Source organism: Aotus nancymaae, unplaced genomic scaffold (assembly GCF_030222135.1).
Source record: "Aotus nancymaae isolate 86718 unplaced genomic scaffold, 86718_ANA_hifiasm-v0.15.2.pri h1tg000010l, whole genome shotgun sequence".
Taxonomy (NCBI): Eukaryota; Metazoa; Chordata; class Mammalia; order Primates; family Aotidae; genus Aotus; species Aotus nancymaae.
Window position 1 is genome coordinate 53720061 of NW_026988421.1, and position 144179 is coordinate 53864239.

Here is a 144179-nt window from a genome sequence, read left to right on the forward strand (position 1 = left end):
GTGCTGGGATAAGTGAATGTGTGAATGACATGCATTCTCACAAGCAGCACCGCTTGCCAGGTATGCTCTTCCTAGTTTTCAGACAAAGTCACAACATCCTATGACATGGAATAGGTTTTATTGGGAAAGGTCAAAGCTTGAAGGCCAGGATCAGCAAGAACAAAAAAGGAAGGCACCGTTGTTACCCGAACACACACCAGCGTCTACGGAAAGGCTTGCCAGGGCCCAGGACTTGTTCTTTTGACTTTTTACAGCACAAATTTTAAATGAGTCATCAATAGGGGAACTACACCATGCAGTCTGCTTGACGTTGGAAAGTTAGGATTTGGGGAACGAGCCATCTACACAAGTCTGAGACAGCCAGCTGCCCAGGACAGAGATAACACAGGTCCCGTGGGTAGTTATAGTCCCCACTGTCTGCCATCAGTCCTGAGGGTAGTTGGGTGCAGCCCCTCCAGTTGGAGAAGGGGTAGGCTGGGGTGCAGCGCTGCCTAAATAATTGTTCAAGAAATCCACAATAAGTACCCAGGGTCACTTACAGACAATACTGCTCACTGCACAGGAACTAAGCAGTGGGCAATAACAATGGTGTTGAACAAGCCAGACATCTTCCTTATTAAACGTTTTGGAGTTAGGTTTTGCAAATACCAGTCAAAGTCCCTGCAGGAAACAGCACAAATGTGGTAACTGAGGACAGCTTGTTAAAGGAACTGTTCACAAACAGGTGGGCAGCCATAAGTAAAATCAACAAGAGGCAGTGACGCGTCCTCAGTCTAGCAGCAGGAGGAAGCCATTACCACCTCTAGGCCTGAAGGGGCAAGGCAAGAGACATGGTTACCAAAACCCCGAGACGGCTCGAGCTGTGGAAGGGGCTGAGGGACAGATGGTGGCCTTCAGGGCTTTGAGTGTAGGTATCCAGCTACTTCTAACCTGTAATCCTGCAGAAAGGGGACTGGGAAAATAAATACCCTGATCTCACTCTTCCACCTTCCAACCCCCTGGTGATGCTCCCATTGGCAAAACCCAACCACAAGTCAGAGGGCAAAAAATGTGGCAAAACCAGCTGATGGGGACCACAAAGGTTGGCAGGAGACCAAGCAGAGAAGGGGAGGGAGTGAATATGAGGGGCAAGCGAAAAACGACCACATACTAAGGAAGACAGGAAGCAGTGGTAATTTTTGAGAGGTCGGCTTAGGAGAGCTAAGGAGATAAGAGGCTGATTACAGAGCTGGAGTGGGTAAGGAGAGATGAAAAGGGGGTGATTGCTTTTTCAATATTTTGATCAGGAAGGAAAGCAAAAAGTTACAAAATTATCTTAAAGAGATCTCTGGAGTAGGGAATTTCTGGTTTGGAAAAAGGACTTAAGTTTCATCTGAAAAGCAAAAGGATCCATTTTAAAGGGAGTGACTAGAGAAAGAGGGACAAAATATGGACCAAAAATGGGAGATGATAGAGTTTTGAAGACAAGTATTAGTGCTATATGCATATCCTCCAAATAGTATTATACCAACTGTTTTCTGGAAATCATTATCCCAGCCCACAATAATTACTCACTCTTAGAACGTATACTATAGTATTTTTACTATGTCATGTCCTAAGTGTGTTTTATTAAGGTAAGACTTCACAATGTTCTCACATATAACTTGAACAGACTACAGTACTTGGTTGAAATGAGAAGACCAGATTTGAGGATTAGGTAAAGGTTAAGAAAACTTTAAATACATTTCAAAATTGGTTACCTATGGGAATACTTTCTTTGCTAAAAATAAAATATGTAACTAAGGAAGGCAATTACTTACAAATTAAATTGCTTTTAGTCTTTTTTCATTCTACCTCTATCGAGTTTCATGGATCTCAAGGCAATAAACAATGAGCAGTCTAAATTTGATCTCTCGAATTATGAGATCTCTCATTATCATTTAGGAGCATACGGAATTGTTTCCTGCCTGATCGTCTTAAGATTATGGGTATCACTTAATAGATTGAAGACCTCAGGAATCACAGTGTTTGAATTACTAAAATGTCACTAACCTCATTAATGGCACTATTTTGTTCATTGTTGAAGAACCTTATCATATTTAAAATAACCCAGAGGCCAGGCACAGTGGCTCAAGCCTGTGATCTCAGCACTTTTTGAGCCCGAGGTGGGTCGATCACCTGAGGTCAGAAGTTCGAGACCAGCCTGGCCAACATGGTGAAACCCCATCTCTACGAAAAATACAAAAATTAGCCAGGCGTGGTGGTAGGCTCCTCTAATCCCAGCTACTGCAGAGGCTGAAGCAGGAGAATCCTTTGAACCCAGGAGGCGGAGGTTGCCATGAGCCAAGATCACACAACTGTACTCCAGCCTGGGCAACAGAAGCAAGACTCCATCTCAAAACAATAAAAATAAAAAATAATAATAATAAAATGAGCCAGAGACACAGGAACCACGAAGAATGGAGTAGAAATGTTTACTCACCCTAAGAACACAGTTAAAATCTGTCATTATTCATTGCCAAATATTGCCACACTGGACCATCAATATCCATTATAACATTATCTAGCCTTTTCCTGAGTGTTTTTCTGGTATAAAAGCATGCTTCATTTTAAACATCCAATATTTGGTTCAACTGGTAAAATTATGACAATGCCCCTCTTCAAGAGAAACTGATTTATTTATAAAGTGTTGTGCAACTCACAGGTTTATGGATATGTAGATTGGAAAACTTTCTTTAGAACAGGAATCAATTGAATTGATCAAGTAATATCAAGCTACCCCATATTTCAATGTGATGTGGTAAAAGTCAGTGATCTTTTACAAAAATAGCTGTGAATTACAAGACCCATATGCTTCCTTTTCTCTTCCAGTCCTAAAACAATAGACTACGATAACAAACGGAATTTTGCAGGCTTTGGTTAGAGGCCTTTATCTTCAAAAGAGACCTAGGAAGGAAGACTTAACTGACCTTTCCATTTAAGAAAGCATATCACCTACTGAGATTTGTCTTACTTGTTGGCACCTATCTACAAAAGAAATGGGAGGGTAAAATCAGCTTCAACTTGTGCAAATTAAAAGTAACCTTCAGGCTAATGGGTTTTCAACACCACTCCTTACTGAGCAAAACATTTGTGTCCCACAAAATTAAATTACCTCCTCAAAACTGACTTCTCTAACAAATTACAACATTACATTTTTTAAAGTAAAACTGTAATTCCTACAAAATAATTCCCCTCTCCCTGAGGTAACCCTCCTGTTACTGTTAGAATTGATTCCATCTTTAATGGAGTTCTCCATCTCGTTCTGGGGTCCAAAACCAAAAACGGGAGAAGAAAACCTAAAAACTGTCAAACAAATGGCAGCAAAATTAAAGGCCTGAAAAGTAAACCAAATCTTTGAGAAAACTAGAACTCCATATTAGAGAAATAAATGCTTTATCATTTCACCAAACACTAAATTCAAGGAATGAGGAAAGGTCCTTACCTCAAAAAAGGTGACCAGCTATTTTCAATTTCTGGGTAGTAGTGATCAGAAAGAAACAATGAAACAAAAATTAAGCACTGTAATGAGTTTCTGAGGTGGTGGCTCTTGTTTTAACTCTAGCAATCACTAAAAAGTGACTACATTTTCACCAACTGAAGAAATTTTAATATGGTCCTATTTAAATGGAGTTGCCTGCATTATTTGTACTGAGAACTAAACTTGCTCCTTCAGAAGTGAAAATATCAAGGGAAACAGTAAATAAAACCCACTTGAAAAGATGGGCCATACATTTGCCAGACTAGAGACGACTCATAAACACAGGTTGACAGTACAAATTGTATACTTTGAACTATGAGACAATTTGAAGGAAAGGCACAATTATCATGAGGTTATATAAAGCAAATGTGTTAAATCTGGTCTAAATGACAATGGACTAATATAAAGGAGAGGATCATGATGAAATATTATCCTGGCAGCTGTGTACAGGATGGACTAACGTCAAGAGAAGCACAGCATTAATATTAACACTAATAATACCAAACAGACCATTACTAGCTGTCAAGGCTGATTTTTCATATATATATAAACCAGTTAAATTCTCACAGTCATGTTTTGAGACCAATACTGTCATCTCATTTAACAGATGGGGAAACTGAAGCACTTAAATAGTGTCTGATTTTTACAATAAGTGTCCTGCATAGCAACCTCCATGCAGGTCCATACAAGCCACGTACATTTCCTTTTCAAAGCAGGCGTTCATCATTCAAAGAGTCAAGAATACTCATGCTACCATGTGATATTTCTTATTGTTTTTCAATGTTTTTGTTGTGGAACACTTCAAACATGTACAAAAATAGAACGAATGCTATACTAACTGAACTCCTTTATTCACATACCTAATTTGGATTCATCTATTATACCTCCACTCATTTCCTTTGCCTCTCCCTCATTATTTTGGAGTAAATCACCGATTTTATAAAATTTAATCACCACTAAATTGTTCAGTATGTATCTCTAAAAGATAAAGACATATTTTTCCTTCTAAACATGACCACAATGCCATCATGCTACTTTAAAATTTACAATGATTGCTTAGTATCAAACATCAATCAGTGGTTAAAGTTCTAATATATATCTTACTTTAATATTTGTTGAAAGTTGCAATGTGCCAGCATTGGGCACTTTGACATATACCATTTCATTTAAATTATTGCTACTTGAATTGCCTTTTCCCCTCTTTCACTCCTACTAAAAGGAACGACTCTGTCTCTCCCAGAGGATTCAGAGACTCTGCAGCAGGCTGCTGTCGGCCACTCTCCCGGCCTCCTGTTCCTGGGCGTGGTCCCCAGCCCTGTCCCCCGGGGGGCGGAGGCTCGGGCCCGCCGCCGCCGCCTTCCGCTGGGATCTGTTCCCAGGCCCAGTGACGCCGCCCCCACCCCGGTTGCCTAGGCGACGAGGGGCCGCTTCTCCCGGCCGAGATTGCGGCGATGTCGCAGGGGACGACTCCTTGGGGGCCGACCCCGGCAGGGCCGACCCCAGCGGGAACCACGCCCGAATCGGAGGTACGCCGCCCCTTTCCCTTCCCGGTCCCGTTGCGGGTCCCAGCGGCCTCCGAGCGCCCATTCCCCGCCCTCGGAGTCCACGGCCCAGCCGAGTCCGGTCTCTGAAGAGACGCCGCACGTCTGGCGCTGGCGGGGAAGCGGCCTGGGAAGGCGGCGGGGCTGGGAGCGGCCCAGGAGCGGCGCGGGGGTCCCCGACACCCTCTGCTGCCCGGTGTCCCCCAGCCAGCCCCGGCGCGCCGTGCACGGTGCCAGCGAGTCTAAATTGTATGAATTCTTCCATTGGACGGCTCCGTACCCAAACGCCCTCATAACCACGCGCTTCTACCGCAGTTTTTTTTTTTTTTTTTTAATTCTAAGTAAAATAAGTGATCTCAGATTTTTTAATGGACCAGTCTCTTTTTGAAATTGCTACTAATTCTGTAATGATCACAGTTGCGATTGCTCAAAAGGTGTCATGAAATAATAGCTGTTTACTGGTGATGTACTGATTACTATTAGAAGGATAATGTTTCTATTATTTTGCCATTTTTCTAAACAAATAGATGCAGGTCAAAGGACACTGGCTGAAAATCGGTCTTCTGGTTGTGGCTTTAGTTGCTCATCAACTCGACTTCAGGAAAGTTATTTAATCTCCTTGGACACCAGTGGCCTCCTGTGTGACAAAAGGTTGCTCTTTAGGCCCCTCCCATCACCAACTCTCAATAATGAGTAGGTTTTAAGTAACTTTACTCATAAACTTAATACCCTGAGATTTTAAGAACACATCTGCGGTGCCAGATATTACCAAAAAATGCTTGTATCTTTGCATACAGAGTCTACCATTATTGTTCCTAGGAAGTTTTTTTTCTCTCCGTTTTGTTAAGGTTCTAAAGGTGAATAATCATGTCTGAATTAACATTGCTTTGCTTGACTTCCTTATTCGTTGATCTAAACGACAATCTTTGTGCAGAAGATAAGTATTAGCTGCAATTTTTATAAATGAGGAAACACAGAGAGCCAGTAATTCCACACCTGGCTCAGAGATATGTAAGCTGTTCCCAATCGAGATTCCTACTAATACTAAACACAGATCGCTAAGGCATGTGGACTCTCATATGAGCCTTTTGAAATTAGCAGACATTAAAAGTACATTTTAATGTGATAAACTGGTTACTAAGCCAATTACTCCCTTGTGATCTCCAATGTAAGTAATACAATTTCAAAAGTAGCATAGGAAATTTTCCAATTAACTTGTGTTATTTAAATAATACCAAGCATAAGACAATGCACAATTGTCAGTGTGTACACATACCTCACCCATGTAGGTCATGTCCTTTCCAAAAAGACGGATCATTCGGTGTTTTAAGGAATCTGCACTTTAAAAAAATACGTAATTTTTTTAAAAGATGAAAAGAAGTGCTATGCTTCAGGAAAAAAGAAATCATTTTATAATGGTTGAGTCAGATGAATGAGCTAGTTATAGACCTGAGATGATTATCTGCCTCTTAGGATTGTCAGCTTGCACATTTGTCAGCTTCTTCGGGGAGCAGGTATTCTCATGACATGTAATTCAGGATGTGCTCAATCACTTAGTAACAAACAGAAGAAATCAAGTTATAACAGGGACTCAATTAGCAGTGCTCATTTACTAAGATAACATGCTAATTCACTGCTTGGTGGAAACTGCATTTTCCGTTTTAATGAAAGCAGAGTTCCTGAAGTTCATGGGGAATATAGTTGATCCATAGATCTGTGTCATTCTTTAAAACAAGTCCTTCCTGCCACCCATTTGTGCTGATTGGGGGTTTCAGATGTTAGATAGAAAAGATGGCAAGATCTCTTTTGTGGTCTGTTCCCAAGGCCACCACTTTTTAGGTAAATACTGAAAGGTTCTTCTCAGATCAGATTCTTTACAGTGTTGATCCCCCAACAACTAATCCCTTATGGTGTCTTTCTAATAAATTCTGTATCCGAAATGACTTAGCCAGTAGCCCATGTAGTCAACTGAGCCAAACAGTACTGAATTATTTCCTTTCTTGCCCAGTCTATCAGAAATAAAGCATAAGTTTCCAGTAATCTGACGTTTCCCACTTATTGCTTGTGGCCAATACCTAGAAGTAATTATCCCAATCACATAGTAGGCACTCAATAAATTATGATGACTAATTAAAATCATGGGCGGTCTGAGGCATGCCAGAAAAGGTAGTTATCATAGATTAAAATCTACTGTATGAGTTACTGTGAACAAGCAGATATGAGATGCAGATCCAGGGAAATAATTTTTTCTGTGACATTGAATAAGTCCTGCTTGCCAGCCTTCTGAGTTCAATATCCAGAGTTTTTTAGTAATATTGGAGGAAATGCCTCCCTTTAAATGGTAAGACTAAACTTTTGGCAGTTATCTGTATAAATGCATAACAGAAAAAAAATGACAAAAATCTGCAAATAAATGTTTGTTATGCATAGACCTGTAAGTGAAAGGAGTTTATAAATGTGTACTTGGAATTTAGTGATCAGTCCTGTATCAATAATTTGTTCATCTATTGACTTTCTTAATATCTTCAAAAATATCTAGGAAATGGAATCATAAGTAGTACACCTACAAGGAATATACTTCAACTTCCATCAGAGACCTAAAAGAAAACACAAATGGTTGTTTCCCAATTTCTTCTTCTGAATAATGTCTCTTAAAGTGTTACCACACCCAATAGGTGACAATTACTCAATGCATTCAGGGCTTTATCAGGACAGGATGTTTATTTAATTTTGAGGGAAAAGATGATGCAACTTGTCTAGGAGATCATCAACGCATCCTGGAGCAAGCCATAGACAATTCTCTCTATATTAGGTGTCCCTCCAGACTGTAGAAAACAGACCCCACTCAATCATTACAGAGAAAACTCAGGGCTCAATTGAGCAGCAAAATGATCAGTTTCCTACAACATCAGTGTCATTCAAGAAGTATTTCTTGAAATTATGAATCATTCAACATAAGTGAACACATTGTGATCACATAGTACAGATCAACCTATGCAGGCTATGGGGACAATGCCAAAAAAGTCTCTTAAAATATTGTTGAGAAAATAGTACTAATGGACCTCCAAGTGTGAGTACACAGTAGTCGTATTTATCAGACACTTAGAACCTGTAGCAAATTCTGGCTGTAGCATGGAGATGTTAACAGCACTTAGGCTTGTCATTCTTACTGTCAGTATTTGGGTTTACTGTCTTGTTTAAAATGTCCTGCTCCTCCTCTCCCTTCTGTCTTCCTCCCTAGATGGCACAAATAATCTTTAAAATTTTTCTAATATTTAAAATTTTATTTTTCTATGAAGTTTAGTCTTTAGCAAGTCTAGTAATTTTTTATTTTTATTTATTTTTTTTTATTGCATTTTAGGTTTTGGGGTACATGTGAAGAATATGCAAGATTGTTGCATAGGTACATACATGGCAATGTGGTTTGCTGCCTTCCTCCCCATCACCTATATTTGGCATTTCTCCCCATGTTATCCCTCCCCAACTCCTCACCCTCCACTGTCCCTCCACTAGTTCCCCCTCCCCACAGACCCCAGTGTGTGATGCTCCCCTCCCTGTGTCCATGTGTTCTCATTGTTCAACACCTGCCTATGAGTGAGAACATGCGGTGTTTGATTTTCTGTCTTGTGTCAGTTTGCTGAGAATGATGGTCTCCAGGTTAATCCATGTCCCTACAAAGGACATGAACTCATCGTTTTTTATGGCTGCATAGTATTCCATAGTGTATATGTGCCACATTTTCCCTGTCCAGTCTATCATCGATGGGCATTTGGGTTGGTTCCAAGTCTTTGCTATTGTAAACAGTGCTGAAATGAACATTTGTGTGCATGTGTCCTTATAATAGAACGATTTATAATCTTTTGGATATATACCCAGTAATGGGATTGCTGGGTCAAATGGAATTTCTATTTCTAGGTCCTTGAGGAATTGCCACACTATCTTCCACAATGGTTGAACTAATTTACACTACCACCACAGTGTAAAAGTGTTCCTATTTCTGTCAATTCATCGACTCATTCTCCATCCAGCCTTGTTCCCTAGCTGGTAAGGAGTTGTGATCCCCTGGAGGAGGAGAGGCGTTCTGGTTTTGGGTGTCTTCATCCTTTTTGTACTGGTTTCTTCCCATCTTTGTGGATTTATTTACCTGTGGTCTTTGTAGTTGGTGACTTTCAGATGGGGTCACTGAGTGGATGTCCTGTTTGCTGCTGATGAAGTTATTTCTTTAAGTTTCTTAGTTTTCCTTCTAACAGTCAGGCACCTCTGCTGTAAGACTGCTGAGGTCCACTCCAGGCCCTGCTTGCCTGGGGGCTCACCTGCAGCGGCTGCAGAACAATTAGGGTTGCTGCCAGTTTCTTCTTCTGCTATCTTTGTCCCAGAAGGATACCTGACAGATGTCAGTCTGAGCTCTCCTTTATGAGGTGATTCTTTGGATATACGAGGGTTGGGGAGCTGCTTGAGGAGACAGTCTGTCCTTTATAGGAGCTCAAGTGCTGTGCTGTGAGCTCCGTTATTCCATTCAGAGCTGCTGGGCAGGTACGTTTAAGCCTGCTGCAACAGAACTCATAACCGCCTTTTTTTTCCCCCAGGTGCTCTGTCCCAGGAAGGTAGGGCTTTATTTATAAATTTCTGTTGTGTTGCTGCCTTTTTTTCAGGGATGCCCTGCCCAGCGAGGAGGCAGCCTAGTCAGCAGAGGCTTTGCTGAGCTGCTGTGGGCTCTGCCCAGCTGCCGTGTGAACTTCCCTGCAGTCCTGTTTATAGGGGTATAGTTAGAACTGCCTCGGCAATGGCAGCCCACCTCTGTAACGGCAGACTCTCTCTGTAATGGCAGACTGCCTCTGCAGTGGCGGGCTGCCTCAATAGTAGCAGGCTGCCTCGGTAGTGGCGGACGCCCCTCCCCCACAGAGCTGGACTGTCCCGGGTTCAGCTGAGCTTGCTGTGAAACTCTCAATCCGGAGCATTTCAAATTGCTGGTCTTTGTGTGCGTGGGACTGGCAGAGCCTGATCACCTGGCTCCCTGCCTCAGACCCCTTTTATTTCAGTTGAATGGGCTACTCTGTCTCCTAGGCATTTCAGTTACCAGTTTAAATGGCGCCTGGATTGCGTGGAGACCAGCTGCACTGGCTGAAACAGCCACTCTGGGGGCTCATGGCGCTTTTTCACCTGGGAATCTCCTGGCCTGGCTCCCTGTTTCAGTCCCCTTTTTTTGACTTGAAGGAGACTACCAGGGACTCAAGCCACCAACTGAAAGAGCGCCCAGATCCATGTGAGCTTTTTGTGAGGAAACCAACCCCGCCAGCCGAAACAGCCACACTGGAGATCCGTGGTGCTTCTCCACCCGGGAATCTCCTGGTCTGTGGGCAATAAAAATATGTCTGGAAATGGCGACCACTCACCCTCTGCGCTCTCCCTGGGAGCTGCAATCCAGAGCTGCTCCTGCTCGCCATCTTGGATCCCCTCCCTGGACTAGCAAGTTAGTATTTTTTAATATTTGAAATGAGGATCTAATTTTATTTCCTTCTAGAAGTGAATTACCAATTATGTCAGCTTCATTTACTAAACTATCTTGTCTCTTCTCATTGAGAACAGACTGTTGCTATCACATTATATGTATATATGAATGGACAAAATAGGCAGCAGAAGAGAATAGCGAATCCAAAAATGTGTGTATAGTATATATTATGTTATATATAAATTTTATATATTACATATAAATATAATTATATTATAAATTATATACATTTAAATTTTTAAATTTTAAATATGTGTGTGTATATATATATACACACATACTTATCTACATAAAATAAATTTTTGGATCCTCTATGCTTTTCCACTGACTGTTCATTACTGTGTCAATATCATGTCATTTTATAGTCATTTTTTTAAACCTATTTTGGAAAGGTCACTTTCACTATTTTTGTTTTACAATTATGTCTTCTTCCATAGGAACTAAAAAGTTATTTTGTAAAGTTCCAGAATAATCTCACTGGGGTTTGAGGTTGTCATTACATTACATACATAATGTAGGAAGGATTTAGTTCTTGGAATTTGAAAGTTTTTAATAAATCTCTTTTATCAAGCCTTGTTCTTGAACTTTTAATGAAGTTTTATAGTTTCTTTATATAGATACTATACTTTTCACATTGTATTTCTAACCAAATATAATTCAATCAAGTTTTTACCATTTCTGTTTCTAATTAGCCTCTTATAAAGGAAAAAACTGGCTTTTATATATTTATGATATATAAAACCATCTTACCAAATTTTTTATTAGTAATAACTTTTTTGATAGTACAATGTCAGCTTTCTTAGGTATGCAACCATATAATCTTCAAATAAAGATTTTCAAATTTCCTCATTTCTGCTATTTAAGTTACATATTTAGTTTTCTTATTGTATTAGTTAGAACCTCTATAGTGTGTTGAATTACAATAATGTTGGCATCCATAACCTTTTTTTAGTTCCTTGTTTTCATAAGAATGACTTAGGATTTCACTACTCAATATGATGCTTGCAATATGATTTTGGCAAATAGTCTTTTTCATGTTTAGCATTTTTTTCTTTTCATATTTTACTGGGAGTTTTGCTGCTGAATCTTAGTAAGTGCCTATTTATTATATATTTAAATATGTATATAATTTGTACCATTTAATTTGGCATAAAAATTATATTAGACCTGTTAATGATGATCCATCCTTGAATCTTTAAAATTAATCTGATTTGGTCATAAGTATAGCTTGTAATTCTTTTAGTATATTTTAAGATTTAATCTTCTAAGATGTATTTTAATTATAATTTTTGCATCTGCATTGATTTGTGATTTTGGTTTATAATTTCCTTTTTTGTTAGTTCAGGGTTTTGTGTGTAGACTATGCTGGCTTCTTAAAAATGAACTCGCTATAGTCTATAGTTATTAGACTGACATTGAATTTATGTGTTCTTTGATTAATAAGTAAAACTACAAGTATAAACCCATCTGGGTATGGTGACTTTTTAGAAAGTAGACTTCCAGTTTAGTTCATGTTTGATCAGATCAATTTTCTCATCTACCCTGGGTCAATTTTGAAAACTTACATTTTCCCAAGAAATCACTCATTTTCTTAAAATTTTCAAATGTATTGTCACTGAATGTGACACAAAATTATTTTCTTTATGTTTTAGTCACATTTGCCAAAGATTTGCCTATTTTATTATCTATTCTAAGGAGTCAGCTCTTGATTTTACTTATTCTTCTTTCACTTTTTTTATTGTTGTTTTTAAAAATACTGGCTTTTTAGCTTCATAGCAAGACTATGGTAAGGTGAATGAGGCACTCTCATTGGGCACAGAATTTAAGGAAATGCCAAAAACACTCAGTAGTCAAGAAGTTCTATTTTAATGCAATACTTTAAAAAAAATCAAACAATGTCTCCAAAAAATCCCTGATGGATTAAAATTTTCAGTAAAGACCAGATCTGTATTACTGATTTTTCCTTTTGCTTCGGTTCCAACATGGCTTAGCATAGCACTGCTCCTGCTCCTTAGTTCATTTGTTTTCAGGCTTTAAAGAAAAACAAAAAAAAACCCTTTCAAGTGTAGAATTTACAGACCAGTGTATGACCTCTGTGACTAGGAAACTTCTCCTCAGTAATCTTTGGTGAAATCTGTTATCTTTCTTTTGGTGAGTACTTATTAAGAATCTTTTTCATATAAAGCACTACCAGTGATGGATACAAAGATGGCCCTAAAAGTTTACATTCTAGAAACAAAAAATATATACAAATGTGAAAAGTTTAGTTGACATTAGAGAGGGAAAAATTAGAGGAAAACATTATCTGGCAGATAATATCAGACTTACAGTTTTATTGCTCTTGGAATAACTCCTAAAATCCACCAAGTGGTGGAATAAAATGAATTAACAGTGCCATTTAGCTTACATATTTTCCTAGCTGGAGATTTAATTTTACAGAGAAAGCCACAATTACATATCCACATATTTTAGCTTATTTATGAATTTTCTATTATATCTTTAATTTTTACAAAGCAGAATGTACATGTTGAAAGATTAAACATTTTTAGCCATCTGATATCCTTCTCAAGCAAGGCACTGTATAAACAAACAAAAAAGAGGTCTGGTTTAAAATAGGTCCAAGAATATAATTTAAAACAAAAGAAAAAACCCAGAGGCAAACTCCCCTAAAAGATGATTATCTTAAGCCTGCAAATTTTAGTAAAAGAATGAGGCACTAATATTAGGCCTTTTAGCTAAAATGATTACTGTCCAAAAGGTTAAGATACTGGATTCTCTTTCATATAGTTCTTGTGTGACCTACTTTTCTCCTATCCAGAGACTTTTCAAATCAGATAAATTGATCTGAATGTCTGTATAATTCACTTTTCATGTATATCTTTATTCATTATTAATATGACAGCAATCTTGTGTGTATTAAAACACATGAAAATGATATTTAATATGAATTCAAATTTAGGTTCAAATGACTTGCCTTAAGTCATAAAATTAATCAGTAGTCAAACTGTCATGAGATCTGGAGTTCCTCTAAGTCCTGCTTTTCATCATGCTCCGCTATCCAACAATGTCATCAGATGATGAAGATGAATTTAGACAGCCAGTTAGCAACCTATGTTGACATATCAGGAACTGCGGAATTCTAAAAAGAAATAAAAGATTGAATGACTATACCTGAGGAATTTACAATCTAATGGGATTGACACTATAGGAATAATTATACTTTACCACAAATAAAAATATATATTACCAAAAATCGTTTACACAAATATATCCATATATTATAGATCAAAACAGTATCCTAAACAAAAACTGGGTGAATTTAATTCAATTTGCAAGTATCTGAGTACCTACTAGATGCAGCATACTAAAATACTTTTTTCCCAATGATTTTATAATCTAATTATATGACCTAGTTTAGATTAATTGGCCCACCCTAGCTTACAAAAAAAGTGGCTCATAATGTAGCATATTTTATTTCTAAATTAGATTTTCAAAGATAAAAATGTAGCATAATAACTTAATATTAAATTGCAGACATTAAGCCAATTACCATTACCAATAAGTGGTAGGTTTGAAATTTTTCTACTCTTGAAAAAGAAAAAGGATTTGGTATGTTATCTGGTAAACTATAGTAAGGCAGTTTTTGCTGCCTGGAACTCAGTTGCATGGAAGGCTCAATAAGTATTGGTTGAACTGAAAAACATTTGCCCTCTTGCCCCCCAAAATCTCACAATTTTTTATTTTTGTGTAGCTGCTGCTCTCTTTCCTCTATTTCCCAGTCTCCTCTTCCATCTCCCCTTTACAGCTCTTCCCTTTATGTCCTGACTTCGAGCAGTCACATCCATTCTCACGGTTGCCATTGACTCTTAAACCAATGTTTGTAAACTTGACCTTTGTGATTCCAACATTTCTAATTAAACTCTAAACATTCCTTCCTCACTATTAGTATTCCATCTTAAACTCAGCCGCTGAAATCAAACTCATCAACTTGCTATTTAAAAACTAGCATCATCTTCCAACACTGTATTTCTATTAGTCTAAAAAGGACGACATGTACAGTTGTGCAGGTGGTGCTCTGAACAAAAGCACCTGGCTGAGGAGTGAGTAAGGACTAAAACTAGACTCTAATCACAGGCAATATACTTGGGCACAGGGCTGTGTCAGCCTTAGGGAAATCTTTTTAGCACTTCCTCCGCCTAAAGAGGATACCATTGTGTGACTCACACAAAAGTGATATATGTATTATTAGTATTGCCATCACTTTCTCCAAGTCACCTATTTCAGAAACAGAATCTCCATTCTTTCTCCCATCTTTTAGGCCCCCATGATATGACTACATTCACCACTTTCTTATCATCCACAGGGTCAAGGAGACCAGAGCAGTCCAATGCTTCATCCCTTCTCTGTTTTAATGATCTCTTTAGCTCTTCCTCTGCTCCTGTCTTTCCTTCACCTTGCAGTAGATTACCCTTTCTTAAAACACAGCTTTGTCTTGTTATTTACCTGTTCAGAACCTTCATGGTTCTGAGCACTATTGTCTGTGTTACTAGAAACAAACTTCTCAGACTACTGTTCTTCAACCAGCCAGGTTCTAAAATATTTATGATGCACAATGTCCTGTACCTTGTGAGCACCCAATACATAATTGTTGAATCATTAAATTTAAGATCTTCCACCATACGTTCACAATGCCCACTTCCACCTAAGTCCAACTAGTCCCTCTCATATACCCTAGGTACCATTGTGAACTGCTGATGTTTATGGAACTTGTTCCTAACTATCCTATCTTCATAACCTTGGTGTTACTGGTTCATTCACATGGGGCATTGGCCACACCCAGCCCTGCAAAGCCTATTGAGCTCCTCTCTGTAGAATTCCCTTGTCTTGTGCCTATATTTGTCCCTTCTTTCAGACTGAATGCCGCATTTATTATAGCTTACTTGTGTTCTTTTCTTCTTGTAACAGCACCCTAGGTTTGTTCCTCTCACTGGATGTTAAGCTACTTGAGGTTAGCACATCTTTCTTGCTTGTATTTGCCTACTCACGAGTCCCGGATGCAATGAGGAATGTGTAGATAATAAACTTCTGTGGAATTGAAAACCATCACCCGGTTGTGCATATGCCCCAAGGACAGATTGACTGATCATTTGACTTTTCAGGTGAAAGGTGCCATTGCATAAATATGGAAAAGAAAAAATATCATCTCAAAGATTGTTGTTTTTAAATGTCTTTTTCTGACAGCAACTAGACTATAAGAACAAATTTTGATATTATGGGGTATAATATATAAAACGTACAATTGAAATAACTCACTCTGCATTGTGTTTTTGTAGAGAGACACTGAATTCCAGGAGCATGAAAAGATTCTGTCTCCGGATTTTCTGTCAGTTGCCCAAATCACTGATTTGTTAACAGAGGACGTCGATGGAGTTCAAGAGTAAGCATTTCACTGTTACAATCGCATATAGAAGAACAGTTCTAGTTTTGCATCTATAAATGATTGTGATTACATATTTAAGCTTTTTTCAAAATATTTGTTATAATGTTATGCACTGAAATATATCTGGACTCTGAAACACAAAAATTCTCAAAGAACTTTTTACACTACACAACAGTCTCCTTTACGAAGAAAATACATTGTAAACCAAGTTACTAATATTTACCAAGAGCAGAGGTTTGTTGGTAAAAGCAGGCTCTAGCGTATGCCATCTTCTACTTTTTTTCTCTTTCATTGATAAAACTGTCAGTATGCACATTAACCTAAAGGATGTTTTCCCTCATTGTAAGAAGAGTAAGTTGTGTTTTCTGTAATGAGAATGGAAAAAGCATTTTGTTATATTGGAAATCTTGAATACTAGCCATCCACCTGTGATTTTATTAGCCATCCACCTGTGATATTATTATCAGGCATAATACTATACTAAGTACTCTGATTGCATACATGTTACTTAAAAATGTGATTACAATGGAATTTATAGGCAGTAATTCTAATATATATACATCTCACTCTTTAGGCCACTTACTTCTATAATAGATCATCTATTTAGAACTTTTGTCAGATACATCCAACAACATAATATCCTAAATGTTGTTTTTAGTAATCACCCATTTAAAAAATGATCTCATTTTAGAATGGAAGCCTAATTGACCATAATGTGTGGAGAATAAGGATGATGTCATGCGCTAGACTGTACCATCCTGCTATCAGGTCTCTGCAGGCCAGTCCTCGGGACACAAGCAGGGTGTCGTGAACCATAACAGACAAATAGAAAATGACTCTGTCAGTGGTTATCACTGACAAATTTTACAAATGTATAGAATAAAGATGACTTGCTACTGAGAAGGGAATATGACAGATGACCTGGCTGGAAGAAAAATCTGAGAAGGGAAGGCTTATCAAGAGCAGGTGAATAACACTGACAGGCCTTTTCCTGAGCTGCTCAGCTCCAGCGCTGGCAATCTGTGTTAGAAATTGATGTTCTGTGATTGGCCATACTGCTTACTATCTGCATCTCTACAAGTATTAATGAATTTAAAATTTCACAGCTTTTAAACAAGTATCTCCTGATGATTTTACCATTTTTATAGAAATTAATGTTTGCTAGGAATTTTGATTCTTAGTGTAAGAATTGATCAGTAAAATGCATGTGTCATATTAATACCACTGATCATGTCTTTACATAGAATGTTGTTTTCCATTTCCAGGCACCCCCAAATGTCATTGATCATTGCAATGTGAAACACTAGGTATTTGATACTAGGCAAAATAATACAATGCAGATAGCAGACATTTTATACAGTTCATCATTTGTTTATATTAAATGTCAAGTAAAAGATGTTATATTAAGTACAATTAATATTAAATAAAAAGTGTTGCAAACAAGTGCTTTTTAAAATTAGTTCTTCACATTGTAAGTTGTGCTATGTATTATACTTTGTGTGACAAGAATTTTTTAAATTATTGGCTCTCTTTGTTGTTAAATATCTAAATGCTGAGCATATATTTAATCTTTAGTTGGTACGGCCTAGGATGCAGTAAGCGATACAGAAGGTGATGCAGAAGTTAGCAATGTAAAAACATCCAGGTTCAATAGCAGGTTGACCTTTTTAGACTGTCTCATTAATGTAGAAATCACCTGATGTGATCTCAAATTTTAAGACATCATCTTTGGATAAATAACATCAGTATTATATTAGGAGCCTTTTCTTTGTGAAACAATTTTCTTGAGTTTCTTTACATGATTTTGGTAATGGTAATCCTGAAATATTTGAAATTAGTCACTCACTTTCAATTTAAAATACCATTATTATAAATGGGGGTTATATGCTTTTCAAAATGACAGAAATACAGTTTAAGTATCCTATCACCAAGTGATAGAAGTATGTGAAAATCATAGAGTCTACAAAGTTATAAGCCTATTAAAGTTAGAAATCAGCACATTTCCCTACCTCTTAAAATTAAAAATTGCTCTCCATGAAAGCAGCCAACCAAATGAAACATTAAAGTGTCATTAAAACATATTTCTGAAATTCACTTTAAGCAGTTAAATGTCTGGGTACATTTCTCATGATCTCTTAGCTGCTATCAATCATAAATATTTTAAGGTAACCTTGACTTTATTTATAGATCCATCTCAATTTTTTAAAAAAGAATAAGGACTAAAAGTAACTATATAAACACAAAAATAACACTGAGACATCTTTAATAATCTTTCGGTAGCTGGGCCTCCATAAGCTACTTAGCTCTTGCCTTGAGGCTTATTTCTGCATGTCATATTTAAGAAGTAAAATGCACCCCATTGTCAATAACATGCAAGAATATTGTGATATTTTAACCCAAATTCTTGATGAGACAAAATAGATAGGTATATCACCTATCACCACTATACCAAACTTTCTAAAACACAATGAATCATCTTTCTCTTTCCCTACATTCTGTCATGCTACAGCTGTGGCCATCTCTCCCCCCTCCCCTGTTCCATCTCCTCTTGCAGAGAAAAAGTTTACATATTTGCCAGTAAAATACTGGAAACTTTGCATTCAAACCATAGCAGTCTCTTGCTCCAATTGCCTCCTTACATAATCTCCTTTGGAGTGAAATGACTGAGGAAAGAATGGAAATGGTAAATCCTTAGCCCTGTGGTTGAAGTTAAAAGCGAAGAGACAAATGGTATTAGGGAAAATGGTGAAGGGGATGTGGGGGACAGCAAAGTTGAAAGAGGTCACAGAGATTTCACCAAAATATTCTTTGGCAAGTAGTTACTGTCATTCAAACACAACTAAACATTGAAAAGTAAAAATAAAAAGCAAAGAACATATGCAAATATTCAGGGCAAATATTTAGTTTAAAATACATAGTGTGCAGATGGCAGATGATGAGTATACTTAGAAGAAAAACTAACTGCTAGAAACAGAAGAAAATGTTAGGTTAAAGCTAATAATTAAAGAGGGCATCAAATTCACAGAACAAGAGACCAAAAAAAAAAAATGGTAAAAAAATATGAAGAAGAAGCTTTTAGAACCAAGGCAAGGAACTAAGGCTAAGAATAAAACCAATGTAGAACTTATCTTGCTGAAAAGCAAGTCAATAATATGGAAGACAAATTTAAGAAAACTTATATAAAGTATAGATAAAGCAATTATTTGAAGATACTAGAATATACCTTCAACCTTCAACATAGTGAATCAGAAAAAATAATCTATACTTCGTAAAAGCTTTGATTTTAATATTTTAGTAGAATAAAATCTCATGTATTGCCTTTTTCCTGGAATAAATTTAAAGCAAGTCACCTAGAGAGGAGAATAACAGGCCTCAGACTTTTCCTTAGCAAGGTTAGACTCCAAAATTCAGTAGTGTGACAAGTAGCCAAAATTTAGGAAGTCGAGAGAATATGATTGCAAAATAAAATACTATTTGTGTCTGTTGTTTAGTTATAATGGCAACAAGACATTGCAATATATAGAACAACTCAGAAAATACAGTATTCATGTGGTCCTATTGAAAAATTTACCTCATAACCCAGCTGAAAGATAAATCAGTTCATTGGTGAATTTTAAACAACAAAACCTGCCAATGAGAAATTGTGATATAAGAAGTCTGGCAGTAAGTGTGGACCATTTAAAATTAAAATAAAATATAATATCATAATAATAGACTAAAACAATATTCTAGAACATGTCAACAAAAATAGGCAAGCACATGAGAAAAAAAATAATTGAATTTCCTTTTCTCACCAAAAATAAAATTGAATTGAAGCAGATGACCCCTATTTATAGTAATGCTATTTTAAATTGAGAGTGAGTGAGTGCAAATACTTCAGGATTACTGTCACAAAAATCATATAATCACAAGAAAATTGCTTTAAAAAATAGCTCATAACAAAATGCTTTTAAAAACTTGTATCATAGATGTAAAGGGTTAATGTCCCTAAGTTTGCAAAAAAACTTTGATAAATTTATAAGAAAAAGTAACCAATAGAGGACATTAAAAAGAAATTCGATCTAATGAATAAGCAAAGACATACATAAGATAGTAATTTTTTTTGTTAGATTGATAGATATTAAGATTATGGACAAAATCCAAACTAGATTGGAGTATAAAGAAGCGGACATTCCTGTGTAGTGTTGATGAAAGACTTATTTGGCACTTCCCTTTCTGGAGGGAAGTTTAGCAGCATATCTCACCATGATCAGTATAACCCAGCAGTCCCAATTTTGGGAATTTATTGCAAAAGATAATTGGAGTTTTGGAAAGATCTTTTTGTTGGAGTCTTGCTCTGTCGCCCAGGCTGGAATGTAGTGGTGCGATCTTGACTCACTGCAACCTCTGCCTCCCGGGTTCAAGTGATTCTCCTGTCTCAGCCTCCTGAGTAGCTGGGATTACAGGTGCCCGCCACCACGCCTGGCTAATTTTTGTATTTTTAGTAGAGACGGGGTTTCACCATGTTGGTCAGGCTGGTCTCAAACTCCTGACCTTATGATCTGCCCACTTCGGCCTCCCAAAGTGCTGGGATTACAGGCGTGAGCCACCAGGCCAGGCTGGAAAGATCTTAATTAATCATTTCTCTTCAGATTCTTAACCAATGGAGGACATCAAAGCCCGTTTGGGAATCCTGATCTATTATTAACTGCATTTAGGTTTCTATCCTACTGATAAGACTAAAGAATGGAAAGGCTTCCTACTTCTCCTTCCTTGCTGAATACTAATCGTTTTTCAGTTATGTTCATTACAATTTTTCCCCAGTCTGCAGCTTGTCTTTTCAATGTGATTTGTCTCTGATTCTCCAGAAGTGTTTTGTCTGTTTAACAAAGACCAATTTATTAGTCTTTTTCTTTGTGGTTTGCATTTTTTGGTGTCACTTTTAAAAATTTTGGCCTATCCAAATGTCAGAAATTTTTTTTATTAAAAGTTTGTAATGTTTGCTGTTGACATTTAAATCTTTAACCAACCTGGATTTTATTTTAATATATTATGTGGGATGGTATTTTATTTTATTTTCCATTTGGATAACCAATTCTCCTAGCACCATTTTTGAAGAATTTATACTTCCTCTACTGATTTGAAATACTACCTCTGCCATATACCAGGCTCCTGTGTATATTGGGTCTGTTTCTGGGCTTTCTACGTATTCCACTGGCCTACTTATTTATCCCATAACAATACCACAAGTTTTCATTATTGTAGAAGTTTTCTTACTGACTTTCGCTTAAGAGTAAATGACACTGTACATTAAACATTGAGAAATAAATCTTGCCAAATGATGTCCAATGCAAATGAAAGATCCCTAGCTAATAGAGTCACCAGGGATCAGGACGTCTACCACCATCAGGACATCTATATCTGCCAGTTGAGTTGAATGCTTGAAAAAATGTATCAAAATGTGTAGTGACATGCAACATGAAAAACTGACCATATTGACCTAAAAATTAAAAATATATCATGTTCTCACATATACATATATATACATGTTTGTTATAAATGACATAACAGGAAACTCAGAGATAGATTAACTTCAAGGTTAATTGAGTCAATGTCTAAATAGTATCATGAAGAAATGAGGCTAATCTTAGGACCCATTTTTCTTAGGGTTACAAGATAACTTGGCAGTAGCAACTAGAGCCACTTGTTTACTGTTTTTTATTTTTATTCAACAGAAAAAAATACCTTTATCCTCTGTTATTAATTATTTAGAATTATTTAGGAGCATGCCCATCATAGAACAATAATTATTTTTGAGACATGCCATATACTAAATGACATTATGGTAAGGGGGAAATTACCATGATCGCCTTAGAATAATCTGAACTCTTTTGGGTTTGAGGTCTATCCTGATACCACTGTAGATGAAATGCTGAAGAAATAGACACATATCGACATCAGATTTATTTGCTCCCAAACTTGTTTAATCCTGCTATATATATTAATCTGATTATGTCATTTATTTTGATGTTAAGAATAATAAGGCCTTGCATTTTTGAAGATGGCAGTAAAAAGTTGTCACACACCTATTACCCCCCTCAGAAATCACATAAAAACAGCAAGGAAATACCACTTTCATCTTTGTCAAAACCAAGAGAATGCTAGTGGTCCAAATCACAAAACAGAAAGATGATAGCCACAGTCATGATAGATCAATCAGAACGCAGGAGAAGATATAAAGAGGGATGCTCATAGTCAGAGAGCTTAGAATGAGTTAATTTATATCTATATCTATATCTATATCTATATATATCTGCTTAATCTCCTGGGAGGAGAAACCCTTAAGTGCCATTCCAGGAACCCTTGTCTGCAACAGCAGGACCAGGTGTGTAGGTTTGGAGCAGATCCTTTCTGTATCACAGGAAATTGACTGTATATATGATAATAAAGAGAGTCTATCCATTCTTTTCTTTATTTTTCCTTACCAATTACAAATAAATGAATAAATGCTAGAATAACTGACAGAAAGTTACTTCATACAGAAAATGCCTACTAGTTTGTAACATGACCACATCTTCACCTCCAGTGTATTTGCTGAAAGTAGCTATTCAAGGACAAAAACTCACTTCATCCAAAGATAAGGTATAAACAAAGGATATGCATTCTAAGACACTGTAAGAAAAAAATAGAAGAGGAGTGGGAAAGAGAAATAGCAAATAAAATACGTTAGAAAGATATAACCATGAGCAGACCAAAAAAATACATGTTTTACCATAAATTTTAAAACATATGAAGCATTTACAAAAAGCATACAACAGAGATTTAAAAATCTCAAGAAAGAGATAAAGAAATAAAAGATTATCAAACATGTTTTTAAGAAAGAGTAGAAAAGGAAAGATCTTGTAGAATTTGAGGGGAAATTTAGAGCCACCCCCAGAATAACCCTGCTGAAAACATACTAAGGTACATAGTAATGGTAAAAGTATCCAAAATGAAAAGAAACAGACTTGAAAAATCTTTAAGGTTGAAAAGAAAATTAAAACTCTAGAAAACATGACTAAAATATGGATAATTGAAATTCTTTTTAAAATATAGCAGAATGAACTCGGTGCGGTGGCTCAGACCTGTAATCCCAGCACTTTCAGAGGCTGAAGCGGGTAGATAACTTGAGGTCAGGAGTTCAAGACCAGCCTTGCCAACGTGGTGAAACCCTGTCTTTACTAAAAATACAAAAAATTAGCCATGCATGGTTGCAGGCACCTGTAATTCCAGTTACTCTAGAGGCTGAGGGAGGAGAATTTCTTGAACTGGAGAGGCAGCGGTTGCAGTGAGCCAAGATTGCACCACTGCACTCCAACCTGGCTGATGGAGCAGGCCCTATCTCAAAAAATATATATATATATTTCATAGATATATCTCATATATATGAGATATATATCTTTCATATATCAGAATATTTAACAATTTAGTTTCAGAACATTTTCAGAAATAAAAGAAACTTAATTTTATAAATGAAAAAATACATTGAAATTCAGAGGAAAAAATAGTAGTAAAATTGCTATACATAAACAGGTAAGAAAGGAGAGGAAGGGGGAAGAATGAGGAGAACTAGAAAATAAGGAAGAGGAGGAAGGAAAAATAGAGCGTGCTCCCCCTTCATTATTCTGTCTTTCTGTTTCTTTTTCTGAATGTCACTTTGGTCTATGGCCGTACCACCCTGAACATGCCCGATCTCGTCTGAATGTCACTTTGGTCTTATGAAATTTGATGTAATTGAATATTTTCAGATTATGGGCATTATAGAATTTTCATTCAAGAAAAAGACCTATTTTCAAAACGTAGGAAAGAAATGGTTCAATATCTAATCTGACTTAATGACTGGATTTTTCTTTTATTTTGCAGAAAACTCAGAATCTTTCTGAATTTCAAAAACCTTGAAACTTGTTTAAAGGATGCCATTCTACTAGATTATTATGTATCTGGATTTTTGTGGGCTAGAAGAATGGATTTTTCTGTTATTCAATATTCAAAATTTATGACTTTGTTAGCCATGTTACTTCAGAATCTTAAAAGTAAGTACATTATTTTTCTTTTTAAGTAAAAGAAATGTACGATCTAAACTGAGGTTCTTAAGCAAAAGTTACTGATTTTATTGTAATTCCTTTAATGAAAAATTTGGGTTTTTCCTGAGTATAGCAAATACATAGTTGGTAACTTCATTGAGTTACAAAAACAAACAGTTTTCTTAATAATCAATTTGCCAAAGATATGTTAATTTCATTTTAAAGTTGTATTGGTGCCATCCACCCTCTAAATATCTGGGGCTCTGCGATATTCTTGTAATCTTTCTGTAAATCTAAAACTACACTGAAATTAAAAGTTTATCAGTAACTATAAGCTTTCCCTAGAATAGAATGCTAGGAAGCTATAAAAAGGAGAAAATGAGGAAGCTTTCTATGTACTGTATGGGAGACAATATATAGTTATTAAGTAAAGCATGGTACAGAACTTCATGCTTTTATTCACAAAAGAGACAAAAATAAGAATCTATCCATATTTTTATTTGTGTATACACAAAGAAATGCTGAAAGATACAGAAAAAACTAATAATTAAAATTCCCAGGGGTGAACAGTAGTAAGAACTGGGCATGTGGGCAGCAGATATTGGAGGAAGTCTTTTCACAAGATTTCTGCATATATATTTTTGAAATGTGAATACATCACTTATGCAAAAATTAAATTTTTAAAGAGAATATGTAACATGGACTGTCCTAAGCCTCAGCAACTTCTGAGCTGAGTATTCATACACTAGAAATAGAATAAAGGAAAGTAAAAATTTTCATGAACTTTACATCCCAAATTTGAGAAGATATTTCTTTTTTAAACTTTTCCTTTCCCTTACCTACAAGACTCAATAACATTTCTTCTAGGTGAAACTTTATATTGTTGATATTATTGCAAAAATGAATTTCTAAAACCTGAACAGGATCCATCCAGCTCATCATAAACCATGAGAGAGAAAATACATATGTGAAACCTAACCAGAAGGAAAAAAAGCAAGGAATCTAGTTTTACCTTCTGGCAGAAAAAAAATTAAAATAAAAAAAAAATTTCCTCCACACTTTTAAACTTAACAAAGTTATAGTCATCATTAGGAAAGAATGTAATTTTAACCAAGGAAGGAGATAAAGTATGTTTACGCTTCAGCTAGGTAGCAGTAGGGTCCTGAGCACATAGCCACCACTCCCATTCAGCAATGTTATAATAGAAAAAGCCCAGAAGAGCACACTCTGGGCCTCTAGCAGGAGTGTGCTCTATCCAGTGCAGGAACTGCGTTTCATGCTAGCTCAGTCTCCAATCTGATCCTTGTCTCAAACTTGAACTGCATATCTACCAGGCAGTCTGCAGTCAACCCATCTAGAAACAAATTTGATCAAATTGGATATGGGACAGGACAGGCACAGTGGCTGATGCCTGTAATACCAGCACTGTGGGAGGCCAAGGCAGGCAGATCACAAGGTCAAGAGATCGAGACCATCCTGGCCAACATGGTGAAACCCCATCTCTACTGAAAATACAAAAATTAGCTGGATGTGATGGCACAGGCCTGTAGTCCCAGCTACTTGGGAAGCTAAGGCAGTAGAATTGCTTGAACCCGGGCGGCAGAGGTTGCAGTGAGCCAAGATCCGCCACTGCACTCCAGCCAGGCGACACAGTGAGACTGCATCTCAAAAAAAAAAAAGAGAGAACATAGAACTTGCAGACTTATCTTGACAGTATATATTGTGAGGTCTAGTTTTTTCTAGGGCCTGACCAAGGATAAGTTGTAGAGCAAGTTTGTCCAACCCATGTCCTGCAAGCTGCATATGGCCCGGGATGACTTTGAATGTGGCCCAACACAAATTTGTAAATTTTCTTAAAATATTATTGGATTTTCCTTGCGATTTTGTTTACGCTTATCAGCTATCATTAGTGCTAATACAGTTTATGTGTGGCCCAAGACGATTCTTCTTCCGATGTGGCCCAGGGAAGCCAAAAGATTGGACACCCCCACTCTAGAGTATTGGATGGTCTGGGTATTGGGCCTTTAACCAGGTCCATAGGCCTAGATGGACACCCCTGTGTATGACATGAATGTTAGTAAGTAAGTATAGAATATTTTTTAGTTCTTATGATGCTAAATTGGTTTTCCTTTTAATAGGAATAGTAAATTCAGGTGACATTTATGTAGATTAGCTTGTGCCAGTCACAGTGCCAATTGCTTTACAAATATTGCCCTATTTAATTTACATGCTACCTTATGAGAGAAATTAATGAGTCAGAGGGGTTCAGTGACTCCTAAAGGTCACACAGGGTCTACACTAGCAAGTGAGAGCCCATCCTTTTGAACACTACAACAAATGTGCTGGCCTTGGGCTAAATCTAGAAAACCACTATACACATATAATAGCACCAGGAATTCCACATACATTTCTTTTCTTTTCTTTTCTTTTCTTTTTTTTTTTTTTTTTTTGAGACAGAGTCTCACTGTATCTCCTGGCCAGACTGGAGTGCAGTGGTACAATCTCAGCTCACTGCAACCTCCACCTCTTGGGTTCAAGCGATTCTCCTGCCTCAGCCTCTCAAGTAGCTGGGACTACAGGCGCATGCTACCACACCTGGCTAATTTTTGTATTTTTAGTAGAGATGGGGTTTTGCCATTTTGGCCTGGCTGGTCTCAAACTCTTGACCTCAGGTGATCTGCCCTCCTCCGCCTCCCAAAGTGCTAGGATTACAGGCAGGAGCCACTGCACCTGGCCACGAATTTCTTATTCAATCCACACAACAGCACTATAATTTTGAAAATAGGTATTGCAGTATTCTCATTTTACATAGAAAGGAAATGAGGCCAGGTGCAGTGGCTCATGCCTCTAATCCCAGCACTTTAGGAGGCCAAGGCAGGAGGATCTTTTGAGGCCAGGAGTTCAAGACCAGCCTGGGCAACATGGAAAAATCCCATCTCTAAAAAAAAATTTTAAAATTAGCCAGGTATGGTGGCACACAGCTATGGTCTCAGCTACTTGGGATGCTGAAGTGAGAGAATCACTTGAAACCAGGAGGCTAAGGCTGCAATGAGCCATGATTGCATCACTGCACTCCAGCCTGGGCAATGGAGCAAGACCCTGTCTCCAAAAATAAATAAATACAAAGAGACTCAGGTCACCCAGCTATTAATAGTAAAAGTCAGTTAGGTATCATCCTACATTTTCCAATTAATTATAAATCTAGTAAGTTCTTTCATTACTCTAAATTTCCAAGAATAAATTTTATTTCTAGAAGCTTTTACTATTTGAGTGGCTTAATCTTTTATATTTTAATCACATCACTAAATGGGATTTTTAAAAGAGCAAATATTTCAGTTAGATAGAAATTATAACTTCCCTAATTTTTAAAGGAATTATCTAAAGAAAGACATTAGACATAGAAAACAGTTTTAAAGATTCAACTATTTTCAGAAGGAAATAGTCATGTAAATGTATTTTTGTTTGATAAGTATAATTTTATCTAGAATTATAATCAGTTATCTAAGAACTTCTCTTTGCATCTCTAATTAATATCATTTTATTAATAAAATGATTCAGATTTTCCATTCATTTATGAATTCCTTTTATCCAACAGATTTTTCATTTCTGAAGCTACTTCCACTTTTATCAAAAGAAGTTTATCATGAAGAGAGAAATGTACAATAATAATTGAATTCCACTTAGAATGATATGGGAATACCTAGTTATCCAGAAATAATTCAGTGTATCTGACATACATAAAAGATGAACTGGAGGGAGGCAATGGGAAATGAACCAACTGTAATTCATTAAATCAGATTTTAATTGTTGTGTATAGTTTTATGCTTCTTTCTAATTCCTGTAAGTAGACAAGAAGCTATACTAAACAAATTACAAGTTAGTGTATATAGTGTCTTCCTAACATTTTAAATTACTTTACCTTATTAGTAATTTTGGTATTTAGGGTAGAGCACTTACACCCTAATGGAAAGGCGTAGCTGTGTAATCCAGAAATACCTGGTCCAGCAATCTGCCTCTGTTCTTATAACTTCTTTTAATCTCCACCCCCATCCCTTCCAAATCAACTCACCCCAGTGCGAAGGAGGAGCTATGTAATCCAGAAATACCTGGTCTAGCATTCGGCCTATGTTCTCATAACTTCTTTTAATCTCTACCCCCTCCCTTCCTAATCAACTCCATTACAAAGTGTAACATTTACTGATGGTTTCAGAAAGAGAGAGAGATTTGGTTGGTGGGGTCCACACTGAGCAGCACAATTCCCCCAGATCCCACATTCAGGCCCCCGGCTGACATTCACCTCCCCTAAGCAGCTGGTCCAGCCTGGCTTTAGTGTCTTTCAACTCTCCACCTCCAGGATCCTTGGTTTTATGTCCATACACTCATCATTTCTGCAAACACAGGACACTCTGGCCAGTCCACATACCTGACTCTACCAGGAAAAGGGTGGATAGCATGTGTGTGGGTTGTAAATAGTATTTTATCTGTCACAAGTAACATCAAGCATAATGGAACCAAATGAGAAAAGAAGATAGAAGTTCATATTATTATTACAGACACTTTAAAAGTTAAGTCTAAGGTGTTCTTTTTCAACTGGACAAATGCCACAGAAGATAGTTTCAAATGTTTGTTTTCATTGGTGTGAAGCTGTGAGAGAATAGATGAGAATCTCTGTGCTGGTTACCTCTGCCAGTGGTGGCCAGGTTGTGGTCACTCATTGTGCATTTTCATCCGCCTCTCATCAGCACCACTGGGCAGACATTTGAGATATGGCTTACATGAGTTATAAGTCTGTAGCTGTGGAAAAGAAAAAAAAATGATATTTTACAGAAAAATCCATATTTCTGACTTCTATTGAAAATCTTCAGACCCCGATTTACACATGGAAACAATTGGCTAAAGCCCAGTGTTGATTGACTCCATTCATTTACATTTTTCAGCTCTAAGTTCAGCTCTGCTGTCTAGTAACTGAGCCTACCATCTAAGTCTTCCCTTCTTCACCAGCTGTCCAACATCTTTTTTGCAATTTTCATGCTTTTATTCTAAGATTGTATATATATTTTTAAAAACTCCTTTTCATTTTAAAGAAAGATTTTAAAGTAGATTTTGACTTTTTTCTTTTTTTCATCCTAAAATGGAAACATTAACTCTGCAGACAATTGTGTAGCACTATAGTATTTACAAATGTTGGGGTGGGGTCAGCTGCTATTTTTTTTTTCCCAAGACAGAGTCCCACTCTGTCACCAAGGCTATAGTGCAGTGGCACCATCCCAGCTCACCGCAACCTCCACCTCCTAGGCTCAAGCCATCCTTGTACCTCAGCCCCCTAAGTAGCTGGGACCTCAGGCATGTGCCACCATGCCTGGCTAATTTTTGTAGTTTCTTTTTGCAGAGACAGGGTTCATCCTGTTGCCCAGGCTGGTCTCTAACTCATGGGCTCAAGTGTTCCACCCACCTCAGCCTCCCAAAGTGCTGAGATTACAAGCTTGAACCACCATTCCCTGCCAGCCACTATTCTTTTGCACAAAATGTATTAATTTATTAATTAGAAACAAGAGTTTTACAATTTATCCTCACAAATACTTAACAAAGTAAATTTTGGCACATTAAAAACATTTTGGATAATCTTATTCTGAAAACATCTATCAAAATAATACTTAAGATTTCTCTGGATTTTATTTCAGCACTACATATGTCCTTAGAGGACAGCATAAAATGGCTTGGAGAAGTTATGGCTGAAATAGGACCAAATCATTCACAAAAAAGTGAGGAATGGAGTATCTTTGATGTAAAACAAGCCAATGCTATCATTGATTACATAAAAATCAGGTATGGATTATTTTCAGTAACATTTATTTTTCATTTCACATCTTCTGGAAAATGTTAAATAAAAATAATTCAACTTTTAACAAATTCAGATATTTACAGAATTTATGCAGTAATTAGCCCAACCAATAATTAGGTAATTAAATCTTCTTTAAATTAGGTGTTCAAATCTTTCATCTAATAACTAAAAGTCAGAACAGTGAACACTTTGGCTGACTTTGCATTCCTGAAAAACGGTTTGCATTTGATAAATATAATTTCATCTAGAATTATAATAAATTAAGAATTTCATTTTTCTTTGCATCTTTAATTAGTATTATTAATAGGATGACTCAGATTAATCAAATTCAATTACAATAGACTCTATATTTTAGGTAGTTGATCTTTCCAACTATCTGATTTTACATTTTGAAGAGCAACATTCGTTGCTATTCAAATATTTATTTTAAATGCTTTGTATTAGAAATGAAGAGATTTATGAATATATTTCCTCAAATTTATTACATGCCCTGAAATATCTTGTACTGTTGACCAATTAAACTCATTAAGTCTTTCTTACTGCTTGGAAAATGATGGTGGGTGGAAGGAAGGTATTTTTCTTACAGTGATTCTTCATTGGTGAACTAAGAAATTTGTCTTTTTATATAATCTGTCATAAAGTCTGCAGTAGAGTCATGCATCTCTCAAAAGGGACATTTTTAGAGTTTGCAAATATTCAAACAAGAGTAGGTAAAAATCTTTTGTCAAGCTGAAAGCTTCTGCATAATATTTTTGTTCCTCTTATACACTCCAGTGTTTTTCAACTTTAAAATTTAAAGTTCTAAAATAAGAGTGCTGACTGATATCCTAGACATGTTCATGATTTGCTTGGCAAGGATCCTGGTTGAAATCTAGATAGCTTTTAAAATACTAGTATGTTTAAAATGTTAAAGTTTATATATTGGTTTCTGGCATGAATTAATAATGTCATATGATGTAATATGGTTTTTATATAATAACATTTGATATTATGTGCTTTCTTAATATTAAAACATACCTCCTAAGAGGTGTCTCTCAGTCAAAGCCAGAGTAGTTTTCATATCAATTAGAGTAGGCGAGGTTCTTGTATTGGGGGAGAGGATGGTAATCCAGAATTGGAGGAGAGACTATTCCTCAAGGTCTTTCTGCCCATCAGAGTTTGAGAATCACTGGGCAAGAAGAATTCCACTTTATACATTGTATTAGCATCCTTCTTTTCCTTCTCTGTTTGAAGAGTCTGAGTTTCTCTTGCAGAACACATTTTTAACAACTGAGCTCTCAGCCCAGGAGGCTTCTAATGGGCACAGGGACTGAGAGTTAACCAGGGCCACAAAACCCATGCAGTTGCTATAATCACACCTTCTAAAAGGTGAAGAATGGCAACTCTTTTCCCCTTCATCTCGACTCTCTGGGCGAATGTTCGTCAGCATATTTCTTGACATTGTCCTTCAAAAAACAGTTAAGAGGAGACGTCCATGTTAGTCACCTTTAGATCCTAAACAGGATAATTTCACATATTATAAATCCCTAATATTATTACTTCACTAAACAAAACCAAAAGAGTTGTATTTAAGAAGTTAGTCAAATAAAGTAAATCACAACAATTGTTGATGCTGTTAAGTCTTCATATTGTTATTTCAAAGAAATTATGCAATTTAAATATTCCTATTACAGAACTATAAAATATCAGTAGGATATCTGGAATTGATTCTGAAGTTGTGTAAAAGAAAATATGCTTTTCTACAACACCTGTTCACAACCCCTCAAAAGTCCACAAATGAAAGTTTGAAGGGGCCTGGGAGGAGGGGCAGCATCAGGAAGAATAGCTAATGACTGCTAGGCTTAATACCTAAGTGATAGGTTGATCTGTGCAGCAAACCACCATGACACCCATTTACCTATGTAATAAACCTGCACATTTACCTATGTAACAAACCTGCACATGTACATCTGGCACATGTACCCTCAAACTTAAAAGTTGAAGGAAAAGAAAAGTTTAATGACAATGAAATATTATAATATTTTTCTTTTTGATGACTACAAAGCAGTTTTATAAATATGAAGGTAACTCAGTTATCAAAAGTATAAGAGTATTTGAATTTAACCTGATATTAAATTTACCCAACCACTAAAAGCCATTTAGGGAGAGCAGTTTTTAGAACATGACCCATAGCACAGGAAACATAACTGACAATCAGATGGAAATTTCATTCCATGCTCTTAACACACTCTGTCATGTGTCTGTGATTTGAAAAAAACTAATACCAAATTTCCTCCCCCACATGACTATAAGTGCTGGCAAATCTAGTTGTGCAAATCTAGTGGTACATTTGTATGTATTATATACTGTATAGTAATGTAAACACTTCTGCAGCTTTTTAGTATAAAACATCATACAGAATACTATGCAGCCATAAAAAACGCTGAGTTCACGTCCTTTGCAGGAATGTGGATGAAGCTGGAAGTCATCTTTCTCAGCAAACTAACACAAGAACAGAAAACCAAACACCGCATGTTCTCACTCATAGGAGGGAGCTGAACAAGGAGAACTCCTGAACACAGATAGCGGAACATCACACACCAGGCCCTGTCAGGGGGTGAGAGGTTGGGGGAGAGATAGCATTAGGATAAATACCTAATGTAGATGACAGGTTGATGGGTGTGGCAAACCACCATAGCATATGTATGCCTGTGTAACAAACCTGCACATTCTGCACATGTACTCCAGAACTTAAAGGGTATATATATATAAAGAATTGCTGTTCTAAGGCAAACTGCATCAGCATTATGTGAGGAAGTCACTTTGGGGGGCAAAAAAATGAATAATAAATATAACAATAGGGGAAAAAAACATCATTTACATATATATGGCCCAAGTACACTTTTGTCCTTGTGGATTCTACCTATTTTTGGGAATTAGGCGATAGCAATTTCAGGCATATACCCAATATAAAAGGCATATACTCAGGAGACTGAGGCAGGAGAATTGCCTGAACCCAGGAGGCGGAGGTTGCGGTGAGCCGAGATCACGCCATTGCACTCCAGCCTGGGTAACAAGAGCGAAACTCCATCTCAAAAAAAAAAAAAAAAAAAAAGGCACATACTCAATATAAGAAAATCAACCCTGCCCCTCTGTAGACCACAGGGTATTGCACTTCCACACACTGAGCCAGACATCTTGAATTATTTTTACTTTATCTCTCTTCAATTTAGAACTAAGACTAAATGTTTGACAAAATAATCTAGGAGGTTGAGTCAGTCAGAAGAGGAAGAAAATGCATGATCACAGCAGAAGTGTCACTTTCTTCCCATGCCCCTGGTAAAGCTAGACAAGGCCCTCATCCTGGTCTTGCCCCCAAGTCTGCAGCTTTGACCACCTTATCCAAATCATGCATTTTCAATGTTAAGAAGTGAATTTCCCTCTTGGCATGGGACAACCTAATTCCTATATGCAATGAAAAGAATAAGGCTGAAAGATTATGAAATCGCAGGAAGGAAGATCTATGAATTAAGTTCTTTGTGTGACACAAGATAGAGAAAGGGAAATTTTATGCTGGTTCTCTGAGAGGAAACCAAGCTGTTTCCAAAATACTCTACAGTCTTTAATTTTTCTACTTAAAATCAGTTATTGCCAGTGTAATATTTTTGACCTTAAGGCTTTCTCTAGGTAACCAGTGTAAGTTAGGGAGAATTTGAATTTATTTTGCTTCATTGAATTGTCAAACTTCACTAATCTTGATGTATTTTTCTAGCCAACAAATCAAAGTAATGTCAAAAGCCAAGTTACTTTTCTGAATGTTGATGAGTAATTTGAATGTACAAGAGGTTTTTTTCCCCAAAAAATAATACCATGACACAGCCTGCACACCCATCACTTTTTAATGGATTGTGTTAGTAGTGAGATCAACTGCTAATATAACTGAGAGAGACTCAGCTGCCTAAGGATTTCTTCATTGATTTCAAATGAATTGAAACTTTGATCCATTACAACATCCAGGAGAAGCCATTATTATACATGCTCTGTAGCTACATTTTGCAAACGTTAATTTCTCAGTTATATTAAAATCAATTTTCTTAAATAGCAAAAGTCACCAGAGTGAAAGAGAAACCACTAAGACAATTTTTTGTTCTTGGGCATTTTGCTGTATTATGAGTCTATTAATTTTCCCAACCAGCAGGAAGAGAACTAGAAAAATTCAAATATTATCACAAACAGGATATTAGAAGTCAGCCCCTCAGTAAATTTTTAACTCTTAATAATGCATTGCTCTTTAAACTTACTGGAAATACTTGTGTTAGGGACCTCCTATCCTTTGGTTCTTTATAGTTTTTATATGCTGACCACCCAGTTTTTAGGGTAAGAACTGAAGAAATAATCTTTCTTAAATTAATTTTTCCCTTTCATGTGTGACCGAATATTCTGCAGGAAACTCAGACATTTTCGCAATGGATTTTAGTTCATGCACCATCATTTTTCAGGTATTATTAGAGATTAATTTAATCTTGAAACAGTTTGAGAATGTGAGAAATAATTGATATAGAGGTAGATCATATAGCTCAGTGCCATTCGTACCAGAAGAAATTGACTCCTGTTTGCAGCAAAACATAGCAAATAATATGAAGTTTCATGTTATTTAGGAATGGTGCATTATTTGCTTTCAAGCTACGAAGAGTCAAGATGCCATCTAATTTCTTCCTTATTCCTAACTTACCCACACTTTACAGATGGATTTACTGATATTATTCTAGGTACTGTGTTATATTGTCATTTCCTTAAAAAATAAAACTCTAATTTCTTAGCATTTCCAGAAAATTTCTTTTGGAATAAAGGAGGTTGCTAACTCTATTTTAGTGTTTGACAGCATTAGCTTGGTCAATATGAAGTTTCCTTTAATAAATGCTTTTACCTATTGTGGGTTTTTTTTCCTGAAACTGACTTATCAGAGTGCACATTTATTTTATATTTCAGCTTATTTCAACACTACAAGCTCTACGAGTTTATGTTCTACTCTGCCAGGGAAGAAATTGTGATAGGAACTGAGGTAAGTAATTTATCTAGATGGAATCAATTAAGCAGAATCACTTAATGCATGCTGATCAGCATCTGGATCTTTAACTGCTTAAAGCAACTTCTTGTCAAGATTATTCAAGTGTTAATATAACCAATTCATAGTTTGCAAAAAGAATAATTAGATAAAGTGATCTTTGGATTAAGAAAATAAGCTGTCTTTTGGCATTAAAAGCATTGTTAATCATGTATACTTTGTGTATTTATGGATTATTTGACAAAGTTCAGTTGGATAAGGTACAGATGTCTGCATACAAATCAAATCAGAAAAAAATGATAAACCAACTGGTAATTTGCAAAAAAGGATAATTATATAAATAAATGTAATGACAACTTAATTCAGTGAAATATTTTCTAATTTCACATTTTTTTAATTCTACTCATTGTTTAAGACCTAATTCATATCCCACTTCCTCGATGGATCAGACCTACCTTAATTGCATCATAATCTCAAACAAAAGGTTTAGACAAACTCTCTAATCAATTCATCTTATTGTATTCCAACTGATCTCTTATTGCTGAATTTGGGCTACTGTTGCACCAATAAGCATATAGATACACACTGTATTATATGGTTTCCTAATTGTTTCCTGTGGGTTGATATAGTCACTACGACTCAGCAGTAATTTTCTTGAACACAAGGATATCTGCTTCTTTTCTACTACAGCATATAGTATAATGTAGGACACAGCAACCACTCAATACTATATAAACATTTCAGTGCATAGAACAGCAGTTCTACAAGGAAAGGTCTATCTGGAGATACTTTTAAATAGGCTTACTTATAATCACATATATGTAATGCCTCGAAATGAATCCTAAGTAGGAAAACATTTTTTTTTACTTTTTTATTTTATTTTTTTTATTATGCTTTAAGTTCTGGGATATATGTGTATCCCAGGTAACAAGGATAACCTGCAGGTCTGTTACATAGGTATACACGTGCCATGGTGGTTTGCTGCACCCATCAACCCATCACCTACATTAGGTATTTCTCCTCATGCTATCCCTCCACCCCTCGACAGGCCCCAGTGTGTGATTTTCTCCTCCCAGTGTCCATGTGTTCTCGTTGTTGAACTCATTGTTCAACATATGAGTGAGCACATGTGGTGTTTGGTTTTCTGTTCCTGTGTTAGTTTGCTGAGAATTATGGTTTCCAGCTTCATCCATGACCCTGCAAAGGACATGAACTCATCCTTTTCTTGTGGCTGCATAGTATTCTATGGTATATATGTGCCACATTTTCTTTATCCAGTCTATCATTGATGGGCATTTGGCTTGGTTCCAAGTCTTTGCTATTGTGATTAGTGCTGCAATAAACGTGTGTGTGCATGTGTCTTTATAGTAGAATGATTTATAATCCTTTGGATATGTACCCAGTAATGGGACTGCTGAGTCAAATGGTATTTCTGGTTCTAGATCCTTGAGGAATCCCCACACTGTCTTCCACAATGGTTAAACTAATTTATGCTCTTACCAACAGTGTAAAAGCATTCCTATTTTTCCACATCCTCTCCAGCATCTGTTGTTTCCTGACTTTTTAATGATCACCATTCTAACTAGCATGAGATAGTATCTCATTGTGATATTTCTTTAATAATCAGTGATGGTCAAGGGTTTTTTTCATGTTTGTTAGCCACATAAATGTCTTCTTTCGAGAAGTGTCTGTTCATATCCTTCATCCACTTTTTGATGAAGTTGATTTTTCCTTGTAAATATAAATTCCTTGTAGATTTTAGGAAGACATTTTTGGGAGACAAAAGGTGCCAAAAAAAAAAAATAGTGCTTCTCTAGGTCCGCAATTACTTTAGGAGGCTTTGTTGCCTCCTAGAAGGACCAGGGATGGGAGTGGCCATAATCAGAAATAAACAGTGAGTAAGGGGATATTCTCATTATCTTTGTAATTTTCCTGATATTAAGAGCCACATGGAACATGCCAGCTATTCTGACTTCGTGGGTATTGTTATTCTGGAATTTATAAACTACTTGCTTCATAAACACCTCAGTCACCATTACTCACTCTTCATTTGGGTACTTGTTCTAATGCCAGCCTTTTAAAAGTGAACTGCCAGAAAACAAGGGACCCTTTTTGCTTCTGACTTTCCTAAAAATTACTTCTTTGCAGTCTCCTCATACTGTAGCTTAAATTAGGTGTCACTTGACAAAGTTTCACTGAAAAAGTTTTCATTTCAGAATTACATCATATCATGTGACAGCCCTTACAATAATTATCAGTTTGGAATATAATCCTATCTCATCAGTTCAAGCAAAACTTTGGGAATATGATAGTGGCTTCAATAACAGCTTAAGTAGATATTTAGAGTGATCAAGAAAAAATTTCAGAAAGAACTCCCTTTTCCTTTGTTGATTACACAATCATGCCTTTCTTCTATATTGTAAGGATATATTTAGGTGACATTTATGCTTATGGAAAGATGAAATGGAGAAAGTAGACACAGATCGGCTGCTTCATTTTCCATTGTCACTTGTATTTTCCCCAAGCTGACCAGAGCAATAATAAAAAAAAAATCCTTAAGAGATGAATGTTTCATCTTCAAAAATTAGGCCACTCATGGAATTTTAAAGGATTAGTGAAAGTAGATTTTACACCACTACATTTTATGACATTTTAGAAGTGTTTGCTAACCCTTGATACAAATATCTGTTTTTTAATTAACAACCTTTCATGGCAGAGGCAGAGGCCTGCCCAGTAATGTGATTATTCATGCTGATCTCAGGGCTCTAGGATCAAATAAGGGCTACAAGACAAACACATGAATGTTTGAAATTTAACTCTTAGGCAAGTATTCAATTTAGATAACACCAACGAAACTTAGTTTCTTTAATTATGGATAGATGAGAACAAAACATAAATTTCCTCTAATCATAGAAGTGTCCCTTTCATAAGTGAGAAAAGAATGATGAAATAGAATATCACCATTTGTCAACCTTTAATAAAATAATAGATCTAGGCAAGGATGATGCTTGGCTCCTGACATCACAAAAAGAAAGAAAACCAGACTTCACTTGCTTTTTAATAAAATTATGTGAAACCCCATATAAATTGCTCTTTCAATTTGAACTGGTTAGTCTTTTTGTCAGTCTTCTAACACTAACTTCTCATTTACTGGAAATATGGAAGATAAAGGAATATGTTAAAGATATCATAAAAATGCAATTAGCACATCAGGGTATAGGAGATTTTATAGGACAGAAGACATGAACTATTCAACAAACAAATTGCAAAAAAATAAAAGTACATAAAGGGTAAACCTATAGATTAAAAAATGACTGAATCAAATTCAATGTAGGTATCTTATTTGGATCCCACTTCAAACAGACAGACAAACCAAACCACAAACACAAAACAGTTATGAGATAATTGGGGCATTTGAATATTGGCTGCATAGTTGAAGATGACTATTACTAATTCCTGGAACTTGTTAGTATATTACTTTATGTGGTAAAAGGGACTTTGCAGATTTAAGTTAATGAATTTGAGATGAAGAGATTATTCTAGAATACTGAAGTGGGATCAATGTAATCTCCATATAAGGAAAAAAGGAAGACAGGAGGATCAGAGACAGAAAAAGGAAGATTTGAAGATGTCACTCTGTTGGCCTGGAAGATGGAGGAAGAGGCTACAACTTTATCAACTGTCTTGTTACCTAGTATGGCAATGCCTTCTCATAGTTATTTTTAATACTTGATTATTATTGTTCATTTGTTTTAAATATGAAATTTAGAAATAAACCTGTGCATATGTGGGTTTTAATATGTGGCATATACAAATATTTAGTAAATCAGCATTTAAAATTAGTTGGGATAATTGGCTACATGTTTGTTAAAAATAATTTAGATTTTTACCTTATACCAAATTTAAAAATGAATCCAATTTATTAAGAGATTCATTTCCCATAATGGAAGACATGTTCCATAATGGTGAACTATAATTTGGCCAACACTTCCACTGACAACAACTAGAAAAATTGGTCAAGATTTTTTTAAGACTTAAATGTTTGAAAGCTCAGCTAGAAAAGCTCAAAAGAGATTATAAGCCTGACATTGAGAAATGCTTTCTACCTATAGGTATCTACTAGTTTGGATAAGGTGGCTAAGAAACTTAGAAGCTGAGAAGTAAAGTTTTGGAAGATGCATGGAGCGAGGAGAACAAAAATTGGATAGGGAAGAGAATATAGCAAATTTTACAAGTAGCATGTTGTGTCTACACAGGACCACATTTTAGGAGATCAGCCCTAACTAACATGGACTTAACTTCAATTCCAAATTTTCTCCATTTTTGGCAGATGTAGGTTAGCTGTGTATAGTGTTGTTAACTTCCTCTGTAAAATAAAATCATGCTACACTCCAGATTGTATCAACAGTTTTTCATAACCAATGTCTGTCACATAATAAAAAGCACACAGAAAACAAAAATAGATCACAACTGTTCCAGATGATGGAGTAATAGTCATGTACTTGAAAATAATTATCCTTAAGAAATAAAAAATATTCTTGAAAGTAAAATATATAAATTTTAGCAGATAACAAAAAATGATTACAACATTAAATAGAAGTTCTGAAATAGAAAACTACAATAAAAATTTAAAAACAAGTGAATATGTTTAACAAGTTAGTTCAGAGCTGAAGAGAAAAATTGGTAAACTGGAAGATAAATCCAAAGAAAAAATGTAAAATAAAGCATGGAGATGCAAAAGTATGTAAACACAGAAAATGGGTGAGAGTATGGATATAGTAAAAGGTATGATGGAGAGAACAAAAGTCAATTCTAGAATGAGAATATAAAAGTGACATATGAAGAGTTAATTTTCCCGAACTAACCAACAGCATTAGGAAACAGATTTAGGGTTTACTTGAACCCTAGATACATGTAAATCCACACCTATGCATAGTATAGTAAAATTTCTAAAAATGAAAGATGAAGACAATCTTAAAACCAACCATAGAAAACAAAAGATATATGTCCTTGAAGGAGGTAACAATAAGACTGACAGCTGATTTAACAATCACAATGACAGCCAGAGGACCATGAAGTAATTTCAAATTGTCCTAAGTAAATAACTGCCAATCTAGAACTTCATACCAAGAAACAAACAGTTTCTGTGATAAAATGAGAAAAGGCAAACAGGGCAACAGAAACATGGGCAAAGAATATGAACAGAAAATATGAGGATTTTAATAGATTTCTAGATATAAAAAAAGAAATTTGGCCAGGCGCAGTGGCTCACACCTGTAATCCCAGCACTTTGGGAGTCCAAGGCAGACGAATCATGAGGTCAAGAGATCAAGACCATCCTGGTCAACATGGTGAAACCCTGTCTCTACTAAAAATACAAAAATAGTTAGGCGTGCTGGCACATGCCTGTAGTCCCAGCTACTTGGGAGACTGAGGCAGGAGAATCGCTTGAACCCAGGAGGCAGAGATTGCAGTGATCCGAGATCGCACCATTGCACTCCAGTCTAGGCGACAAGAATGACACTCCATCTCTAAAAAAAGAAAAAGAAAATTTATTACAAACAGACACACACTAAAGGAGTACTAACAGGTACTCTCCAGGCATAAAGAAAATGATTCCAAATGGAAAGTGAGAGAAATAGAAAGGAATGAAGAGCAAGTGAAATGGACAGATTAGGATGGATGGATAGATAGATAGATAGATCTAATTGAATATCAAATGCATTACACAAAATATTTTGTAAGGTTTAAAATTCACAATGACAATAGCATATAAGGTGACAGAAATGTAAGTGACTTAATTTTCTAAGCCTCTCCCATTGTTTGAGACAAGTAAAAGTACTCATTTATAAATATTTAATAAGCCAAGGATGCATATTGTATCCTTGGAGTAAGCATTGAATAAATTATAAATGCTAAGCTAAGAGAGGAGGAAGATGGAACAATAAAATCAGTTAAAGTAATAAATTAAAAATGCAAAACTACAGTAATAAATATGAAGGGAAATATTTTTAGTTGTGGAATTAGCCATATAAATTTTTTAAAGATTTGATTTAAAATACCATGAACAAAAAATTTTTAAGTCACTGGAAGAAAACATTTGAAAATTAACATATGAAGGTCAAATTGTTTTGTTTTGTTTTGTTTTTATCTTTCTAGAGATGGGATCTCATTCCGTTGTTCAGGCTGGAAAGCAGTGGTGTGATCATAGCTCCCTGCAGCTTGGAACTCCTGGGCCCAAGTGATCCTTCCACCTCAGCCTCCCATGTAGCTGGGACTATGGACACACAACATCATACCTGGCTAATTTTTTATTTTATGTTATTTTTTTGATTGAGATGGGGGTGTCACTTTTTACCCAAGCTGATCTTGAAGCCTGGCTTCAAGTGATTCTTTGGCTTCAGCCTCCTAAAGTCCTGAGATTACAGGTGTGAGCCACCAATTCCAGCTCAAAAATATTTTATATACAAATAGTTTATTTGATAAAATAAGAAAAAGGCAAACAAGGCAACAGAAACATGAGCAAAGAATACCAATAAAAAGCTATACAACCTTAATAGTTATCAAGGACCTGCAAAAAATATATATTTCTTAATTATAAGATTGGCTAATAGTAAAAGATAGATTAATACCTTGTTAATGAGGATGCAAAAAAACATAGCTATATTTAGTTGGTGTGAGGTTAAATTTGTAAAGCCACTGTGGAGAGCAGATTGGCAAAATTTATAAAGTGTTTGTGAATGTGAATATCTTTCTTCCCTAAATTCAAAGTATCTTCTCTGTAGACATATGTACTCATATTATATAAAGCTATTGGTACCTGAATATTCATCAAAGCATGGTTTATTACAGCTAAAAATTGCAGAAGGTAAATCAGAAGGGAAATACTTTATTTAAATGAAGTGCTCAATAAATACTTCATGTGTACATTCATTTAAATAAAATGAAGTATAGTCACACTATAAAAAACTATCAAGTCTTTAGAATGAATGTAGTAGATTCCTATGTATGGTTATGTTAATATCTCTAAAATATATTCTTAATTTAAAAAGTGTAGGAGTAGAACAATATGAATAGTGTTCCCATTTATTTTTAAGAGCAAATAAACCTGAAAATATATAAACGTGTATATGCATGTAAGTGATTGTATAAAAACCAAAAGAATTTATATTAACCATTAATGTGGCTTGCCTTTTGGTAGTTGGGTAGAAATAGGAATGGAATAGGATGTGGAAAGAAACATTTTATTCTGTATATTTCAGATGTAATGTTAGTCTTTTACAATGTGAATGTCTTCAAATATTATTTGTACAATAATAAAATTGTTCCCTAGTTTATTCCCGAGAAGTATAATACTAAGGCACATTTTATAAATTAAGTTCAGACATATAAACAAGCTTATATACTAACATATTGATAGACAGAGCAACTTCATCTGGGTTTTTACAAGATGAAATACTGCATAGGAAAAAATAGGTGAATTCTCAATCCATAAAATTAAGTACTTTAAAAGTGTGTTGCTACCATATTTAAATTTTCAATGTAAACGAGGTTTAGCTAAAAAGTCATTTACAGAGTAAAAATCTGGTGTTGTGATGTAACATCCCAAATTTTCCCTGAGAAAATAAAATTTTTATCATGAATTATGCATTTTTATCATATTTAAAAAATATTTATTCAGCTTAATTTCACCAAAATGGCAACACATCAAATCTTAGATCATTTGTACTTTCAAAGGTTGTATCATATGTATGCATTTAAACACACACACACACATATATACATTTGTGTTTGGATATGAAAACATAGGATTATGTCTGCTTTAATAATTTCTCTAACCTACAAAATGTGATAGATATGTATAGCTTTATTTGTAACCATTTAAGCCAACACACTCAATCTGTTTCAAGATTTTGTTTTGCAGCATGGACATTTTCACACAAGCTCCATTGCACAGCTCCAGGGGGCACCATTCACATTACAGTCCATGTGTTTAATGGACTTGTCCATTGTACAGACTGTGCGGCCATTGATGGAGGCCCTTTTTTGAAAGTGGTTCTACATGTAGCAGAATCTTATTATAATAAATATGATATATTTAGAAAGATATTTAAAGAAAATCATAAATACGCCTAAGTGGTTACCTTGACTAGAGTCACATTTTGGCAGCCTTTCATAATCCAAAATAATACCACTTAAGGTCAATAAATATAGGAAATTCCAACCTCTCTAAAGTCAGTGAATGTCAACTGTATATAATTTCATGTTCTGAGCACTTATTCCTACAGCAAAAACAAAATAAAACACTTTCCTTCCTTATTTCAAAACCCACACAGATTATGGGTGTTAATGACACTATACTTAAAAATTGTTAACATTGTGGCAGAAAATAACCATATAAAAACATAAATTTTATTTTCTTTCTTTAAACTGTACATTTAGAGTGTCCTGAATAAACAAAATATGAGACTTATATAAACATTCACACTTTTAAGAAAAAAAAGGACCAAAACAGCATTGCACATTGGATCATATTTTGGAAAGAAGGAAGGCAACTGAAGCAAAGCTGTAAAGATATCTTTTTTCTTTTCAGTTTACCCTTGAGATGTGCCTATCAAAATAATCTAAACTTATCCAGATGATGTTTTTAATCCTGAAAAAGGCTTTTTTCTTTTTGGATGATCCTATTAGCAAACTGCTGGAAGGGAAAATCATACAGGGCATAATTTGTAGTTTGACCTACTCACATTGGGTGTTGCTAAAGAAAATCAATCAGAAATTGCTGTGTTAAAATAACTCCATCTGCTCTACCTGGCATGTGTGACTAACTGACTTTAGAATCTATCATTTAAAGAAAATGGTTGATGCTTGGATATACAATTTATCAAACTTCACTCCAGTCCTTCTTCTCTGAAGCACAGAAAAATAATCATCCCTCTCTAAATATAAATCTTTTAAGAGAAATTCAAAGAATCTGTCTCCAGCAAAATAATTGATATATGGAAGGAGCATAATTTAAAGATGATTTCCATCACAGATCATATGGCATCTCAATTCCTGAGTATGTCACCCAAGTCTTTCCATCTGTTGGTCCATGAACATCAATCTCAGCTCCTCTGTGACCAGTTCTCTGAAAGAGCTAGGTTGGTCTTTTCATAATTACAGCTGTTCGATTTCCCTCTGTCTTGCAGTATGAGGCTGTTGTTACTGCCTGAAAAGTTCTCCAACATTTTGTTGCCAACCCAGGCCTACTCTTATCCCCTCACAGCTTCATTTGACAGACACTTCTCTTAGAGGAAAAAAAAAAAAATGAGGGAAGAAAGAAGGAATAAAAAGTGCTTTCTCTTACATTATCTTTTACTTTTTTATTTCCCCGACATTAAATCCTTGTTCAGAATACTGTCCTCATACACGCTCCTAGAAATTGACTTCTAATTAAAAGTGTTATCTCAAGGAATCAATTGCTATCTATAATTCCATGAGATCTGGGTAACTGACATTACTGTTTCCTTGTTTTTCTGAGTATGGGAGTTACATACATTCACCTAGTGTTCAATAGTTGTTTATTAAATCAATTAATGTAAAGGAGGAAAGTTTTATTTTATTGATTAATTCCACAAAATTATATTTGGAAAATATTATTTTGGTGTGTAGACTGTAAAACATAAATCAATTTCTTAAATTATTAATGAATAAGCTCATGACCAGGAAATTAAAAGCTGGTAATAGGATAACATATGTTTATATTAGTTATGATTTTTATTATAGAGAAACTGCCTTGTATGGACCGCCTTGTGAAATGGCTAACTATAGCCCCTTGTAAGTCAAGACCCTAAGATATCAGAGGCCACTAATATTATTGACTATATCAAAATTTAAAATTTCTATTTTAGGGGAGGGGAACACCATAAATGAATTTAAAAATCAAACTCTAAAAATAAAATTTCCAGTAAAAATGGCAGAAAAAGCGTAATAGTCTTAATATTCTATATAATCAATAAGAAAAAGGTTACCACACTAATAGGAAAATTAACAAAGCATATTTACAAGAGACAATATATGAATAGCCAATAAACTTATGCAAAGATTTTCACCCTTTATAGTACTCAAAGATTCAATGAAAATCAAATTCTCAAAAATTTAAATAAAACCATTGGCTTGTGAGAATGTGATGAATGGCATTCTCATATACTGCTGGGAAGAATGTAAACTTTCCAGAAAGTGGTTTGGCCATATATATCAAATTTTTTATTTGTATTTATCTTTTGAGCCAAGGATTTTCCTTCACTGTGTTTATCCCAAATAGATAATCAGACAATGGGCAGAAATATGGGTGCATATATTTGATTATTATGGACAAAAAACTGTGGAGTACCTAAATGTCTGTCATTAGAAGGGAGTTTAAAATTCTTAAGGTGCCTCTATATAATTCTGTCATCATTAAGAGTATTCATATAGTGTTGTACTTATGATGGAAAGTTATTGACACCATGTTAATTATGTGATAACAACAAGCTACTAAATGTGTCCATTGTGACTGCAGTTTATATTTTTACATCCACATCTGTGTGTGTATATGTATACACATATGTACAAACAGAGAGAGAGAATAGGTCCTGAAGGACAAACATCAGATTATTAGCTGTAGTCCTGGGTTGTCAAGAAAATGTTGAAGAGCAGTTGATGTTGATAGTATACCAGATAATCTTTGCTTTCCCTTTAAACTTGTCTTTATGAAATTATTTTTCTGAAATTATTTTTTGCAATCAGCATACATACATGTTCTTGTTTTTAAAAAGTAGCAGCTTAAACTACCAAAGTTTTACTTCTTTCCCTTTTATTTTCCTTATTCAGTATTATTTCTTTTTTTTTCTTGCTTACTTAACTTTTTAAAAATGCATAACATTATAAAATTGTCTGTTTTATTTTGAACAGATGCATTTCATGTTTCTGTGATTAGGCAGTGTTCATTTTCCTTAAAGCAAAAGGTTCTGTTGCAAATGAAGATTTAATTATTACTTGAGGATGAGTATGTTATTATTCATGAGTTATATAAGTCATAAAAAACTTCCAGGATGATAACAATAGGACCTAGAAAACAAGGACTTTAGCTAAGGGGATTTACTCTGCTATTTATGATACTGTCTGGCCAATAGATGGCAGGACTTGGGGGGATGAATGCAGTCTAAGAAAAATCATCATGTTTCTATTCTATGATGACAAACCCACAGAATCCATTAACAATCCACACTTCCAGTTTAAAGTGTTCTTTTCAGGCTTTTCTAGGATGTCCAGACATAATGCCTAAGGTAAACTGTATCAGGTTCAGCAACCCACATTTGAAAGTGGACATTTTCTGTTCTTTTTTTTTTATATGGAGTGTCGCTCTGTCTCCCAGGCTGGAGTGCAGTGGCTCTATCTTGGCTCACTGCAACCTCCACCTTCCAGGTTCAAGAGCTTCTTCTGCCTCAGCCTCCCGAGTAGCTGGGACTACAGGCACCTGCCACTATACCTGGCTAATTTTTGTATTTTTAGTAGAGACAGGGTTTCACCATATTGGCCAGGCTGACCTCAAACTCCTGACCTTGTGATCCACCTGCCTCAGCCTCCCAAAGTGCTGAGATTACAGGTGTGAGCCACTGCACCTGGCCAAAAGTGGACATTTTCAAATCAAAATGTTTTCAAAGTAAAATAACCTGGATTTTCCAGGACCAGAGGCCTCTGAAAAAGAAAAGATTCAGAGTGGACGTAATAGCTGCCTTCAAATCTAAAGGACTGACAAGATAAAGAAGAGATTTGTCTTGTCTGCATAACTTCCAGATGGCAAACCAAAGATCATTGGTTTTGGTTCTAGGGAGAACTTTTACTAAATAAATGCAATCACTTTCTAAATATTAAAGCATCTAGAAATGGAAGGGATGAGATGTGGGAGGGCAGAGGCTCATGTCTTCCTCAGTTTTATACTACCAACTCTCATCTCAGCACAGGTCCTGGCAGATAGACAGCACTTTAAGTTTTATGGAATGAATTGAGAGGTAATAGGTTACATCCTCATTGAATATATTTCAAGTTTAGCAATATGGTTTTTGTTGAATGATATTTTGTGAAGTTAAAGCACTGGACATGAAATTGAGCTAGATGATCTATGAGTACGTGACCATCAAACCCAGATTTTTCTAGGATTTTTTAGGACTTTCAATTTAAACTATTTTGTCCTATTCTTCCCATGAGTATACTTCCAAATGTTCTTCTCATTAGTAAAGTCCAAAATTTATGATCAGCCAGTCTTACTCTGGGTAGCAATTACTAATAGAATGATAAAGTGGATTCCTTCCTATGGGCTGGAAATCATGTAGGATTGCTTACAGTTGGAGTGGATAAATGCAGTTGTTTATAACTAAAAGGTCACTTATCATAAATATATAGCTGGTTCTATCTTGGTGAATGCAGACTTACATGTTAATAAATATACTCAAATGTAAGTCAACCAAAACTCTAGGGTGATATATTTTTATTGATTGCATTTTTAAAAAAGAAGATTTTGATCAGTTTTATAATATTGGGCCAGATACCAATATGTTTTCATAGTATTCAAGTTGGCTTACGAGGCCACTCTTTAGGCTTGGTGAGTGTTTAACAGATGGCTGAGAATATACAAGCAGGTATGCATTGTGCAGGAAAGCATGCAAGTGAAGAGTCGATTAAGAAAGAATAAACATGCTTAGCAAGAGGCCACCTGATTGGTATTCTAACTACGGAATTGAGAAACTTTCTATGCAAATTATGCAGCTGCATCAGCACCATTGACATCATAGGAGTGAAGAGGGGAAAAAAAAAAACAGCAAAGTTCTCTGGGGCAAAATACCTCTGTGCTCGATCAAGGAAATTAAAAAGTGTAGATGTGGAAGAGGGAAGTTGCTTTTTCTTCTGTTTGCCTGAACCAGTAATGACCACAGCAGAAGTGACAAGTTTAACTGATGAATATGGAGTTTCATAGCTCCCAGAACACTGATTTTGGACTAAGAAGAATTTAGATGGGAGATACAGCCTACTTTCCCTTATTTCAAGATTTGCATGCCTGGTACATACAGTGTCGTATAAATATGCCAAGATTTGTGAGGAGGTATGTGCGCGCGCACACACACACACACACACATGTACACACATGCACACTCTAAACAGTGGGAGTATCTAAGAGGTAGATATCCATTATTCAAGGAATTTCTTTCTTCCTTTATTCAATACACGGTAACTTAAAGAATAAAGGACTTTATATAAAAAGATATTTTAGATGGGGAAAAACACACAGTATAAGCTAACCAACGTACCCAGTTATTTTGCTTCATTTAAAGAGTGGGTTTGAATGATCTTTTCTTCAATAATAAGCAAAATACATTAAATAAATATAACGTACTAATATTCATGATCTGGAACAACTCATGTTTCTTCTATGAAGACTTTTCTGACTTCTGTAGACTATGCTGAATCCTCCCTCCTGTAGACCACCGTTGATTTGAACTAAGACACTGTACTGTTTGGTATCATTTTATATGTGATCTGACTTTAGCTAGGCTGCCTTCAAGCCTGCCTCTGCTCTCTCTCTCTCTCTCTCTCTCTCTCTCTCTTTCTGTCACACACACACACACACACACACACACTCACACACATAAACTCCTCTCGCTGCCTCCTACACACAGTTGAATCCTATGAGGTTGAGGGAAATGATAACTCTTTACTATATATTTTTAGTTTTCTTTAAAAGCTCAGACCAAAGATTATACATAGGGCATCACGCAGAGACCTGGATAGTCTCCTAAGTTTTCTGTTGGTTTTAAAAATATGTGCAAAGGCCAGGCACAGTGGCTCACGTCTATAATTCCAGCACTTTGGGAGGCCGAGGTGGGCAGATAGAACACTTGAGGCCAGGAGTTCAAGACCAGCCTGGCCAACATGGTGAAACCCCATCTCTACTAAAATATTTTTTTAAAAATAATTAGATGGGTGTGGTGGTGGGCACCTGTAATCCCAACTACTCAGGAGGCTGAGGCAGGAGAATCACCTGAACCTGGGAGGTGAAAGTTGCAGTGAGCCAAGATCACACCACTGCACTCCAGCCTAGGATGACAGAATGAAACACTGTATCTATCTATCTATCTATATATGCATGTGTGTGTGTGTGTGTGTGTGTGTGTGTGTGTGTGTGTGTATGTATGCTCAAATTCTTCCAAATATTCTAGAACTTCATTTCTTTCCCCTTGAAAGTGGGCTGGGCTTAGTGCCTTTCTTCTAGTGAATAGAATGTGGCAGAAATGGCAGAATACCACTTCCAAGATGAGGCTATAAAAAACCTGTGGCTTCCCTCTTGGTTCCTCTGTTGATCTCTCTTGAGTCACTTACACTGGTAATGCCTGTTGCTATGCTGTAAGGACACTCTGTAAGGCATCTGGAGAGGCCCACAAGGCGATGCCTGAGTGAGCTTGGAAGTAGATCCTCCTCTAGTTGATCCTGGAGATGAATGCAGGCCTGATTGACAACTTGAGTGAAACATCATGAAAGACCCTGAGCAAATAGCACATAGCTAAACCGTGCTCAGATTCCTGACTCACAGAATCGTGTATTTCTAAAAATTTGCTCTTTTAAGTGGCCATGTTTGGGGTAATTTGTTACATAGCAATAGATAACTAATACATTTCCCTTTCACAACGCAGCTGAAATCTCTCTTTTGTCTCATATTTCAATCATCCCCAAAATGCTCACTTCTTTTTTTTTCCATTTTCTCCTCCCCTGTGCCTGGCTGCTCCTTGCACAACCCACTCTAGCTTCCTGTTATTGGTCTTCAATCTCAGAAAAGCCCCCTTGGATTTCTGGTTAAAAAAAAAAAACAGTTCTCCCCCATGAATGGCTTGTCTCCCTAACTATTGTACATAATAGGTGCTTAGTAAATATCTGTTCATAGTATAAGCAAACTTCAAATTCTTTTGACTTGTGCAAACAAAATTTATTCATTTGAAAAATATTTTCTTAACAATTGAGACTAAAGTTATGGAGAAAGGTGCTTCCATGTTTGAAGCTAAGCCTTTTGTGAGCAAGACTGGCTACTGATAACTCTAAAACCTTATCTGGTACCTGAGCAAGACAGACATTGGACTCCATGTACTCTCTGGCTTCTCGAACAGGAAGAAGCATACATTTTAATTTCACATGAGCAAAGCTGCTGCACAGTTAAAGCTCAGCAAGCACTTTCCTCTTAGGAACAATTCTAGGTTCAAGATCATTGTCTTCTAAATGCATTTCCAGGTCAGTTTCTGTTGCCACCTGATTATCAAGGTATTTATTGAACAAATGCAGTATGCCTACCAGCATTCTAAATACTCTGGAGACTTTCTGTCAGTCAGTAAGTTCCTGTACAAACATTACTTTTACTGCAATTGTGTGACACTGGCTAGCAAAACAAACATAGTTTCAAAATGCTAAGAGCCTAGCAAGAGAAACAGACATTAATCTAGTAAACCCACAGGCATATAATTACAAACCAAGTACTTTAAAGGAAAAATAGAGGTTACTCTAAAGAGGTGTATTAAAGAGCTTCTTATAATCTAGGGATCGGTGGATCAAGGAAGGTTCCCTGAGTTAGTTACCTTTGTGTAGAGGTCTAGGCATATCACGTTAACTAGGCAAATGTGTAGGGCAAAGGGAAGTGGAGTTAGTTGAGCATTTACTATATGCTAGGCACTAAGCACTTAAAATAGTACACACATGTAATCTTCACAACAACCGTAGAGGGTGAACACCTCTTTAACCATATTTTAAAAACATGAAACCTGTGGCTAATGTTCACAAGCTTAACTACTGTCCCAAACTTCCTCTGCAAAGACTTTGAGTTAATCCTTAAACATATCAAAGAAAACCTTGAATGAAAGAGACTGTTTAGATCATTTTTCAGTTAAGCAGCGTGTGATGTTGATTACCTACAGAAGTTTCCACAGTTAAAACCCAAACAAAATAGAACATAGTTTAGCTTATTACCTTCCAAACACGCACTCTAAAAGGATAAAGAATGGTATAAATAATAGTGTAACAAAGTTATTTTAAATTATTCTTTTACTACCCTTTCCATTTCTTTATACTTTCTACCCAAGAGCCCCATGATGTTCTTTTTATATAATAAATACTGCTAACCAAATATATATGGTTCAGTTTATGTGCAGTTTTTGAAAACGAACACTGTACCGTGTATTAAATTACAGCCAAAATTGAGAAAAGAAAAGGAACACAGTTCATTATTCTTTGTTAAATAATGAATGTTTTTGAAATAATATGATCATTAGATGCAAATGAGCATAACTCTGATATAAATGTAAATTTTTCAAAACTTGAAATGTTCCTTAAGATAAACTCTTTGGCTGAATTCTGAATATTTAATTGTTCTGCTTTCACAAAATGAATGCAGTCACCTATTCAATATAATTAGTTATCTAGGGAAAAACAATTATAATTGAACATAGCTGCTTCCCAAATGCATTTTAAATAACATAAACAATCCTATGTTAAATATTTGGCCTACTGCTTGGATATATTTTATTTGCCTTTCCAGACACCCCTCCCATCTTTTTTTTTTTTTTTTTTGAGACTAAGGAGTTTCACTCTTGTTGCCCAGGCTGGAGTGCAATGGTGCGATCTTGGCTCACTGCAACTTCCGCCTCCCAGGTTCAAGCAATTCTCCTGCCTCAGCCTCCCAAGTAGCTGGGATTACAGGTGTGCACCACCACACTCAGCTCATTTTTTTTTTTTTTTTTTTTTTTTTTTGCAGTAGAGACAGGGTTTCACTATGTTGGCCAGGCTGGTCTCCAACTCCCGACCTCAGGTGATCCACCTGCCTTGGTATCCCAAAGTGCTGGGATTACAGGCTTGAGCCATCATGACCGACCCCCAGACCCCTTTTTCTACCCTACCCTGTGCCTCAGAATGCTAATGTTATGGAAACCATCCAGAGGCTCCTTGGCTCCCTTGCCTTCTATCTGTGCCAGCTGGGTGCGTGGGTGGGAGAAGACGTGAGGCTGAGGTGGGTTTAGTCCCAGCCCCTCCCCATTGAATCACTGCATACTGGGTGCGTCCTCCACAGGGCATAGTTTCTATCTTGTCCATGCAGCTCTTCTCTCTGTATTCTGGAAACTATTCCTTCCTCTTTCCCAATCACATGAGGGATAAGAACAGAGTTAGGGTACTGCACCATCCCCCTGTTACTTTCCCTCAAACCAGCCTGCTCCTCTCTATAAAGTCCTTTTACTTAAACCCTCCTCAATTACCCATTTTCACTGTACTATTTTCTCATAGAACCCTATATAGTAATTGATACCAAGAGTGGCCTCAGGAAACTGACCCTCAAATGAGATTCTGAATTGGGTTGTTCACATATGTGTGTGGTGCCCAGAAAACTTAACTGGGCAAGAGTAGGGGTAGGGAGAAGTTGGGATGCAACCCTGAGAAACATGACTGAGCATTGACTCTAAGGATATCCAACAAAAGATAATTAAATAGAAAGTTGGGCAGGCCTCAATGTGCTGATGTGAGTGCACTCAGGATCTGGGACTTAAGAATGTGAATCCAGCACCCAGGAGTGGCATTAGGAGTCTGCTATGCTGGTTAATGGAAGGCTGAACTCAGAGGTGCCCCACAGTCAATTAGGTTGTTGTGGCAGAACTTCCCTGGAAGGATGCAAAGAGAAGAAAAGATTCTGATATTCAGGGAGATGAAATAATGTACGCTCTGTTTAGCCATTTCCTACTTATCATCCTGTGAATGTCCAGAGGATACACTCCTCTTATCTGGGCATTCGGGAATGCCTTACTGGGGAGGTTTCCACCATCACTGACTGCCCAGTAGTGGCTATTCTCAGTAGGGTGACTTCTAAGCAGAGGTGTAAGATGCTTTGAACCACGTTTGGGATGAAGAGCATCCTGAAGGGAACAGTCCACACTCACCATTTTAATGACACACTTACATGTTTTTAATCACTAAATCAGTTTTCAATATTAGTGAGAAAAATGTGTTTCCATGCAAGTTTTTTTAAAGAAATCTCCAGAAAATATACACTGTTCACTAATGCTTGAATGACTGTATTCTGTATAATTGACACAAAAAAGTATGGTGAATTATTTCAAGTTTTGCACAGTGTAAGAACAGAAGCTGATACATCAGCTTGGTTCAAAGGTAAGCCCACCCCCTCAGTAGCTGAATTACCATTAACGATTTTCTTAATCTCTATGAAGCTTGATTCTTCAATTACAAAATAAGGGGACTGATATCTGTCTCCCATTATTGTAGGGATAAACAAGACAGGGCCCGGCATAGGACAACGCTCAACTAACAGGGCAAAGTAGGTTTGCCTTGGGCATTCCTCTCTCATGGCATTTGTACTCTATTACTACATTTTATACTGTAACCTTGAGGTCAAGCTCCACAACTACTTATTTTAGATCATGCATGCCCAGCACATGGACAGACGCATCCAGATTCTAACTAGTGTGAGTAATTGAATGAATTCATGAATGTATGATTGTGAGGATGCAAATGAAAGTTGTCACTTTAAGATTTACCTTTCTTTCCTTCCCTCTAAAATTGGTGTTTACGTTTCACCTCTTCATTAGTTGCCTTTATAGTCAGGAACAATTTATATAACCGCAGGTTTGCTGTAGGTTCCTCCTCATTAAAATTGAGATGACATCTCTCTCTCTTGTCCATTTGGGCTGCTGCAACAAAAATATCATAAACGGATGGCTCATAAGCAACAAGAGTTTATTTCTTATAATTCTAGAGACTGGGAAATCCAAGATAAGGCACCAGCAGATTTCTAGTGTCTAGTGAAGGCTTGCTCTCTGCTTTATAGGGAGTGCCTTCTGACTGTGTCCTCACTTGGTGGAAGGAGTGAACAAACTCCCTTTGGCCTCTTTCATGAGGGCATTACTCCCCTCTGTGAGGGTGCAGCCATCATGACCTAATTGCCTCCCAAAGGCCACACCTCTTAACACCATACATTGGGGATTAAGTTTCAACATGTCAATTTTGAGGAGATGGGAACATTCAGACCATAGCAACCTACTACCCTGGCAGGAGTTCTGTGAGAAATAAATTAGATAACACTATAAATACCTACAAAAGAGAGAGTACTCCATACAGTTTTTTTTTTTTCTTTCTTTTGTCCAATTTGTATTTCAAGTACTCAACACATTATAGACACGGAAATAAATCTTGTCCATGATGGACCACACATAAACGTCTAATTTGGAAAGTTTATACATTGTTCATTCCAAAAAAAAAAAAAAACTCCCAAATATCAGATTACTGCCCATGGGATTGCAAAATATTTTTATGCCTTTTATAGTTAAAATGCTCTAAGAATTTGGAAGAAATCCTACTTTTGAAAGTTATTTCAATAAATCCAAAATGAATAGATGTGGAAAATATTTAACATTCAACAGTTAATTTTGAATAAGAGAGATATGTACTTGATTTTATCCCTTTTATTTCTACAAATCATAAGAAGAAACAATTTGGACAGCTTCCTCAAAAGAGCTTCCCCAAATCCTTTTTAATGGGATACATCAATTCAAGTGTCACCCAAAGATTATTCTTAACAAATGTACATATTGTTTGACTTTGCTAGGAATAAACAAAAAGCTTAAAATTAGATTATTGCTTAGAAACAGAGCCATTAAATTAAAATAAGGCCAGACATTTGGAACTAAGTCAGTTTAAGATAGTCACCTTTCATTAAATTATGGCTACAATGTTTGGATTGTTTTATTAGCTTTATGCCACAGCCATAAAAGCTCAGTTAAAATTTCACAGTAAGTGCCTAGTGCCTTCACACAAATTCACAAAATCAGTGCCTTTAAACAAATTCGTTTTACATACTAAAAGAAATTCCGATAACCACTAAATCACTAAAACTAAAAGGCAAAAAAGTGGAAAAATTTTCTTAAAGTCATTTAAATCACTATTAGCTGACTTACTTTTCCCCTTCAAATAAAAAAAAATGTATCTATAACAACAACAACTCAATGCTGTTTCTCCTCATTTCTCTCATTTTTCTTAGGGTTCCAGCACTATATCACTATTTGAAACAAAATTAATTTTAACTTATTTAGCAAAGGAGACTTTATTTGTAGACTTATTTGTGCTGAGCAGTTTTTCAAAAAACACATTTTTCAGATTAATGGAAATGTTTGTGGTAACATTAGCTCTACTTGCCATTCCAAAACTATAAAATGAATTAAGACAGGGAAGGACTTGAATTAAAGCATGAGTGACTTCATAAAAATAAACATTTTACATAATTTGTAAATTTAAATTTTTGTTACCTCAAAATGTAGGCAGAATGATTTATAAACATGAAGTGTTTATTTGACAAAAACGAGAAGAAATTTGCCTGATTTCTGATTTAAATTATTTTAAATAATTTTTCCAGTGAGTTTTGTGTGTGTGTATATCACTAATGGAAACATTTATTCTGTGCCACAGATTCTCATTTCCACATACAGTTTTGTGACCAGAGATTTGACATGCTGAATTAATGGTGTGTGTGTGTGTGTGTGTGTATGAGTGTGTGTGTGTGTGTGTGTGTGTGTGTGTGTGGAGAGACATAAATATAGAGATAAAGATAGAGACATCATCCTAATAGCTTCTTTAGGGAGCTCTTAGCGTTAACTGGAGAAACCCTTCTGTTGAAACCAGTTTGAATCCTAAAGTAGTTGTGATGCTATTTATATTCTCTGAATAAACAGTAAACACAAAAATATTCTACTTTTTAAAACAGTGGAAATATGTTAACAATAAAGCATAAAATTTACAAACAATTTTATCTTTCAAAGATGAAAAATGCTTCATTCAAAAACTAATGATGCTGGTCCATCTGGTTTCATCTCTGATGGACTGTCTTAAAAGAAGCCATGCTCTAATCAAGAACAAATAGAAAAGTGGATACTAATTTTGAAGACATTGGAGATTTTCCAAGGGAGTCAGGATTTAAGAGGCCACAATCCTAGAGAGAAGCGCAGATATTTAAGTGAACCCAGTATTTGTGTGTTGCTCTTCCTCTAGGGGAATTTGTAGAATTTTACGAAGTACAAGGCAAGAAGTTGAGAAGCAAGCAGAAGACAGTCCCTAAGAAGCAGAGAAGCCAATAGAACTTTTGACAGTTTCCTAAAACTAGAAAACAAAACTCTGAATATGAGCATGTCAAGGTGCTAGGATCAAGAAGACAAGATTATAGGAAGAAGACAGGTACACAGAAGTGAGCCTGATACTCTGTGACAGCTTTTCACTACAGGCATTTGCTGATTCTTAAGCCATGGTGAGCACATGACCCAAATGTATACTATAAACCCCAAATCAATCACCAAAAACAAACAAAAACTTATAGCTGAAAAGCAAGGAGAAGGGATAAAATGAAATACAAATATACTCAGTAAAAGACAGAAAAAGAGAACAAAAAAGTTATGGGACAAATAGAAATAAATAGTTAAGATGGTGGATTTAAACCAAACTAAATCAGTTATCACACTACAAAGAAATATATGCCTAACCATATAAATTATCACATTAAACGTAACACCCCTTGTAAAAAGAAAAAAGGCAAAGATTACCAGATTGTCAACTATATGACCTATTATATAATGCCTACAAGAATAAGGACATAAACAGTTTACAAGTTGGGAAATGATGGAAAATATGTATACCATGTTAATAGCAATCATAAAAAGGAGGAGTGGTTTTATAAGTATCAGACTCAGTAGATGTCAGAGCAAAGAATATGACCAGTGAAAAAGAAGGTCATTTCCTAATGAAAAAGGCATCAAATCATCAAGAGGACATAACAATTTTAAATGTTTATCTACTTAATAGAGATTGAAAATATATGAAGCAAAAGCCAATAGATCTGCAAGTAAAATAGACAAATTTACTATTAGAATGGGAAATGTCAACAGCCCTCTTTCAACAATTGATAAAGACAAAGTTAGTAAAAATATAGACAACTTAAACAAGACTATCAAATAATTTGACACCATTGACATTTATATAATAAGAACAACAGAAAACACATTCATTTTAAGTGCACAAAAAATATTTACAAGCTAGTTCATATTCTAGACCATAAAACAAGTCTAAATTAATTTTGAAAGATTCAAATTATACAAAGTATGTTTTTTGATCAAAATTGAATTTTGGGAATCAGTAACAGAAAATCCCAAATATGTACAAACTAAATAACACAGTTCCCCATAATGCATGGATAAAAGAAGAAATAAAAAAGGAATTAAAAAGGATTTTGAATGGGATGAAAATGAAAACACAAAACATCAAAATGTGGGGCAAAGCGAAAACATTGTATTTCAAGGGAAATTTATAGCACCAAACAGAATCTTAAATCTTTAACCTCAACTTGCACCTTAAGAAGCTAACAAAGAAGAGAAGTTTAAACACAAATCAAGCTGAAGAAAAGAAGTAACAAGGAACAGGAGAAAAAACAAAACAAAAATAAAGCTTTTTATTTAAAAATCAACTAAATTAATAAATCTTGATCAAGATTGAGAAGGAGAAAAAGAGAGAAGACAAAATTACCAAAATCAGGAAGGAGAGAGGTGACATTATTAAAATTTCTATAAATATATTTTTAAAAATAAGGTATTATTATTGTCAAGAACTGTGAAGAGTCAGATTTTACTTACCTTATAGGTTAGCCTGTCACTGTCTTGCAGGTACTGGCAGAAGATTCAAGATTCCTTAGTCAAAGACAGAGTTAGAGAAATAAAAATCAGAATTCTCAAACTGAGCTGAAAGAAAGGATAAGAAAGTAAATAAAAAGATAAGAGCAGAAATTAAAGAAAAAGAATATATATATATAATCAGAAAAATAAAGCTATGAGGTGATTCTTCAGAAAGGCTAATGAAACTAATAATCCTAAGTAACATTAATAATCTTCTTAGTAAGACTTTAAGAATAAAAAAGAAAGATGACAAAAAATACAATGTCAGTAATAAATTGAGGCAACTCTAAAGATCACACAAACATTAAAAGATAATATGATAACATTGTATCTAAATTTTCACACTAGATAATAATGATAAAATTTTAAAACTTCTACATCGAATAAATGGAATTATAATATTTAAAAATATTTCTACAGGCAAACTTCCTGACCTAAATTTCTTCATATTTAAGAGGATATAAAATTATAGGAGGTTTTCCTATCATTTTTAATATTTAATATAGTTTTTATATATTTCCTATAATGCCAAACCCTGACAAGGACATTTATTATAAGAAAGAAAAATTACTGACATATCTTCCTTATGAACACACATTAAAAAATCATAAACAAAATGTTAACAAATACAATCTAATAGTATATAAAAAGACAGTACACATGACCAAGTTAAGTTCATTTCAAGAATGCAAGGTTTTTTAATGTTCAAGAAGTAATCAATGTAATTTAATACACTATTAGAATAATGATGGGAAAAATTTTATTTTCTCATTAGAAACAGAAAAATCCACGTGTAAATGTAACACCCAGTCATTATAAAATCTGTTAGCAAATTTGGAATAGAATAAAAAACCTTTAATATGATTAAAAGTTAAAAGATACCTGTGGCAGACAAGGTAATTAGGTGTTAAATATTGAAACTTTTCCTCCTGAGAATGAGAATTAAGATTTCTGTTTTCACTACTTCTATTTGATATACACTAGCAATACTAGCCAGTGATATGAGGCAAGAAAAAAATGGGGGTATAAAAATAGGAAAGTAATATTTTAAACTATCACTTTTTTACATTTGACCTGATTGATTGTATATGTAAAATGCAAAAGAATCTACAGGCAAAGTATTGGAACTTATAAAAGAATTTTGCAAGATCATTGAAGAAATGGCCAATATACAAACATAATTGTTTCTATATTCTAGCAAGTTTCAAAACTGAAACTCAATAGAATGATAACTTTACAATAGCATCAAAATGCAAAAAATATCTAACTGAAAATGTGTAAAGCATATACATATATATGTGGAAGACTACAAAACTATTGAGGAAAATTAAGCATGCACTTGACAATCTGATTTGAAAAGGTATAAAGAATTGCAATAAATTTGAAAGGCTTATACTACCAAGTTTCAAGAGTTTAAATTTACAGTAATTAAAAAGCACTGTAGTTAACTTACACTGCTTGGCTTAGGTAGACAAATCGATCACTGGAAGAGAATGAGTGCAGAAATAGAGCCACACTTGCACAGTCATTTAGTTCACAACAAGGGTGACAATGTAGTGCAGCGGGAAGAAACAGATCTTTTTAACAAATGAAACCAGGTCAAGTGAATATCCCATAAAGAAAATAATGAATCTGGGCCCTTAGCCCACAATATAAAGAAACAGTAATTCCAGATGATTGCAGATCAAAATGTGAAGGTAACCATTTTAAGCTTATAGAAGATAACACACTAAAATTTCATCATGGCCTTAAACAGTTTACAAAAATCAACACAAACTGTAAAAGAAAAAGGTGATAAGATGTACTACAATAAGTCTAAGGGTTTCTTTTCAACAACAAAAAAAGACACCAGTAAGAGAACAAAACTTTGAGCAACTGGAAGAAAATATTTGCCATAAAATGTATGTGACAAAAGGCACATCCACAACTGATAAAAGAACTACAAATTGGTAAGATATGAGACAGATAAACCAATATTTTAATGGACAAAAACTCAAACATAACCCTTCACAAGAGAAAATATCCAAATGAAAGGTTGTGTTCAATATCATTAGTCATCAAAAACTGCAGACAAAATCAGCTGGGAGCTAACCTGTCTCATGGTCTTTCTATGTAGTCTCTCCACTTAACTAAGTGGACTTCTTTACACAGTGCTTGTATCCTAAAAGTGGGGTTGCAACAGGGAGGAGACAGAAGCTGCCACTCCTGTTAGAAGTTAGGCCCACAACTGGCACAGTGTCACTTCAGTAGTGTTGCATTGGTTAAAGCAGTCACGGAGTCAGCTAGGAAGCAAGGGGAGCAGAAATAAACCCCACCTTTCAATGGGGGTAGTGACAGGGAATTTGCAGGCACCCACAATTCATCACATCTTCCCACCTCCCATAAATTTATGCTTGTCCAAAACCAGCTCTATCACCAAAGTTCATTTCAAATCCTCTCTCTTTTATGAATTATTAACCCCTAAACTGAAAATAGCTCTTCCATTTTCCCCTGTGAACTCTCATTTTTATCTCTACCTTTCTTAGGGCACTTTTAACTTTCAATCTTGAATTATTTATATAAGTCTTATCTCCTGTACATTTTAAATAACATTTATTTCTAGTCACTGAAATAAGAAATTCATATTTTAGAAAATTGTCAAGAATCATTTCTGTATAATACCTCTCCCAGACTGCTTTGCAAATATGAGATGCTTAATAAACATTTATTAAGTGAAGATTGTAATAAAATCCAAACTTTCTAATAGGTCCATACTAGGTATTTCTGAGATTGTTTGGCTTGTGACTTTCTTCTGTATACTAATCATATATTTTAAATACAGATAGGCAAAATGAAACTAAATCATGGTTGTGTGTATTTTACTAGACTTATGTTGGGGAGAAAAAAAGAAAAAGAAAATAGTGTAGTGGCGAACAGTTACTGAATTCTTAACCGTGTGTCAGGCACAGTTCTAAAGACTTCATCCTCCTAACATCCTGTAAAGTTTTGAAGAAGAGGAAAAAATTACCAAGGAATGCAAAACAAAGGAAGCAAAAGAGCCAAAAATATATATATATATCCTATAGGACCTGAACCCTGAACAGCTCCAAAACATCTGAAATTCTGTCCTAAGTTGGCTACATGGTGAGGAAAGCCAGCTTCTAAGAGCATACACCGGAAAGAACTTTGGAATAAAGGGCACTTTTCCTCTGACTTAATCATATTCAGTATATTATAATTAATATTTTAATTATTTATTATAAAATATGTAAATATGTTGTAAATATTTCCATATTCAATGGAGTACTATTTGTTATGAATTCTTATTTTTGAAAATAAATACATCAGTTTTCTGGCAATTGGAACTTTGAGGTCTTTAAATTACCTTCTTTTTTTTTTTTTTTTTTTTTTTTTTTTTTTTTTTTTTTTTTTTTTTTTTTTGAGACGGAGTTTCGCTCTTGATACCCAGGCTGGAGCGCAATGGCGCGATCTCGGCTCACCGCAATCTCCGCCTCCTGGGTTCAGGCAATTCTCCTGCCTCAGCCTCCTAATTACCTTCATTTTTAATAGAATGTTATCATCTTTAACTGCCATGAAAAGAAAAGCCTAATAATGACTTGATTTTTAAAAACTGTGCCGTACCTAGAATCCACAATTACAAGGAGACAAAATTAAACAAATTTCCAATATTTTCATTTAACAATCAAAAAGTGTTATGTATTCAGTACTATGCTTTATGATGGTGGAAAAACGAAAAAGGAGTGTAATATGGTACCGGACATCAGAGAATTATGCAATCTATTTGAAAAGATAAACTCAAATATTTAGAAAATTAACAGGAAAGCTTTAGTTTAAAAAACAAGATAGAGGTCAGGAAAGGGAGGAATTAACTTGGAATATAACAGCAAAATAAAACTTTGTTAGAAGCATTGGGAATTCAGATGGGCCTTCAGAGAAGGGCAGAATTTAGAAAGGTTAGCAAAGAACATTCCAGATTTGAGAAGGTGAAAATTAGTAACTACACAAGCAAGGGCATAGTAGCAGGAATGATTGTAATATTTAACCCAATAGCAGGGTCATGTATTAGAGATTACTGGAAAATAGAAATCTAATAGGTAAGGTAGATTATAACAAGCTCTGAATGGATGCTGGTCAGTGTGGTTCAGGCTTGGTACAGTAAACAACCTGAGGCCATTTTCATCCCTGACTGTAAGAGTCTTTAATGTACTAACGGGACCTTTACTGAGTTTTAACATAGGAAAGTTCCTCCCAAAGCATAGTTGGAATGAAATCTTCCGACTTGTTTGCCATAAAATCAGCATGATTTTCCATAAGGAGATTATTATTTTTGACATGAAGCAAAGGTCAGAGTTTGGGTGTGTATTTATGTCCATGAACATTACGACGTGTGTAGGTGTTTTAATTTCCAAAGTCAGGGTCAGGAGGCAGATTAGGACTATGCTGTCATGAAAACCAGTCAAGCTGTTTGTTTCAGTCCAAAAAGTAGTCAATTCACTGGAAAATGCTCAATCAACTAAATGTAAATTAAAATAGTCGTGAATTATTTGTAAAAAGCAACCATAGTCTGTTTTAAAAAGTTGTAAAAATATGCATAATTTTCCATAAATATATTATTCTTTAAACTTGAAGCAAAGGTCAGAGTTTGGGTGTATCTGTATTCGTGTGTGTGTGTGTGTGTGTGTGTGTGTGTGTGTGAGAGAGAGAGAGAGAATTTCCTAAGTAGGGGTTAGGAGGCCGACTAGGACTGCAAGGGGCCAGGCCAACCAATCAAGTTGTCATTTTGGTATTTGTCCTTTTCTACAAAGTAGACAGTTCACTGGAAAAAGTTCAAGCAATTAAGTTTAAAATAAAATATTTACCAATTCATTATGAAAAGTCACCTTAAGTTTATCTAATGAAAGGTATTAATATATCTATTATTTTACCACATCTAACAGCTTGTCACTCTATTATATAAATAGATTTGATTAAACTGAGGGGACATATTCCACAAAAAGATGTTTATTTCTACCCAATACCTATATCTTCTAGGTGCTTAGAAATTGATTTCCAATTAATAATAAAAAGTACAGTAAATTTGTCAAATGAAAAGCTTTCATCAATTACTTTTCATTTCATATATATGCTTTGAAAACACCTTGTTAATTTTACAGAAAGTCATTAGGTTGCATAAATCACCTTTTGGGTACATTTACTAATGGAATAAAATAATTCCAATATATCATTTGCTTCTAAATGCCTCAGAGTTTCAGGAAGGTATTAATAAGGCCCTGCTTCCTGTATCTTAAACCAAACATTTAGTTTGATCATTGCTTTCCTGAGTCTTAGAAAAACGAATTATGAAAGTTATAATGGACTTCTTGGAAAGGTAATGACATAAGGGCATGGTTACAAAACTGCTTTGTTTGATTTCCAACTTAAACTAAGAAAAGTTAAGCCTACTTTATAAACTTCAAAGAGCAATTATTAGGTACAATATTATTTAGACAATATTGAGAGTAGATACTGAGATGCACGCCTAATCTCTCCAGCTAATGAACACAATATAGTTATGGGTGACACATGACAAAAAAAGAAAAACACCTAGATTCTCACCCTTACACCCTCCACACACACACCTTTTTTTGGTTAGCTTTGAAACTGAAAATACTCAGCATAGGGTCTGCAATTGCACTGCTGATGACCAAGATGGGAAATGACTTTTAGAAACAGCATCCTGAGGCCGGGCGCGGTGGCTCACGCCTGTAATCCCAGTATTTTGGGAGGCCGAGGCGGGTGGATCACGAGGTCAAGAGATCGAGACCATCCCGGTCAACATAGTGAAACCCCGTCTCTACTAAAAATACAAAAAATTAGCTGGGCATGGTGGCGCGTGCCTGTAATCCCAGCTACTCAGGAGGCTGAGGCAGGAGAATTGCCTGAACCCAGGAGGCGGAGGTTGCGGTGAGCCGAGATCGTGCCATTGCACTCCAGCCTGGGTAACAAGAGTGAAACTCCGTCTCAAAAAAAAAAAAGAAAGAAAGAAACAGCATCCTGTTATGTTTGACCTGTTCTTTTAATCAAGAGTGGGGTCATCAGGCCGGGCATGGTGGCTCATGCCTATAATCCCAGCATTTTGGGAAGTTGAGGCGAGTTAATCACCTGAGGTCAGGAATTTGAGATCAACCTGGCCAACATGGTGAAACCCTCTCTCTACTAAAAATACAAAAAATTAGCTGGGCATGGCAGTGGGCATCTGTAATCCCAGCTACTCTGGAGGCTGAGACAGGAGAATCGCTTGAACCTGGGAGGCGGAGGTTTCAGCAAAACAAGATAGCACCACTGCACTACAGCATGGGCAACAGAGGGAGATGCCATCTCAAAAAAAAAAAAAAAAAGGGAAGAGTAGAAATGACTTTGCAGAAAAACCAACCTATGACATGGAGAACAAGCATTAGAAAATCACACAAAAAATGTGAGGGAACGGACATAGAAACAAGGATTGCCAGAGATCCAAGAAAGATTGAACATGCACAGGACTGCCATCTCTGAAGGAAACAGCAGAACGAATGGAATAAAAAATCATTCAAAGACTTCATTGAAATAACATTTGTGAAAGGAAGAAACGCAGAATCTGAAGAACAAAAGGAACCATGGTTCTGAAAGAAAAAGATAAAGAATGACACACTCTGAGTCTTACAAAGTTATTGAACTTCAGTGTTTTTTTTAGCATGCAAGCAATAAAAATGCGTCACCAACAAAGGAAGAGGTTAAAAAAAATAACACTAACTTACAAATTTTTGTCAGCAGCTTTAGATGCAAAAAAAACTGTGGAACAACATCAACAGGATTTTGGAAGAAAAGAGATTTGAATTACATACTCAGTCAAATTGACATTTAAAGTCCAGATGATAGGAAATGATCTCAAATGTACAAAGTTTGAGGAAGTGTATCTCCCACATATCCAGGTAACGTTTTTTAAAAATCTACTTACTCTTAACAATCTAGCCAATATACAGATTAATCCAAATAAAAACTACAGGAAAGGGAAAGTCACAGGATGAGAAATGGTAGGTGATTATTAAATTCAGTTGAACATAAAATTAAGGCCAAACAACTAATTACTATAAAACACTATAATGTTTCTAATTCTTGAAAGAAAAAGTACATCATGTGGTGGGAGTGTATTGAGGATAAAAACTTCAGAGAATACCACAGTATCTATCAGGATTCTGGGCATGAAACAGCATCTTCAAAAAGACTTAAAGAAAGGTCTCTACATAGTGATGAACCTCCATGGGCTGGTAAGCACCCATGTACACGCAGTAGCACGAAAGCATAATATTTTGGTTAGATTTTATTGCTGGTCACCCACCTCTGCTTTTTCTATGGGAGGCTTATACTTCCCTGCTCCACTTAAAGTTAGACTTGCCCATTTACCTGAATAAAATGTGAGCTGAAATGTCATGAAACAGATGGGAAGAAGCTTCTGAAGCCAGTTTGTGCTTCTCCATCACTTGGATCCCCAGCTAGACATCAGGGAGAAGCAACACAACCAATCTGTGATGGATATGTACCACGAACAATAAATAACCTTTTTAGTTGTAAGTCATTGATATTTGGGAGTAATTTTACAGCAGCAAATCTCCCCTTTCCTCACTAGTATACTACTCCTAAGCCTGAAGAGGACAGGGAAGGGCAAAGTGTTACTAGGGTCTAATAAGAGATGGAATCATGGAAGAGGAGCCACAAAAGAAGAGTTGAAGTCACAGAGAGGTACAGCATAGGCCATAGCCATGCCGAAATAGTTGGACATGGGGCAGTGATGCCCTAACTTCTCTTTCCTCCTGCCAGTTTACTTCCTGCTTGTGGCTCCCTTTCACCAAATCCAGCTGGAAGCAGAAGACTGAGGAGTGATACATTCCATAGAATTCAGTGTCACAAGCCAGGTTTCCCATTATCAAATGCTATGACAAATTTTGGGTGCAAAACCTTTATTAGGAATCAACACCTCTGAAGAGAAGCAGGAGATGAAGCAGGACTGGACAGAGAAAGATGTTGAATATGATCATACAGACAATGAACTACAAAACCTCAGCCAGTCCACTGGGGAGCTCTGACATAAGAATTATCTATAAAAATCTTCCACATTGTGCCAGTATGCTCGGCCATGTGCCCATAATGCCAGCCAGCCCTGAGAAAAGCTGAGGGCCGAAGCTATTTGTTGTCAATTGGATGAGTTACTTTGTCTACTTGTTTGTTTAGTTCTTCTAAGCAAATGGTCTTAGGTGAACAATAACATATGACACATACATACATACAAACTGTATCTATATTTCCTCTTTTTACCCACAGAGAAAACATTATTTTAAGCAGCCATCACAAATTTTTAAATGCAATATTTTGTCCACAAAATAAACCTGACTAAATTTCTCTATTAGAAATAGTACATAATAAACTGTCTGACAATGATGCATTATAGTTAGGAATGAAAAACATATGTATAAAGAAACAACACAACAGCTGTTGCAAATTTTAAAATTTACTGCAACAACTCTTTAGCCAAAGAGTAAATCTAAATGAAAACTGCTAGAAAAATAACAATCTACAAATTAATTGCCAAACCTATGATACGTAAGAGCCATACTCAGGCCTTTAAAATTGTTTTAATGTGAAACAATAAAAAAATTAATAAAGCATTTACTTAAGAGTTTATTTAAAAAAGCAACGTTAACAGCTTAGAAATCAGAAGAAAGTCATTAACAGTAACAGCAGAAATAAATGAATTTTTAAAAGAAAAGTGGTAGAACTCATAAATTCAAGAATTGCTTCTTATTTAAAAAATCACTGTGACTCTTTTCTTATCTTAATATCTGATAAACATGGCATTCAAATTAATGATTGAAATATGGAAAATTGTAAAACACTCATTACCAGTTGACTTCTCACCTCAAAGGAAATGTCACATAAATATAATATGTAAATTTTAAAAATTAGATACCAGAAGTAGATTAAATATGGGTGAACATTTATGATTTGTTTATAGTTTTGGATGGGAGGGTCTTTGAGAATGTCACATAAGCCACAAAGAAAAAGATGGATAATTGTAAAGCATCAAAATTTTATTTCTAATTGAATCAGGCACCAAAAACAAGCTTGACAATTTTTTTAGAAAGAACTATTATTTGTAAAACATGTTAAAGGTTTAATATCTTCAGCATCTCATAAATCAATAAGAGAAAGAAAAATACCACAACAGTAAAATAAACAAGCAACATGAACAGGCATTTCCTAAAAGAAGAAAGAAAATGGCTACTAATATATAAAAAAGATATTCAGCCTTGCTAATAAAAAAAGGGATACAAACAAGATAGGATGACACTGTTCCTCCTTTATCAGACTGGCAACTCTGTGTGTTATCCCTGTGTGTGAGAAACTCTCATACTGTTTGTGGAATTTTAAATTGGGACTCCATGACAGTGCAATTTTTTTAAAATGTATCAAAATTTTAGGAAAGCATACCCCTTGACATAGCAATTTTAATTTCAAAGCTTTATTCCAAGAAGATAATTCAATATGTGTAGCAATATATCCATGAAGACTTTTGTTCTAGTGTTATTTATTACAACCATGAAAATTTGGAAAATAATGTTCCTCAATAAGAAATTGATTAAGCACACATTTGTACATACATCCAATATAAGGTTACATATCCATTAAAAATTATGAGCTTGTGCATTTTCACAGGAAATTGACAAAACAAAATTACAAAATACCTGTATTATATTATCTTATTTCTTAAAATAAATACATATACAATGTTAAGTGTAGCAATATAAAAAATGTGAGCCATATTTTTACTTGATTACAGAGCAAAGTATCTGGGAAAATTTTAAATTATTTACAATGGAATTTGGAGTGATTTTTTAGGTTTTTTAAAAATATTTTTTACTATTTGTATTGCTTGAACCCTTTTACAATGCTTCTGTTCATTTTTTTATGAATAAAAAGGAATAAAACCCCTTTTTCTGGTGGGGAAAATATTGTAAGAGGGGTTACTTTTGCATTCTTAACATTTAGAAAATATTATTATTCATAGAATCATATATGATTGCCCAGAACTGGATGACCTCCTTTTTACTCCTACAGCTTCATTTATGGCACTTATATAAATTGTATTAATAAGGCCAGGCGCAGTGGCTCACGGCTGTAATCCCAGCACTTTGGGAGACCAAGGCAGGTGGATCACCTGAGGTCAGGAGTTCAAGACCAGCCTGGCCAACATGGCGAAACCTTGTCTCTACCAAAAAAAAAAAAAAAAAAGCAAAAATTATCCAGGTATGGTGGTGCATACCTGTAATCCCAGCTACTAGGGAGGCTGAGGCACAAGAATTGCTTAAGTCTAAGAGGCCAAGGTTGCAGTAAGCTGAGGTTACACCACTGCACTACTGCCTGGGCGACACAGTGAGAACCTACCACCAAAAAAAAATATATATATATACACACACAAATATATATATAATATATACGTATATATTATATATATTATATATGTATATATGTACTTATATATGTATGCATACATACATAAGATACATGTATACATATATATACATATATCTTATGTATGTATGCATACATACATATAAGAGGCAAAATGTGATCTTACAGTTATCACCTCCTTTAGATTATAAACTTCTTGAAGGTAGGATTATATTTTATGTTTTAGATGCCCATAGATCTTAATATAGGGAAGTACTCAGTAAATATTTATTGAATTGAACCAATTATATTTGTACAACCAACAAAAATAATAATAATCTCTATACCTACACTAATAAAACTGGAATTTTCAATGATCTTAAAATTTCAAATTTATCTAGTTACAAATGGAAAGATGTATGAATTGTTCATTTCATAAATCTCAAGAATAGTTTCACATTAATAAGATTTTCACTGATATTCCCAGAATATTGAAGAAAGATTTAAACTGTTTAAAGTTAATTAAAATGCATCTAAAAGAGCTCTAGAGTTCAAAGAATGTACAGTCAAACCCCTTATACCAGAATTTCTCTCCAGTAAAAGAAGAAAAAACTAGAAATGTCTGTTTTCATCCATAACTCTCTTCAAATAGCAGAAGCTTGGTTAAGGAAAAAAAAAGATTTTGCATGTATCTAGGATAAAAGTAAAGCAGAAATATTTTCCTGATAATTGTCGTTCTATTCCTTTTCTGTGTTTTCTGTAGTGTGTATTTACATTGATTGGGAACATTTTATAATTTTGAAAATTATCAGCATGACTCAATAAAAAATAAACCAAAATAATTTTGAACACCTAACTGGTAATATTTTTAAATATTCCTTGAGCTGGAACAATTAGATGTTTGAATTACTTACTCTGAATGCTAATGTATGAATACTTTTCTCCTGTTCCACATTCATCCCTCTATATATAAACTATTTAAGTCACAGTATAATTATGGAATATGTTAGTAGAAGGAAGGCAAAGTGTTTTATCAATGCCTGTAAGCATCATTTACATGAGCATCTGTTACAGAATTTGTTTTAAATTTTATTTCTAGACCCTTAAAACCTGTGGGTCACACACATCAGTAGTTTTAGACTATAATTTCAAAGGACTAAACCCATTTTTGAACCTTTGAGCCTTTGTTTCAACATGCTTTTGAAAGCATATAAAGATATGGGTATTATATCTTTCTGATTTTTTTTATCTTTCCTTCTGATTTCTTTAGCTTCTTTTAGATCTGTAAGTCTTCTAGGGTATTGTTGGTTTTTCTATTTTTTTGTTTGTTTTTCCCTTAAATATACAAAGTTAATTCTTACCTATGTTTATGTCCGAGGCCTTTAACACTTGACATGTCAGTTCTGAGATATTTGGTAGTAAAATATCTTTCCTGAAATATGGAATCATGGAGATAGACCCGCCAGCAACACAATTGGCCTGTCAGTGTTTGCAAAGCAGCACCAAATATCACTCAGCCCCTGCAGATCTCTGGACAAAAACATATCAATCCTAAGTAAATTCAATAGTAATCTTATCAATTACAAAGAAATAATAACTTGTGTTATCTTTTCACATTTATATCTTCCTTAAAGGTGAAAAATGTTTTGAACCCTTGAGATTACAAGGACTTACTAGTTTTTTAAATACACCTACATACTCAACTTGATTGTTTCAATTAATATTAAATGGATCCCAAAAGAGTACTTCTGAATTTGAATTTTCAGAAATTTTGACCAAGCTAAGCTTCTAACAGCACAACCAGAAAGGGGTTAGCGAGATGGAGCTTATCCATCCATGGGCCACCTTTGAGTCAACACAACTGGCAGTAGTATGGGGGACTACTGTAGCCAGAGCCAAGATTCCGAAGCCTTTCCTTCTTCCTTTCTTCATCCCATTTCCATTCTCCTTCTTGAAGTCATAGTCAGGGACACTGGTGAGAGGGAAATGGCAGCACATGTCTGCAGTCAAGCTTTTTACTAGCACATCTTTGAAATTTGGTTACATATGGGGGGAACTAGGCAAATAAGTAAATATATCTAAAACAATACACTTTGTGACTGTAGAAGGGAGTTATATCTGTGGAAAGGGGGAAGACTAGAATAAACCGTGTGGTGTTAGATGTATCAGCGTGAACGAAGGGTTTTAAGACAAATAGACAAGTATCATAAGATCTAATGTAGTATTTTTTTCTAACTTTGTCTTCTAAGAGGGTGGGAACAATGATACCTCATTAACAATGAGCAAACTTAAGGATTATGCTTTATTTTGAGATTGATTACTATAATCTATGTGTATGATGGACTATTTCATTTTCTAGTAATTGTTGTTGTGCTTTCATTGCATCATAAATGCAGTTTAAGACATTTCTCCAATGAAGACAGACAAATAGCCAACAAGTATATGGGGAAAAAATGCTCAGTGTCACTAATCATTAGGGAAATGCAAATCAAAATGACAATGAGGTAATTACCTCACACTCGTCAGGATGGCTGTTATCAAAAACAAACAAAAGACAAGAAGATGTGGAGAAATTGGAAACCCTTGCAGACCGTTGATAGGAATGCAAAATTTCCAGCCACTGTGGAAAACAGTACAAAGGTGCCTCAGAAATTAAAAATATAACTGCCATATATGATCTAGCAAGCTCACTTCTTAGGATTTATCAAAAAGAGTTTAAATCAAGATCTCAAAGAGATTGTAGCACTGCTATGTCCACTACAGCACTATTCACAATAGCCAAGACGTAGAAAACCCTAAATGCTCATCAACAGATAATGGATTTTAAAATGTGGTATGTACATACAATGGAATATTATTCAGCCTTTAAAATGAAGGCAATTCTGTGATATGGACAGCATGGATAAACGTTGAGGACATTGTACTAAGTGAAATAAGCCAGTTACAGAAGGGCAAATTCCATATGATTTCACTTATATCAGGTATCTAAAATAGAGCCTAGCTGGGAGAGGAAAATGGGGAGTTACTGATCAGTGGGCATAAGGTTTCAGTCAAGCAAAATGAATAAGCTCTAGAGAGCTCCTGCACAACATTGTTGTACCTATAATCAATAATGATACATTATAGACTTGAAAATATGTAAGAGGATAGATCGCATGTTGTGTTCTTACCACTAAAAGTACAATACGCCATCCAAAACAAAACAGTGAGTACTCTTAGCACCCAGCTCTTGATTTCTAAACACCATTGTCCAATTAAAGAAACTAGGGCTTCTTAAGAAATGCTTGACTTCGGGTTTGGGAAAGGAAAATAATTAGATGGGGCTGGAATGTATTATCATGACAGAATGTGAAGAATGATGGGATCTTGCCCAAAAGACAGAGGGTATCCAAAGACCAAGATCCAGCTTGAAGGGTCTCCTACCAGCCAATGTGAACATCCAAATAAATTATGATAGGAATGAATTGTAACTAATTGAGTAAAATACATATCCATGAAGCATGACAGTTATAAATAAGTGAATAAAAAAATAGATATATGAAGAGGAAAGAAGATGCATCAGTAGGATGACAAGTAACAAATGCACAATATTTGTTTAAATATTACCATTTAGTAACCATCCCAATAATTGATTTAGGAATAAATGATCAAAGAGTGCTGAACCTGGTAGGTGTAAGTTTGGTAAAGAATCAAATATTGAAAGAGTGCCATTGTATCTTCCCATAAAATTATTAATTATTAATAAATATAAGGTACTGAATAGTTAATTTTACAGTTGAGAAACTTGGCAGATACCATTTTATCAAAGTAATAAACATTCATAATATAAGTAATAGTGCAAATTATCATTGTTTCCTCCTCATATACTGCATTGAGAGAAACACAACATGACTTCTGTGACATTCCTCTCAAAAATGCATAAAGCATGAGGAAACATCAGACAAACCCAAAGAGTGAGATTCTAAAAAGTAACTGTTGTAGGCTCTTTAAATATGTCAAGGTCAAGAAAAATAAGGAAAGATGGAGAAACTCTTGTAAATTGAAAGAGACTAAAGGAATATTTAAATACAACACAGGCTCCCAAACTGGATGTTGGACTTATAAATGACATTATTGGGATAATTGGTAAATTTTATTGGAGCAGAGGGATCATACGGCAATATTGGATCAAAGTTAATTTCAATAGCTGTTTTCCAGTTATTTAGGAAAGTGTCATTGTACTTAAGAAATGCACATTGAAATATGACAAGGGATGCGGCATTAGTCTGCAATTTATTTTCAATAGTTATATGGGAGCACTATGTATTATTTCTCTAACTATATGTAAATTTGAAGTTATTTCCAAAAAACTTAAAACAAACAGAATTCCCAAGGTCATGAGAATTCTAGGAATGTTCATCTGGGCTATCGGGAGAAGTTGCTTCCACACATTCTGACTCTTGTTTTTGTTGGGTTTTGTTATATAATCCTTCCTGGGGAGGCATGGTTCTTTCAGTCCTTCACCTGAAGATGAAACCTACATAAAATCCAGGATCTTCCTCTAATCTCCCTTGTATTGTATAGGTTTTCAGTAATTACCAAATCTCATATTTTACCTTCTCATTTTTTTTTTGTATTAAGACAAATACAACACTTGCCCCTCAAAATACTTCCAGGAGTCAAATTTGGAAATTGAACACACTTTTGCAGCAAAATTTTTATTAGTGCTTAAGAAATGGAGCATTTTGCTTAACCAAAATTTGCTTTTGACATGTGATATTTTGTGAAAAATCTATTGGCACAGTTTTCTTACTGATTAAAATGTAAAATGGAAGGAATGAAGGAAAGAAGGGAGGGAGGGAGGGAAGGAAAGGAAAGTTTCTTTTTTAAAGGGAGATCTTTTAGCACATCAAAGTCATACAAAATCCAGCAGAAATTGCTTTACCCTTAGTATAGATGCTAGAAGTTGCATGATTTTGAGTGATTGATATCAAGCCATTTGATTACAATTGATCTGTTCTAAAATTTCTAAAAAAAGAAGACTCTCATAATTAAAATGTTCTGATTAACTAGATTTCAGATTTAAAAGCAAAAGAAAATTTTGATTATATATGGTTTTATTATTGGTCTGACTGTATAAAATTTGCCAGCTTTACATAACAATATTTAAAAGTAATTTTATTTTATTATGTGAAAGCAGATTACCCAAGTCTTTCTTTTGATTATTTTTAAATCTCCTTTTTGAATTCTTTATTGGCATAAAGATCTGTATGAGCTGAAAGAAAAGATATTTAAATTAAAACAGTCTGCCTGGATTCCCCAGGGGAGTGATGAACTAGCATTTTAATTACTAACATTTAATTATTCAATCCAGGTGTGAACCATCAAAAATTTAGAGAACTCCTTTGCTTTAAGCAAGTACTTTCATTTGTAGGAAAATATAATGCCATAAATGTCTAATCTAGAATGCAGCTTCAGAAAGCTGTCAGATTTGTACTGTGGTTACATTATTTTGTTTCAATTGTAAAGTCCCAGAACATTACATCTACCAATAGTTGACTGTAAAGACAACAGCTACCACCCAAAAGTTAATCCCTGCTGATATAGCCCACTTTAACTTTTTACCAGTCTTGGATTTACCTGAATCCCTTTGGCAGAACTGAAAAATGAAGTTTCCTCACTGGAAATAGATTTGCTATGTAAACAGTTATTAGAATCATATAATCTGTATCTATAACTACTGCTCCTGCGACTTTCAAATTTATGAAACTGTCTATTCAATACAGCTTTCTTGCATTTGCAAGGCTCTGTTAGTCCTCAGAATAATAAGGCAAGGCTCACAAAGACAGATGGCAATTGCCAAGATTACAATTACTTTTATATCGATTTTTAAAACTGTAGTAAAATATCAAAGTATGTTATCTCCTGGTGAACAACTTGAAAATAAACTAGTGAAATTGAAAGTTTGGATGAGAAACACTTACTAAATCTTAATCTTAGCCAAATCTCCATCTTTATCATTACACTGAATGTTTTTAGAGCTTTTATTGGGATGAGGAGAACCAGTTTAGAAATGCTTTGGCACTTATGTTTTGATTCTGTTTCTACATTTACTAAGATTTATGTAACTATCTATCATCTAGTTAGCTAGATGTACCATTGCAAGTAATATATACCATTTTTCAGTAATACCATTTAGATGTACTTTTTATAAATAGTATCATTTATAAGTAATAAATGCATTTATCTGTTGTAATATCTTTTGGTTTTGATTGTTTAACCAAATGTTGTAAACTATTTCTGTTATTTTAAAGCATTATATAATTTTAACCTATTTATAGCTTATTTTATTCAGAGCATGCATCCTGCCATTTTTTGCTGTATTTTGAGATAAGATTTTATGTTGAATATATGCCTCAAAAAAAGATTAAATTACCTATAGTCATTTTTAGCAAAAAATATTTACCGTATATGAAATCTACCTAGGTTGAGTTTTGAAATCTAGAATTTTCTAACCCAGGAGAAGGACTCAGTGTTTAAGCTGTTTAATCAAGAGCTGGAGAAGGTCAGAACGAATTGCTGTGGATGCAACTTACACCAGACTCACACTATAGTGCCCTCCTGTGGAGGTTTGGTTACAGCTTTATTTTTGTGCCCATAAGAATGATTTTCACACTAAGTGACAGTCATCACTTTCAAAATTGCTGAAGTTCAATATAGTTTAGTCTTTTTTTCAGTTGCAACTAGACATTAAATTACTTTTAAAATATAAGAAACATTCACAGTTCAGAAGATTTGCAGTTCAAAATACAAATTGAGACTTGTCAGCTTTTTATCTACATTTCTTATTTTATTTTAGTGGATCTTTTCCTCAATTTTTACTTAAACAGTTGAATATTAAAGAGGAGAGAACATAATCAGTTTCTTAACTACGAAGATAAATTCTTCAGCTAAGATATTTACAGATTTATGTAATAAAAGGTTTTCTTGTTAAAAGCATAAAGATTATAATACTGTAGAATCACAAAAGAAAAAATAACAAAAGTTTAGACTATACACTCATTTATATTCATCAAAAAATGTGCTGTGATTCTTTTTCAAACTGTTGTACTTCCCCCCAGCTTACCCCCGACTCCCAGTTGAAGAGTTAACCTCTTTCTTAATAAATTAATGCTATTTATTAGATGTTTATTTCAAAATAATTTGGTTCATTTGTTTTTTCCCTCTGCCCTAAACCTCCTTTTACCCTTAGTTTCAAGGGTATGAAAATGTGAGTTTTATCACATGTGGCACATGCACACTCATATATGCCCTGAGACCTCTTTACACATTTATCACTTGTACACATTTATAATTAAGTTTCAATGTATACAAAATTCTCAGATCAATGGATTCAGGTGTCCAGTATTTCCTTTTGCATTTCCTCCCCAGCCCAATGCTCCACTACCCAAGCTTTTCTAATTTGGGAACGCCAGGGATACCTGTTAACTACTGAAAACCTGTAGCGTACCTTCCCTCTTCAATGGGATATTAAACAGGCATTAAGAATCATAGAACCTAATTAAGACTTTATTCAAGAAATAGGGAGGGGAAAAAAAACACTAAAAAGACTTAAGAGACAAACAAGAAAGTTATATGCAGCATTTATGTCAACAAGAAATACAATGGATTTTTGTCTCTTCACATAAATCATTTTAAATCTGTCTCCTGAAAATCGGAAGGGGAAAACACTGGATTTTCGAAGTTTAAATGTCTGTAATTGCAGACTATTAGCTAACTGGCAACATTCATAACCCAGAGAATTAAGAGGAGCGCTTTCTGTAGGAATGGTCATGATCAAAGAGATTGTGAGTAAACTCATCCAAACCAGAAATGTTGGATAAAATCTTAAAACACAAACAAAAATAGGATGAGAAAATGCAGAACAGGGTGGAAGACGGTGTTTGTTTCCTTTAGTAAAAATGGCTTAATTTGTGAGACCAGATTAGATAAGAAACGTAACTGAGAAACTCAACCTAACCTAAAAAGTAACCTTAAAATTTTAAAAAAAACATGCTTAGTACTGAGCATTCTTGTTCTTCTATGTTCAAAAAAGAATCCAGAAGAATGAGGTTTTCCAAGGCCAGGAATACATAAAGTTCCACTAATGAGCGAAGGTGGTATCTAAGATGCCTCTTTAGAACAGTCTCAAACGAGGAGAATAAAATTGGGACCCAGCTAGAAAATTTCTTTCAGAAGAATCCAGGATGAACCCCCAAAAGCCATTTATAAAGTAAGTAAGCATCACATGGCTCATAGTCAAAAGGGAACATGTGGGGTTCAGAACACACCCTCTCCAGAAATCTAATTTAGTATCATCTAGAACTTGGTTTGCTTTCTTCCTAGACTCCATACAGGTCTGAGAGCAGTTTTCTAGCAATAAAATCAGATAAAGTCATTGAGGTGAAATCATCTAAGACAAGGTAGCTATAACCCTTAAATCTTTAGTCCTAGTTTCCCACCCTGGAGCAACCAAAGTTAGACAGAGGGCTACAGTCTGGTACCAATATAACTTATTCCCCAACAACTTCTCTAAAGCTTCTGTTGTCCCATGGAGGTCTTGTTGAAAAAGAAGAGGGCCTTGCCTTCAAGGAGTTCACCTTATAGATGTGAACTTAGCTTTTATCTATCACCTAAGTTTATTTCAAGAATGTTTTTATTTTAATCCTACATTACATTTCCCTCTCTATTTCCTCTTTCACACAAGCATGGCAAAAATTGCTCCAAAGGCTTGATGAGAGTTGGAGAAGAGAAGAATAAGTAACCAAGTCAGATAAGTGAGGGGAAGAAAGGAAGATCTGAAGAGGTGCTCACAATTCTTACTCAGTCTTTCCTATTTCTTCCCAGAGCAGTTATGAAGCAATGTGGTTCAGAAGTCCCAGCAAGGAATCCCTGAGCAGCTATCCAAACCCTGACCATGTAGCTGAATTGCTTGTAATGCTCTTAAAAACAAACTATGTTTCTCTCATTATTAGTGATATTGAGCTTTTTTACACATGGTTGTTGGCCAGAAGTATGTCTTCTTTTGAGAAGTGTCTGTTCATGTCCTTTGCCCACTTTTTAATGGAGTTGTTTTTCTCTTGCAAATTTAAGTTCCTTATAGATGTTAGATATTAGACATTTGTCAGATATATAGTTTGCAAATATTTTCTCACATTCTGTAGACTATATGTTTACTCTGAGAGTTTCTTTTGCTGTGCAGAAGCTCTTAAGCTTAATTAGATCCCATTTGTCAATTTTTGCTTTTGTTGAGATTTTTGGTGTCTTTGTCATGAAATCTTTGCTCATTTTTAGGTCCAAGATGGTATTGCCTAGGTTGTCTTCCAGGGTTTTTATAGTTTTGGATTTTGCATTTAAGTCTTTAATCTATCTTGAGTTGATTTTTGTATATGGTGTAAGAAAGGGTTCTAACTTCAATCTTCTTCATATGGCTAGCCAGTTATCCCAGCACTATTTATTTAGTATGGAATCTTAATCTTTTCCCTATTGCTTGTGTTTGTCAGCTTTATCAAAAATCAGATGGTCACAGATGTGCAGCCTTACTTCTGGGCTCTCTATTCTGTTCCATTTACCTATGTGCCTATTTTTGTACCAATACCATGCTGTTTTGGTCATTGTAGCTGTGTAGTATAGTCTGAAGTTGGGTAACACAATTCCTCCAGATTTGTTCTTTTTGCTTAGGATTACCTTGGCTATTTGGGCTCATTTTTGGGCCCATATAAATTTCAAAATGATGTTTTCTAGTTCTGTGAAGTGCGTCATTGGTAGTTTGATAGAAATAGCATTAACTCTGTACATTGCTTAGGGCAATATAGCCATTTTAATGACATTGATCCTACTTATCCATGAGCATGGGATGTTTTTCCATTTGTATCTTCTCTGATTTCTTTGAGCAGTGTTTTGTAATTATCATTGTAGAGATTTTTCACCTCCATCATTAGCCTTTTACCTAGGTATTATATTGTTTTTTTTGTGGCAGTTGTGAATGGGATTGCCTTTCTGATTTGGCTCTCAGTTTGGTTGTTGGTGGTGTATAATAATACTAGTGATTTTTGTACATTAACTTTTGTATCCTGCAACTTTGCTGAAGTTGATTATCAGCTGAAGGAGCTTTTGCACCAAGACTGTGGGGTTTTCTAGATATAGAAGAATTATGTCATATGCAAACAGAGATGGTTTGACTTCTTCTCTTCTTATTTGGATGCCCTTTATTTCTTTTTCTTGCCTGATTGCTCCAGAGAAGAAATACATGAAACCAACAAGCTTATGAGAAAAAGCTCAATATCACTGATTATTAGAGAAATGCAAATCAAAACCACAGTGAGATACTACCTCACACCAGTAAGAATGGTTATTATTAAAAAGTCAAAAAATAACAGATGCTGGCAAGGTTGCAGAGAAAAGGGAACCCCACTACACTGTTGGTGGGAGTATAAATTAGTCCAATTATTGTAGAAAGAAGTGTGGTGATTTCTCAAAAAGCTAAAAGAGAACTACCACTTAAACCAGCAATTCATTACTGGGTATATACCAAGAGGAATATAAAGCATTCTACCTTAAAGATACATTCACGCAAATGTTCATTGCGGCACTATTTGCAATAGCAAAAACATGGAATCAACCTAAATGCTCATCAATGACAGACTGGATAAAGGAAATGTGGTACATATACAGCATGGAATATTATGCAGCCATAAAAAGAACAAAATCATGTCTTTTGTAGGAACATGGTCAGAGCTGAAGTTAGCTATCATCTTTAGCAAACTAACGCAGGAACAGAAAACCAAATACCACACAAAGAAAGAAACAACAGACACTGGAGTCTACTTGAAGGGGTAGGGTGGGAGAACGGAGAGGAACAGAAAAGATAACTATTGAGTATTGATTTAAATACCTGGATGATGTAATCATACATACAACAAACCCCTGTGACACGTTTATATATGTAACAAACCTCCATATGTAACCCCAAACCTAAAATAAAATGTTTTTATAAAATGATACCTAGGAAAACATGGAAAATATATTTGCTTATCAATTAAAGAGTGGACAAAAAACAATAAATAAAATACCTTAATTTTTAAAAAAAACCTCCCTCCACACCATTCTAGTTCAATGGGTCTGAGGCAGAGCTTGTCATCTCTAGTTTTTAAAAGCTCTGTGGTGATTCCAATGCACAACCAGTGGCTGAAAACCAGCAAATTAAATTTTGCTGCAACTGTGTATAATTTGCCAGCATAAGTTCATCTACCGTCTACTCCCCCAAAGAGACAGGAATGGAGGCCAGTTACAGGAGCAGAAAGGTAACAAAAGCCTAGTTCCCAAAAGATTTTGTGAAAAGCAGAGCCACCATAACAGCTTGGTACTGCCTACTTCTGGATTTTTATGTGAAGGTAAGATAAAATACTATCATGTCAAAGCTGATGGAATTTTGGATTTTCTGTCACTTTAACAGCTAAACATAATATCATCTAAATATACCAATATCACCACTTTATATTGCTAGTAAACATATATTAGCCACATTTAATTTTTAAATATTTAAATTCAAAACATCTTAATGATAATTCCAGAATCACCTATATTATAACATATTTTCTCTTCTCAAAAAGATACGTTTTCTTATAATTTTAACTAAATATTATTGTAGTCTACATTATGTCTTAACAATTGTACAATAAATGTTGTAGTGGCTTGAACCTTCTTGCATATTATACACAGTAAAAACTATATTAAATCAAACCCAAATGACTTTGATTTTCAAATATATCAACTTGGCCTGCACTAATAGTAAATGTTGGTCTATAAAAGAACAAAGACACTCATAATTTAGAGAATATTACATGGAGGCTGTTTATAAACCAGCTCTTGCTCTCTTAAGCAGAACAGTTTGAATTTGGCAGCATTTGCTGTTTATATGCAAATGGACATTGCTAATTATAAGTTAGGTTTGTTTTCGTTTTGTTTTGTTTTTTTTTTCTGAAGTCATTAAGGTATATCCAGAATCTCAACTTGTAACCTTTAATTAGCACTGTCAGTTACTATACCAGTCTTTTTTAAATAGGGGTCTGCAAGAGAACTACATTCCACAGAAAACGATTAAATGGCTATTTTCTGAATTTTCTCAAGGTTGGGTGCATAGCTAGTAAGATTCTAGATGCATAGAAGAGAATTAACTCATTACAAACGTGGATGCCTTGGGCATGAGGGTTAAATTCTCTCGGAATCTTGCTTGAGAGGTTGAGAATTCCTACCACTTGAAAGTGAAGTTTTATTTAGAAATATTCTTTAATTCAGACTGCTCTCAAATTTAGACTAGCTTTCCACTGAATTCATCCAAATTAATGATATTTACTAGATATGGAAGTAGCTTTAATTCTCCAGAAACTTAAGTTCATTTTTTTAAAATTCTATCTTTGGTAAAAGTTCTCATGTAAATGTTATAAACAGCAATTTAGATTGCAAGTTTTAAACATGAGACTGGTATGATAACAGCAGTATTTTGAGCAAAGTAACTTGGCAATGTTATAACAACATTTTGAAATGAAAAGTGATTAGGGACAGAAAGATTAATTAGAAAATTGCTAAGTTTTTTTAAAATGCTGGGATATAGCAATGGTAATGGAAAGGAACGGACACATGTAAAAAATATTATAAAGAAAATTTAACATAGAAGTTGGTAACCACTTCGATATAAAAGACCTAAGAAGTTAAGATGAACCAAATTTGCACACATTTAAACAAGAGGATCTAAAAGAGAAAATGTGCCATTAACATAATTAGAAGTCAATTTTTCATAATAATAGATGTGAATATAAGTTTAGTTTTAAATACATTAAGTTTAATGTGATATTGGAATGACAAAATATAAACTTCCAACAAACAGATACAACTGGATATGTATAAGAGAAAGATCATTGACTCAACTGGGAGAGGGAACTCTTGTATAATAATCCATATCTATCCATGTTTGTAGAGATACAGCTTCTCATAACCATCCACTGTGACATCATGATAGAAAGGTGCCAGGTCCTCGGTCATACTGCAATGTGACTGTGTGTCCTTTGCAGCCAGGCTTTGGATATGTGTGAGTAATGGAGGGGAAACCAGGTTTGAAATGTATGGATCTAGCAGCAAGCCTATGGGATATTCATCTAAATATCAGCTGTGTAAAAAGCTATTCAAGTCTTGCCATGAGCTAAATGACATTTTAAGAACTCTAAAATATATTTTTGAAGACTTGGAATAAAAACCAAAGTGCAAATGAAATGCAAACATTTTATTCAGTAAATTTTGAATATACCATTTTAACTGCAATTTGGGCAGACTTTTCGAATGTTTTAGTTCAACAAGTGAGAAATTACGACTTCTGATTTGGATTTACATGCAGGGTACCTTCTTTTGTCATCTCTAAATTGACTTATTAGAGAACTGAAAAAAATATAGTAGAATGTGAAACGAGAGCAATATAAATGAGCAATGAAATCAATAGAAATTACTTTGACATCAAGAGATAAACCATAACCCCCCCAAAATTGAGGTTATAACTAAAGTAGGAATCCAATAAGAGGGCCAGACGCAGTGTCTCAAACCTGTAATCCCAACACTTTGGTAAGCTGAGGTGGGCAGATCACTTGAAGTCAGGAGTTTGAAACCAGCCTGACCAACATAGTGAGACCGTCTCTACTAAAAATACAAAAATTGGCTGGGTGTGGTGCACACCTGTAATCCCAGCTACCTGGGAGGCTAGGCAGGAGAATCGCTTGAACCTGGAAGGCGGAGGTTGTAGTGAGCTGAGATCTTGCAACTGCACTCCAGTCTGGGTGACAAGAATGAGACTCCATCTCAAAGAAAAAAAATTTTTTTTTAATAAAATAAAATTTAAAAATCCAATAAGAGGAAGAAATACATTTTAAATGGAAGCTATGAATAAGTTTCTACATTGCTTATTAATTACTAACCCAATTAATGGAAGTGAATCATATGACAACATTAAACATAGCTTTAAACTTCTTGCATTTTTACAAACAAAAACTAATATTGATTAAGATAGCATAAATTGGATAATATGCCTTTACAAGGAGGGCAGCAACACAAATGGGTTGATGAGTGCCACCTACTTAAGGAGTAAAGAGTATTTTTAATTGTTTACTGCACAAAATAACCTGGAAAGAAGCTTAAATCTTATCACTAATGTATTAAGAAAACTTGCTAAATGTTTTCTGAAATTGGACACAATGCTAAAATCTACATGATGATACCAATAATAAGTTGTGGGGCTGAAGCTTTCCTAAACTATTGAATTCCTTCTACCTTTTTCTATGGAAAATAATATCCTAATATTGTAGTATCTGAAGAGCTGATTAAAATATGAAGCCCAAAAAAGTAGAATAAAGTGTATTATTAAGATTGGTTAAGCACTTAATTGTTAAATTAAATTTTTAATTTTGTGCTATTTGTGGAATCTGTTAGTTTTAATAAATGCAATTTGTTGTTCTTTTATTATTCTGTATACTCACTTTTGTGAATTCTGTAGATTCACTTTTGTACCTAATTTTGTGTCCTGATTTAGCTTTGGGCTTCACAAAATCTTCTCCAACTGCTGTTTGTACGTGATTCTTACTGGATGTGGGGAAGCAGGGAGACCAGGTAGAAAGTGATGGTTGTGGTCTGAGTCACGTGGCAGGGAAGGTAGAGAGAAGTCGATTTCAGTTTTATTTCAGAACATATATGACAGGACTTGCTGAAGAATTGGGTGCAAAGAGTGAGTGAATGGGAGGAATTAAGAATGCCTTCCAGGATTTAGTTTGAATAACTGAAAGACTAGGGAGGAGGCAGGGTTAAGGGAAGAAAAAAAGTTTCTTTGCCCTGGACTTTAAGTTCGTCATGTTTTCTCCATGCTGCCTATTATATTGTACTTTATAGTACCATGCACATTAGACTATAAACTCAAAGAGGGCAAGAACTGACTGCTTTTTACTCCCATGACATAAGATTTCTATTCAATTGAATGTAACATGTGTTGCACCAACTATATGCAAGATGCTCCACCAAAACTAGATTTAAATCCTTTGACTCAAACTCTAGCTACAAAGTAAAAAAAAAAAAGGGGGGGGCAAATGGATAAGAGCCCAGATTTGGAATGAGATAGACCAGAGTTAGCACCTTAGTCTGTCACCTGCTAATTGCAGGGCCTTGGAACAGTAACATCACCTCTCAGAGCTTCTTGTTCCTCATCTAAAAATGAGAATGATTATCCCTGTCTTATAGGATTATCACAAAATAAAAATAAAACAATGTGTACAAAATGCTTATTACAGTGCCCAGCATACATTAGCAATCAATAAATGGTAGGATGTACTTGCATTTGGTTTTCCTGCCAATACAGACAATATCCATAGCACAGACATCACAAAATCAGTGTACTAGAAAACGTTGAGAGAGAAGTTTGCTTTTTTTTTTACAGCATAAGAATATATCTGAAATAATTTCAGGAGAAGATAATAGGTTTCTGTACTCTTCTAGTCTTGAAAAGGGGGAAGGGGGACTAAAAGGCACTGTGAGCAGAAATAGAATGAATTTACCCAATTCTTTACTGCACTATTTAACCTCTGCTTTCTTAATCATATGCACAGCAGGGGAAAGGATGTGCTAAAACAATTCATGTGTCATGAACAAAGCAGCCGCAGATTTTAGCTCAAAAATCACACTAGGAAAACCATCAGTTGGAAGTAAAGTAATAAGGCCAAATTTATTTTTTTAATTGAGTCTTGAGTTACAAGCAACTCTTTAATTACATTAATCAAGCAGGCTTCCTCTCAACAAATGATGAGGGAAATACATTGTCCTAACTTTTGCTAAACTTGTTTTTAAAATTGCTGGATATTATTTGGACATATGGAAAATAAATTCCTTGATTTCTTTTTTATTTTTTTCTCCATCTTTTCAGTGTAGCCATAGCAAAAGACAAACATATACTTACTTCTAGACATGACTTACTCTGAAAGATTGTAAATCACATTTTAAATTTAAAACATTTACATTTCAATATTTAAAACATTAGCACTCGACTAAATTTCACTTTAATTTTCCTTTCCATTGTTTGAATTTTTGAATTTTTTTATCTGTTTCTAAGAAAATTGGCTCTACCAATTAGTTTATTATCAATCAGCTAGTTATCTGTCCCATTTAATGGGTGGAAAACCCAAGGCTTGTAGGAGATTACATGATTTGCCCAGAGGTCTTATAGTGGCAAAATACCAAAGCTGGGGCTGAACCAGGCCAGTTTAACCCTAGCTTTTTACCAATGTCATGTGCATCTTTTGTTCTAGAATGCTCTCCTTATGTATCTATTCATTTATGCATGCTACTTCCTCTTTCTGTCTATCTGGTATTTTCCCTCCCTATCCAACCCCATCTGCATACTAACTCCTGTTTCTCCTTTGAGATTCAACTCAGACATCATCTCTTTTTTTAAGCTTTCTCTGAATCCCTTCTTCTCTTCCCTCCCACCAAAAATAAATAAATTTCTAGAACACCCTACATATACTTCTAATAATTGTTTCATTCTGCAAATTATGTTATTCCTACCAGGCCCCCCACTCACCCACACAATAGACTGAGACCTTGAAAGTCAGAGACTATGTGTTGTTTGTCTCTGAATACCCATGACCTAGTGCAGTACTTGGCTTGTAGTGCATGTTCAGTGATGGTGACAATGATCATATAAATGAGAGTTTATAAAATATAGAGTTCCTTGTTTTCTGAAAAAATATGAAAGCTTTAAGGAATGCTAAGAGTTTAACTTAACTTTTGACACAGGATTTACAGAAGAGGGCAGGAGGAATGTTAAAATTTAAAACAAATGATTTGAAATAAACCCTGAATTGAATTGAAATTTCCAAAGTATAATATTATTACAGGAAATGTAAATCATCTTAATTTATATATATATATATATATATATATCATTTTCAGTTATACTTTGAGAATGCAGTAAAATAATTCATATTTTATAGTGAGGGCTCTAAAAGTATACATTAAACATTTTGTGTTTCCTGGCTTTTAAATACAATTATTGCCAAGTAATTTACACTTTGTTCAAGCAAATGAACAAACATAGCATCATTTTAATCAGGGTCATCAAGCAGCTCAACAACAACCCATTTGATCTAATATTTCAAAAGTGAAACTTGTTTGAGCCAGGTGGTATTTCTCAGTTAACCACGTACAATCTCAATTTGTGATGAAATTGAACTAGTCCTTACAATACATGGCACGCCTATGTTGTGCTGGCATATCAGCCTTCCTCACACTAGGAGGCGCTAGAGAGTCAGAGCTGTTGTCCTCAGAAGTCACCATCAGCCCTAGTACTTAGTGCCCTACTGCAATCATAAATCAGTTTAGGCCCTACCTTTAAGAAAAATGACAAACAGCATAGAGGTCTTAGTAAGAGAATTAAGTTAAATAACACCAGCAATTCAATAAAATTAAAATTAAATATAGCAAACACTTTGCAAGCAAGGTGAAATGGTATGAGTTTGTTTCCAAATGCACACTATATTCTGCAGACCTGTATTTCCATTTGCTACTTTTTCCTTGAATTAATGTCTAGTCTTTTGAAAGGGTAGCAGCATTTCAGTGCTGTTCCACTGTGTATACAGTCAGTAATATTTGTCAAGGGCTTTTGGAGGAAAGAACTACATAATGTCAGTAGTTATTAATATTGGGATTTTTATATCTAGCTATCAAACGTGTTTTTCATAATCTATGACCAGAGGTCTATTTGTATCCTTCTAACTATAAACGTTTTAAGTATAAATAACCATTGACCAGAAACAGTATTTCTTCTGTTCTTCTTTATAATCAAAGTAGTATTTATCAGAAGTTAACAATTATGCTTAAATTCTTCCAAAGCCAAGATTATTTTGACATGTTTTTATATTCCAGGCCACTTAATGCTACTTATTCCTCTGGCTTTGGGTAACTACTGTGAGGAGTAGTTAGTTGACAAGGTCCACCTACAAACCCCACTATACCCTCCCTGTCCTTGCTCTTCTCTTTGTCTGGCCCATCCCTAACAGGTGCATTGTTTTGTTGTCAGCTAAAACCAAGGACTCACCCAACAAGTCCTCTACCCCTATGGCCCAACTGTAGCCATTTTTTTGTAGTGTTACAATGAATTGTACAGGTATTTGTATTCCTGCCTTCTTACTCCACCTTCAGACTGTAACTCATATGAGGCAGAAATCCTGCCTTTGACATGGTTTGCACATGGAATGCACACAGATGAGTTGAATTGAACCAAAATCTAAATCTTACGCAAAAGACAAGACTATTCTTTTAAACATGTGATGTGCTGTAGCATAAAGCTTACTGGCAGAGGATCACAGAAAATGCAGCAAGATGACTTTTCACTTTTTCCTTAAATGTATTTCAACTCCATTTTCTTTGAAAGACACAAAGTGTTATTTAAAAAGGAGGGGATGAAACAGTTGGGTTGACCTACAACTGGTTCTCTGAGACTAGAGTTCAAATCTTAGTTCAAGTTAAAAACCAAGATGAATTTGAGGGTCTCTTACCACAAACCCTATCTGCTTATGCATTTGTTTAAGGATCACACAAATTCCCATGTTTATCATGTACTCATAAGAACGAGAATAGGTCAAAATATATTGGCTGAGTTACACAAAGGAGTCTATAAAATATAGGCTTTTGCTTAGCCCTTCACTTTATGAGCACTAAATTTTACTCTAGTTTTAATAATAATCATAATAAATATAATAATAAAATCATGTTTATATAAGAGGTTCATCTTGTTTAAAATGCACAGAGAATTGTGGTGGTTTATAGGACCCAATTTATGCTCTCTTTGGTGATTTAAAGATGATAACTTCATGTGATTCATTGCCACCTAGTTCTGAACTTTAATAATATAGTGACTCATTATGATTTTTACATTTCTTAGCGAATCAGCTTGGTTAAAAACATTGCAATTGTTTTTACTGGGGTCATCTGAACTATGGTTCCCAGAATGTTCATGAAAAAGACATGCTTATACATTCTGAATGGCTATAATCTATCATGACTGGTGCTAGGTCGGTAGATTATGAGTATATGTTGTCAGCCCAGTGAATTAAAGCTTTGTTGTATATCAGCTTGCTACACAATTATTTCTAGTTCATATCCTATAAATCATCACTCTTCACATGACAATCAGTAATTTCCATCTCGTGTTCTAAGCATTCATGTTTTGTCTTAATGGTTCTGTCTGATTCTGCACCTAGAATGCTGTGACATGACTGGTACTAATAGCTTAGAAAATAAATTTCACTGTCACTAAAGCCTATTTAGGAATATTCTATGTTCTCACTCTTTTTTGTAAAGCTGTTTTGTATTTATGTTGAAATAATAGGAAATGAATTTAAATAGAAACACTTCTCATGTCTTATCTCTGCAAACAAAAAAAAACATAATTTACAATAAATTAGCACAGCAGTTGTTAGTGTAGCTCAGCTTTATTTTGCAATTCTCACACCTAAGCTCACAAGATGACACTTTTTCTGATAAGGTAATCTTTATAAGGTAGTTCTGTAGGTGATTAAATCTGACAGATGCTAGTGAGATGGTGAACTTCAGAGATATAACAGCAAACGCTTTTAAAAAATTCTTGTTCAAATAATAAAACGTCTTATGATCTTACCAATAGAAAAATCAATCTGACAAAAGAATAAATTAGTTTTAATGTTGTATTTCTGTGTCTAAAACCAAAATAAAATTATTCACCAATAAGTAGATAAATATACCAATTATAACAAAATACACTGTAAGGAAACTGGTATTTTTTAGATAAAGAATTCATGTTGTAATATTGCCTTCCCAGTCATTTCTTAGTATTTACACAGCATTGTTGAGCAGAATGAGAATAAAAAGCTTCTAACACAAACAGAAGCTAAAGAAATAGACTGTGTCATTTCATAACATTTTGATAGTCTTATCTGTTCTTCAAAACATACCTTGAACACCTGACCTTTCCATGGTAAAACCTTCATCTTTTCCCGGGGCAATGATGATAATCAGTTGGTTGGTGTTTCCAATGATACTAGTAATCTGAAATATGTTAAGGCTTAATTGTAGATTGTATAATTAGATTAAGCCAGTTAATGCTATGGCTTGCTTTTGCAATGTTACTTTATTATCTGAATGTTTTTAGCCCTGGTTTCTTATTTCTAGCAGAATTTCCAAACAGTAGCTCTTTGTCTTTGCTTGTTTTTGATTACTTAAACGATATAGCTTTGCTAGAGTCGATTGATACTTCAATCTGTTGAAGTGCTTTGTTGCAGAATGTGCTGTTTTCTGATTTTCTTATCTAAATATTAGTTGCCTAATGTACAGAATTAATTTATAAATACTGGGAAGTTCTCTGGATCAAGTAAATTAGCATGCTGGGCCAGATTCATCAGCTTCATTAGCAAACCCTCATATCAAGGCCATGTTCACACAAGTGTGAAAACCAGAACGACCCTTCAAAGGTTTTCCTGGCCTGAATAATTCTCTCATCAGGGAACAGGCTATCCTCATCCTAATATTTCAGTCTTATCACCACAATCAATTCATTATACATAACTTCATCTAGCATGTACACTTTTGGGAAGAGTCTGACCATTAGCAGAGGAGGAATATGGAAAAGTCAAGGAGCAGGATTGGACACCCGGATGAGGAGCAGCCTGATGGGTAGGTTGTACTGGAGAGGTGAGGTGGAGAGAGATATGGGGGGAAAAAAAAATCCAAAAATTTGGCATTATTAATCAAGAGACTATATAACAGGGGAAAATAGCAATATAGTGACTTACTGACTATATGAAACTACAGTGATTTTCTACATTTAATTATTCAGTGAATAGTTACTATTTTCCCACTATTTCTTAGCCACCTGCCAGGTCGTGAAGTTGGGGAAAAAGCAGATCAAGTCCTTACCCTCTGAGAGCTTTGTTTAGCATTGTTGTAGACATAAATATGTGACATGGAAATTTTAAGAAACAAACAAACAAACAAAGCCTCACACCTTTAAGCTCTTTCTACATGCCAGGCACTGTGTGAGTACCTTCCACATTGATTTAGTCCTCCGAAGAAAACAGGCAGTGGGTAACCATCATTATGGCCATTTTCTAGACGAGGAAACTGTGACCCTTGCTACAGAACTGTGAATGAACGGGAATCCTCGGAGAGCTGCAGTTATGCCTTTGACTGGTGACAGTGACAGTGACAGTGTTTTGATCTAGCAGATGATATAGCTTTTGTGGTGTTAGAGTTTCTAAAATAGTATTTGTGCAGTAAGATTGCATTCTCTGTTTCTGACTTAAAAAAAATAAATTATTCAAACCATGAAAATAGGTGCCTAAAATGCACAGGGCAGAAGCAGCACTCTAGGCCCTGTGGGACCACTGATGAGAAAAAGCCAATGCACCCCTGGGTCTCTGTTAGAAGAGTAACTTGTTCCAGCTGTATAATTCCTTTTACAAAATGCATGGGTCTGATCAGGAATCAGAGCTGCAGGATGGACGACGAGACTCATCCACCACAGAACTAATATCTTATTCACTCAGGTTTGACTTTAAAATTATATCAGCCATGGAAATTATTTCACTGCCTTATGTTGTGAACAATCGGGCTATATTTAATTTTAATCATTAATATGTAAAAATAATAAAAGCCACCAAAATAGTCTATAGCCAATTTTCTGATAAAGTAAATTTGTTTTTCCCCCATTTGTGATTTAAATGGCCTCCAGAAAGTTTTTTGGAAGTAAGTGTTAATTAAAAATATGGAAATGGATTTAAAGCACATTACAGCACACAGTGGAAGAATAATCACAAGAGCTTTGGTCACACGACCATCCCATTCCTCTATGTATTTTTTAACTCTCTAGGTTATTGGTTGTTTTTCTGTATGCCTGTTCCTCGAGAAAACTGTGATTCCAATGAAAACAGTAATTACAATTATAACAAATAGGACAAATTGCCATTTGAGCAGGAGCATGCAGTTTTAGTGGCCAAAAGCAAACTGATGCCCCTGTACTTTCCTGTTTACACAAATGAATTAAGCGTGCTCTCAGATTTCTTTATACATGCAATGCTTTTTATATCTTGACATCTTTAAAAAGTATTCAGTCCTTCATTCCTGACTTTCATTGACTTATTTTGGAACAATGCACTGTGGTTAGTGCCAACACAGTGTAGAACCAGTGAACAAATATTTTTTTCTGAATTTACCAGAGAATGCCTGTTTTCACAACTCTGGTATACGCACGTCATTTTACTTTTCTGAAGCTGTATTTCCTCACATATAAATTAGAGAGAAACATTTTTTGGAATCCATAATGAAGTACTAGGGTTCCCCTTCCCCTGAAGGTTAGGCGCGTGGGTTTCAGAGTCAGATAGATCCGGGTTCAAGTTCTGATCGAATTCTCCATGTTTTAGTTGTGTGGCATTGGCTGAGCTATTGAACCTCTTTTAGCTTTTGGCATTTTATCAAAAAATGAAGTCAATAAAACCTTTCCTAGCAATGCAATATGACTTGAAGGACTTACTATTTATAACGTACTTTCTAACTAGCCCAATCCCAAGCACAGGGTAAGCTCTCAATAAATGAGAGCTGCTTTTTTTTTTTTCATCATCAGTTTGTTTTCCCTGGTGGTGACCAGCACTGCCTTTAGTGCCTCCCCATTTCGCAGCTCCAGTGGGTACCTTTCACATTATATTCTGAATGCGGGACCAGAGGAGGCTTACGGAAAGCAATGTGAACAGTGGCCCCTAGAGTCAGGCAACTTGTCAGCCCTCCTAGAAATTCACCTCCTGATGTTACTCTCATCAGGAGTTAGGTGAGGGGTGTGGTATCTCTGAGGAACTCTTTATGATTTTAAACTCTACTGTGTCTATAAAACAGTTTAATTATAAGTCAGTTAAAAATAACTATCGGGACAGGCACGGTGGCTCACACCTGTAATCCCAGCACTTTGGGAGGCCAAGGCAGGTGGATCACCTGAGGTCAGGAGTTCAAGACCAGTCTGGCCAATGTGGTGAAACCCCATCTCTACTAAAAGCACAAATATTAGCTTAGCGTGGTGGCAGGTGCCTGTAATCCCAGCTATTCAGGAGACTGAGGCAGGAGAATTGCTTGAACCTGGGAGGTGGAGGTTGCAGTGAGCCAAGATTGTGCCACTGCACTCCAGCCTTGGCAACAGAGCGAAACTCTGTCTCAAATAATAGTAATAATAATAATAATAACAATAATAACTATCAATGAAGCCAAATCAGTGAGAATCGGTTTGGTTGTTTGGCATTCTGTTAATCAAACAAATACTCTAGGGCTCCACTGATACGAAATACAGATAGTTGCACTGATGCAACTATACAATGACTAGGTTTGCTTCTCCAAGTGTTACCATTTTTCAGGACAAATATTTAAACTGATTTGTAGCTGGTCTAACAAACTAGGCATCCCTGGAGATTTTTAAGTGAGTGGATACTCTGATGAAATACTCAACATCTAATGAATGCCCACTGTGTACTAAGGCCTGAGCTAGGGGTCCTTAAGAGGAATATGGCGTGCCCCGTGTCCTCCAGTTGTCTCCACGCAGTGGCGAGAGATCACTCTACTTGGCTGTAACTCAAGGCCAATGTGACACATACAATGAAGTGAAATAAGCATGATACTCTGAGAGCACCAGGGCAATGAGGAGAAACTTCACAGAGGTGATTGAGCTGGGTGGGAAGTCCAGGTGGATGAGATGGTCTGGCAAGATGCAGGGAAAAGCGCCCCCAGCAGAGGGAGCAGCATAGGCAAGACGGGCTGAGACAGCAGCTTCCTCCATGCCTTGGTTTGCTTTGCTCTGCTTTGCTTTGCCTCTTTTTTTTTTTTTAACTCTCTCTCCCTCTTCTGCCCCCTCTCCCCGCTATATAACAATTATGGAGCATCCATTATGCTGCAGGCACTGGGCAAGCAGGGAAAGAGTGAATCGTCTAGGATGGCTGGAGCTCGAGATCTGTGAAGACAAGAACATGGAGCTGAAGGCTTCAAAAAAAAGAAGGGCGCAGGTAGGACAGGCATCACTAGATACCCCCAATGAGTTTTATGGCTCATTTAATGTTAGGGACGAGGGAGAGGGAATAACTGAAGACAGCTGCAAGGCTTTGAGTCCAGTAACTGAGAAGCTAGTGATGCCACCAAAAGATAAAGGATCTGGAGGACAAGCAGGTTTGGGGAAGGTAATTAAGGAGGAATAAATGGACAAGCTTCAGCCTGTCAAAGATTCCAGTAAGCACTAAATGTGTAATCCAAATATTCTTCTACATCATGACAGAAAAATACTAAATCTGGGGATCTACACAGGCAAGCAACTTTGAGTTTTGTATAAACAGAGAGAAAAACCACTTGAAATTTAGTAACATAAGCTACGACATCTGTAACTGGACTAAAGATGACCTAGTCCAACTCCCTAATTTTACAAACAAAGAAACCACATCTCAGACGTACTCTCAACTGAGCCGCAGAGCCAATCCAGAACTCTGACTACACAGTTAAGGGAAAAAAAAAAATCCACATTTTTAGAACATTCGAATCTGGAATAAGGATACCACCTAGATTTTTCAGAGCTGCTGCTATTTCAGTTTGTTTATTTTTAACTAAACTATCGTGATTTGCAGAATGTAGGTGAAAGGTCTCTTTTGAGAACATGTATTGCTATGTACTCCTTTGTCCACGAAATCAGTTTGGTAATTTCTAAGATTTCAGATTTCATGAAAAGCCAGGGAAACTTAGAGTACGCAGACCCATTCTTTATAAGGGAAGACATGCTTCTTTAGGTCACTGAAATAATAACATCTACCATGTATGGAATAAAAGGCTGCCTTACATAGGAGGAAGGGCTTGGGTGCTCACTCAAAGTGTCCTGTTTCTAGAATGCCAAGCACATACGACTAATTGGCAGTAGTTTCCTCCAAAGCAAGAAAATCCTGCCTGCTGACCAGAGAAAAGTGCCTAATACGGTTAAAGAATCTTACGTAAATGAGATTTTTTTTAAACAAGGAAGAAAAAGGGTAGGGGCAAGGGAGAGCTAAGCAGAGAGGGAAATATTTATAACTGTAACAACGTGTTTCCTGATAATTTATGAGCCTACTGGAGAAAAGGGAAACACACAAACTATGAATAAAATATCTAAACGTAAACATCATGCTTTCCGCAAATTTTCTTTAGTTAAAAATTAAGGCTGAGGTCGACTAAAGTAAATGACTACGTTTTCGTGGTCTCTTATTTCCTTGATGCTAAGGGTTACCAACTGATTTACAACTTCCTGTGTTGTTTTTCAAATCTATATTTGTCAGCACATTTTTAATGTCAGATTACTTAAAATAGACAGCTTGGCTCTGAGAGGTCAGAAATAATAATATTAGGTTGACTTCTCTAAAGATTTCATAGCACATTACAAACATTTTAATTTAGCACCAAAAGCGTTTTATTTCTAAACGAATATAGTTTTAAGAAGTTTCGCCCCCACCTTTCAATTGCGGGCTTCAGGACTGACGTTGCAGTTCAATCAGTAGGCTTTGAAGTTAAGTAAATTACTTGATAGCTTTATCCAAATAGTTTCAGCCTCCTCCTATTCAGGTAGTTTGAACTGTCAAAATAACAGGAAGTCCATGAAAAAAGAATGACTCGAACCAAAGACCTAGGGTTCTTCCATTGTAGTCTCTTCCTGTTCTAAGCATTATAATTTATCATCTCATATGATTTCTGCAAATTATAGGTACTTGTTCAAAAAGAGTATTCTCAAATATGAGAGCCATGAAATACAAGCTATCAGAAGATGTAATGAAAATGCAATGTCCATAAAAACAAATTTTTTAATATTAAAAACCTCAATTTTAAACAAAACACTCTAGAAGAAACCAAACAAAAATCTATGATTAGAATTGTTTGAAATATTTTATACTGAATTCAAGGGTATGCCTTTTAGAGTATAACCAGTAAGCTAAACAAATATACTCTGAGTGGCTTCTAAAAAATATTTTGAAAAGCATTAGATTTTTTTAAGCTATTCATAATGGAACCATACTTTTCCATCTCTCACCCTGAGGAAGTTGCAAGGTAAGGTCAATCTAAGAATCAAAACTACAATGCTGAATTCAGTAGCTGAAGAGCTCCGGTATTTCATTTTCACGAGAGAGACGTTGAAAGTTTGCCCCCGTATGCCCTGACTCTTTACTTTTGACAAAATTTGTTAAAGGAAATCTCTTAAAAGTAAATGCAATCGGGGCAACCACAGGCCACATTTGAAGCTGAAAAACAAAAGATAAAGAGAGTGATAAATTGGGTGGAGGAAGTGGAGAGGCAGATCTTCTAATTGGAAAGTTAGGTGTAAACACTCTCCTTTTCTAAATAGGTGGCTTGCCCTAGTCCTGATCATGCTACCTATCTACCTCATTATGTCATTCTATCTAGATCTCAAAAGAGAAGTCATTTGGGACCAAGGAAATCTTCAAATAACATGGTATTGAATATATGTTTGATATTTTAAAGACTGTCACTATATGGAAACAGAGTGATGGTATGTCCTCATTAACAAATTCTTCCGAGTTAATTGGGCTGCTTGAGCAACGTTAACAATTACATATAAAAGTAGCATGGACCAGCATCCTCAATATGACTACTCTAGTCTGTCTTTCAATGATGGCATTAGAAAGATGATCCTTTCAATAATAACAGTAATTATAAGTAATAATAATAATACACTTTGAGCTTTAATAATACTTTCCCTTTGAAGAACTCCCAGCATTTTCATTCCACATTATCTAGTTTGTGCTTGAAACAATTCAATGAAGTAGCCAGGTAGCAATTACCATTATCCTCCTTTTACAGATAAATAAACTGAGGCCTAGGGATTTTCTTAGCATCCCACAATTAGGTATAGAGCCAAGTCTAAAGCCTATAATTCAGTGATCTATCTTCCAGATTATTGCATCTTTAGAAAATATCTGGGTATCTGAAGAACTGTGCTATCCCTCAGGAAATGTTTACACCACAGCCAGATCAAAACATCTTTTCCTTTTAAATTGCACTTACACTACAAGAAGGTGCTCCTTTTCTGATTCATTAGAGAGGATTTTATTGTCTGAGGTCATTAAAATAGGAATACTCAGATTTCTTTCCAAATTATAGTATTGGCTTTAAGCAGGAGTACACTTAAAAATACAAAAGATATCTAAAATACTCTGGAATCAGTTTCTTTAATTATTTAACTTTTTAAAACATTATTATTTGAAACCCAAGCTAAACAAGATGAAATCAAGAGATACAAATAAAAATGGGCACAAGGTGTTAACTGGAGTGTCCTAGCCAGATTGCAAATTGGTTTACCGTGGCCTGCCAACTTAAATTTCTCCTTGCAGCTTCAGCTGGAATGGGTAATCTTCATTTCCTGTCCTGACTTGTTGTGCTGTGTTACCGTTCACTGTTTAGATGATTAGCATGTGTGGATCTGATGGTCTCAAAGCTCTATTAAGTTATAAATGTTCAAACTACCAGTATGCTGTGGATAAAAATAGAACTTGCTATTAGATGTCTATTCATACTCTGCAGAAGCCTGGCAACATTTTGAACCTTTTCAAAATGTAAATACTGCATATTAAGCATAGGAAAGAAAATTAATGTGCTGCATTTGCAAATTTATTTCCAAGTCAAAAATGCAAAGAGGGAGGAGGACTCTTGTAACAGAATTGATATTCTACATTTACAGAGTATATTGAGAAGTTTGTAATGGCCCTAACACAAAAGCAAAATACTTTAAAAATAGATTAATTCGTTTCTCTGATAATCTTGGCTTTTGAATTTCCTCTTTTCATTTAAAATTTATGGCCTCAGTATGACATTACTAGAGTTTATTGCATTTTGCAGGTGGCATTCATATGTGGTTAGTTTACGTGCAGTATATTGTGGTCAGTGGGTTGCAAGTTTTTGTTAAAAATTTCCAGAACCACACAAATACTTCTTAATTAGACTTGCAAATGAGTAATGCCTTTCTTCAAGGGGGGAAAATAGTTAAAACATTACAGGAATTTCTGTGCCTTTTTTTTCCCTTAGTTAATGGTCAGGAAAGTTTGCAATAAAGTTTACGTTTTGAAACTTTGACATTTTATAGTAAGTTCTGATTTACATATGAAGTCATCATCTGACAATTCCAAACAAATGTCTTTACAAAGCAAACCAGTATTTTGTCTGTGTGCCTGTAGCTCAAAAAAGCTTGAGCAGATTTATCTTGCTTTCTGCTATTCAAAATAGTGGAAAGTTATCATCTCAACCACACTTTTAATATCTCCAAAAACTTAATAAAAGATTTTAATAATAATTACCCCCTTAGTCATAGATTTTAGTGGCACAAACACTACATGCAAATCCTACACCCTCTCCAAACAAGCATTACTAAAGTGAAACAACACATCAGAGTTCGTACTATTGATAATGTTAACACGAAAAGTAGAAAAAGAAAGCATGAAGTGAAAAAATTTTTAGTTAGAATCTTTATACCACTTCTCAGACACAGTAAGATCTAGAAGCAGAATCTGATTCCTATAAGCATGTTTTTAGATCTGAACTGACCTGGCACTTAGTTCCAAAAGACTTCAAAATTCTTAGTATTTATTCCCATGGTGGATGTCCATTTCATGTTGAATATGCAAATTTTTTAAAGATTTCTTATTATTTTATTTGGCTTGTGAATAAAGACCTTGGTTTTTTAAGATACATAATGTTTGGCAATGAAATTTTATACTTATGAGGATTAAATTATGCCAAAAAGCCATTTACTTTATATTCTTCAAATACCATAGTACAATTCAACTTAAAGCACAATTCAACTTTAAATACCATAGCACAATTCGACTAAAGATGTAAACCATCTTAAATAACACTAATGCAATGTGCACATAATGAACAATATAACTAACTTAATTTTCATGTAACAGATAACATCTGGAGGAATGTATATTGGCAAGTTATGCAAAACTAATTTTCTAGCAACCACATCTATAGATGTTATTTATTGTATGTTCACTTAACAGTCCATTATTCTGTTTAGAAATCTATTCTCTTCTTTATTAGAGCTTTTAATGTACTCACCTTAGTTCAAATGGTCTGCTCATTATCAGAAAAAATATAAATGGCATTCACATGGAACAACATGATTGTTTTTATTATATCCATTTGTGTTCAAGCATTCGAAAATGGCAAGAGAAACACATTTATTGCTTTACATTCAAAGTAATATTTAGGGGGTATTTGAAAGTCAAGCAAAACCAATCATTTGGCCAAATGGATGCATGTGTATAATCAGAAACTCCTGATTTTTAATCTCGGCATTAGGCCTCAGGCAACTCACTTAAAGGCCTTCCCTTTGTTTCTTGATCTGAAGATTATGGGTGCTATTCTCATATACAAAAAGGGAGGTTGCTAAATCAAGGGACAAAATAGGAGTGTTTTTTTAATAAACATTCTTGATCCTTTTCTGTTTTTATTTTTCCAGATTTAAGAGGTAACGTATTAGACTTTTGAGGGGAAAAAAAATGAGACAATTACAATTCTACAGGAATGTATAAAAATAGTTATAAAACTAGCTTTATTTAATTTGCTTCAACTATTCATAGACTTGAGGAAATTATAACGTTCTTTCAGAAAATCTAACTTAATAAAGCTGACCATGTCTCTCTGTTTTAAATAGATTTTATTACAGAACCAGTGATGTTGTAAAACATGAGGTTTTGTTACAAAAAAAAATACAAAGACCTAATTGTATTTTTGTAAAGAAACTATTGCATCAGACGGTTTCATTTAAACATATTTTCTGGCTCTGGGCTCTCACCACAATTATTGATTCTAATTTTCCTTAAACTTGCTTTTTAAAAAGGCTACCATTTTTAATGTGAAAAAAAATCTGTGATGCTTCTGGGCATTATGTTTATTTCAAACCATATATTTGACAGTGTACTTTATTATTATTAATGAAAAGACTTTATATTTACCCTCATCTGAAATTGGGACATTTCTTTCCTCTTGCAGTATCTCACTAACACAGCTAAGTGTAATTCTTCATAAAAGAGAAAAACAGAGCTAGGGTTTGGTTCACTAATAGTATGCAAAACATCCTGAAGAAAAGAAATGGTCACCCCCAAGTTTTTGTGTGCCAGTTAAATCAAATTAATAGTTGTGTGGGCTGCACTCATAAAAATCAAGGCAAAGAAAAGCTCAACTCTCAGTCAGAGCTTCAGGTCCTTGGGAAGTTCCAAGTTTCCAAGTGCGTGCACAGCACACACACACACACACACACACACATACACACACACAGTGCCAAAGACCAGGAAATAGAGTAGTTGGTGAGTCATTCAGACAAGCCTTATAAAGAAATCCAGAGCACAGAGATGTGAGGGAAAGCAATGAGAGAAGCAGGTACACAAATACCTGCTTACATTTAAGTGTACTACCTGATGGGGAAACAGGTACAAGTAGGAAAGGGCCAATGGTAGAATCAGCTACTACCAGGCTAGAGAGGCAGCCTATTGAGAACTTCCACAGCGGGTGAGGGCAAGTGAGCAGGAAGGCCTAGCCTGTGTACAGCCAAGCCCAGCAGCAAGACAAATATGGTGACAGTAGACCAGAGAAAATTTTACTGCATTAAAAACAATACTTTTATCTTGCAGAATATCTCAGTGCCTGCAGTAAATTCAGTAAACTCCATTCAATTTCTTTCTCTATTCTTTTCAGTATCTCACTCATCCCCACCACCCCCACTCCAAACTTTCTGTTCCTCACTGTATATTAAAGACTATACCACTAAGTAAATACCTCATCATCTTCTCTTGTCTCTGATTCCCATGGGCAACTTATTTATTTTACCTCTAATATTTCAGAGGCCACTAAAATATGTTTAGCTGTCTCCTTTTCCTAGCTGGGTAAAATAAAGAGCAATAGAAGGTAAAGAAAGGATGAAAAACAAGAGTGGTGAAGAAAGGTACAGATCATTTTGTCGGAAGATGAAATTCTTGTATGCCCCATTTAGGAAAAATGTAATGGCTCGTGGTGGAAGTGCATAAGAGAAAAGAACTGTTCTGATATGTTTTCTCAGTATTCCATTTTGATTAACATTTAGTTGACTTCAGATAAACAATCTGGAATGATGTCACCTAACAGAATAAAAATTAAAGTGCTTAATAATAGCAATAATTTTCAAGTATGGCAACTTAATGACGTATTACAGTTTACTGAAAACCACGAAGGACAAGAAGTCAACACACCAGGGTTTAACTCCCAGCCCTGTCAAGAACTAATTATTTGACCTTAGGCCAATCATTTAACCTCTTGGTTTCCAAATCTTTTTGGCTATAAAGTTAGGACACGTTGGGGCTTCTATGTATTTATACTAAGCAGCAACTTTGTATAAAATCAAGTTAAAATTAATAATATTAATTCAATGCAAAACACACAAGCATTCAAAAGACCAGAAAAATAATTTAGCTACCTGTACATTCCAAATCCTATCTAAATAAAAATATTAATATTTAAGTGATGACATGTAACATACAAAGTTATTTGAAATATTGTGGAGACATTAAAAATGAATGTATGATTAGTTCATTTTTTTTTTTTCAGGCTTCACAGGATGATAATTATTTGTTGAATTTATGCATTTTCAAAAGTTTTTCTTCAAACTTGTCTTTGAAACTCTAAGCTCAGGGCCTGACTTTGTCACTATATTGTGGGTGACTTCATCTCTGGGCCACAGTAACAAGCTCATATAAAGTTAAACAATTCATCAGTTTACAACAAGGCATGTAGTAGGCATGAAAACTAGAACTCTCAAGTGGGCATGTCTCTACAGATCAATTGGGATGGTAATTCAAATTATAACTGAAATGTTGCTTGTTAAACATGGAATTAGAACAACAACTAATTAAATGAATCAAATGTTTAATGTTATTAATACCCTCATCTCCGCTTTCCTTCCCCCGAGTCAGGGTGAGATGGGTGCTGCCAAAGTCGGCTTCCTTGACTCTCCTTTTCCTTCATTTCCAGTGTTAACCAACCATCAGTCTCCTTCTAAGTGGCACGCTGTTGCTAAAGAATTGTTAAATGCTCATGGTGTAGTCTTAACTTGCCCTCTGCATTTTTGGAAAATCTCCTCCCTCATCTACTGGCTTCGTATATTAACCTTTGCAGCCCTTATTGTCTTCATCACCAAGTTCTTGATGGCCACTTCAGCAGCTGCATTCTGCTGAGTAATAGCAATCCCCATCAGGATGTCAAGTGTATTAAACACCTAACCCTCTGCCAGAACTAGAGAAGATATATAGAGCATCTAAAACTTGGTTCTCCACCAACAGAGAGCTTCTAGTCAGGAGAAAGGGGATACTGAAGCCCTAAACAGTTAAAGACCGAGGTGATACTACATGAAATCCTAAACCACAGAGTACAGAAAGAGACTGAGACAATGGGAAAACGAAGTGTTAATTTTGAGAAATGGAGGTCAAAAAGCACTGGAGAACCAACAGGGCAGTGGCATCAAAAATTCAAAGGAGGTGGCACTTTGACTTGTGGCATAACAGACTTGGAGCTATGGTACATACGTAACAGGCTTGGAACTATGGTACATATATAATGGAACTGACCAAAATTGTGGTTGCTCACCAAAGGCTGTGCCGTAATTCAACTTTTTTCTTCCCATCAGCAAGTGATAGAGGTTGTCAAGCCTGCAGGTGACCCTTTCCCAGAACCTCTGGAAGAAGGAATCTCATTTGATATTTACTCAACATTCATAGAGCCCCCCACAACATTGGATAGAGAAATGAAGGTATGTTTCTTTTTGTCTTTTCATTCAACCTACCTCATCATTATATTCTCTTGGGGTGGGAGGAAATGTACTAAATATTTTCTGCATTTTCTTTGCCCCTGACTTCCCCAACCAAATACAAATATTTCTCTAAGTGTTGAATCAAAGATGGGTCCACTGATGGTAGTTCAGCAATTTTAATCTTTTCTACCACATCCTCCCTAATCTCCACCTTCACTTTCCCCTAGGCACCACGTTGGTACCATGACTTGATCTGTCACAACCTTCACGAATAATAATATAAATGCAGAGTAACATTAAATCAAAATCTCCCTCCAGATTGACATTGTTCCTGCTAGAACAGTATCCAATAGAAGTTCAAGGTTCCAATGAGAACACATGGACACAGGGAGGGGAACAACACACACCCGGGCCAGTTGAAGGGTGGGCAGAAAAGGGAATGGAGAACATTAATGCATGCAGGCCTTAGAACCTAGATAACAGGTTCATAGGTGCAGCAAACCACCATGGCACATGTATACCTATGTCACAAAACTACACATTCTGCACCTGTATCCCGGAACTTAAAGTAAAATAAAACGAATTTTAAAAAAGAAGTTTTAGGTTCTGTATAAATCACCAAATGCTCTAGAAATCACCTGAGTGTTGTTTACTTTCAATATTCTAGGGGTTGGATCAAGAACAAGGCCCTGAGGAGTCTCAGCCAGAAACTGACACCTCAGATGTGGATCCTTCATTTGGTTTCACCATTGAAGATGTAAAATCAGTGCTGGATCAAGTCACAGATGACATTTTAATCGGCATTCAGGTACTCAGTATTGATAGTATGCTCACTTACTTTATTACAGGTTAATTAGCCAACCTTAACCTTAATGTCTATAAACACTCCCACACTGCTAGCATGAGTGATGCTTATGATGAAGTTCAATTTAACAGCTTCACGTAATTCTCAGTTGAGTCATCAGAGATTCAGTAAGATCACAAAATAGATTTTCCAACAGCATCTAGTGTGGTGCGTGATATCAGTTAACAAAATCAACGACAAAACTCAAAAAATAACATGGTAAAGGATTCATACCTTGTCAAACTGTAAACACTGCTCATGCAAAAGGAATTGGAGTGCATATCTAAACGGTAAACACCGAAGATCAACCCTTAATTCTTAGCTAAGTCTTCTCACCAAATTTCTAAAGGCTTTCAGATCCTTAAACTGCCTCTCAGACAGTTTATTCCTTTTCACCTATCATTAATGGCTAAGCAGTTTACACCAATAACTACATAAAAATGGTGATGGCAACAGTCTATGAATAGCAGCTGCCAATGATTTGTCAACTGGCTTAGGTTTATGCTTAGTTCTTTCTCCTTCTGTTCAAAAAACAACCATTTCTACCTCCACTCAAAGACTTACAGGAATTCACATAATTTTTCAGGCCAAATGATTAAATAAGTAAGATGCATATTTTGAGTAAATTTGCAATTTCTTATAGAAATGACTATAAATCAGGAGGACATCATAGTGCATATTTAAAATATTAATGCATCTCAGGAGACCATTTAGTTGTCATCTGAATAGCAGACCATATATTAAAAACACACTGTATTAACAACTAATTTAAAAAGAGCAAAAGATTAGCTTGGCATAAACATACCTTGTTACTTTTTTAGTCATCAAATGTTATTGCACTATTTACACGAACATTTAATGATTCGGTGCCAACAGACTCAGCCAAAGTCCTCAGCTTAATAAGGGGTGTTTAGTGTTTACCAGAAATAGTGGAAGAACACGTTTTACACAAAGCTTTATTGTTAACAACCCCATGAATGTAATAACTGGTTATTGTGTAGAAGGGCAGAGTGCAGTTGAATTAAGCTGAGTTCAGAATATATCTCCTTTTTAGATTTGATAACATTTCATCTAAATATAGTTTATGTATAATCATGGCTCTGGGCTCCTTTGCGATCATGCAGCTCTGAAATTATTGCCGAGGAACTACTAGACAGTAATTGCATTGTTTGCAGGCCGCCAAAATTGAAAACATCTTTACCAAAGCTGTGTTCCATGTAGTGAACAGTATGTTTTTAGCTCTTCATTGAAATTATTTTAAATATTACAGTCTGCAGCATTTATAACCCTACTCTATATGATAACTATGTGTCTGCGTGTTATCTTCCCATTGGCCTGAAGCCATCTTGGAAGTTCAATAGCTTGCTCACCTAAATGTAATTAGGCATGGAGAGGATGTGGACCAGAGGACAGGGATGCAGATCTCTAGGTGCCACAATCATTTCTATATTAAGTGGACTTGTAGACATCAGCCTGGGCCAAATTATTGCCAATTTTTCAATGAAATAGCATGATGATGTGGATTTATACAATGGTTCAAGATGGCAGACCCCTTTATGTATTTTCTCTCTGCAATCCTAGTAAACTCCATGTGAGTTAGGCAGACACTTCCCCTGATAAATTGAAAAATGAGACACAGAACGACTACGTTATTTGTCCAGAGTTTCCAGGGTCAACAACTGATGAAAGACCCCGAATGGGAACTGTGACCTGGGTTCTAGTTCTAATTCCAGTATTATCCACAAAAAACTCATAACTTCTAATATCACAACCAGACTACTTTGGGTTTTAATACTCCCATGGTATGGCACTTTTTCTGTGTTTACCCTTGTGTTTTGGTCAAATTCCAAGTTGGGTAATTACTCTCTGCTTACCTAAATTCCTCTTCCTATTTTAGATGTGTAGGTTATTTTCCACTTCTAAAACCTGCCTTCCAGTGTTCCTGGCTCTAAGAACTGCCATATCCCTTTTCAAAGGTAGCTATATGTCAGTGGTCAGCGTATATAGGCCATTTGAACACACCGACCTGCTGCAGGAAGATTTAATGAATTGCTACTTGTAAGGGATTTTAAACTTTCCCACAGTTTTTTCTCCTATTTTGTTTAAAAGTCATGCTTTATTACAATTTTTGCAAAAAAAAAATGGCAGTAAGTAATTCCTTAAGTACAGTTTTTTTTCAAAACTCCTTTTCTATGTGGTTTCAGGCATATTTTACCTTTTATAATATAGAAATTTCTGAAAATGTAGTATGAATCCTTACGTTTTTTATGTTAATTCACTGATTTTCCCATTCACTCCCTTTATGGCTTAGAGATTTATTAAGAATGAAGTTGTCTTGGCCCTGAGATGTTAATTAAAATTATACTGAACAGAGCAAACATTTTAAGCCTATATAGTTTAGGTATTTTAATTTTAAAGATACATTCAAAATGAAATTATTTTGGCCCTGAGTTGTATAATAAAAATTATACCCAATGGAGCAAACTTAAATATATTTAAAGAATTACATTTCAGAGAAATATGAATGCTAACACTAAATTCTTACATTAAATGTTGGCTGTTGGCCCTTGTCTAAGCAATAGGGTAAAATAATGTAAAAACTTTGGGGGAAGTTTGCCATCTTAGAACTCTAGATGTTTTTAGGTCAACTTGAATTTTCCAGGTTAGAAAAGCTGAGCATGAGATCACCTCAAAGAAGTGGTCAATGAGAGACTACTGAACCCAGGTCATGGCTTCTCCATTTTTTTCCTTATAAAAAAAAAAAAAGAACCAGACCCAACCATAGAATTTGCAGGATTGCTTGTCTATTCAGCAAGGTTCTGAAGAATGACAAGGAGACATGGCTAATGACAGCCAGTTCTTGACTAGACGTGGAGCCTTTAGATCCAAACTCTGCTGGTTGTGACTGCACTAAAGTACTAAGCACTAAAGTCTGGAGATCTGAGACATTACTCATCTCTGTCAGTATGCCACTCTTTCAGGTCCACCTTCATGAACCTTTTCCCAAGGCCTACACTTGTTCTGACAAATGCTGTCTCAGTAAAATACCAGAAAGATCTCCAAGTTAGTGTAAAATCCCTATTAGGTGGTGAAATAGAAACTGGTAGATGATAAGTACATCAATCCTTAGCTGAAAAGAAATGAGATTACCGGTGGTCACAGAGCAACGTTAATTGAAAATGGGAAGAATTGATTGCTTGAGTGGAGCAATTCTTCCCAATCTTTTGGAATTGTGATAAGATTATTTCAAACTGTGTTAATCCCTATATGGTACAATATGTTGTATGCCATAAATTTATTTTAATAAGGCAGAAGTAACAAAAATTTTTAAGTATTTCATGACATCATAACAACAAAAGATAACATTGGTGAAGTATATAACGAAATTGGAAATTGGAATTATGAATTCAAAAACTAGAGTGTGATGTTAACATAATCCTATTCCCCTACTTAGTTTTTAAGGTAAGAGCTAACATCCCAGGTGGGGGTGAAATGACTTACCTTAGGCTATGCAGCTGAACTAGTACCTAGATTTCCCCACTTTGAGACCAGTGCTCCTTTCAACCCTATGTAAAATCATGCATAGATGATGATTTCTTTAGGATCAGTGCATCCTAAAGAAAGACAGAGTTCCTCTGTGACCTGGAGGACAGTTCCAGACCCTCCTTGCCTCCTCCACCCAACCACCAAGAAAGGAAAAGGTAAGAAGCCAAAGGCCAGAGCTTGATTCCAAGGTTTACTAAAGCTTGAACCAGAAAAGACTGATACTTATGTGAATTCTGAACCCATAATTGTTGGCACGCATACAGTCTTTCCAGAAATATCAAATCTTACTGTGAGGTGAAATCAAATCTCATCAGATAAAGCAGCATGGACATTTCAAAACTATCTGTTATAATTACACTCTTGTAAATAAATATGAAAAAGTATATCTGGGCTTAAAACAGTATTTTTAATATTTTTTAAATGTCTTCTATCTAAATTAAAATAATAAAAGGTGTCAAGTACAGTTACCCTGAAGCCCCCAAATAATGTTATAGCTATTAGAAATCTAAACTTTGAATTTACATAAATTTATAGATATCTATAAATATCCATTGTAAATATATATTTAATATAGATATCTATAAATATTTATTGTAAATATATATTTACAAATATATATAAATATGTTTATATTTATATATACTCCTTATACAGTGTTAGACATTTTAAAAAGCACCTAAACAAGAACAAAAACATAAATTTTACCACATCAACCCACTGGGTTTTTCTTTACATAATTGTATTATCCCTTGTGAAAAAGGGAGGACATTTCCAGGGCTACTAATGTTCAGATAATGTGAAAGTATTTCTGGAATTGTGCAGGTATTGATGTGAGTCCACAGAAGATCACTGCCAGAGGCAAAATGCTATCACCACCTCGGCAACCACAAAACCTGACAGCACTGCTTACTTCTTTCTACCAAAAATATACCACAAAGTGGCATCATTCCAAGGGTTCTAATGTATGATGAATACTCTTAATTATGGAAATTGTTCTAATTGTAAGATTACTTGTGTTGTTATTTCACAACAGAAGCTTCCTGGGATCTCATTTAGAATGAATTACAAGGAGACACAGACATCCATTGCAGATGGGTGGAGGGACCCACAACACTACAATAACTGAGCCCAAAGCAGTTATTCTGATTCGGTACTCATTGGTAAAGTCTGTCTGAAAATACAGATAAATTATCCTATCTTCCAACACAAGGCTATGTGAAAAATGGCTGTCCAAATACCACTTCCTGTTCATAGCAGACATGCTATACATTGGAAATGTGCAGAGAAATATGATAAAGTGTTATCACATCACTACAGGCTGAAACACAGCTATGTCTGCAAAACAGGAAGGTGTGTGAGGGATAATGTCTGTCTTTAGGCACTATAGTATGTCAAAACCACAAAGACAATGTGCAGCAAAAGATAGCTCCATCATAGCCATGTTTTTTATGATTGTCTTCACAGACCGAGATAAACGAAAAACTGCAAATACAGGAAGAGGCCTTTAATGCACGAATAGAAAAACTGAAAAAGGCCTGAGGACTCCGTACAAGGAGAGTGATGCTAAACTTCACAGAAACAAACAAAACCAGCCAGAATAATAGACTCTCTGGAGCGTCATATCTCCATCACTTAGCAGTGAAAGGAAAACCAAGCCCCACTTTTTATTATCCTAAGTAATTAGAAAAGTATTGGTCCCAATTTTGCTATCTCCTGTCCCATAACAGCCTCTGATGGGCTGCACCAAGCATAATAAGAATATTTTGTATACAAGAGTTTGGAGAATTATATATAAAAAGTACTTTGGCGATAGTCCTTTGACGTTTTGACTAATAAATGTTATTCATCTTCAAGGAGAATGAAGTCAACTTTTTAAATAACTGGAAATAAAGAAAAATGATAATAATTTTATCCATTTTGACCTAAATGAACTGCCACATTACTGGAACATTGTGAAAATATACCAATACCACACTGCTGAGGATAAAATTTATTAAACAATAGCAATTCAAATGCATATACTAGGGTTTTTTTTTCTGATATCATTTGGTTTTCTTATTTAAATGTTTCAGTGTGAAACCAATTTTCCGAAATTATATAATGCAGTTGGAAGCACTTTAATTTATTCTGTACTGTATTTGTTATTTCTAATCTTGTTACTCTCCCAGGAGAATACATGACCTATATAAAAAGAAGCAATGTCTAAATGGTTATTAAAGACCAACCTATATATAGATTGTAAAAATCTTAAATACAAATCAAACTCACAGAGCTCCCAGAATTAACCATTATATTGCAGTGGAATGATTTTTTAAAATCTCAAGTCTTCAAATACCTATATTAAAATATAATTTCAAAAGAAAAATATCAATTTGCCAGCTGATTGTCCCCAGTTGGACAAATTTATTAATTACTACCAAAGTCTTTTCCAAAGTTCTTATACTTCAGAATATACTGGAACAGAGAGTATTACTAGGAGGCACGAATTTCTTCAAAATTTTTCCAGGTTATACAGTACTTGGATCTGGGTGACACTTGATTGAATATCAGCTTTAACCCTACTTTCGCCATCGGTTCAAAGAAACTTCCCAAAATATATTCATTGGGGCACAGGCAGATCTGACAGCATTTGGTAATTTTCTGACTACACTGATCAGCAAAAGAAGAGTACCCCTTAAGGTAAAACAATGTTTATTGTTCCTGCAGTTCCAAGACTGGAAGGCCTGGAGCTGTGTTTCTTCTCTGAGCTGTCCTTCCTGAATGAAAACGTTGATGGCTGTAGATCAGTAGGAGGGCTCATCAGGTCTGGATTCCATCAAGCAGTGTTTTCTCCAGAGAAAACTGAAACTGAGGAGACTGCAAATGTAGAATAAAGGAGCTTCCAGAAATCACCAAAAACAGCTTCAAGTGCAGTTGTTGGCACAGAGTAGGCCTGCATTTCTAATAAAGAGTGCTTATTTGAGCAAAGATATCAGTCAGAAGTATCAGTAAGACTGAATCAAAAGAGCACTAGGATCCCTAAATACTATAGAGATTTAGTATATATATATAGAGGTATATATACTACAGTATATATAGAGGTATATATACTATAGGGATTTACTATATACTATATATAGACAATATATGTAAGCATGCCTAAAGCTGTGGCCTCTAGACTGAGACCTCCACAGTGTGCTATTGGCTTCGCACTGTTGAGTGTGTGACCTTGGACAGGCTACTCAACTTCCATTTGCTCATCTATTAAATGAAAGTAATACTTATTTTGAAGTGGTTGTGAGGACTCAACATGCCACTGCCCATCCCTAATACCCTTTGCCCAGTTGCTTGATTAGGCTGTCTGCCAGAATTCCTATCCTTCTCTGTCTCTCCACTGGCACCTGTGGGTCAACGTGTCCTCTCACTCTGTTGAAGTCCTCCCATGGTAGCCACCCTACCACTCTGCTCTCCTATATTTTCCATAGTGGAAAAACCCAGAGATCTCTCTGGCAACCCAACTTTAAGATCTCAGAGTAATAGGAGTAAGAACAACCACAACTTTCAAAAGCATTTTTTGCCCATTCAAACAATTAGATACATGCATAAGTGGTCTTTTTTTAAATACAATTAATATTGCTTTTTACATTCCTTTTTCATCAGGTAATATATCTGAGAGATAATTCCCTATCAGTGCATTTTAACAGCCATGTAGTATTTATCAATTTCACGATTTGTTGATGGGTCCTCCTGCTGAACTTTTTTGTTTCCAGCAGTTAGTTTGTTATCGCCGTACTGCATTGCCATCCTTGTGCACACATCTTTGTGAATGTGTATGATTATACCTGTAGGACAGAATTCTACAGGGAGATTCCTAGGTCCAATTGTACATGTGTTCCAATTTTGTTAGATATTGTCAAAGATATTTCACCATTTGTATGCCCACCGACAAGGTAAGAGAATACTTCTTTCTCTACATTTTACCAACAACATACATTAGTCAATTTTTTTGTCTTTGATATTCTGATGGAAAAGAATATCACACATTATTTGCTTTTATTGTTTAATTTGCTTTTATTGTTTTACTCCACATGGGTTAAACACATTTTTATATGTTTATAAGCAAATGTATACGTATATTCATTTAACATATATAATGTGTGATAACTATATATATATGTGTATATATATATATATTAGGGTTATTAGGAAGACTCTATTCATTTAGTCTTCCTAATAATCCTAAGAGATAAACAGATAGGTAGACAGATACCATTAGCCTTTAATAGCTATGGAGCCTGAAGCTTAGAGGGATTATTAACCTAAACCAAGTTATGCAATTAACAATTAGTGGATCAGAGATCCCAAACCAGGTCTGAACTATTTTGCAGATGATGAAACTGGAATACAAAGAAAATTTAGGTAACTTTCCATGATCCTGCAGCCAGTAAGTGGTAGAATTAAGTTTGGAACTTGGGCCTGTCTGATTACAAAACCCATGTACTTAACCTTCATCTTCATCTAGCCATCTCATAGTTGACATGAAATAAAGGGAAAGCTGACCTTTCCTTTTCCTTATTATATAATAATAATATTAGAATAAGCAAGTTTGTTTTAATAAGGGAACAAACTTGCTTATGCTAATGAGTGTCTTAACTATTTGGAAAATGTATGCAAGGATAGAATATATAACTCCTCTCCATTTATCTATTCATGTATTATGTATTCATTAAGCATCTCCTGTGTGCCTGGGCATTTAGTGGTGAGCCAAATAGACATGGTATCTGCCCTAATAACTTAGTGGGGGCACTTAATAGTAACTGTGATAAAGACAAGCTCAGGAGTTATGAGAATATAAGGCAAAGGAGCTTGGTGGCATCAAAGAGGTCAGAGACGCTTCTTCCTCTGGGTATCAACATCAGGGCTGGGCCCAAGAAGTAAAATTTAGCCAAAGGGAAGGTGAAGGAAAATGCGTTCGTGATGGAGCAAAGCATGTGCCAAATCCCTGGGACACAAGTTGAAGCTGAACAATTGGCCAGAGGCAATGTAGTTGTGGGGTTATGGAACACATTACAGATTTTTATTTTTGACTTAAAAACAATGACTCATTTTTGACAACAGTTAAGTAGCAAGTGACATCATGTTTATGTTTTGAAAAAGGTCATCCCTCTGGTACTAAGACTTCTATCCATGGAGACCTGGAACAGGGAATTTTATATATATATTCAGCTCTGGGATACATGTGCAGAACGTGCAGGTTTGTTACAAAGGTATACATGTGCCATGGTGGTTTGCTGTACCAATCAACCCATCATCTACATTAGGTATTTCTCCTAATGCTATCCCTCCCCTAGCCCCTCAACCCTCGACAGGCCTGGGTCATGTGTTCTCATTGTTCAGCTCCACTTATGAATGAGAACATGTGGTTTTCTTTTGTGTTAGTTTGCTGAGAATGATGGTTTCCAGCTTCATCCATGTCCCTGCAAAGGACATGAACTCATCATTTTTTATGGCTGTATACTATTCCATGGTGTGTATGTGCCACATTTTCCCTGTCCAGTCTATCATTGATGGGCATTTGGATTGGTTCCAAGTCTTTGCTATTGCGAATAATGCTGCAATCAACATACGTGTGCATGTGTCTTGTTAGTAGAACGATTTATAATCCTTTGTGTATATACCCAGTCATGGGATTGCTGGGTCAAATGGTATTTCTCATTCTAGATCCTCGAGGAATCTCCACACTGTCTTCCACAATGGTTGAACTAATTTACACTCCCACCAACGGTGTAAAAGCATTTCTATTTCTTCACATCCTCTACAGCATCTGTTGTTTCCTGACTTTTTAATGATCACCATTCTAAATGGCGTGAGATGAATCTCAATGTGGTTTTGGTTTGCATTTCTCCAATGATCAGTGATGATGAGCATTTTTTCATATGTTTGTCAGCTGCATAAATGTCTTCTTTTGAGAAGTGTCTGGTCATATCCTTCACCCACTTTTTGATGGGGTTGTTTGTTTTTTCTTGTAAATTTGTTTAAGTTCTTTGTAGATTCTGGATATTAGCCCTTTGTCAGATGGATAGATTGCAACAATTTTTTCCGATTCTGTAGTTGCCTGTGCACTCTGATGATGGTTTCTTTTGCTGTGCAGAATCTCTTTAGTTTAATTAGATCCTGTTTGTCAATTTGGCTTTTGTTGCCATTGCTTTTGGTATTTTAGTCATGAAGTCTTTGCCCATGCCAGAGTCCTACTGCTAATGATGCCATAGCACCATTTCATAGTAATTTTTAAGAGTGGGAAAAATAAAGAAAGTGTTTGACTTTTTTAAAGTCACAGAGTCCACCTACTCTAAGTAGTCTTTGGCATAAAGGTTGTCCTCTGAAGAGCCAGTTTAAAAATACTACCAACCTATCCCTTAGGAGCAGCTTTTCTCTTATCATCCACAATAAAGTGTGTTTCTTCCATTTGCAGGAATAATTTGGAAAGCTTTTTGCATAGATCCCAAGATAAGTTTCAAAGAGAAAATATATTCATTATGTCATGAACAAGCCACAGGCTGCCACTTTTTCAGGTATTTGCAGGCACTATTGTGCCTAAATATAACTGTGGAGTTCATTTTTCCAAAATCTGAATATAAAGCCCCTATTTCTATCTTTCATTTGACTGGAATCATTCAATCATCCTGGTAGATAATAAGTTTGCATGTTCTTAGATTGCATTTCATTATGCTTCAATTCCCCTAGAGAATAAATGTGCTCCTTTTCCCAACAATTGTACAGGAGAAATACTTCTGACATCTCAAATTTCAGCCTCTGGAAGACGTCCCTCTTCTGGACATGAAAGTCATTTGTTTCTTGGACCTTCACTTGTTAAACAAGAGAAATCAAGACCCCTCATGACAGTCAAAATACCTATTAATTTAAGTTTCCAAAGAAAAATGAATCCAGATCAAAATAATTCCATCTTTTTGGAATTCACAAGTTTCAAACCAAAGAGAAAATACTATATATTCCTTTCACTTTCAGAATGACTTTCCTTTTCACAGAAGTACCTGCAGTGAAGAAGATTGGTTTATCATATTTTATTTGTCAGAGCTGCCAAAGTGTTATATGTTAATATAATTTTTAGCTTCAGAGAATGTTCATTGAAAATGTCGTTGATAGTCATTTTGGTGTTTGTTTCTTTCTTTTAATCTAGCTTATAATTTATTCTGGGCACTTTATAAATACCAGAATGAAAGAAGACAATAAGGTCCTTGACTTGAGGGAGTTCATGGAATTAATGACGTTTATAATCTAGAGACGGATGACACACAAGTGAATGTTCTTTTTCAAAAGAACATGCAGAATTATAACCACAAAATGCTTATAAAGATAATCCTCTAACCCAGATAAACCCACCTACTTAAAATATCTTTGCAGAATTTCAAATAAATTATGTGGATACTATACTCCAAAGGAGGAAGAGCATAACTCCACTGATATATGGGCTGTACACAGTGACTTCCAAAGAATATGGTATGGAAAAAAAATAGTGCTTTTATAGTTAAGAAACCCAACAAACACTGCTTCAGCCAGGTGATCAAAGTCAACATCAACAATCAATAAATCATGTTAATACATGTATCCTTGATATGAGGTGGAAGTGGAAACTAGGAAAGAGTGAGAAAATGTCACAGCCAAGAGGAGCTTAAGGAGAATGACAACTAAATGTATGAAGGTATCCTGAATGGGATTCTGGAACAGAAAAAGGAAATCTTTAAAAATATGAATAAACTATGAACCTCAATTAATAAAAATGTGTCAATATTAGTTCATTGATTGCACCAAGTGTACTATACTAATGTGAGATTAATCATAATAGTAGTAGGGGAAACTGTGCAGTGATGGAGTGGGGACAGCACAGGGGAATTCTGTACTATCGGCTCAATTTTTCTACAGATCTGCAACTATTCTAAAAAAATCTAAAACTGTTTTAAAAAAATAAAATCTTTGCATTTTTTTAAAAGAATCTTGATCAAAACAAATTTAATTAGAAGAAAAAATGTCCATGGTCAGATTTCACTATTAATAAAATGACACCCCCTTCTAAATGTCACATGAAAAATCAAATATAGTCATCTTGCAAATTAGAAAAAATATGCTCATAAAAAGAAAGTGATGCCTCCCATTTTAATTAGGTAATTGTAAATGTCATTCATTCTGGCCCTCTTCATACCTTCTTAGTTCCATAGTAGAATTTGAAACTTTCCAAAAATGTGCATACTTTATAAAAGCAGAGTACGTTGATTTCTTTTAGTACCAAACTCACTGTATAATATAACATCATAATATGTTCTATCAGCTAATCTTAAATAGAGAGATCAACCAGGCTGGGTACAGTGACTCACACCTGTAATCCCAACACTTTGGGAGGCCAAGGCAGGAGAACTGCTTTAGGCCAGGAATTTAGGACCAGCCTGGGCAACATAGAGAAACCCTTGTCTCTATAAAAGAAACTTTTAAAAATTAGTCATACCTGGTGGCACATGCCTGTAGTCCCAGCTTCTTGAGAGGCTGAGGTAGGAGGATCATTTGAGCCTAGGAATTCGAGGCTGTAGTAGGCTATGATTGCACCACTGCCATTCCAACCTGAGTGACAGAGTGAGACTCCCATCTCTAAAATAAAAAGAGAGAGAGAGAGATCAACCATTTATAAAATGGTCCCAGTCTCTCAAGCAACTCACTATGAGATAAGTCTTCTTTAGATTCTGCTAAGACTTCTCTAAATGAGCAGTCCTTGTTTTATATAACCTGGAAATAACAATAAATACATAAACAAATAAAGAAATGCCATCCAGCTACTTGAAAAAAAGCTTGGTAATAATCATATCACCTGCCATCCTATCACCAAAAAAAGAGATTAAAATAGCCTGGTTATTAATATTGTCATTGAATATTCATCTCAAATCAAAAAGAGGAAAAAATTAGACCTTGTTTTTATAGCAGTGATACTTTATATTAATGCATTGTCAATACATGGGTAGCTTTCATAAAACCAAGACCCAAATTCAACCAGAATAAAAGTAACATAGTACTCATCTTCCAGCCTCATATGGAAGTTAAACTGTTAACAATGACAAACAAAATATAGATTTTCTTTCCTTTTTCAATATAAAAATTGATATTATTATTTTTCATCAACTCTATCCAGTCCCTTTTTGGGTTGTTGAACTTTGTGGATTAGGATAAATTTAAAGTTTGCAATGAATTCGTAAAAGTCAGAAATTCCAAATAAAAAGTGTTCTCATTCCATTTTGCCAGACCCAAAATTGTTGCATCTGCTTAGTATGCATAACTGAGTGATCAAACAAAAGTAATGACCAACAACATTCAATTTAAAAATAGTACAACCATAGGACCACGGCACTAAAAGTCCTAAACATCATCTTCTAGTTTCACCCTTTCACAATAAAGAAACTGAGGGCCAAGAGAATGAAAAGACACTGTAATAGCACAAGTAATTTATGGCAAAGTCCAAACTAGCACCCACATTATCATTCATTCATTCAAACATGGTTATATTCAACAAATGTTTACTGGGTGTCTTCTGTGTGTCAGAAGCTATGCTAAACATACATCAGCAAAAACAGATATAACCACGCCCTCATGGAATTTATAGTCTAGTGGGAGAGATAAATTTTAATAAATCACATAAACATGTTTAAAAACTATAATACATTCTATGAAAAAGGGTACACCCTGCAACAAGAGCTTATATAGAGAAATTTGACCAAATCAAGGAAGGGTCTACTGGGAGAATCATATGTCCAGGATGAATTGGGCACTCATTAAGCAAGGAGAGGAGGAAGTTTTTAAGCAAAGGGAACAGCAAGTGCAAATACCTGTGGAAATAGAATATGGAAGGTAGAAGGTGTGAAAGGAGGCCTGTGTGGCTGGAGTCTCTAAGTGAGAAAGAGCATTTTTCAAAGCTGAGGATGAGTAGGTAAGTGGAGATGAGATAGTGTAGAACCTTTTAAGTCAGAATAAAGAGTTTTTGTCTTTGTCCTAAATACAATAAGAAGTTACTAAAAGATTTTAAGCAGAACTTGAAGGTGGTTGATGAAGGACAGGCATTTTGCACTATGCAAAGATTACTCTAATTGCAGTGAGGAGAATGAAGAAGAGACCTGGGAGCATGGGGTCACCCCAATTGGGATATTTTCCAACCTAGTGCTCTTTCGATTACCCTACATATATGTCAGAACCTGCCCACCAAAATCCATTTTCCCATTCTTCCTAACCATGTAGCTGGACTCCATTTCCCAGATCCCTCTACAGTTAGGTAGGGCCATGTGATGAAGTTCTAGCCAGTGGAATGTGGGCAGAAGTGAAATTGGCTACTTTATGGGCTTAGCTCAAGACCAGGCAACATCTCCTCCATGTTCTCTCCTCTCATCTTCTGCTGGCTGCATAGCAGTGAGGACAATGAGAATTTGAATGTAACAGTGCACCTATCAGCCTGGGTTCCTGAATAAACACATGACAGGAGAAACTCACCAACCTGGAGCACACATCCAGACTGTCTGATGAGCAATAAATATAAACTTCCACTTCTTAGAGCCACTTCTTTTTGGGTCCATTCTTTACAGCAATTTACCCTGCCCTAATTAACTCAATGGATATGTCTCTCTATGTTATGCATACATAATATGTCTCATATGGGTCAGTGTCTATAAACTGGAAAAACAACTAGCAAATTCGTTAGGGACCTGCTTATAGTTTTATTATAAGGTAATTACTTCTTAGCTTATATAAGCCCACAGTCCCTCCTAAACTGGCATTCTGTGAAATAATTGACTGAGCCTCACAAGTATGATGAATTACACACACGGAAATTTTCTACCAGGGTCCACACCTTAACTATTTTCTCCTTCAAGTAAAGCTAGTAATGTTTTAAATGTCTATGGTTGGCTTGGGATTTCTCTAATAAGATGTAAAAACAAGACCCTAAATTATTAATTTGCAAGTAGCTTTCCCCTTAAGCCAAGGTCATTTTTTCAGCTGATATAGTCTTTAATTCACTAAAAATTATTTACTAAATACCTACTTTAAGAACCTGGCTAAGTCCATTAGCAGAGCAAATATTTACATGTTGGCTCCTATGGCTATTAACTATATCCATTTCTAAACACTAGTATGTATTTCTGAAGTATTAATCTGGCTCAGATAGTAGACAGTTACATAGGTTAAAATAAAAGGCACAGTCAGATCATACACAGAGTTGGAAAGACAAACAGAACTTTGCTTTTCCCTCCCGAAAACATGCTCAGTCATTAGTTGTCCCCTTGTGATGGGTGCCACCTGAATCAGTTGGCATGTTGTTGGCTGCAAGTAAGCAAAATTCTAAACTCAAAATGGCTCAAAAAATAACAAAAAAAAAATGTAGGGAGCCTTCATGACATCATGGAGAACCGAGATCATTTCCCTCTCTGTGGTGCCCTCACCAGCACCTTGGCTTTTGTCCCCAGTATTGTTCCTTTATAGTCCCCAAATGGAGGCAATATCCTCATAAAAGGACTAAATATTCAAAAAAATTTTAAGAAACATTTTTTCTTCTTTTATATATTTTCTTAAAAACAATAAAAACTTCCCAAAGCCTGCCAAGAGAATTTTCTGTGTCCCTTTGGCCAGAATTGTGTCACATGATATACCCTAAACCAGATATTGATAAGTGAAGTAGAAGTCTCATGATCAATTTAAATGAGTTAAGATTTACTAACTAGGACTAGAGGATGGCCTTGAAAAACACAGTCAATACTTGAACAAAATTGGGATTATGTTAAAGAGAAAGGATAAAGAAGAGCTACTGGGCAGGTAATTGCCATTTCTACTCCACAGATCAATCTTTCTCTATAATATTTTATATCTTGGAATGACCTAACATTCTCTTCATTCTTCATTTCCAAATTTAGACGTAGATAATAGATAGGTAGATAGACAAATAGAAATTTTCTTATTTTTCAAAGATTATGCTACTGGTGCTAATTATTATCTCTATGTGTGGGTGTGGTTTAAAAATAATTGTCATAGAAAAAGCTACTGCATTCTAACATGTCTGTGAAAAATAGCTAGAAATTTTTGAAACCAAATCTATTCAGCTCTTAGGGTGCTGGCCTCATATTGAATTATTATTGCCATTTCCTTTCTGCTGAAATTTTGATGACATGGTCATCACTCATTCAGCCAAGTGTGGCTACTTCAGATTTAGTTAAGTGTCTTTATTCAAGGTGTCCTCATAGGCTCCTTTATTTGTTAGAACTATTTTAAAATGAATAGACAGACGAAGCACCAGAGAACTGCACAAACCTAAATGGAGGAAACAAAACAAATCAAATAATAAGACAATTACAGAATTTGGAAATTGTTTATAATATACTATCCAATGATAAAAGGGTGAAATCTATTATTTACTATGACTTACGTTTGTGGGGAACATTGATAGGTATAGAAAAAGAATTCAAACAAATTGGAGGGTTATCTCTTAATGATGAGACTACAGGTGATTTTTTAAAAATCTTTTTGTGTTTTTCATGCATTCTATATTAACTTTTCATGAATAAGAATTAAACACTGCTTCTGACAGGTGTATGCTGCATCCCAGCCTTCAGTGTCATTTGCCAGCCTCCAGATCAACCCACTGGAATCTTGGAGATTCTCCTCTTCCAATAGCAACCATTAGAATGCAGCAGGTACTGGTTTGACCCAAGGAAGCCCAAAGAGCATCTCAGAAACAGTTCTTGTTCTGGAAAAGCTTCTAATCTAAGTGAGATACAGTGACAGGCTTGTGACATCTGGTAAATAGACACATTGCCCTTGCAGTACTGGGATAAATTCTAGAGAAGGATTCCAGAAAGTATTTGGTCGAAATCAATTTCATGATGGTGGGCCTGTCAGATTGCCCCAACTAAGCTTCAGGTTTATTGTTTATAAAATGCATGAAGTTGAAAACAGGCAAAAAGAGGCAACATTGAGAAACCTTTTCCTAAAACTCAAGAGATAACCTGACTTTTTTAAAAGCTAGAAAACTAGTCTTAGAAGAACACATGTTAAAGAATATCTCAAATTGACTGAAAAATGAAACACCAGATGCATTCCCATTAGAATCAAGAATGAGATAAGGGTTGTGATTTGAAGCAGTTGATTATTCCATGTTTAACATGTGTCTCCAGCCTAGGCTATAGCTCTAGAGGGACAGGAACTGTTTCTATCTGGTTTGGTGCTCTATCTCCAAGGTTGAGCACAGTGTCTGGTACAGAGTAAGTACTTCATAAATCTCGTGTGAAAGAAAGTGCAAAAGGCAGACTGATATGCTGGTTGGTTGGCTGTTTTCACCACTAGTATTTTGATTTTCTACCACTGCAATAAGACAGCATGTAGGACTTAAAAGTATAATTAACACGCAGCTAAAATCATTATTGTTTGTAGACTATAAGGCTATCTACAATGAAAACCCATGAGAAAATCATTCTAAAAATTTCAATAAGAAATCAAAAGAGAAAATAAATATTAAAACATAGATTATCTGGCTGGGCTTGGTGGTTCACGCCTGTAATCCCAGCACTTTGGGAGACCAAGATGGACAGATCACTTGAGTTCAGGAGTTTGAAACCAGACTGGCCAACGTGGTGAAACCCCATCTCTACCCAAAATACAAAAATTAGCTGGGCATGGTGGTGCACACCTAGAATCCCAGCTACTCGGGAGGCTAAGGCAGGAAAGTCGCTTGAACCCGGGGAGTGGACGTTGCAGTGAGCCGAGATTGTGCCACTGCACTCCAGCCTGGGTGACAGAGCGAGACTCCATCTCAAAAAAAAAAAAAAAAAATAGATTATCTATAAATTAACGATGGTTAGAAAATATAATGGAAAAAATCTCTTACAAGAGTGACAAACTTACAGAATACTTAACATAGCACTGAGATGTAAATGATCTGTTTGAAGAAAATTATAAAATACTTCTAAAGGACATTTTGCTAGATGCAAAGTTTAAATACGGGATAGATGTCAAGTTTTAAAAGTAACTCCATTGAAAATCTCAGGAAGTATTTTTGTATTTGCTGATGTTAGTCTGAGGTTAACATGAATATTGAACCAGTGAGAGTTCAGTATTTGAAAAGCTGAAGAGTAGTAAGGGGTGACAGCTTTCAGTTTTAAAAACATTATAAACCTAAAATACATAAAAGTGTGATCTTAGTGCAAAAAGTAGAAACCAAGTTAATGAAACAGAATAGAAAACCCCAAAATAACCTTAATACTAATAATTTGTTTTATGGTAAAATTGATTTGGGTGACTGAGTCTGTGGACTTTGGAGTCACTCAATCCTGAGGTTGCCGCTCAGCTCTGCCTCTTAATAGATAAGCAGCTTGAGCTATCTAAGCCTCTGTTTGCTCATCTGTAGAAGGGGATTAAAACTAACTGCTATATCTTTGTTATATTTGAGGTGATATCGTTTTAGTTTTGTTCTCCCAATCCCATGCTAGAATGTCGTTGTAAAAACCAAATAAAATATATATGCATTAAATTAACGATTCATTATATTTAGCACTGTACCTAAGTATACAATACATGGTAGTTATCATCTACTTTACAAACCAATGAAAAGGTAATATACAGAAAATGATGATAGGACAATTATTGGAGGAACAATGTTTATATGTTATATCTTTATATTTGGTATGTTACATTTTATGAAGCATACCAACAAGTGAAAGCAGTAAATACACGTTAGAACTACAAAATAGCGATAAGAAAGTGTATGTAATGATTGTCCTGACCTTGTAACAGGGAGAGCTTTAACAAATAAAACTGATGAAACATCATCACAAAGAACAGGAAAACGGAATGATTTTAATATATCTGTAGAAAAATTTTAAACTGGTCCATATAAAAGAAAATGAATGATAAATAAACATAAAACAAAAAACTGAGAAACACACTTTCAGGAAAATATATGACAGATATGGAGTTAATCACTTTAATAAAAAACAACTCTTTAAAATCAATACAAAAAAAAAGCCAGCAACTCAGTAGAGAAGTTCACAAAGGATCTGAAAAACGATTTACAAAGAATTAAAGAATAAGTACACACTGTCAGCAGTAATAAAAAGGTATTTAATTTTATCAATTCTGGAATTTAAATACATGGAGAATTTAAATTAAAATTTCAGTGTATTTAAGTCCAGAGAAATCTATAAAGGGAAATGCAAAAGTAAAAATATTTTGTACACTGCTATCTTAGCGACTGCCTAAAATTGACTCAAATATGTGAAGCATTGTACATCGCCCATTTAACCCCTACGTGTTAAGGAGTACTTTAAATTTTCAAATGAGATTTCAGAACTCATTTTTGCTAATTTGCAATATGCCACTCTCTCTGCCACTCCATATTCCTTTCTTTTCTAATGTGGCACTTACGACTTTCACACTACCAATAATTTCTGGGTCATAAATGTCAATTTGGATGAACGTGAACTAAGCACATGATGAATGACCCCTGAGAAAACATGTAGACATCCAGTTCTAGGCTTGACTCTCTTGCCACTAGCTGTGAGGAAGGCCATGGATGAGGCCTGTCACTCCTCCAAATGCAAAACAACTAAGTCAGCATTTCTCCCAGGGAAGTCTGTAACTCCATTCCTGCATCCCATTCCAGCCCTTCAGAATCAGAAGGCGGGATCTGGAAATCGGCATTTTTTTTTAAGAAGAACCCTAATTAATAGTTAAGTACTTTAAAATTTGAAAGCCAATATAATGGCAGAACTTTAAGTCCCTCCTAACACCAAAAGTCAAGTTCTTTAAAGGAAAAAATATGCATGCTGAAGAGTAGCTCCACTCTGCACATCTGAGAGTGACCACCCACCTCAATGCTCAAATTTGGGTTCTCAGATCTTTGTTATATTTGAGGTGATCTCGCTCTAGATTTCTTCTCCCAATCCCATACATCAAATTACACTCATCGAAACTGCCAGTCTTCAAAAGTGCTTTCAGAAAGCACATAAATTCAATCCCAAGTCCTGATGATTCAGACACTTAATCACACCATGAAGTTGATGGAATCCAATTTGAACGTAGACACCTCAACAGCTACATTACAATGAATTCACAGCATTCGTAAAGTGTGGATTTCAAAGTGAATCATCAGCCTAATGGAAAGTTCAGAGCAGAATGCTCCCCTCTCATTGGTCACTGTGTGGATCCTCAGCTGCCAGAAAAGGACCAGAGCTGTCACCACAACACTGTAGCCCAGGCAACCAGCTACACTGCTGGGAACTTTTCAACACTTGAAAAAAAAATACAGGTTATTATAGAAACTTTCAGGTGCTCCATAGGTTGTTTGGACACTCCCTGGTTTATAACAGTAGTGATGTTTAGGCATCAGACTCCACCTGTCAGTTTAGGACTTCTCATCATTAACAGCCCAGAAACGGGTGGCTCTCTGGCTGCTCCGGATTTGACCCGATTGCCATAAAGTGTGTTCCTGCAGCAGAGCAACTCTGGGGTAAGAGGAAATAGAGACTGTGTTTCCAAGATCCTCTAAATCTATTATTTAAACAGCAGGAAATAAAAATGTGATTGGCCCACTAAACATCCCAATCTCAGGGATGTTTGGCATCCACTAGATGAAGATATTTGGATGACTGACTCTGAGCTTCCTCTCCAGGTGGCCTACCCAAGTGGCATCTCAACTCTGAACTGAAAGTGGGCGGGGCTTGCAGTTATGACGTCACCGTGTGAACTCCTTCTATTGGGAATGTCTTTCACATTAGCTTTTCTACCTTGGATAAGGCAGCTTTGCCTAAAAGAATCTCGAGATCCATGGAACAGCTTAGATCCACCTTCTCAACTAGGCTTTGGGTTCTTCAAATTTTTGCAGTCATGGTGAAGTTAAGTGGAAGGTAGACCAAATCCTTTCTGAAATTTTTCCTTAAAGACTGCTGCTGGAATCCACTCATTCTTAAAAACTTATTTACCTGAAGTAGGAACTATGCATATAGAAGAAAGAGATAGGACTCTCAAAATGTCTTGTATACTTTCTGAGTCTAATGTGCTGAACTACAAATTTAATCTACTGAAGTGGTTTCATGCAAACGTTCCTCTTAAACTCCTTTTGTACAAAATTTTGATGCATAATGTATAGAGTCTGAAAATGGATTAAACTACATTTGGAGATGGCTTGAGTTGTTTTTTTCTTAAGCAAGCAGCAAAAATGAGCAGGTTTTTTGTTGTTGCCTTTTTTAACCCTTCTTGCTCTCAAACAATCACGCATGGATTATGTCTTCTCAAAGCTGCCTTCCATACAATTTTCTTTTTTTTCTGTCTGTCAAAAAGTGAAATGTAAAACGTTTTAATTAGAAATGTGAAGGGTGAATTAAACTCATTTCCTTCAGATCTCCCAGCTAAAGCAGGCAAATAGAATGGTAAAACCTTCTGATGTATTCCTGGAAGATAGTTCAGCATCTGAATAAGCAAATGAGTATAATCTTACTGAATAAAATATTTCCTGTAACTCCACAACCTTAATTACCCTGAGGACTGTGGCCATAGAGAGAATGCCAGTCTCTGTATTGGCAGAGGCAGGTGTAGTAGATGCTCACAGACACCTCTCTACCAGTGCCCAATCAGGGCCAGAAGGGTGAGAGGAGTGGTGGCCAAGGGCAAATGCCAACGTCTCCAGGGGAATCAGAAGGATGTGGTTACTATCTTACCCTTGCGTCTCAATGGATAGGTCAATGAGTTTGCAAGGCTGTGTTTCGTTATTTGCTTACTTTTTACATATCATGTGAATACTAGTAAATTGTAACAGAAAGAGTTATAGCTAGAATGAAGAGATTTGCACTCGAGCCCTAAGCCTGACCCTACATAGTTATGTGACCTTAAGCTCACTCACTCTCACTGGTTTCAAGTTCATCATCTGTGGGATGAGGAGAACCATCCTCCAACTAGCTACCTTTCTCCATCCTGGGGCCACTGGGAAGGACAAATGAAAAGGATGGGAAAGTACTTTGTACAGTCTCAAGCTTCATCTACACTGCTGAATTCTCTGCTTTGAGCTAACCACCATTTTCTGCAGAGAAAATGGTGGCCTCCTTGTCTTCTCCCACCTTCTACTTCCTCCAGGTTTCCCAGTGCTGTGGGTGAAGTGAACAAGCTGTCCTAGGGGAGACTTCCAGCTGCTGCACAGCCACCTGCTTGCAGGGGGGTCTTTGTATGTGGCCCTAATAAGAGCCGTTCGGAGGAGAGCCCCCCTACCCATTACGCTAAGAAACGCGGCTTCAAATAAAACACAGTCACCCCACTCCCCATCTCCCGACTTTCCTCACAGTCTACTCACTGAACCATTCCCCTTGACTCACCTTGCTCCTGACCTTGTGACTAATCTTCTTGCATTTGTTCACCACACCCCTCCAGTTTAATAGGTAGTCCCAGTTATCTGGCTTGGGTTTTTTGCTGCTTCTCTATCCTGATTTAAAATAATTCACTGAATCATACTCCCTTTACTGACAACTGGTCCCAGCACCTTCTACTTCAGCCCTGTGAATGGGACACAGAAAAGAGAAAGTTTTACATGCAGGTGTAAGAACTGAGATGTGCCCCCAAAAAAAGAGGCAGCCTGAGGTCTTCGGCCTGCACTTGGGGCATTTTCTCTTTTGGAGCAAAAACTTGGACCAAAAACTTGGACCAATTGAATAATTTCAAATTTTATGGAACAGGTACCTTGGGAAAAGGTGATGAACGGAGAAGGGGAAAGGGAAGTTTTCCCCCTCCTCACCTTTTCTTCTTATATTAAACGGTACCACATACCAGCATATGTCAAAAACACAGAGGAACCATATTCTGCTCATGCCTCTCCACATAGATGTTGACTCAGTAGATGAAGAGGGATGAATGGGAAAGGAACATTAACTCAGACTCATTCCCCATAATTTCACAATAATATAGACCCCAAACTTATTTTTTTTTACAATGTACTGAGAGCAAGGGCTTGTCCACTGGAGTATTTCTAGAATCTAGCACAATGGCTGGCACCCAGTAGGTGTTTTAAAAATATTTGTTGCCTGAATGAATACATAAAAAGAAAAAAAAGTAATAATTTGAAGGATTTCTTATGATCTGATGCTGATAGAGAGTAGAGTTACTGATTTAGAGAACAAGTATCCAGCAGTACAGCTCGCTAATACCTTTTAAAACGTGTTGATGCTCATAAATCCAAAATAAACGACCTGTAAAATCACTTAAGAAGAAATAATACGCATTTAATCAGGCTTCCAGAGGAAAGTCTGAAGAAAAAGCAGAGAATTTCATGAAGAATTATTAAATCCCTTCAAATTCAATCGCTGGCCGATCACAGACACGCCACATGTCCCTCTGCCCACGGGGCCATCACTTTAGGCGGTCTTCCTCAGTGTTTCCTTATAAAACTCCTAAATTACAGCCACCTCCTGGAGCCAGAGAAAAAGGCTTTGGATTGACTGAAAAAAGGGCAAGTCCTCTTACAGGTCTAGCCTGCACACTTTTCCATATTCCACAGAAAGATCTTAAATAAAGGGGGAGAAACTGAACACATCACCCACATACTAAAGCCAGCATCTTCAAAGTCTTACACACAGCTTTAGCTTCATGTCAAAAGGGCGCTTCCTCTGGCAAATAAAATTCAAAACACTGTGAAATGCCAGTCTGTGCCTCTGCTTTATAATCCTGTTGAAGTTTCTGGAATTTAACAGTGTTCTGGTACCTTCCATTCCATCCTGGATTTTGCCTCTTAGTCTGCTAATGAGAGTGACTTTACCTTTCCTGGAGTTTGATTAAGGTCCTGAGGGTGGTAGTAAAATGGATCCATGTTTTTATTACAAACTCAATTAGCAGAAGTTGGAATTGCTCTCTTCAACAAAGTTAAATAAATTGTTAATGAGAAGTTTACCTTCACTGGATTTGCTAGTTGCCTTATTACCTTGGAGTCAACACTATTAAAGGAGAAGATGTTTATTAAACCTAAGGTGTTTGCTAGATGGAATGTTAAAAAGAAGATGGCAGGATAGCGCCACTGCCTGCCTGCTTCCAAAACGCAGAGGGGCTTCCATGATCCATCCAAAATAACTGACTTCCAGACCTCATCTGGGTCTCTTCATCAGAGAAATAGCAATTTACCCGGTAGATAAAAGTGCCAGACATTCCTAGATAGTATCTAAAGCTTCTCTTTTCACTCAATGTCATGGGGACATCTTTAAAGACGGACCCTAGCAAGAAGAAAGATTAACCAGTAGTAGATGTGTCTGAACAGGCCATAGGAACACTTTTCTATCTCTGCTAATAAAGAAACTAAAATACCCTACCTTGAATGTCAGGAGCATAGAAGAAGGAGCCTATTTACTCAAGAAATTTACATACAGACCTCAAAACCACTTACCCAAGGAAAATAATAATGTCTCCCTGATATGGCATTCCCAAAATGCCTCATTTTAATAACCAAGACCAGCTCTAGGCAAAGTTGTGAGGCCAGTCAAAGTTCTTTTCAGCCCCCTTTCTGTTTATGTCTCTCTCAAAAATGTTCCCCTGGCACCCCCACTATGTAACTCCTGTAATAGAATCTGCAGACTGATTCACTCTAGTCCATTTCAAGATCCCTCTTCAAAGCTACCGTATGGCCCCCAGGAGTCAGCAAAGCTAAGGACCTCATTTCCCAGAGTCCCCTGCTGCTTAGGTTCCATGTGAAACTCATCTTGAACCAAGCAGAGACTCCCTCATGAGAGCTGAATAATCAGACATCAAGGCAGAGGCTGCACCCCACTACTTCTGCTAACCAGCACAGTGTGGAGACGTGGGAACAAGAACAGAGCCCCCAGAGTCCAGACCCTATCGCTGTGGCTACTTAGAGGCAAGTACAGGTTGGGATAGACGTGGTGAGGTGCAGGAGCCAGCAGTCATAGAGGCGACCTCCTTATTCACCAACTTCGTCAGGGCAGAGGCAGCAACTGCCTCCGTGGGCCAGTCCTGAGGTGTTGTTCTGAGGTGTAATTTCTGGAAGCTCTGTCTAAAGAACTCTAGCCTTTCTAGTGATCTTCGTAAACTCTTTTTCCTTGTAGGAAACTCATTTCTGCTAAAAGTGACTACACTGATTTCTGTTGTGTACAACTAAACTCTGACAGACATGCTTCCTTCCCACATAGGCAAAAAGTGACTTCATATTTGGCCCTTCATTTTTTCAGATGACATAGTTGATAAACTAATTCACAATAAAGAGTCAATAACTAATATAGTAACAACTTATGAGTAATGGCCTTAATAAAATCAAAAGATTCTAATGGTAAATATCCAACCATGAGTGCTGATGGAGGTTTTTTTTCCTAGCCAAGAAGGCAAAGGTTTTTTAAAATTTAAAGACGTTGTTATTAGTTGTTGCCAACGATGATAATGTTGGTGGTGATGTTTAAAAGCTGTCCTAACTTGTAAAGTTCCCTGGGCTGACAACTTCAACTCACCCCCTCCACCTAACCCTCTAACTGGGGCTAGAAACACCATGATCATGACCCAGTTTCTTGCCTCTTATTGCAAACTTCATCTATGGAGTTTTCATGAAACTATACAGAGAAAACTTGCCATGTAAGGAAATGAGCAAGGGTTCTAGCATCTCTCTGAAAATTGATAATTCACTGTTAGATAGAAGACAGAGAACAGGCTAAGGAAGAAGGCAAACAGGTAGACAGAGATGATTGACAATGGCCACCTGCGCATCCACAGATGTTCCTGAATCAGCTGCTTTGTCAAGACTCCACCCCACGGGCTTCTGGCAAAAAGGTAAGGCTTGTCCTGGCTTCCAGGATCTTACAGCACAGGGGAATAAGGGAAATTGCCATTTCTTAATCACCTACAGTTTGCTAGACTTTGTCTCTGTTGATTTTGTTCATTCAATAAATACTTGGTTTTTGTTGTAGTTTATGAGACAGACGAATAAGTTAAGTTCCCTAATCTCTTATAGAGGGAGCCAGACATGACATTAGTACTTAGACAAAATGTTTTTAGTTATAACTGAGGCAAGTACTACAAGGAAAATCATAGTACATGATCTAATGGAGGAGGAGGAATTAGCATGACTTGGTCTGAGAGTTCACGGAAGCCTTCCCAGAAGAAAGCCATTCCAGCTGCGTTCTGGAGCCAAGCATGAATTAGCCCAGTTGAGGAAATAGCACCAGCAAAGGCCCTGAGTTGGAAGGAGCTTACTCCAAGAATAAGGCCCATATTATTATCCCCATTTTACACATGAAGCAGCTGAGATCCACAAAGATTAAATAACTTCCTAAGTTTATGCACAACACATGAACTCAAAGACAGTGATCTACTATATAACCCAGCCTCTCCTAGAGACAGCCGTTAAAAACAATTAGAAGACCCTTTCATGCCCCTCAAGGCCACTGTTCCTCCTGAAGGAGCTGAGGACAAGTTTTCATTCCCTCACTCTACTGGACTCCAGATCAAATTAAATTAAAAGCCAGCTATTTCAGACGAAAAAGTCCCGCGTCCTTTTTGGGAATGAAATCATCTTCCCTCCTCCCCAAGGCCTTTCATACCATTATGGTGCAGTCCCAAGCTATCAATGATAGTGAAAAAATGGGACTTTGCAATAGAGGAAAGAGGCTATTCAAACTGCTCCTGATTTCTATAAAAGAGAGATCTTTTGATCTTTGAAACAGCCATAGGGCAGTTTGATCTTTCTCAAACTCATTTATTTTAGATTCTTGCAAATTTCTTTTCTGTAGGTTTACTTCCTTAGAAAACTCAATATTCAATTGAACAGTGACTTTTATACATTGAAATGCAATATTGAATAGCTGAAGCCTAATAAATGCCATCCCGGCTATATAGGATATTTTAAAAATCATAAAAGGGCTGATTGAGCCCTATCCAGGCAAAGATGACAAAGCGAATTCAATGCTTCTTTTGAAAATGAGTCATGGTCAGAAATACTCACTTTGACCAAAAGCATTTCTTTGAATGCCAGAGGTAAATTTGCTCACTTTCATTTTCTGCCTGGGTTTCAGATCGGCCCTGCAGAACTGAACAAAATCAACTCTGAGAGGCCTTGGCAGCTGTTCCAGATGCAAATGTGAACAGGATAGTGAGATTGGGCCTATGTCCTTCAATGTGTTATTTTCAAATTATGCAGACAATATTCAGATATGGGTTGATAAGACTTTGTATTTTTTTTCAGGGGGGACTAAATCATTGCTATCCATTGCTGCATTTACATTCCCCAGGACCACCCTTTTTTAATGTGTGTTTTTTTAAATCTAGAAAAAAGATGTTTCATTGTCATGAGCCTCTCATTTACTGGCATAAAAAAATCTGACATATGTTCCCAGTCATGGGGGGCTCATGGGAGGACAGGTACAACATGCTCAATAGATTAGCCAAAAGAAACAGCCTTTGATGTCAGGGAACCTTTCCAAATTTCATTTAAGACTCAAACAATCTGTGGGAAATCAAAGTTCTCAATCAGAACTTCTGTCCCACTTCTCTGGGCACTGTGGCTGGAACTTTTGTTTTAACTCTTTGTAGATTATTGCTCAGTTTGAGAATATGTCTCTCTCATGACCCTTCCAACATTATGAACTTTAAGAAGCTCGAAACTTTATTCTCCATCTTCATCTTAACACGTATACTTTTTTCTTCTTGGGTATGTGTTTTAGGAAAATGAAAATTATCATTGCCAAAGAGCCAGTTGTTTTTAACAACATTCCCCTTGGTGTGACCTCCTAAGAAGGTCTGATTTTATAAAGTATTAAAGGAACATCCTACGTTTGGCATACTCCCTGTATCAGCTAAAGGCTAGAAAGGGCAGGTTCTCCATGGAGGAGGAATGATGTCTACTTGGAAGACGATGATGGAGAAGAAGCAGGCATTGGCTATCCACAGAAGATTTAGGTCTTGCTTTAACAATCTCCCTTAATGCTTGCTGCCCCACACTTTCCTTATGGTGTTAGGATTCCAAGAACATTCTTTGGGAACCAGAGACAAAGGTGGCTCCAGCATCTCAGAGCCTGTTGATTAAAGAGTTGTCATTTTCCATCTTCGGACCATTGAAAACAACTTTTACACAAGAAAGTTTCTCTCAAGGGTGAGTAAACTATCCACAGCTTAAAAATAATGATTGATAGTGAATGTCCATGAAAGGACTCTAAAGATTCCCAGCAAATCAAGGGTAAACTTCTGAGCCTGTATGACTATATCCATTGACATGCCCATGCCTGTCTCTAGAGCCGTTAGCTATCCAAGAGACATTGAGGGAAAGAAACTATTTTTTCCTTAAAAGCAAATGGAGGCTTCCTTTTCCTTCCACCAAGAACACTTTAAAACAAATAAACAAAAAACAATATCTGGATTTCTAGACACTTGCGAATGTGTTCTTCATAGGTTTCTAACATTCCCGGGCCTAGAACATAAGGTAGCATGTTCTGAGAGGAATGTGAGATATACAAGAGCTAATGTCATTCAAGGCACAGTAATAAAATCCAAAGACAAAACAGCACCACACACATCTCACAGGGCGTGTGCTCTGTGTCCAGTCTAACACTGGCTTGAAAAGCACTAGTGCAACGAGATTGCCTGTGACACGCAGTTAGCACCTGTCTCCTTTCATTCACTCTGCTGTTTCCTGGTTATAATTTGGGCAGGAGATTGAATCAAGCTGTGGACTTCTTATGGAATAACACCCTCAGACATTCACCCAAGAGTAGTTTGGGCAAAGTTTTCTGTGTCAGGAATGAAAATGTTGGATTTGAAAATGAAGTACAACCAAATAGAAATATAAAATGGCAGAGGAGGGCCAGTGCAATGGCTCGCACCTGTAATCCCAGCACTTTGGGAGGCTGAGACAGACAAACTGCTTGAGCTCAAGAGTTCAAAACCAGCCTGGACAACATAGTGAAACCCCATCTCTACAAAAAATACAAAAATTAGCCAGGCATGGTAGCACATGCCTGTAGTCCCTGCTTCTTGCAGGTCTGAGACAGGAGTAACACTTGAGCACAGGAGGTTGAGGGTGCAGTGAGCCCAGACTGCACCACTGCACTCCAGCCTGGATGACAGAGTAAGACCCTGTCTCAAAAATAAAATAAAATGGCAGAGGAAGGCTGCCTGCCTAATTAGAGTGGTAGAACAAAGTTGTGAGGCATGAATGCTCAATACCAGGAGAAAAATAGAGGATTATAGCTTTAAATAAATAGGACCCACTCTTAACAGCATTTTCCCCATTCCAATGCAGCCTTACACACTGGACTATCTACCAGTTACTCTGGCAAGAGTGTATCACCAAGTAGAATGGCTCTGTCAGCACAGTCATTGTCTATACTTATTAATTCTGAGATAAAATCAAGAAAATTCCTCCAATGCAGAAGACAACACTAACTTCAGTGACTGTAATCTTTACATATCCAAAGATCTTCTAGGGAAGCAAGAGAGAAAGCAGCAATAAAATTCTAAAGCAAAAAGATAATTCTGTGAAACATCACTTCTAAATGAAGCAATGGGGTACAATTTGGAGACAGTGTTCACCGATAATGAATCAAAAGCTCAACATTTGCCCCCTCAACCTCCCCAAACCTCCTATCAGTAAAATGGGATCAAAACAAGCAAGGGAAAATACATTCCTGTTTCAATTTCTATTTCGGTGCAAAATACAGTTCTCAAAATGTCAGTTTCATCTAGTTTGGCCTTTCCAAGAACGTGCATAGTTAAACGTCAATGAACTGTGGTGTTTGGAGGATGCTGTTTAATTGAATTTTCAGGTCAACTGGGGCTAAGCAGAAAACTTTTTTTCTTTTTTTGGTTCTGGTAGAAATCCTATAAAGTACTGATGGAATGGAAATGATGGTGTCCTGGAAACCTAGGGACTTAGGTTCCTAGGCAATTTCTTGGGAAGTCACATGCAAAAGAAATTCTGACAAAAGAAAACAAATAATACCTCACTGTCAGCTGTGCTTGTGTCCCAGGCCCTTAGGTAGAGCTGGAGCCCATGTCTCAGCTCAGGAATTTTAGGTCCTCACCCTGTCCATGTGCCTAAAGCCAAATATTATTAGGATATCACAGGAAAAGAGCAAATAAAGAATGTATACAATGAGAAGAGAATGCAAAATATCCTTGCTTATTAGGCCACATGGAAGTGAGTGCTAAACTTTGCCTACTTCAGCCTCCTGAATAACAGAAGCAGATTTTACCTCTTAATAATAAATATGGTTCACAGCAAAATTGGGTTTACCTCTTGGGTAATATTATGCCTTTTTAGTTGAAATTTTACTCTATTGTATAGGTGATGATTTGCATGTTACTCCTCCATGTCTTCACTAGATCCAGAGAGTATAACACCACCAAATTACTACCATTGCCATCATTACAAACAAGTATTTTCTAGCGCAGTTGGTTCCACAATAGACTAGCACACTGGGGCTTACTGTAGGGAAATGTCAAAGGGAAGGCCAGTTCAGGGGTCATTTAAAGAGATCTAAGCCATCTAAATCATCCTCCTAAAAACCCTTCAAAATCCTAAGAAGACAAGTAAAATTAATTTAATTTTAAAGTTGGATACGTTTTATAATTAGTACCTTGCCCTTTTGTTTAAACTGTCATAGTCAAATACATTTTTTAATGATATATGAGCACTTCATGGATAATATAGGCACTTGTATAAACAATAGGTATGGAACATATATTCCATTTTAAACTTATCATTTTACATTTTTGCAATTTAATAGCAATTAGATCCTAATCACATTATCTTAAGACTTTGCAGTTTGTATCTTGGATTTCAGGACAATGAAAGGTCATCTCTGAGAAATATGAAGCAGTGGCCTTGTTCAAGAACACGATTCCCAAATATAACACTGTTTGAATGGGAATATATTATCCATTATACACTGATGCATTCAATGATCCAGTTTCCAGAAATACCTTTTAGCAAACAGCAAGGACTGAATTTCTATTAATGAAACTCCTACCTCTCTGCTTTAATGACTAATATCTTCCTTGAATCAGGTATAGAGAGCAACTGATTCGTCTATTGATTATGGTAAACAAGCACCATAGGGAGCTTCATTGGCATTTCATAGAAGGCTTCTGGGAAAAAGGGATGTATCCATCCTCTGGTTCACAGGACAAAGAAGCCCATGCATGAAGTCACCATAGCACTTAGAGAGCAGTGTCTACCAACCATGATAGCCTGCAATTCCTTTCGATTCCCCAGCTCCCTAAGGGGGCACAAAGCCTTTCCAAAGAGAGCTTGAAGGCCTTGTCTGCCCAGATCTGGATGCAAAGCTTAGTGCAGTTCAGCTCTGAGGCTCTGACTCCACAGGCTCAGAGGTTTGCTTGCATTACTCTGAGATCACAGGTCACCACCACAGATCCCAGCAAATTCACTCTCCCACAGTTTACCCTAGGAGTCCAATGGGCAGAGTTTGAGAGGGTGAAAGATGAATCTGTGTAAATTCATCACCATTCCCAGAAAAAGAATCCCAAGCATGTACTCAGCTCAAATATGAACTGGGGGACATCCAACGAGTTTGTCACATGACATTGGACTTGGGAAAAGTAAGTCAAAAATATGCTTGCTTACTTAGTTCATGATTAACTATTTAAGACAAGTTGCATGGATGCAAAACACATATGAAAAAGTGAAAGCATAAAGGCAAATCCACAAAGAGACAAAAAGCACTAATGTCAGTAATTCAAATACCATGATATTTTGTATCCAACTGAGTTAGTCAGAACACTATCAGCTATTGGTGACAAAAATGCAACTGAAAATAGTTCCAACCAAAAAGGGAAACTATCAGTTCATAAACTTGGAAATTCAATCCTGCTTCAGATACTGCTGAATCTCAGGTACTCAAATGATGTCTTCATTATGCCTTCACTCTATCACCATCTCTTGGCTCTGGTTGTTTTGTTGGATTCACTGATCTCTTCACAAATTCCCAGAAAACCTATAGCTCCAGGCTTCTTTCTGTTGCTTGCAACCTTAGAAAGAAAAAAAAAAGGCCCTCTTTTCTAAGAGTGCCAGCAGAAATCCAAGGATTACATGCATCAGCCCAGTTTGGGTTGAATGCCATCCATAAGCTTTACACTGCACCTAGAGGATGGAATATGCTTATTAGATTTACTCCTGTTCAAGAGGTGTTGGGAGCCCCACCTGAACACCGATCAAAAGTGAGGAAGGGGACAGTCTCCAAAGGAAAAGTGAGAGAGTGGTGACAAAATAAGGAAAAAAGGGTGTTGGGCAGACAAGCAACAGATAACCATTTTATCTACCAACACTCAGATGGCAGTCTGTGGATTAGACTTGGAAAAGCCTACAATTCTCTAGACAATCTCAGTGCCCTCTCAGGCATTTGCTCTTGAGTTCAAGGACCCAAGACTACATCAGTCAGAAGACTCATTGTGCCTTGCTCATTCATTCAACTATTGTGTACCTCCCCAGAGCTAGTTACTGGGGATACAATGGCAAGAAGATACATAAAGTATGACAAGAGATGGGATGGGAAATGACATCACAACTAATATTTATCATTAGGTGGGAGACACTGTGATGAATTTATTTACATATTTTTAAGGGTGTTACAGAACACAGAGAAAGAAATCCTAGCCCAGCCTTGGGAGATCAGGGAATGCTTCTAGAGGAAATAAAGTTGAGGTTTGAAAAATGGGTGAGATTTTATCTAATCAAAGGGAGAAGTTAGGTAGTTCAAGCAAAGGAAACAACCCAAGCAATGTCTCCCAAATCAAGAAACAGTGTAGCATTTTAGAGGAACAGAAAGACTTGTATAAACTCAAATAGTTTGTTAACATAAACATTCTTCAGGGCAAAAACTATTCTTATTCCACTTACTGTGTAATCTTAAACAGGTTATTTGAATCCTCTGGGTCTCTCTCACAATGTTGTCATAAGGATCAAATGTAATAATATAGGTAAAATACTTAGTAAATTTAAAGTCATCTACACGGCAAGGCACATGTCAAGAACTGAAACTATTATGTAGATTCATAAAATCTTGAGTGATTAAGGAAAGATGACTGGCTCTGTATAATTGGGTCACTCGAGCAAAACATGCTTGAGCTTTCTGATGTCTGTTTACCCACTAAGGCCTCTTTATACTCATGGTGTGAGGTTAAACTGTAGTCTTCAGACAGAGGAGACAAGGGTCGTGTGTCTTTTGTATCAGCGATCAGAAATTTAATAAGAGGGAGCCGGCAGTGTGGAAGAGTGTGCTCTCTAGGAAAACAATGGAAGCGTTCAAAGAATGTGCGTACAATGCACTGTTGCAAAAACATCCTTGGCAGGAGGGATCCTGAGATTTTTTTTTTTTGAGATGGAATTTCACTCTTCTTGCCAGGGCTAAAGTGCAATGGCAAGATCTCGGCTCACTGCAACCTCCACCTCCTGGGTTCAAGCGATTCTCCTGCTTCAGCCTCCCGAGTAGCTGGGATTACAGGCATGCACCACCAAAACCAGCTAATTTTTTGTATTTCCAGTAGACATGGGGTTTCATCATGTTGGCCAGGCTGGTCTTGAACTCCTGACCTCAGGTGATCCACTCACCATGGCCTCCCAAAGTGCAGGGATTACAGGCATGAGCTACCGTTCCTGGCCGGGATCCTGGGATTTTTAAAAGGAAGGAAGAAAAAGTTTGCATCTCATGTTCTAAGAATGTAATCCACAAAAAAAGGATATGTTTGGAAGATACCTGGAAGGAGGAAGAATTTAAGGTATGAAGTGAGAATGAAAGATTATGAATTATGAATCTAGGAGAAGTAGTAGAAATAGTTTGGGCGACTCATACTCTTAAAACATCAACATAAGGTATGTTTAAATTGTAACCCAGGCCAGAGAGTCATGAATAATCAGTTTGTCTTGGAGAATTCTGGAATTATAAACAAAAGGATACAAAGCATTGTCCAAGGTAAATATTGACATAACTGAAGAGGAACTAGAAAAACTCTTAATGAGGCCAAAAATGCTGCATCTGGGGCAGCTGTTTCACATTCTTACAATAAACACCAAGTACAAGAAGCCTAAGGATGAGGGGTAAGAATGGTGTCCAATAGGTTGAAAAAATGGACTTTGAACAAAGACCTTCTCAAATTTAAAACAGTGATACTATAAAAACATGAATATTAATTTTTAAGACCATGCTATTTTTTTAAAATAAAGGCAATTCTCTCTGCCAGACACTCATTTGCCCACACATATGAGGGGATTAGTGTTCATATCCTGAAGCAGCCATCTGGTTTATACGGTGACAAACGCACAGTGGTTTTTCCTCAACTCCCAGCTGCCCAGGAGTGAAGTGGTCTGGGAAACCCCAGCACGACAGCTGGGTCTCTACTAGGTCTAAGCCCTCCAGCCCCTGTGATGACGAACCTTTTTGCTGAGACACACCGCCACTCCGCCATCGAGGATGGCTAGGGAATGACTTCACTAATTCCTTCGGATTCACGCCCTGCTTCCTCCCAGGAGGATGTTCAGGTGGGGTAACCTGAAACAGAATAAACAGAAACCCATTATTGCTGCTTAGTGGGAGCCAGTGAAGGATCTTGTCAGCAGAAAAGCGCCATGGCAACCAGTTCTTCAAAGCATTTTTTAAAACTACAAGTTGAATTTCATCTGGAAACATCCCAATTACCCAATTAAACTAAGCTGCAAAGTCTTTTTAGAATAAGCTCTGATCATAAGTGAGTGAATAGCTCAAACCCAAACCATTGCTTTCTGATATCCAGAAAATGTAAGTCTGTTGGTACTGTATTTTAGTAGAAAGACAGTTTATTTATTAGCAGGAAGGACGAAACCAGTCTGCATTTGCACAAAGTCTCAGTGCTACGGTAACATATGAGTGTATCCCATTGGGAGCCATGAGATCCTGGTTTTACTTTTCCCACTTAACAGATGGGAAAACTAAGGAGCTATATAAGTAGACTCATCCCTGGGGAACACAGAAAGAGGCCAGGGTAAGGCAAATCTGGATTTTCTTGCTTTTGTGTGAGAAATCAGTCTCCAAGCCCTGTGGTTTCCACCCCTGAAATGTCTCATCCCTCACCTTCTTCTCCACCCTCTCTCCACTGTACAAGACAGACTTAGAGGATTTGCCACCCTCTTCTCCTCCTGCTGTTGCTGGACATGTCCATGACAGCACAGGGCACATCACAGTCACCCCCCCTACACACACACACACTATGTTCAATTGTCTCTTCTGGGCTGAATTATGTGCCCCCCTAAATCCATATGCTGAAGTTCTAGCCCCCAATAGCTCAAAATATGACTGGACTTAGAGAGAGGGCCTTCACAGAGGTCATCAAAGTAAAATGAGGTCATACAGATGGGCCCTAGTCCCATAGGACTGGTGTCTCTGTAAGGAGAAAAGATTAAGACACAGAAAACACACCAACCCAGGCAGGGAATAACCATGGGAAGACACAGTGAGAAGGTGGCCACTGGCAAGCCCAGGAGAGAGGCCTCAGAGAAAACCAACCCTGCTAAGACCTGGGTCTTGGACTTCCAGCCTCCAGAACTGTGAGAATAAACATCTGTGGCTGAAGCACCCAGGATGTGGTGTCTTGTTATAGCAGCCCTCGCAGACTGCTCAACTGCTCTTAGGATGGCAGTTCAGGTCTCCTCAATGTCACAGGCTGATAGAATTATCTGCTACACCCTCACCTACCACAAGTCTGGTGCTCCAGCCACACCATGAACTTTTAACGCTCTATTAATTTCCAGAAATATTCCTCATCAACTTAAAATTAACTTCTCCACCTTTGCCTTCTATCAAAGTCTTCCTCATGCCTCAAGGCCAGGCCCGGAGAGCCAGTTCATAAAGTGCTCCCCAGTCCCTTGTAGGTGTATTGCTAAGACTTGAATGACACTTGCTATGTGGCAGGCTCTGTGCAAAAGCATTTCCTATCCACTGTCTTATTTTATCATCATGCCTAACCTACAGAATAGATACCCTCTGCTGATCCCATTTTATAGATGAGGAAACTGAAGCCCAGAGAGGAGAGCCGACGTGTTTGTCCCACAGGAGGGGCAGCTTCTCTTAGCTATGTCCCTTAGCTATGTCGTAGGTCATCCTTCTTTGTTCTGTGCTCCCACTCCACTTCCAACCTCAAGGGAAGCACTTTTAGGCCACTCTGCTTTCCTTGGAAGTTGAGAGGCAGTATGTATAATGGGAAGTCTCTCTGTGCCTCAGTTTCCTCAACTGTAAAATGGGGATAATAACCGACCATGTACTGTACTTTTGTTTTATAAAGACTACACAAACTACTCCATTAAAGGAAAACACTTGGAACTGTGTCTGGCACGAAGCAAGTACTTAATGAATGTCCGATACTAATTGGTTAGAGACTACTGTTCCCCCAACAAATTTGAGCTCCTCTGTCCAGGTTATCTGGGTATGCCCAAGACCTAGGGGCCTAATGCGGTGCTCTGCACAGCTTGGACACAAGGTATAAAACTATTCTAATATTAATGGAATATGTCACTTTTAACAGATACCACCTTTTGATCGTCTTCTTCCTATCAACAGTTAAAGCAAAAACCAAGGTTTACCTTCGTCTACCAGGCCTTCACTCACTGCCCCGGCATCTGACTACCTGTTCAACCTCATTTTTTTCTTTCTCCCTTTCCCTGTATTCATTCTCGCCACACTGCGACCACCCTGCTTTTCCTCAGACATCTCTACCTCACTCCTGTCTCCGAGGCTTTGCTATAACCTCTCCCTTACTGTGATGTATTTTTCACAGTACTTGGTAGTTTCCAACCTAGCTATCTATATATTTGTCTGTCTTCTCCATTAGAATGAGAGTCCCATGAGGAGAGGAGCTTTAATCCACTACGGTATTCCCTGTGCCAGAACGGTGAATGGCACAGAGCAGACAATATCCCATGGTTGAACGAATGCATGAATGAATCTCCAGACCCCATAGCAATGCTGAAAGATGGGTTTTAAATGTCCATTCTACAGACTGAAAAACTGAGTCTAGCAATAGTTATTTTCCCACGAGTACACATTCAGTAACAGGCAGAACCTGGATTTTATCCACGTCTCTCTGATTCCAAAATTCTTTCCATAACACCGGGGTCTTCTAATCTTAAGAAATTCATGTGCCACCTCCAAGAGTTTCACCATCTTTCACATAACATCTGAACTAGTATTTGCCAAAACTTGAAGTCATTTAAATATTATACAAGTTATTCTAGATTACATATACCTGAAGTATCATTATACCTACCTTTAAGTCATTTCTATATTATTCAAATAATTTTATTTTGAAAGAAAAGCAATCATTTCTATAAAATAAATCACATTAGAATAGATATGTATTCATTGTGATTAAAATGTTTGTCAGTATATTTGGAAGCAGGGATGTGGCTCCTGCATTTGAAAGCGCTGATCCATGTTGCCTTATTCTACAAATCCTGGGCTGTCCCTGAGCACAGCCATCGCAGGCATCAGAACCCTCCACATCCGCACTGCCTCTTCTCGGCTCCCCTTGTTCATTCAGCTTCCTGCTCACAGTTTCCTCTGCTCTTTGACAGGACATTTATCATTGAGGAAAGGCCAGAAAGAGGTTTCTGATGCCCTCAAAGCATGCACGTGCTTGTGCGCATGCACACACACACACGTGCACACACACACACCATGTCAGGAGCTCACGTGAGCCTGTGAGCATTCCACCTGCCCAACTGAAAGCAAAAGCAAGATGCAGGAGAGAGAAATTAATTGAAAACTTGAGGCTGTCAAGCCATACCGAGGAAAATCTCTCCCTGAGTTAAAGATCAGGAACATAATCAAGGAAAGTGGCTTCTATAAAAGCCTGATTGGTTGATTGAAATCTCCAGTCATCCCGAAAATAATTGCCTGGAAGAAAGTACTGAGTGACCTGTCTGCTCAGAAAGAAGCCACCATGCCGACAATGGAAGGTGCCCCCAACCGTCCTCCCCTGCGCAGGCCTCGGCGATGATGAACTGAATCTGTTTAAGGAAGTATATTGCCTCATTATTGTCTGCTCTGACATACATGCATATTCCTCATGGATGTTAACTCTCAACAACATAGAGGAAGTGTTTGTGCTTTCTGTTTCTGCAGCTCTTTCATTTCCATGTCAGTATTTTATCAATATTCGGTCTGTACCTCTCCAGGCATGAGGAATGATGAAGATGGCTGTGGGCCTGACTGCGGGCCCAGCAACTGAAAGCAGGCCTGTGTCGGGGCAGCATCCTCCTCCAGATCCCCAAAACATCCTCCCACGAGGGTCTTCCTCAGTCCTTGTCTACTCCCCGGCCCCACAGTGTTCCATCAGAAACGCAAATGTCATCACATCTCTCTGTGAGCTCAAAATCTTCAGCAACTCTCCACTGCCTACATTTAAAAATCCATCATCCTTAACATGATGTGCTGGAACTTATGAGGTTCTATCTAGCCCCTGCCCACTTCTCCTAAGCATCGCTCAAACCCTCCCAGCATTAGCTCAAAGCCCTCCATGTTCTCTCATATCTCTACATCCAGACCTGCCTGCCTGGTTCCCACCACCTAACAGGCCCACTTATCTCTTCTCTTCACAACCTTATCAGCCTTGGAAATTGTTTTCTGTCCTTTAAGATCCTGCTCGATGAAGCCTTGTCTTACCAGCCCAGTGCCCCTGTCAGCTGACTTATAGAAAAAGGCCATCCAGAGTCTCGGAGAATCGCCCTTTCCCAGCAGGCTCCCATTGTCCAAAGTCAGCTCATGCTCTGTCCTACCTCCTCAAAGAAGTCTTCCCTGATTTTTTTTCCTCTGCTCACTCAGATCTCTAACTTTCCTGAGTTTCTATGTTATGTAAATCTGTGCCACATATCTGAACGCTTTTTTCTTTCTTTTTCCACCCCACCAAAGATTTGAACAAATGCCAAAATTCTGAGCAAGTCATCCTCTTCCAGGAATCTGTCCTGAGTAAATAATCAAAAACCTGATCAAACATTTGCAAACATGGACATTCATTGAATTTTTTTGAGACAGGTCCTCAGCCTCCCAAGTAGGTAGGGCAGGACTACTGGAGTACACAACCACACCCAGCTAATTTTGTAGTTTTTAGAGATGGGATCTAGCTATGTTGCCTAGGTTGGTCTCAAACTCCTGACCTCAAGCGAGCTTTGTGTCTTGGCCTCCCAAAGCACTGGAGTTACCGGCATGGCCCACCTGGCCTGACCACGTCATTTTTCCTAATAATAAAACTCAGAAACAACCTAACTCTCCAACGGTGGGGATTCCTATATAAAATATATCTATATGGTCATTAGAAATATTTTAAAGAACATTTAAGGATATTGAAATAATGCCCATAGAATAACGTTATGTAAAGAAAAAAAGCAGAATCTAAAATTGTATGTAAAATATGGCCAGGCACGGTGGCTCATGCCCATAATCCCAGCACTTTGGGAGGCTGAGGAGGGAGGATCACTTCAGACCATGGACTTCAAGACCAGCCCGGGCAACGTTGTAAAATCCCACTTCTACAAAAAATACAAAAATTAGCTGGGTTTGGTGGTCCACACCTGTAATCCCAGCTACTCAGGAGGCTGAGGTGGGAGGACCCCTTGAGCCCAGGGAGGTTGAAACTTCAGTGAACCAAGAGCATGCCAGTGCACTCCAGCCTGGGGGAGAGAGCAAAACCCTGTCTCAAAAAAATATAAATACAAATACAAAAAATAAAACTGTAAGTAAAATTTGATCCCATGTTTATTAGATAGATGGTAGATGATAGATAGATGATAGACAGACAGAGAGACAGACAGACAGACAGACAGATAGATAGATAGATAGATAGATAGATAGATAGATAGATAGATATAATGTATGCATATACATTTTATAGACAGAAGTAAGATACCAGATGAGTAGCATGGACTCCAGAACCAGGCTGTGTGGTTTGAGTAGCTTTGACCCTGTGGTCTTGGGAAAGTTATTTCATCACTCTTTACTTCACATTTCTCACCAATTAAGTTGAGATAATAGTAATACCCTCCAGGTAACACTGTACATATGAATTAATATATGAACAGTGTGTGGAATTACACCTGGCAAATAGTAAGTCATCTTTGTTACTATACATTTTAAAAATACTTCAAAGAACCAAAATACCACTCTTTCCAGGTGGTAGAACTTTAAGTAATTTTTATTCTTGCCTTTACTTCTTTTATGTTCTTTTTCATTTTTCAAATTGCTTATAATAAGCACATATCGCTTTTTTAATCTAAAAAATATATGATGCTTTTAAAGAAGTAACGCACCATTCAAAACAAATTTTATTCTTCACTCTCAGCATCTAGGCATGGATGCTTTGGGATTTTGGGGGTTCTTTTGCGGCAGGCGGGTGAGGGTACTTTATTTCATTTCATAGCAAGAGAGAGAGAGAAAACATCACATAAGCCAGTCTGCATTGCCCAAGTCCCTGTTCCCAAGGAGTACAATAAAAAAACCCTTGGGCACTGGGATAAAAGAATTGCTGCAAAATGTCCCTATTAAGAACATGGGCATTAGAACTGACAAGAAAGTGGCACTGTCACTTTGAGCAAGTTGCAGATTTTTCTTAATTCTCGGTTTTCTCATCTGCAAAATGAGAAAAGCAGTTATTCCCACTTCATAAGGTAGCTAAAGCAATACACAAAATTAAATAAGGGCTGTCACATAGTAGGGACCCAGAAACCTTTAGAGATGATCAAAACTCAGAAAGGAGAGGCTCAGCAGCGCAGGTGTAACTGAGAGAACAGCTTTGGAGCCAGACAAACTTGGATTTCCAACATGCCTCTTGTCCCTACTTGCAGTATGGTATTCAAGATCAAAGGAGGGCCTTCCACACTGAACCCCAATTATCCTCTATTTCAACATCCTATTTACAGCCTTTTGGAGTGTTTACCAATCATTTGTTTTTTGTTGATTTATTTCTTTGTTTCACTATATTTTATCTGTCCTCACAATTAGATTAACCCCATAATTAGATAAACCCCATAAGAGCAGGAACCAAGACTACCACGTTCATTATGCTATACTCAGTGCCTAGCACAATACCCAGAACAAAGTAGTAATCAGTAACTGTGCATGTGTGCGTGTGTGTGTGTGTGTGTGTGTGTTGTGTGTAAAAGAGGCATGTCCAAATGAATGAATAAATCCGGGCCAGGTTATTTTAGATGGCTTAGATGCCTTTTCTATTAAGAAAATTAAATGATATGTAATGTCCAACACATAGTAGGTGCTCTTTCAGTATTAATTTCTTCTTTCTATGTATTCATCAGATTAGCTGTTATCAAACCCACACATTTTCTAAAATTACTTTGACTGTCTGCATAAATGCTGTCCGTGATGCATCTTGAGCTACTATCCCTTGTGCCTGTGCAATTGCTTGATAAAGGAAATTTTTTTCACAGAACAGAGCAAAAAAGAAAGCTTAGAAAATATAATTTTTATAGTTCACACCCCGTGCATGGCAGATACAAAAATCATTGTGAGGAGCTAATTAGTGACGTAAAAAAAAAAATTAAAAAATGAAAAATAAAAATGTAACGCTGGGTTTTGGCAGCCAAAAGAAGAGATTCTTTTCAATCTAAAAGTGGTCATCATTCCAATTTGTATTGCCTTAATTCATTTCTTAAACAGAGGGGAAAAATTGGTGATTAAGATGTGTAATGGAAAATTTTCAGAGCAAAGTGAGGAGGTGACTGGAGACCATATGTTGCCCAAGAACGGAGCCTTCAGCAAACATTGAAGAAGAAAAAATGTGCTGATTTGCATGCTGTTGGCGATTATGTCCTGATGAAAGAATACATCCCATTAGTACTAATGGGCATTATATACACATGCTATTAAAACAACATATAACCTTTCCTGAGACCAAGAGCAAAGGAGACACCAACAATACATTGCCAGCAGAAAAAGAAGAGCAATGTAAGTTGCTGAATAAGAATTTTTTACACACATTCACATTAAAAAAGACCCTATTTCTCATATTAGCAAAGCACGGATTCTCCTAGCATCCTATGTCAAAATCAGCCCCCACTGTCAGACCTGCAGAAACCACTGTGCCTGTAAGCAATGAACGAACCTGCAAAATTAAGACATCATGGACCTTGTTATTTACCTTGATGTATGAAGTTCAACGCAAACGATAAAACTTACAGTTAAATCATGCAATAAATATAAGCTCAGCACTCACTATAGTATACAATAAACAATGCTGGCACAAACTACTAGGCAAAGTTAAATACAATTCACCAGAAGGTAACTTGGGTAAAGTTTTCAGTGTTAAAGAGCAAAATCATGGCCACCTGCTTCCATCAGCCAGTAGTACAAAACTAAGCAGTCCTGGCCCATCAATTCCTCCTAAACCAGTACTCGGAAGAACAGAAGTCAATCCCAAAGTGGTCAGGTTAAGGTTCTCAGGAAGACTACCCTTACTTCTTTCTCAGACAAGACCTATGGTAGGCTAGAGAACAAATTCAGTGACATGAGTCACAATGAAGTTGGAGTCAATGTCAGAGGAAGGCTTCCCAGGTTTCCCACAGATGTTATCATACATCTGGACTGGGAAAGTATATAAACCCGGTGAGATGGCAGCAGGTGTCAATAGCTATTTATCCTCGGCCTCGGGGAAGGACAATTCCTGCCTTAGCACTGCCCCAGTGACCTGAGACTCAATGATGTGGCTG

At 36.3% G+C, this 144179-nt stretch overlaps 1 protein-coding gene across 4 annotated transcripts; it reads left to right on the forward strand.

Moving 5' to 3' along the window:
- Positions 1-4906: 4906 nt before the first annotated feature.
- On the forward strand, positions 4907-107462 carry CABCOCO1 (ciliary associated calcium binding coiled-coil 1). 4 transcript variants are annotated; one of them, XM_021675770.2, is made up of 8 exons: positions 4907-5025; positions 15883-15986; positions 23871-24040; positions 29713-29857; positions 34842-34914; positions 100933-101055; positions 101723-101863; positions 106910-107462. In XM_021675770.2, exons 1-8 carry the CDS (start codon positions 4951-4953, stop codon positions 106982-106984), a joined length of 906 nt encoding a protein of 301 aa, XP_021531445.2. In that variant the 5' UTR covers positions 4907-4950; the 3' UTR covers positions 106985-107462. The 4 variants fall into 4 exon arrangements, with proteins under 4 accessions (XP_021531445.2, XP_064230233.1, XP_064230234.1 ...); XM_064374163.1 differs by lacking the exons at positions 100933-101055; positions 101723-101863; positions 106910-107462 and adding exons at positions 46194-46268; positions 46579-47693; XM_064374164.1 differs by lacking the exons at positions 100933-101055; positions 101723-101863; positions 106910-107462 and adding an exon at positions 41077-42044 and having other exon boundaries at positions 4928-5025.
- Positions 107463-144179: the final 36717 nt, after the last annotated feature.

Bases quoted from the DNA above. Each gene is read 5' to 3' on its own strand.
- CABCOCO1 (XM_021675770.2), top strand. From the start codon at position 4,951: ATGTCGCAGGGGACGACTCCTTGGGGGCCGACCCCGGCAGGGCCGACC. The intron at 29,858-34,841 runs GTATGGATTATT...TTTATATTTCAG, and splicing joins ATTGATTACATAAAAATCAG to CTTATTTCAACACTACAAGC. The intron at 101,864-106,909 runs GTACTCAGTATT...TTGTCTTCACAG, and splicing joins ACATTTTAATCGGCATTCAG to ACCGAGATAAACGAAAAACT.